The sequence below is a fragment of the Pituophis catenifer genome, unplaced genomic scaffold, assembly GCF_029215685.1.
Source record: "Pituophis catenifer annectens isolate HBS135680 unplaced genomic scaffold, rPitCat1.0.hap2 SCAF_1, whole genome shotgun sequence".
Taxonomy (NCBI): domain Eukaryota; kingdom Metazoa; phylum Chordata; class Lepidosauria; order Squamata; family Colubridae; genus Pituophis; species Pituophis catenifer.
The window spans coordinates 51,156,712-51,300,890 of NW_027256881.1; the positions used below are offsets into that span (position 1 = coordinate 51,156,712).

Here is a 144,179-nt window from a genome sequence, read left to right on the forward strand (position 1 = left end):
CATTTTGGAAAATAGAAATACTAGATATTTTATAAATCAGTTTCTATTCTTAGGCAAGACATACAGCTTTCTGATAGGTACAAAATGTAAGCAGATGAATTATTTTTATATAGAAATAAAATTAGAGATGAATTCAATTTTAATCACAGTTTTGAAACATAGATTTCATAACACATACTATTCATTAAATCAAAGCTGCTAATGTGGCTATGATTGCTATATAATATTTTTTCTATGCATAATTGTTTATTTTATGATCATTTTAAATTATACACTAGAGTCTTACATAATTCCTCATATTTTTAGAAGCTTTTTCTCAGAAACTACTTGATGGAATGATATGTTTGTCCGGTTTCCAAATGATTGCCAAAAATAATGCTTTAAATCAATGCACAACACAGCCACTAAGGAAGAGAGAGAGAGAAAATAAGAATTAGGATAACACATAGCTACTATTTAAAGTTTCACAGAATTTACTATTGCAATATTTTCCCACTTGCTGGTAGAGACCTTTTGAACGCCCAACCAAATTTATAATCATTTAACAAGTGCTGGGCAACCCATAGTCTTTTTATAGTCTCCAGGACTCCTTTTGATTGCAGCACCAACATTTAGTAGTGCTTTTTTATGAACTGTGCAGTCTTCTTTTTCTGGTCATCAACTGCTTAATACCTCTTTGGTGAAGGCATCTCTTTCTGTATTTTTCATTACTGTTTTCTTAATTCTGTCAGAGTACAGCCCTTCCCAGTGCTATCTGCAATAAGCTCTCCCCAATTACAGCTATCAGGTCTGGCAAAGAAGGCATACCGTGGGTTCTGCTTACTAGGGAATTAGATCTGTCTGCTAGGGCAGGAGTTCCCAACCTCTGGGTGTTTGCAACCGGGCCACAAAAGTGGCAGGTACTCCAAGGCAGGTAAATTCCTCAAAGAACAATTTATTGGATACATCATATTGGCACAACTGGTGAAAACCGATTCTGAAAGTTCCAGTGGTTTTTACCAGATTAAAAAGTAAAAATTCCCCCTTCCCCCAAGTCATCAGTCACATTGTCCAATAGAGATGCTGGCTGGTTGCTTGGTTACTCCACTCCTCCTCTCCCCAGCCATCTGTTGGAATGTCCTTGGTTCCCACAGGAAAACTTTTTGTTTTCGCTACAAACCCCCAGCTATCTATCTCCCCACAACCTGTCCCTTCTTCTTCTTCTTTGTGGCAACCCTGAAACCTCAAAGATGGCCTCAGCCGGGTTCACTTCAGGGTTGACAGTGTGTGCATGAGCATCCACACACACGAGCAGCAGACGAGTGCATGCATGCACGTCCATTTGCGTAAGTGGCAGGCTGGTAAGCATCGCAATTGGAATAACTTTGCAGTTATGGTGATTTGATATTAATATTGTATTATCACTCTGTAATGTTTTAGCCATACAAATAGTTTACTACAGCAAACTTACCTCTGTCAAAGAAAGCTGAACTGTTCCATCCTTATCCTTATCTAGTATCTGAAACATTTCTGAGTAGTGAATCAAGAGCAGTGTTAGATTTAATGCATGATAAGCCAAAAATACATGATAAGCCAAAAATAAATAACTAAGGATGAATAGAGGTAATTAAAACCTGGCCTTCAGAATCTGAAGTTCAACTACTTCTAGTTAAGATTTTATATGATAGTCATATATGTTTGTATGGGGAAAAACAAACTGGAAAGTTTCTTCTACAATATGCACAAAACTCATTTCTCCTTATGTAAGTTTTAGAATTAAGACGTCAATGTGAACTTCATTTGACTTTTTTTTTTAAATCAAAGAGCAGTATTACCTAAAACCACTAAAGATCTTTCTTTCAGTGCAGGGTTAACTGAAAAGTTATGTCTTTAAAGTAAATTGGGTCAGACAGACTAATCAAGAGAACAAGAGCGATTTTATCCAATAACCAAAACTAAAAGACCCTGAGGAAGACGTTGCTCCTAACTTCAAATGTGGAGATCAGGCAGGCCTTGGGCTTTAATCAAATTGACTCACTGATTTGTTCAAGTGGAAAACTTTTAACTTGGACACTATTGTGGAGACATGAGATTCTGTGCACGTATTATATAAATTTTCTGTCATGATTTCCCTTTTTTAAATATCCAAAAGCTTTATATATTATAATAAATTGCTCTTCAATTGCAAATAAATTGGACCTTCAAATCTTTAAATAATAACACTGATCTCAAAATAAAATATTGCAATCAGTATCTTAAAAAGGTAAAGGTTCTCCTCGCACATATGTGCTAGTCGTTCCTGACTCTAGGGGTGGGTGGTCATCTCCATTTCAAAGCTGAAGAGCCAGCGCTATTTGAAGACGTCTCCATGGTCATGTGGCCGGCATGACTAAACGCCAAAGGCGCACAGAACACTGTTACCTTCCCACCCAAGGTGGTCCCTATTTTTCTACGTGCTTTTGAACTGCTAGATTGGCAGAAGCTGGGACAAGTAATGGGTGCTCACCCCATTACGCGGCACTAGGGATTCAAACCGCTGAACTGCTGACCTTTCGATCGACAAACTCAGCGTCTTAACCCCTGAGCCACTGCATCCCTTAGGTATCATAGGCAGCTACTATTGGCTCATTGGAACTTGTAAAAGAGTAATGTGTCTTCAATATGTGTCTGTATCTGCTTTGTCAGATAAATATGTTTGGGATCTCACTCTGTTTATCTAATATATCTAATAAATTAGAAACATTTTACAATAATTTTCAATCACTGACAGAGGTATTTTGTACTCAGGTCAAAAATATTTTGCCTGTTAGTAAAAAATACTTGCTGGGAGATGTAAAACAGTAGCAAATTCCCACCCCCTTCTTCTTTTAGGAATACTTACTGAACAAGCATTCTAGACGAATCATACAGGACACAAAGCCATCAAAGTCAATGGCCAGCTTGCTGCAGGCATAACGAATAATTATACTTTGCTGGATTTTGTTACTGAGAGTGAAACCTGTGGAGAAGGAAAGCCCATAATTAAAACATGGTCATGTGATTGTGCTGATCCTCCATAATTTGTCAGTTCAGTACAGTTTAGAATAATGTTTTTCAAAGTTAACCACCTTAAAATGTGTGAACTTCAACTCCCAGAATTGCCCAGCCAGAATTCTAAACAGATATTACTGGGTGGTTATTCCTCCTGATAGATATGTATATTCTTGGCGAAACTATCCCCAATATGAAACTTTTCTGGTAATTTGGGACTGCAATTTTTAGGACTTTCAGCCAGCCGGCACTGACCATGTTGATTGGTTTTTACAAGTTCTGAGGTATAATGCACCTAGAGGAAACCAGGTTGAGGAAAGTATGTTAATTTTAAAAGTAGGTCTTAACTGGGGTTTGGTAAGACTTGGAGGCTTGTGAACAGAATGTTTACTTAAGTCTGACTCCTATCCCTGACTCCTATTTTTTTCTCCATTGATTTTTGTTCACTGAATGCATCAGGACAGAGGCGTGAATAGGGAAACCTAAAAGAATGAATATATTTTATTAAATGTATTTTCATCAGCTTCAGGCCACTTCATTAAATGGGGTGGTGTCAGACTCCTCTAATTTTTTGTTACCATAAACTAATAGCACTCTTATACAATGTCCAAAAGAATGAAAATATTCTTGGGATAGATATATTGATGAAGATTCTCAGTCATCCAGGTAAAGTTGTCTGTTGAGTCATGGCAACTGGACTTCCTTTCTTGTTGTTTTGTGATTTTTGCTGCTCATCCAAGCAGCAGTCAGAGCAAGTCAGTTACGCAGAGACTAGTAATGTACCAACTCCTCCTGTACCAGCCTCAGGGGTTTCTTCCCCAAAGTGTATGGCAGTATGTCAATGAACTCCCTAACTTTCTCTGACTGATGAAGCTTCTTAGTGGAACAGTGAAATGGTTCACACCAACAAAAAATAAGTCCAGTTGTCATGACTCAACTTTTAGTATTCTTGGGATACTTATTCTTAATTTATTATTTTATTTTCTTGATTGACAAGTATCACTCAATTCATTTATTTTAAATATTGAAACAAACTTTGAATAGATTGTTTAATCCCTGGTTCATTTGGCCAGTTTCTTGAATCCAGTCCACACCATGTCTACAAAAGCAGATGTCTAGACATTGGTCTGCACTGGCATAATATGAAAAGTTAGAGGGAGATGATACCTGCTACTAGCAACCTGGGGTTTCATATTTCAAGAAAGATTAGGAGGAACTAAGTTTAGGGCTCATAGGGCATCAGATTTCCCAGTAACATACTTTCCTCCTGACTCATGAAATGTGGGAAGTACATCAAGGGAGCTGTGTGGATGAGCCCTTAGTCTCTCTTGCACACTCAGCATATCATTTCATACTAAACTCGATCAGACAAAAATTCATCTGGGCAACATGTTGTGGAAATCTCCCATCATTGCAGTGTTCTATGAGCTAATTATCATGTTAATTCATAGTATGATTTATTATGTAGAAAGAATGTAGATAGAATCATGACAGCCTGTATTGTCAACCTATAGGATACTGCAGAGGCAAGCTGATGCTATGGAGAAAGGATAATTTTGCAAATTGTAATGGTGAAATCATTTTTCCCACCCCAGGATTACAATAACGGGAGAAAGCACACCTGTTAGCATTTTCTATCTGCTGCAGATAGAAAATTTGGGGATTCAGAGTGCTGGAAGAACAATGCTAGTGAAGATTTTCAGAGCATTAATCAACTGGTATGCCTCAATAACTCCAGCTTCCAGTGCACTTTCTATATAAAGCTGAGCATTTAGGAATTCTAATCCCAACCCATCTGAAGAGTGCTAGGTTGAGGAAGTTTGCTCTATAATATAATATTTACTCTATTATCTTACATCTTTTCTTCTGAACTAGTCATGGACCTTAAACTCCCTCATCAAGCCTTGAAGAGGAATGCATCATAAGCCACTTCACAGGATTTTCCTTGTTCTTCTGTTTGAAGGATAAGTACCTAATTAGAGTAGCTTTGATACATCCAGTCCAGTTAAATGGGACCTCTGGTTGCAGGGAGTCAGTTTCATACAAAACACTCTTTTTCCAGTGTTTGAAGCTTAATTTAAGTGCCAGCTGCAGCTATCATTTGCTGGTCTAGATGGATAGATGCGTTTACTGAAAATCAGCATTTTCCCTCTGGAGAATCTCTTTTTTTTTTCCCCCTGAATGGATACTTTTTTCCCCTGTACAAAGAGTTCTGAGGCACTTTGAAGATAAAATACCATTAGCTGTTAGGGTCTAGCTGGAATCCAATGCATGAATTATTCTTCTTAGTTGGCAGAAATATATACCGGTACTTCTAATTGATCCAATGATTATGATATATAAAGTTACAATATATTTCCTCTCTGTCACTCTGTTCCAGGCATTAATTCAAGGATAAGTGGAACAGGGCCATTCAGGCTGGCCCTGCATCCCAATGTGATTTGCTGCACTGAATATGAATATGAGGTAGAGGTTTCTTGCCACCATATAGAAGAAAGTGCACAAGAAAAGTAAGCAGACATCTTGCTTGCAGACCCAATCTGTGGTCATTGCTTGGAACATTTGTTGCATATCATATTAGAAGTTTATTTCACCGAAACCCAGGAGGCTTTTTTTTTTCCAATGCATGATATACTGGTATATATGAAAACTGGGTGCAATAAAAAGTTTAACAAAGTATTTTATTAATTTAATAATTGGAAGTTCTTTTTAAAAAGTTCCTAATTATTAAACTCTCTTATGGTGAACTTCAGAGTAAGGCTGATGAGTGACAATTGCATATTCTGTACTCATAAGGAGACACATGGGCTTCTGCAGAGGGAGGCAAGTGATAAAACGCATGGGGGAAATGATTGGCCATACATTTTGATAACTACATGGAGCTCCTTTGTATATGAAGGACCCTGATTCGGAGTTCCATATATGCACTTCTATGCAAGTGTAGATTGTATCTTCCAAGCTGCCTAAATGCACAGATTAAAAATAGCACATTTGTTAAAGAGGAGAGCAGCTGGAGAACAACAAAAGAAGGTCAGCTTTAGAGGAAAGTCTAGGGGAAATATTCTTGGTTCAAGTATGTCCCCTACTGTCCTATCTATGATTACGTCAGGAAAAAAAACACTGATGATAGGCAAAATTAAAGAATCAGATGCAGAATGAATGAATTACCTTTTCATGGACATTATATCATTTATTAGCAGTCAAGTTGACCTTTCTTAAAGATGTGTATGTTCTAAATTGTAGCATTGGTTTTAATTTAGCTTAACTTCTTTATATGTCACATTTCTTGTTAGCATTATTGTGGTTGGTCGCATAAACACCTAGATATTTAGACTGATCTTGCATTTTTATCCATCCATCAAATCCTTCCCAAGGACCTAGGATAGGGGGATAATGTTGAATGACGATGATGATATGCCAGGTTGTTATGATCTGCAGTTGTTAATGAATTACGTCCCATAATTCTTTGCAAGCCAGTTGGATTCTGCTGCTGATTCACAGCCATCTTTTCTAAATGAATCAATGAGAAAACATTTCCTGGAGAGAAAAGGGGGGGGGACTGACCATTCACAAGCATACCTGCTTCCTTGAGAGCATTTCTCATTTCACGTGCATCTATGGTTCCAGAACAGTTCGTATCTACTTTTTTATAGATTTCCTAGACCACAAGAGAGAGAGAAAAAAGCTACTGTCAGCTATTTCAGCCTAACTGTAGATATATCAGGTCAACTAAGATATTAATGGCTGGTCCAACCAGGCAGGAGAGATAGTTGTTTCTGTTAAGAATGGTGGAGTGAGGATTCAATTACCTCATGACAAGCTGTGTGTCCTGGGAAGTGATTCCCATAACTCAAGTTGCTTACAAGTCAGATGATGAAGTGGCCTTTGAGAAATAACCCCCTTCTCTGCCAAAGATTGTGATGCGGAACCGAGGGAAATACTTGAAAGGAACAATGGACAACTCTTTTTTCCCAGCTCAAAAGGTTTCTTATCCAACTATACATTTAAAAGCTATTCTGACTTGTTAATTTAGTAGGGTGTTTTTCATTGGTATATTAAATCACTGGCAGTATTACTGATGAAGATGTGTGATTAGTTGTCCTACCAAAGTTTCAAAGGATTTAACCAAGTTGTCAACTGATCTGGAAAATTAGCAACACAGATAATTTCCTACCCTCTCTTGCTGAACTGAGTGCCAGACGGAAAACAACTCTATTGGGTTTGGAAACAAAACTAATAAGATTTTATTCATAGTGTGAATAAGATGCATATCTCAGAACTACATGCTTATCTCAAATTAGTGCTTTACTGCTCACGGTTTCCCCCCCCCCCCCAGTTTAAGATGACATCATATTTAGGAAGGATTAGTTTGCAAGGCAATCAAACCAGTCAGTCCTCTTTAGAAGGCAGATCCTGAAGATGAAACTCAAATACTTTGGCCACCTAATGAGAAGGAAGGACTCACTGGAGAAGAGCCTAATGTTGGGAAAGATTGAGGGCAAAAGAAGAATAGGACAACAGAGAATGCTGTGGCTGGATGGAGTCACTGAAGCAGTAGGTGTGAACTTAAATGGACTCCAGAGGATGGTAGAGGACAGGAAGGCCTGGAGGAATGTTGTCCATGGGGTCGCGATGGGTTGGACATGACTTTGCAACTAACAGCAACAAAAAGTTTGCTTTTTACCAGATATTTCTGAATCTTCATCCAAAGGATCTTGAATTCTACAAGTCCCAGGGTACCGATTCCATCTTTCTGGATAGTGTTAAGGTCTAATTCAAAATTTCAAACATATTTTTCTTAATGTTTTTTTACATTCTTAAACAAGACATTCCAATCCCAATAAAAATGCATAGTTCATGTAGGGACATGATTCTGTAGTTTCACCACATATAGCAGATTAACAGATTTAACAGAGTTGGAAGGGACTTTGTAGGTCATCTAGTCTAACCCCCACCCACCCTATGCCATTTCTGACAAATGGCAGTCCAATCTCTTCTTGAAAGCCTCCAGTGATGAAGTTCCACAACTGCCGAAGGCAAGCTGTTTCATTGATTGATTGTTCTTACTGTCAGAAAATTTCTCTTTATTTCTAGGTTGAATTTCTTCTTGATCAGTTTCCATCCATTATTCCTTGTCTGGCCTTTGCGTGCCTTGGAAAATAGCTTGACCCCTTCCTCTCTGTGGCAGCTCCTCAAATATTGGAACACTGCTATCATGTCTCCCCTGGTCCTTCTCTTCACTAGACTAGCCATGCCCAGTTTCTGTAACCATTCTTGTTTTACTCTCCAGTCCCCTAATCATCCTGGTTGCTCTTTTCTGCACTTTTTTTAGAGTCTCAACATATTTTTTATAGTGCAGTGAACAAAACTGGATGCAGTATTCTAGGTGTGGTCTTACTACGGCGTTATAGAGTGGTATTAGTCAGTAGCGGGTTCCTCTTACCTTTGCTACCGATTCAAAACAGTGAGAGTGTGTGTGCTTTGCTCACACACGGCGCTTCTGTGCATACGCAGAGCATCTGTGATGATGTCTGGGCAGGTGGGTGGAGCCTCCTGCCGCCGCCACTATCGGTTCGCGGGAACCAGGGCGAACCAGTAGAAACCTACCACTGGTACCTCACTTGATCTTGATTGTATCCCTTGGCTTTTTTGGCTGCTGCGGCACACTGCTAGCTCATATTTAACTGGCTGTCCACTACGACTCCAAGATAAGAAAACACTCTTCCTGTTGCTATTTTTTAAAAAAATAAAAGTGGGTTGATCAGACCTGGACTCAATTTGAAAAATGATTATAGTGTTGTAGAAGCATGTGGATTGTATTTTGGGAACAGTAAAAACCAACCACCCCCTGAAAATCTTTTGGTAAAAAGATTTACCAAGTTCATTTGCAAATTACCAAACTTGGAAAACTGGTTTAGGACTAATGATTACAACTCTGTTACTATGTGAAAAGTGAACTATTAGAACTGTTTATGATTTTTCAGACCTCTCTGTATATTTTTATTATGTACACCCAAAAAAAGAGTATATGTATCCTGAACTCATTACAATTACATTTAGATTATGCACAACAACATGGGTAACTGCAGTTAGTGCACAAGAGATTATTGCAGAATTCAGGCAGAGCATGAATATAAATCAGCAAGAAAACAACCATGCAGCTGATAATAAGTTTTACTATCCTTGCTACCAGACCGTTTAAATCAGTATTCTACTCTACATTTTATGCCAATAGCAAGTGAAGACAGATGCACCAGAAATGAGATGTGTAAATCTTGGCTTATCTAGGCAAAAGTTCACAAGGGAAATCCAGTGAAGAAGGGTGACATTTAAAAGATACATCTAAGAGACTGATCATCTCCCTGCAGGTGTTTATGTTGAATCCATCACTTTTAATGTCTATTCCTATACAATAAAAGAGACAAAAAATGTTATTCAAATATTTTTCTGCATCCCATGGTAACACAAGATCTTCAGGCATGTTAATCTCTCCAGTTGAAGCAAAAAAAAGAAAAGCTTTATTTTTATTAGCTCATTTTGAAGCAAAATACCTTTCAGAAGAAAGATCACATGAATACTGGTGTCAAGACAGTTACCTAGCAATTTCCCATTTCATTACAAAAGGTTTTAACATTATCTTCGGTAATTTTAACAAAAAGAAAAGGAATTTGAAAAGATGACCTAGAAAAATTTTTACCGTGTGTGTGTGTGTAAAATAACTAGCTTTTTTTCCTGCCAAACAAGCTCAGACATTCCTAGGGAACAGATTAGGAATATGCATCCCAATGGCTGAGCTATGGCTTTTTGTCATGTGCACAGACAACCCATCCTCTCCCAATTATAGAAAAAGGGTTTACTTCTTTAAAAAGAAGCAGAAGCTGTGTGCTGAATCTGGAAAACAGTTCTAGGGCCCCAGTACTCTCAGAAATAACTCGCTGGAATCCCAGAAAACAAGAAGTCCAGGAAAGGTGAAATAGAACAGATGTTTTGAGGAGCATTATTTTTGAAGGAAATTGGTAACTGGGATTTTGTATTAGATGATGAAGACTAATATGTCCAATTTCAAGGCTGCCTGCATCCTTGATTCTCTGCAACTTACAAATAAAAGAGAAATATTACATATAAAAGGAGAAACCCTATAGCCAAGAAACAAGTTAATTTTATATTGGCCTGGAGCGACTAGTAGGATATTATACTATAATCTGTTCAGAAGGTTCTTTTAAACCTTCTAAAGGTCTATGTCATGTTTTAAAAGGTCAAAGTCATTTTAGAGTCCTTAAAGTCAAAAGGGATGCTTGAGGGATCAGGGAGTGGTTCTGAAAATTCTGCATTGTTTCCTGAAATCAGTTGCAACTTACTTTTTGTTATGACTCTATTCAAAATAGTCTGAAGTTCATCAGCAGTCAGTTCACAATCCTGCATAAAAGAGGAAAAGTAGAGATCAAGGAGACATACACACAATAAAAAGCAACACAGCCATGGTCATCACACCCTTATCCTTTGTTTAAATTTCAATCTGAAGCAGCACCACTTGGAAGATTCTGTAGTCAGCCAGAATCAAGTTTCATTTAGCACTCCCAAATCCATTTCTTTGCAGCTAGGATCCATTAATTAAATGAGTTTAGCACACATATTGGTGGATCCTCTTAGCCAGAATTACTGGAGATTTCAGAAACCAAGGAATGCTTTATTTTTGTAGGTTGGATGTATGTATGCAGTCCTTTTGCCACGAAGATGTCACATTCATGTTACTTATGAGAACAGCTCTATATTCATATTCACCAAGGATGTATATGTATAGATACAGTATCTGCAAGATAAGGCTGCTTAACAGTCTTCGCTTACTGGAGATTGATATTACAGTGCTACATTGCTTTGTCTCTGACTCAGACTATTTTCCGATTGAATATGTCAGTTGAAAACTAGTCAACTGGACACCATAATAGGCTTTTTTTCAGTTCAGTCCAACAGATAAATATACTGTTCAGAATTGAGTCCAGGCAAGCAGCTTCCTGAACTGAACCTCAAACAAAGTTGCTTCCTTTCCATAATGTTTCACACAACATGTGTGCAAACATACATGCATCCATCGATGTGCCACATAAGATGTGAAGCCTTTCAGAATATTTTTTCTCCAAATTTCTCTCTCATCTTTACCTCTTTTCCTAACTGGAAGTTTGAAAGAAAACAAAGGAAGAAAAGCAGAAGCAGTGCAAATATTAACAACAGAAGGAATAATCACAGAAAAAAACTGGACTTAAGAAATCATCTTCAGAGAAAAGGTTAATCAATCCCTCTTAACCATAATTTCCCTGGTCCATTTGCTCTCCTCTAAAGTTAATTCTCTCACTAAAAATTATGGTAGTTAGGCTAATATGTCATCTACTAATTCTGCTCAGGCAGGTTGATAAAGGACTACCACTAGAAGATGAATAAATGTGGGGAAGACCCTAGTGGATGTCTAAAGGGAGCAGTGCTGAGCGCAATTGACTGCTGTACTAATGGGATTAGAGATTTGAAGTTATAGTCCTCTGGGATAGTATCCTATACAGAAAGTGTATTAGCTATCATTTATTTCCAAATGCAGTTCAGACTGCTGGTTTTCGATGTTATCTATGCTCAGAGCATGGCTTATTCCCCTAAATTTTGGGGAGACTTAGTGCGGCCACATGTTTACTGGACCCGTGTCCCTCCTGGTTGGTACTGGCTTCCCGGGAGGTTACACGAGGCTGGCTTCAGGGTGTTATCAACGCTTCGTTGAGGGAGGGTTACTTCCCCACCGCCTTGAAAGAGGCGGTGGTGAGGCCTCTCCTCAAGAAGCCGTCCCTGGATCCGGCAATATTGGCCAACTATCGTCCTGTCTCCAACCTTCGCTTTATGGCGAAGGTTGTTGAGAGTGTGGTCGCACGACAGTTTCCGCAATTCCTGGAGGAAACATCTTATCTAGATCCGTTCCAGTCGGGTTTCAGGTCTGGGCACAGCACAGAAACGGCATTGGTCGCGTTGGTTGATGATCTCTGGAGGGCTCGGGACAGGGGTTGTTCCTCTGTTCTGGTCCTGTTAGACCTCTCAGCGGCTTTTGATACCATCGACCATGGTATCATGCTGCACCGGCTGGAAGAGTTGGGGGTGGGAGGCACCGTGTTGCGGTGGTTCTCCTCCTTTCTCTCCGACCGGTCGCAGTTTGTGTTGGCAGGGGGGCAGAGGTCGACCTCAAGGCCTCTCATTTGTGGAGTGCCGCAGGGATCGGTCCTCTCGCCTCTCCTGTTCAACATTTATGTGAAGCCGCTGGGTGAGATCATCCGTGGCTTTGGGGTGAGATACCACCAGTACGCTGATGACACCCAGCTGTACATCTCCACCCCAGGCCACCCCAATGATGCCCTTGAAGTGATGTCCCAGTGCCTGGAGGCTGTACGGATCTGGATGGGGAGGAACAGGCTCAAGCTCAACCCTTCCAAGACTGAGTGGCTGTGGCTCCCGGCATCCCGATATAGTCAGTTGACTCCATCACTGACTATTGGGGGCGAGTCATTGGCCCCCACAGAGAGGGCTCGCAATCTGGGAGTCCTCCTGGATATGCAGCTGTCCTTGGAGGAACACCTGACGGCTGTAACCAGGGGGACCTTTTGTCAGGTTCGCCTGATTCGCCAGTTGCGGCCCTTTCTTGATCGGGATTCCTTGTGCACAGTCACTCACGCCCTCGTCACCTCTCGCCTTGACTACTGCAACGCTCTCTACATGGGGCTCCCCTTGAGGAGCACCCGGAGGCTCCAGCTGGTCCAGAACGCAGCAGCGCGGGTAGTGACGGGAGCAGCATGGCGCTCCCATGTAACACCGCTCCTGCGCGAGCTGCACTGGCTCCCAGTTGTCTTCCGGGTGCGCTTCAAGGTGTTGGTTATCACCTTTAAAGCGCTCCATGGCATAGGGCCTAGCTATCTTCGAGACCGCCTGCTGCTACCAACGACCTCCCATCGACCCGTGCGCTCCCACAGAGAGGGCCTCCTCGGGGTGCCATCAGCCAGACAATGTAGGCTGGTGACCCCCAGGGGGAGAGCCTTCTCTGTGGGGGCACCTACCCTCTGGAATCAGCTCCCCCCAGAGATACGGAGAATCCAAGACCTCAGTGCCTTCCGTCGCGCCCTTAAAACCCATTTATTTAAACAAGCCGGGCTGGCTTAAGATGAAATTTTTAACTGTTTTTTAAATGTTTTAAACGTTTTTAATTGGTAATGAGTTTTAATTGGGCCAAATTTATATATCTTTTAATTGTTTTTAATATTTGTTCTGCATGTTTTTTTAATCTGGCTGTACACCGCCCTGAGTCCTCAGGGAGAAGGGCGGTATAGAAATCCAATATAAATAAATAAATTCTAACCACCAAATCTAATCTGATAGAGAAGGCCTGCTAAAGGTCTCATCCAAACAGCGGGGTATGACAAGAGAAAAGGCATTCTGTGATTGTTCCCCTCCTGTGGAACAACTTATCCTCCAAAGAAAGAATGGCCCCAAAGAAAGAATAGCCTTTGGAGATGAGGAGCTGAAATAGAAATTGCATCATTGGTGACACTGTTTTGTGGTTTCTTTTCTATTTTATTGTGATTATTTGCATTGTATTTTGAACCTATTTGCATGCTATCTAGAGCTTCTGGGAGCGAGGCAGTTGGTAAATCTTATCATTTGGTAAATAGATGTTCTGGCTGTCAGGGTCACATAGCCCTTTGGATGTGAAGGCTGAAAACATTCTTTAGAGCGTAGAGGTTGCCTGCATCCTCTACATTTTCCCAGGATTGGGCTGCAGCTGCACTGGGCACCCAGAAAAGGCTGCAATGGCTTTAAGGAGTGTCAGAGAGTCGCTACGTGACTCCCTCACCTCCCACATACCCCGAAGTTATTTTTGTTTTCACAACCAAAGCACTGTGTCACCCTGTTAAGCAAATGAAGGAGGATTGTATGATACCAATATAAAAACTGGTTGATATGAATTAGATACAGATCTGTTAATTTAAAGTTCCAAAATATACTATCTTGAATATACATTTATATCTGTCTCTTACCTCCCCAGAAAGCTTTTGGAACAGACTTTTGAATTCGTTGTCTATATCCTTGCCTGTAACTTGAGGCTAAAAAAACGAAGAGATTGTAAATAGAATACTTTTACTAAGGAAGGTGATGGTTCTAGTGAAGAACCCTGAGGCATTTTGACTAAGCAGGTATATAGCTTGCAGAGATTATAAAACATAACAACACTAGCTAAAACAGCCCAATTTTATTTTGATAATGTATTTTAAATAGTATATGTTAGCATATACCTAGCTTTGTTAATGTCTAAGCTGCCTAGCTGATATCTCTTCAATTTTCCATCCATTGAGGTATTTTAGTAAGGATTTTGACTGAGAAAAGTGAATTATAATTCCAAAAAGTATTTACTGTGAAATCCCATAAAGCAGGGTATCTCAAAATTTGTGGCATCAATTTAATTTTTGTGAAAACTGACCTATATAAATATTGATGGCAGCAGACAAGCTATGCTATTTTTATCACTGGCTTCCCAAAGTGGTGAACTTGCACTATTCCCTCTTCCTGGCTCTGAAGAAACTCCACTCATACCAGACTCCCTCTTCCCTGTCAGCCCCATACATGCATAGCCACTAATTCCTATATTCCCATAAATCAAATACTGCAGTCTATACCCACCTCATCTGTCTTTCCTCACTTATGGACACCGAGAAATTTAAGGAGACTCCTCCTTAAATTTGTTTATCCCATCCACCTAGATGCAGCAGAAAGTTTTGAAAATAGCACTTGTTGCAATTTCTTTACCTTCAAGAAAGTATTTATTACCTTTAATAAAAGTGCAGATATCTTTCATACTCCATTAAAAGCAAAACTAGGGCAGACATGTTTTTGTGCCAGCCTTTTAATCTTCCAGGTTCCTTTCCTAATAAAGAGTTCTTAGATGTGTAGAACATATACAATATTTGGTAAACTTTCAGTTGGCCTGATAAACTGATTACTTTTATATGGATTTCAAAGTAAATATGTTAATTTGAGTCTGCTTAATTTATTTACCTCATATGGATTAGCAGTGGCAGTGTCCCCAATTTCTCTGTAATTAAAGAAAAACGTTGCAATTATGGTGACTTATAGTTTCAAAAGGCAATAAAACTAAATAAAAACAAGCTACAAACTTGAAATATAATCCATGAATTTCAAAGCCAATTTAAAAGAACAGTAGAATGACATGGAAGAATGACATGGAAGAATGACTATTAAAATATTCCATCTTTGGCTCTTGATGGGATTCCCCAAGCAAAGTTGGCCTGTAATCTGGGGGTACTCCTGGATTCACAGCTCTTGCTTGAAGAGCAGGTGACAGCTTTAGCTAAAAGGGACTTCTTTGTGCCATTTATGGCCTTTTCCTGGGTTGGCATTGCTTACTGTACGCGTGGCTTGGTCACTTCCCAAGTGACCAAGAGGACTGCACTAGTTGCCAGTTTGTTTCCTGATTCAATTCAAAGGGCTGTTGGTATTTTTAAAGCCCTTCATTTCAGGACCTTGGCATCTATGGGACTGCCTTCTCTTAGAGATCTCTGCCCATCAGTTACGATCTCTAACAGTGGGCCCTTTCTGTCCTGGCCCTCAGGGAATGTCATGTACAAGCACCCCACAGAAGGATCTTTTCCATATCGCCTCCTTTTCTAGAACATTATTCTCCTGATATCAGACAAGGTCTAACTTGGTTAGCCTTTCAGAAAGCATTTAAGACCTTTTTGTTCAATGGGCCTTCAAACAAGGGTGTATTTGTTTCCTTTGTAGAAGGTGAATGTTTATATTGTGATCACATCCCTCTGTCTAAATCAATATTTCTCAACCTAAGAAATTTAGCAAGTCCACATATCTTCATGTTGCTAAGGCTGAGAAACATTGGCCTAAATGTTTGAAATTGTTGGTGTTTCCAGTTCTTAATTTATACAATATGAGAGTCATATAACTAGCATATAAATCTAGCTAAGCAAACAAGCAAGCAAATAAGCTGAAGTCACCATCTAAAATGCATCGGAGAGCCCTGAAAATATTCTAGATCTGTTTTGCCTCCTTGACTGTTGCCCGACTTCAAAGCTGGATGAGAAAAAATAAGATCTGAAAATATTCCATCCCTTCCCAAAAGAAGGCAGCAGGATAAGGAAGACTGCCAAAGATTCTTGCAATGTTCCCTTCTCTTGTATATATTTGCCTGAAGTGAAGTTTCTTCTCTGATGCCCTTCATGAGGCTCTCAAGGAAAGGATTTTCTCAGTGATCACAACATAATTGAGGTTAAGCCTTCTAAGCAAGAATTACCTGGCATTTCCTACAGGGTTGTTTAAGTAACCTAACTCTCATTTTGTTTGCAATCTTGAAAAGTGAATTGTTAGCAATGTGTATATTAAGTACAGTGTGTATTTGGTTTAAAGTCTCTATTCGATTTTACTTCAAAGCTACAATTGTTTTACTGTAATTATACTTTTTGCTGTTGTATTTTGTTCATTTTATTTTTGTGAGTCATTCTGAAAACTATAGATATAAATACCTTGAAAAAAATAAAAATAACAGCCATTGTCAAATTGTATCATTCCTACTTAATACTAGTGTGCTCAACTGCCATTGTTTGCCTTCCTTGCTACCTATAATTTCTACCTAAATATAGATTTAACTTTCATTCTAGTGTAAAAAATAACTTTTCTCAAGTAATTGTATATTTGACCATAGTCAGAAGGAAGAGTTTGAACAAGTTCAAATAAAGGGAATTGTGATATTTTCTTAATTTTTAAATAAGCTTGGAAACTTAAACTATTATCTTAATTCAAGGGGGGAGAACAAGATGCTCTTTAGAGCTCTCCAGTCTCACTTTTCCTCTCCAATTCAATTTACATCTCCTTTCCTATGGATCAGAGCACCTTTGCTATTTCCTCTTCTGGTTCTCAGCCTTTTTGTGCTTGCTCTCCTGCTGCCTTTTAATTCATTCTGCTTCTTTTATCATTTCTCTACCCCAAACTGTTCTAGCTGTGAAGACACATTTCTCCATTTTTTATAGAAGAGACAGGAAAAAAATAATGAAGACTGACAGAAAGGGATGCTTTAGCAATGTTAAGTTCCTTGTAAATTCCTTTTAGATTCATATATATCAATAGAATTGGTAGAATTGATAACTCACATGACAAACCCCACTATTTAGACTGCTGGCCATACTGGCTAGACTTCATAGCAATTAGAATTCAGTTATATCTGGGAGACCACAGATTAAGCACTCCCTTCCAAATGCACATATATTAAACAACTTCCATGCAAAATGGCATAACACTTTTTGGCGTGTGGTGGTAGAAGATACATACTGAGCTTTAATCTGTTTCACAGAGAAGATCCTAAGGCAGAAGTGTCCATCTTGCAAAGGCTGAGAGGTGTATGGCACAATAAGATATTCTCCCTGTGGCAGGTGGAAGCGAATTGATGCTTCACGCGAGCAGACCTCTCGGCCAAAATGAACTACAGGTTTATTTGTTGAGAAGAACTCTCTGCTTAGATGAACATTAACTTGATTTTCTAACTAAAGAGAACAGTAAGAGTGAAAACATTAATTGCGCACAAGAATCAAAATAGAGAGCAGGACAAATATTTCTTTCAAGCAGATACCTAAGTGATTGTGCTAGGGCTTCATTATATAACTTGTCCTACTTACATATACTGGCACACCAGGCAGACCTTTAGCTTCATCTTCTATATTTACCTTTCTGGACTTCTGGCATGACTGACTAAAGTTTGTTTTGTTTTGTTTTATTAAATTTGTATACCGCCCTACTCCTGAAGGACTCAGGGTGGTGAACAGGCACAGGATAAAATACAGAAATACAAAAGTTAGAAACAATTTAAAACCAAATTAAATAATTTAGCCCACGACAATTAAAATCCCAATAATTTAAAACAAATTAAAATTTCAGTTTAAAAAATTTAAAAGAAAGGGGAGAAAAATTAGGCCAGGCCGGCTTGCTGGAATAAGAGGGTCTTAAGAGCACGGCAGATCCGGGATCCTCCGTATCTCCCGGGGGAGCTCGTTCCAAATAGTGGGTGCCCCCACAGAGAAGGCCCTCCCCCTGGGGGCCGCCAGTCGATACTGCTTGGCTGACGGCACCCAGAGGAGCCCCTCTCTGTGAGAGCATACCGGCCGGTGGGAGGCTGTTTGTGGTAGTAGGCGGTCCCGTAAATAACCAGGTCCTAAGCCATGGAGCGCTCCAAAGGTGGTAACCAAAACCTTGAAGTGCACACGGAAGACCACTGGGAACCAGTGCAGCTCGCGCAGGAGAGGTGTCACATGGGAGCGCCATGTTGCTCCCATAACCACCCGCGCAGCCGCACTCTGCGCCAGTTGGAGCCTCCGGGTGCTCCTCAAGGGGAGCCCCATGTAGAGAGCATTACAATAGTCCAGGCGGGAGGTGACAAGGGCATGAGTGACTGTGTGTAGGGAGTCCCGATCCAGAAAGGGACGCAACTGGCGAATCAGGCGAACCTGATGAAAAATCCTCCCGGTCACGGCCATCAAGACAGCCGTGAATCCAGGAGGACGCCCAAGTTGCGAGCCCTCTCCGTGGGGGCCAGCGATTCGCCCCGATAGTCAGCGATGGCGTCAACTGACTATATCGGGACGTCGGAAACCACAGCCACTCGGTCTTGGATGGGTTGAGCCTGAGCCTGAGCCTGTTCCTCCCCATCCAGATCCGCACGGCCTCCAGACACCGAGACATCACTTCAAGGGCATCGTTGGGGTGGTCCGGGGTGGAGATGTACAACTGAGTATCATCAGCGTACTGATGGTACTTCACCCCGAAACCACGGATGATCTCGCCCAGTGGCTTTACATAAATGTTAAACAGAAGGGGCGAGAGGACCGACCCTTGTGGCACTCCACATATGAGGGGCCTCGGGGTCGACCTCTACCCCCCTGCCAACACAGACTGCAACCGGTCAGAGAGAAAGGAGGAGAACCACCGTAGTACAGTGCCCCCCACCCCTAACTCTTCCAGCCGGTGCAGCATGATACCATGGTCAATGGTATCAAAAGCCGCTGAGAGATCTAATAGGACCAGGACAGAGGAGCAACCCCTGTCCCGAGCCCTCCAGAGATCATCGACCAACGCGACCAATGCCGTTTCTGTGCTGTACCCCGGCCTGAAGCCCGACTGGAATGGATCCAGATACGTCGTTTCATCCAGGCACTGGGGGAGCTGTTGCACAACCACACTCTCCACAACCTTCGCCACAAAACGAAGGTTGGAGACCGGACGATAATTAGCCAACACTGCTGGGTCCAGGGAAGGCTTCTTGAGGAGAGGCCTCACCACCGCCTCTTTCAAGGTGGCGGAGAAGTCACCCTCACCCAACGAAGCATTTATAATCCCCTGGAGCCAGCCTTCCATCACCTCCCGGGAAGCCAACACTAACCAGGAGGGGCACGGGTCCAATAAACAAGTGGTCGCGTTCAGTCTACCCAGAATCCTGTCCACGTCCTCAGGGGTCAAAGGATCAAACTCATCCCAGATAACATTCTCAAGACCTGCCCCAGTCCCTCCCCCTGAGACTACCCAGTCGGAGTCCAAATCTTCCCGGATCTGAGTGATTTTGTCATGCAGATACTGAACAAAATCCTCGGCTCTACCCTCCAAGGGGTCCTCCCGCGCTTCCTGGTGGAGCAGGGAGCGGGTCACCCTAAACAGGGCGGCCGGGCAGTTATCTGATGACACAATAAGAGCAGCAAAATAGCTACATTTCGCTGCTTTTATCGCCACTAGGTAATTCCTAATATGAGATCTTACCAGTGTCCAGTCCGATTCTGAAAGACTGGCCCTCCAACTACTCTCTAGGCGTCTTTTCCGGCGCTTCAACTCCCTCAGCTCCTCAGTGAACCAAGGAGCCAAATGAGATCGGCGCCGGGTCAGAGGCCGCAAAGGCACGACCCGATCCAGAGCTCCAGCGGCCGCCCTATCCCAGGCGGCACTAGGTCTCTAGCCGAGGCGTGTGCCAGAGCCTCAGGAAATGGCCCAAGCTCCATCTGGAACCTGTCGGGTTCCATCAGGCGCCTGGGGCGGAACCATCTTACCGGCTCCGGCTCCCTGCAGCAGGGTGCAGCAGTTCGAAGGTCAAGACAAGGGAGAGAGTGATCTGACCATGACAAGGGCTTGGTAATGATATCCCCTATCTCAAGATCACTCCACCACTGTCCAGAGACAAAAACCAGATCCAGCGTGTTTCCCCCCATGTGGGTAGGGCCATGAATTAACTGGGTCAGGTCCATGGCTGTCATGGAAGCCATGAACTCCCGAGCCACCTCAGACGCCTCACCCACGGATGACAAGTTGAAATCCCCCATGACCATAAGCCTAGGGGTCTCAACCGCCACCGCCGTGATGACGTTGAGTAGCTCAGGCAGGGCTGCTGCCACGTGGCAGGGAGCCAGGTACGTGATCAGCAAACCCATCTGAACCCTGTGACCCCATTTCACAAGGAGGGATTCGCAGCCGGCCGTCTGAGGAACAGTGGCCTCCCTCGGTCTCAGATCTTCTTTAATAATAACCGCTACCCCCCCGCCCCTACCCTGCAACCTCGGCCGATGGAATGAGCAGAAACCTGGTGGGCACATTTCAACGAGAGGGACCCCCCCCTTGGCTCAACCAGTTTTCCATAATACCTGCCAGGTCTGCTCCCCTCTCCTGAACAAGATCACAAATGAGAAGGGCTTTATTTACTACAGACCTGGCATTGCATAACATCAGACGAAGGCCAGGGCCCTGAGGATCTGCGCAACCTGGAGAACGAGTGGAGCTTTGGGGGCCGGAGCGCGCCACCACTCGAAGACAGTGGGTGCGTGCTCCCCTAACACGATATGGCCCCCTACTGCTGCCATATCTACCCCTCCCACCCACAGTACTGATGGTAAAAATTTTATCTGGATGAACTTTAGCCCCCCCCCCCTCGACCCCAGGCCCCCACCCCCCATGCCATGCTCCACAGCCATACCCGACCCTCCCCTTAGTGGATTATCCCCCATACCCACGGCCCTACTTCTGATCCAACCATCCCCCCCCCAGAACCCCTTAAGAAATTAGCTAAAACTTTATATAAAAAACCTCTCAACCTCCTCTTCACGACAAAGTTGAATGTGACTGCAGGTTATTGACTGCAGGTTGAATATGACTGATGTTATTGCCTTTTTATTTTGGTTGGAAAACTGAATTCAACATGTAACTTAAATCTAACCCTAATCAAATATAGCTAACATCATATAATAGAAATCTCCCTGGAAAAAGTCTGGATGGTAGGAGTACTAAACCTGAGCCACTGAAATCTACAGTATATAAGCACTGGAATATTGATATGCTTTTTGTGTCTGTCTGCAGCCATCTAGCAGTTATCTAGATTTTTATACTCTGGTTCTAGTAGTGCTAAAATGACTTCCATATTTACAGGATTGAGGCTACAAATAAAAGCATATCTACATATCTGTCTACTTGGGATTTTGAGTGCTGTTGTTCTTTCAGTTGATAGTGTTATTGGATGGTACATGTGTTTTTCTCTCAGGCTTATATCCTAGTTCTGTACATCTATTATCTTTCATACTATTCTGGGCTCATTTTAGAAAAGGAAGTTGTTGTTGTTGTTATTATTATTATTATTACTAGTAGTAGTAGTAGTAGTAGTAACAATACCAAAATCATATACATATACATATACATATACATATACATATACATATACATATACATATACATATACATATACATATATGTGTGTGTGTGTGTGTACAGTTAATATTTCGGGTTTCTTCCCATGTAATTGTGAACATATCCCTAAAAGGGGGATATCCCTTTTAGGGATATGTTCACAACTACACGGGAAGAAACCCGAAATATTAACTGTACACACATATATACCCGTGAAATAAATAAATAAATAAATAAATAAATAAATAAATAAATAAATAAATAAATAAATAAATAAATAAATAAATATGTATGTATGTATGTATGTATGTATGTATGTATGTATGTATATGTATATGTATATATGTGTGTTTTCTGAGGTTTTCGTGGATGTTTGTATGTAGGTCTTTGGTTATTCGGGTTTTCTCCCACGTAAAATTGGAAGTATCTTGGCGATGTTTCAACGTCTAAACGTCATCCTCAGGTTGGTGTTTTCAGCTTTGTGCTATAGATGGCTTTTGTCCATCTATAACGGACAAAATACAAACAAATAGAAGGAGCACCCATGGGATCACCCCTCTCACCTGTCATTGCAAACCTCTACATGGAACACTTTGAAACCCAAGCTCTAGAAAAATCTGATCACAAACCCAAGCTCTGGCTCAGATACGTAGACGACACCTTCATAATCTGGCCACACGGGAAAGAAAAGCTGGACAACTTCCTCACACACCTCTACAGCCTACACTCCAAAATACAGTTCACCATGGAAACAGAAGCTAATAACCAACTTCCCTTCCTGGATGTCTTAGTCTATAAGAAATCCAATGGCTCCCTAGGACACATCATCTACCAGAAGAAAACACACACAAACCGCTATCTGCACACACTCTCACACCACCACCCAGCACAGATCAACTCCGTAGCCAAGACACTCATCTCCAGAACAAAACGCTTAGCTGACGAACAACACCTAAAAACCAAACTACACACTCTCACTAACGTACTAACATCCAACGGATTCCAAAGAAATAAGATTACCAACCTAATCCAAAAAGAAACCCCCACTAAAATCCAAGACAGAGAACAAGAAAACAGCAAAGCCCTCCTCCAGGGGTGAAATGCTCCCGGTTCAGACCGGCTCAGGCGAGTAGGTAGCGATGATGGCCGGTGGTTCGGAGAACCGGTAGCAATGGCAACCCGAGTCTCCGCCCACCCGCCCAGTCATTGTTACTTCCTGCTTTTACTTCCAGAGAACCGGTAGTAAAAAAATGCTTAAAAAGTTTTTTAAAAAGTTCCGACGATCAGCTGAGCGATGCGTGACCGTGGGAATTTTTTTTTTTTAAGCATTTTTTTCTACCAGTTCCGGAGAAACAAAGCGCTCGGCTGCTCCCCCTTTTCACTCACCCCAAGCTTCCTGCTGTGGATTTTCATGCCTTGCTTCACATGCCCGGGATTGTCGCCCTCGTCTTCCTCTTCCTCTTCCTCCTCTCCTAGTGGAAAAACGCCAGGAGCACAAAAAGAAGTGCTTATTTGCTCCTGACATTTTTCCATTTGTAACGAAGCTTTTATGAAGGCAAGTCTGGCTTCCTGTGTTGCTCGCTAAAAACCTCACCATTACTGCTGTGCATGCAGTTTGTGTATGTGTGTGTGTCTTTTTGCTCCTGGTCTTTCGCAGCAGCCTGTGCCTGCCATCCCATCCCCAGCCGGCTGAACCAGAGTTGGGGAATTCACCCCATCAATCCACCCCCACCTTCATTCCTCTTTTCTTTGGAGGCCAACCTGATGGAGCTCAAGTCATTCAAAAGGTCTTTTAAAGCCTCTGTGTGTGTGTGTGTGTGTGTGTGTGTGTGTGTGTGCTGCACTGAATGTCGGTGTGGAGGCAGGGAGGGGGAGGGAAATGACCCCTCCAATCCACTCCTGCTTTCATTCAAAGGTCTTTTAAAGCCTGTGTGTGTGTGTGTGTGTGTGTGTGTGTGTGTGTGTGTGTGTGTGTGTGTGTTTGCTCCTGGTCTTTGCAGCAGCCCATGCCCGACATCCACACACACACACACAAGCTGGACTGGTGAGATTTTTAGCGCAGGAAGCCAGACTTGCCTTCACAAGGTACGAAAGCTTCGTTAGAAACGGAAAAACGTCAGGAGCAAGCAAGTGCTTCTTTTTGTGCTCCTGGCATTTTTCCACTTGGAGAGGAGGAGGAAGAAGAAGATGAGGATGACAATCCCAGGCATGTGAAGAAAGGCATGAAAATCCGCAACAGGAAGCTCGGGCTGAGTGAAAAGGGGGAGCAGCAGAGCAATTTGTTTCTCTCTCTCACACCCCATCCCGTCATCTCCCAGACTGGGTGGCCAAGGTAGCAAGGCTTGCAATCTTTGGGGCTAGGAGGCGTTGGATCTGGCTTGGCGAGGGGGGTCAGGCTGGTCAGGTGCTGATCATCGTAAACTTTTTTTTTAACTTTTTAAAGCATTTTTTACTAGTTAAAAATGCTTTAAATTTTTTTTTAAAAATTGGCCATGCCCATCCAGTCACATGACCACCACCGGGCCATGCCCTCCAAAAGCCACGCCCACAGAACCGGTGGCAAAAAAAATTAGATTTCACCCCTGCCCTCCTCCCATACATAAAAGGCACCACAGACAGAATCAGCAAGATCCTCCACAAACACAATATCAAGACAGCATTCTGCACAAACCGAAAAATATCCACCATCCTAACAAGCCCCAAAGACAAAATTGAGTTAGAAAATCAAGGAGTATATGAAATCCCATGCACCACATACATCGGACAAACCAACAGAAGAATAAGTGCACGCATTGAAGAACACAAGAACTCAGTCAGAAAAGAGGAACCAACTTCTTCCCTGGTCCAACACCTTAAATCTTATTCAGGAGGGGGGAGCGGACCTGGCAGGTATTATGGAGACCTGGTTGGGCCAGAGGGGGGAGTTCCCCTTGTAGATATGTGCCCACCAGGCTTCTGTGCATTCCACCAGCCGAGAGCTCAGGGCAGGGGTGGGGTGGTGGTGGTTATTATAAAGGAAAGTCTTGATCCGAGGGAGACCACTGTTCCACAGATAGCCGGATACGAGTCCCTTCTTGTGAAGTGGGGCGTGGAGTGCAGATGGGCTTGTTGATCACATACCTGGCTCCCTGCCACGTGGCAACGGCCCTGCCTGAGCTGCTCAATGTCATAGCCGAGGTGGCGGTTGATACCCCCATACTTTTTATCATGGGGGATTTCAACCTGCCATCCATCGGTGAAACGTCTGAGGTGGCTCGGGAGTTCATGGCTTCCATGATGGCCATGGACCTGACTCAGTTAATTCATGGCCCTACTCACACGGGCGGGCACACTCTGGACTTAGTTTTTATCTCTGGTCAGTGGTCGAGTGGCCTTGATACAGGGGATATAGTCATCAAACCCTTGTCATGGTCTGACCACTCGCTCCTTCGACTTGACTTTCTAACCGCTACACCCCACCGCAGGGAGGCGGGACCGACTAGGTGGTTCCACCCCAGGGGCCTGATGGATCCTGATAGGTTCCAGATGGAGCTTGGGCCATTTCCTGAGACTCTGGCTCATGACTCAGCTGGGACAGTGCGGCCGCCGGGGCTTTGGACCGCGTCATGCCTTTGCGGCCTCTGACCTGGCACCGAACTCACCTAGCTCCTTGGTTCTCCGAGGAGCTGAGGGAGATGAAGCGCCGGAAAAGATGCCTGGAGAGCGGTTGGAGGACCAGCCGTTCCAAATCCGACCAAACACTGGTGAGGTCTCATATTAAGACCTACCTAGTGGTGATAAAAGCGGCAAAATCTAGCTATTTTGCCGCCCTTATTGCGTCATCAGATAATCGCCCAGCCACCCTGTTTAGGGTGACCCGCTCCCTCCTCCATCTGGGAGCGCAGGATGATCCCTTGCAGGGTCGAGCTGAGGATTTTGTACAGTATCTGTATGACAAGATTGCTCAGATTGCTCAGGCCTGGCCTCTGACTGGGTAAGTCCGGACAGGATGATTGAGGCAGGTCTTGAGAGTGTTATCTGGGAGGAGTTTGATCCTGTGGCTCCCGAGGACGTGGACAGGATTCTGGGACGGCTGAATGTGACCACATGTTTATTGGACCCGTGTCACTCCTGGTTGGTGCTGGCTTCCCGGGAGGTTACACGAGGCTGGCTCCAGAGGATTATTAACGCTTCTTTGAGCAAGGGTGTCCTACCAGCTACTTTGAAAGAAGCGGTGGTGAGGCCCCTCCTCAAGAAGCCCTCTCTGGATCCGGCTGTTTTGGCTAACTATCGTCCAGTCTCCAACCTTCGTTTTATTGCGAAGGTTGTTGAGAGTGTGGTGGCGCAGCAGCTTCCACAGTACCTGGATGAAGCTGTCTATCTAGATCCACTCCAGTCCGTCTTCAGGCCTGGGCACAGCATGGAAAGGGAACTGGTCGCATTGGTGGATGATCTCTGGAGGGCTCGGGATAGGGGTTGTTCCTCTATCCTAGTCCTGTAAGATCTCTCAGCGGCTTTTGATACCATCGACCATGATATTCATTAATTACCAGGGCCTCATAACTTACCTCATTTGATAAATTAGATCAGTTGGGTCAATTACATGAGAGTAAGATACTTTTTGTCATTTTGGTGCCCCTTCTCCCATTCCTGCAGATAGTACTGCATTAGGCATTTAAATTACAGATAACATTCAATGCTAGTTTATGCATTATACTTTTTTGCCATAATCATAATACAAAATATGGCTACCATGATTTTGTGGCATGTTTCAGTATACAGAGTTAGTGCATAATTGGTATAAAGCAAAGTTTTGACTTTTACTTCTAGAGCATATCAATTTCTTTTTCCCATTTCCTCCGCTTAAATAAATATGCTTAAGAGAGAAAGGTTAGGAAAATAGTTGCCTGCCTAACTATATATTGTACTTCCTGCACTGTTGGATACGCATCTGAACAGGCTTACAAACCATATTTCATATTTTCCCAAGAAATATGAATTGTCCTCATATATTACTCAGTCAATTGTCAGTCTAGAAGCATCAACATTTAAGAAGATGATTAAAATATTCAGTTCTGGCAAGGAGTAGCCATTTTTCATGATTCAGATTTCCAAAAGTGGTATTACCTCTTTGGGCATCTATAAGACATAAAAGTAATCAGCTGAAAGATAGCAGTGTTGGCCCTATCACAAATAGCCAGACAATAAAATACAACAAGTCACCCTATATACTACAGCATTTTCTAATCTGCTGTTCTCCAGATGTGTTGGATTTCAATTTCTATCATCTCCCAAAGTATAACCATGGACTATCAGAACTAAAAATCAATACATCTGGGGGACAATTTGGAGTATTTGAGAAGCTGAATATTGTACCTCCTTTTCCCCCAAATCTTTTTTTTTTTATTCTATCTTGAATGACAGGAGTGAGACACACCAAGTAAAAAGTGTGTTTGGTGGAAAAAAGATGTGTGTGTACCTTCCTTTGTGAAAATGAGCAAGAATGTCCTGGTATACACATCCCAAGCCACCCTAATCGGCATGTTGGCCAGAATCCTGTACAATATTGCTCTGTGGGCAAAAGTACCCATATCCTAGGAAGTAAAATAACAAGAACCTGATAAATGGAGTAGCTAATGTTGAGCCAATCTTCCCCCTTCATCTTCTGTCGTCTGCGATTTTTCTGCATCAAACCTACTATCATCGTGCAACAAGGCTCAGATGCACTTGGTTCCTGATCATCATCTGGCTCTTCCAATTTCATTTTAAACTGTGGGTTGGTCCAATATGTTTCTACAGAGACCAAAATATAAATACAGATAAAATTGTCAGATTTGGGAAAACAAAAGAATTTCTCTTGTACCGAGAATTGCAGGAATAGCTTTTAGATGTGAACTTAATTGTGATTTCCAGCTTGGCTTTACCATTATATTTATACAGTTAATGTTTCTTTCTCCCACCTCTGCCACGTCCTGTGCTATATATTTATTGCAATAAGCAAAACCCAATTGAACTACTGAGAGATATTTCCTAAGGGAGCAATAAGCAACTGAGAACAGCTATGGTTATTAACCTCAGCCAGTTATTTATCCACAAAAGACTATTATTGGCATACTCTGTAGGACCTAATGCTCAGATGTGGCTGGAATATATATAGAATATATATAGAGAGAGTTGAAATGGCAGTTAAGCCCAGGCCCATATGTTATTGTGGCTCCACATTACGTACAAAAGTACAACATGATTTATCAGGGATCTGGAAAGGAATATCGTTATCATTTGATACCAAGATATTAGCAAAGTGCCCAATACTGTAAGAGATGACATGTACTGTATATGCAGAGAGGGCTTCTCTATGGTGATAGGACTCCAGTGGTCACTGTGTGCATTACACATTCGTTTATTTCATGAGATCAGATTGAGCATTAGCCTACCTAGAGTCTAAAGTCTGAAAGCACCTTTGCATCAATGTGTCAAGGAACAATGCTGCCATTTTTGCACCTTTTTCCCCTTTGAAAGAGGTAATGAGAGTGGTTTTAAGAAAAATGGGTGCATTTGTCCTATCAGCGTGATTTTGAACAAATTACCTTGTCTGTGTTTGCCCACTTCTGTCCAAGAGTATGAAGAACTTGACAGAGGTGGATGAAATATAGAGAACTAGATTTGCAAATAAAAATTCCGCTTAGATATCTGTCTGCCCCAAGTCATGCCTGAAATCTCACATGATTCTATTAGGGTCTTTATGAAATTCATTTGTAAAGCATCAAAAGAGCTTTTATTTTATTTATTAAATTTCTATGCCACCCATTTCACCAAGGCAAAAAGTTGGCAGTATTGATGAAACTTTAGAAAAGAGTTAGAGAGGCTTCTCTGCATGTGGCCTTTCCTCAGGTACCCACAGCCACATCCCAGTGAAAATGAAATGCCTGGTCACCCATGGCCACTGATGCCTTCTTTGCTGCATTCAATCAAAAAAGAAATAATCTAGGATTTGGCTGGATGGTAGAAGGTTGAAGTTACGTAAGGCAAAACATCTGATCCCCTAGGTCCAGTGCTGGCTCAATGGCAGTATTTGGTCAATAATGCAGTGAGAAAGTTACTTTGGGTTTTAGCAAACCCTCTGCCTTGCTGTTGTATCTAAGTGACTATATACAACCATGGCTTAATAAATTAATCCAGTTATCTGGGTTTGCACAACACAATGGATCATAATCATACCAGCTGGTTCACATAACAAACCATAAATTAGATAACTCCATGTTAGCCCAATATATTATGCAAACACAGCCAATGTATCCAAAACCTTTATTATCTTTAGATGGAAACGTCATTATTAAAATTATAGACATTTTTTCTACCATTGACTTCTCTTTTCCAAGTGCCATAATATCATTTTCATAGATTTAATAGTTTACAAACTTTAGCAAATATTCAAATATCCAAGGTTGAAAGATTTGATCATTATACCATGATGAAAGCCATAAAGCTTTCTAAAACTATTTATTTATAGTAGCAGACTTAACCAAGGATTGGCTCTTTACAACTGACATCATATTTTTATAATCCATTTTGAAATCATTTAAAATGTTTAATTAACACACCATGTTGTGTTCGTTTTAATTATATATTTGAGCTAGAGTCCCAAATAGCAAATGATTTAGAGATAATTTAGCATTAGATAAATAAAAATGAAACTGTTTTGCTAGATGGTTGAAATATGTAGCTATGAAGTTACATGTTATGGATTGGTAATTTTTGTCTGCAATTATAATTATATCAAACTGAACGGGGCATAGAAATAAAACTTAAACACTTTGCTAGATGAGAACAAATATGGAAAGCAATAAAAATAGCACACATGAACAGTATGAAGGTTCCTAAAAGCCAGAATGTATAAAATCGCTGAGCAATCAGGAGTGAGTCAGGATACATTTATATTGTGAATCTTTTATATTACCTAAACACTGCCAAAATTTAGGTTGCAATTTGAGCTCTCAATAGTTATTGTACATCATGAGCCTCGGTGGCACAGTGGTTAGAGTGCAGTACTGCTGGCTGCATGCAATTTGGCAGTTCAAATCCCACCAGGCTCAAGGTTGACTCAGCCTTCCATCCTTCCGAGGTGGGTAAAATGAGGACCCAAATTGTTGGGAGTAATATACTGACTCTGTAAAGAGGCTCTGTAGAGAGGGCTGTAAACCACTATAAAGCGGTATATAAGTCTAAGTGCTATTGCTATTGCTATTGCTATCATTGTGCATTGCCATACCTCCCCAAAGAGTTTTCCTATCAATGATACAAAGGCTTCATGAACCATGACTGCAGGCTGGTTTCTTCAAGCCAAAAGAGAAAGATATATAAAGCACCGGGGAATTCCTTCTAAACATTCAGGCAGCAGGATTCAGCAGCACACAGATTCTCTGTGTCACCAGATGTGCTTCCAAGTTTAAGGAATTACTGGCTTAATCTTTGCATGCTCCTCTTTTATTCTCATAATGAGTAGAGGCCATTGGCCAGCTCATCAACTCAGCCAAATTCAATAAATTTCAGAGATGTTGGAGACTCTTATTTGCTTAGCAACATGTCACACTCTCCCCTTGCTTGCTGGACTCAAAAAAACAACAACAACAAAAAAAACAGGGTCATCAGTCTATTTGTAACCATATTTCTTGCCAACTTCAGCAACCATATTGTCTGCCTCTTCCCCTTTGAATGTCAAACTATCTGCTCTTAACTGGACCACAAAGAATTACAACTTGGCCAAAGTTAAAAAGCTGGACCAAAAAAAACAACGAATTCCCCCTGTAATAAAAACAACTTGCATTTATTTCAGGAAAGCAGTAACTCTGGAACAGCTATTTATGGATGGGGATTTTCCAAGGCAAAAGCAGAGAATTAGGTTTCCTTGAAACCAATGTTCTTATCTCTTGTACTATGGTAAAACCATTAAAGCAAAACCTCATTCATTGATTTAAATTACCACGGTGACTTCCCTAGGGAGATCACAATACAATCTGCATTGATTTCTGCAGTACAAAATTGGTTATTGTATACCTGGATAATTTGGGGAGCCACCAGCTGTAGAACCACTTTGCCAGGTTCCATGGAATAGTTTCATGTTCCAGTTACGAGTTTGATTGCAGGCCAGAGGATCTGGAGACAAGTTGCAGATCTCAAGATTTGTAAATTGCTTCTTAAAATCTGAGAAGGACATCCTGCCACCGGAAAAGGATAGAAGAATGCACTGTGACTTTAAAACTGTGGTCCTCAGCTGGTCATTTGTATACCAAATTGGGATTTAGAAGTAGTCTAGATCAGCGGTCCCCATTGGCAGTGAAGGTGGCTGAGAGGGAATGGTTCTGTGCAAGTAGCGGGTGCAAGCACCACTTGCGCAGCCCAGTTCCAACTCAGCTGCAGCCTGGTTCCAACTCAGCTGCCAGGTCATGGCCTGGCAGTTGAGGACCCCTGGTCTAGATAACACAGGAAAGTCACTGAAATTTTAAGTTTTAATAAAACTTCCTCTACATAATAAATATAATAACATATGCATTTTTCCCAGGACAAATGGGCTTTCCTTTCTGTTGTAGTGAGTCTCATGTTATTTGATACAGTTTAGTTTAGTTTAGTTTAGTTTATTTGATTTATATACCGCCCTACTCCCGAAGGACTCAGTGCGGTGAACAGCCACAAGATAAAAACACATAAATACAAAATTTAAAAACAGAATAAAACCGAATTAAACAATTTGGCTGAAGACAGATTTAAAACACCCCAATAAATTAAGAACGAATTAAAATTTGCGTTTTAAAAAGGGGAAAGGGAAAAATTAGGCCAGGCCAGCCTGATGGAATAAAAAGGTCTTGAGAGCGCGGCGGAAGGTGTGTAGATCCGGGATCCTCCGTATCTCCGGGGGGGAGCTCATTCCAGATAATAGGTGCCCCCACAGAGAAGGCTCTCCCCCTGGGGGCTGCCAGTTGACATTGTTTGGCCAACGGCACCCGGAGGAGCCCCTCTCTATGAGAGCGTACCGGCTGGTGGGAGGCTACTGGTGGCAGCAGGCGGTCCTGTAGATAATCAGGTCCTAAGCCATGGAGCGCTCTAAAGGTGGTAACCAAGACCTTGAAGCGCACATGGAAGACCACCGGGAGCCAGTGCAGCTTGTGCAGGAGAAGTGTTACATGGGAATGCCATGTCACTCCCATAACCACCCGCATGGCCACACTCTGCGCCAATTGGAGCCTCCGGGTGCTCCTCAAGGGGAGCCCCATGTAGAGAGCGTTGCAGTAGTCCAGGCTGGAAGTGACAAGGGCATGAGTGACCATGTGTAAGGAGTCCTGATCCAGAAAGGGACGCAACTGGCGAATCAGGCGAACCTGGTGAAAAATCCTCCCAGTCACGGCTGTCAAATGCTCTTCTAAAGACAGCCGTGAATCCAGGAGGACGCCTAAGTTGCGAGCCCTCTCCGTCATGCAGTGATTGATAGGATTTAAGATATGAAAGTTAAGAATTGCTGATCTAGAATATTGCTACTCTGACTATTCTTATGACTATACATAAACAGCAGATAGCAGAGAAATAAAGCTCTGAAACTTGTAGGCTCACCACATGGATTCCCAATCATCCCTCTTCATAAATCTGGTCATCTGGCTGTCCTAAGCACCAATATCATCCTCTTCCCATTCCCCACAACTGGAATCTGCTTCCCATGTGATTTTTCAGAATCCAAATTGTTGGGCATCTCTGAGCATGAATTGTTCAAATCCACCTTTCTCTTCGTAGTATTGCTAAAGAGCACATGGACTAACTATTCACCACAGGGAAGCAGTAATAAAGAAGCATAATTGAATGGAGCTGAAATGGTGAACAAGAAGGACCCCAGTGGATATTACACCGGCTGGCAGGCCTGTAGAATTTGTGGCCTGCTCTGGTGAAAGCAGCCTGCCAGCTATGAAAAGCAACTGGCACAGAAACTCTCATTGCTCTGCTGCCTCAAAACATGGAAACACCAATAATTTAATGTGTTCCTAAAGGTACAACTCATTATTGGATGTTTCATTTTAAAGTTGTTCACTACCAAGCATGAGGGGAGAGCACTCATTTTTGTTTGGATAGTGATACATGAGGGAGTCTGTTAATTTTTTTTCTACACTCCACTACTAGGACAGATATTATTAACTTTCTCTTGGTGTCATTGTGCATTTTCTCCTAAGCTAATAAAAACCATTACATGGCGTATGACTTTAATCAGCAATGTAGCGTGGCAGAAAAGAATGGTATCTTCCTTTCAATGTAGGCTTGATAACTATCAGGCCTCCCCATGTTTATTACTGTAATAGCAATTTTAAAATGGAAGATGCAACCGTAGATGGTATATTTAATGCTATTTTAGTTCCATTTCTTCTTATCACTACATATATTTTAAAGCATGTTCATCTATCGACTGCTAAAAACATATTTCTCACCAAAATTCTCCATCAATTGCTTGCCTATGCAGAGTATTCCTTTGTTTAGGATTAATATACTTCCATTCCGGGGCACTGTAATGAAACAAGGAGAGCACATAGTAAGATATGAATTGGGGATGTGTATTAGTATTTTAAAGCACATCCCCAAAAGCAGTACTTTCTTAACAGAGATTAGTTCTGACAGGCAGAAAATCAACTGAGCAACATGGGATATACAAATAAGATATTTAGAGTGTTGTGTTTTCCCAGATATGTTCAAGTGGCCCAGAAATGCTCATGAGGGATGCATATTTGATCAGAACAGAGATATTTCATTAAAAGCACAGGTGAATGATGCTACTTAATTCTGTGTGATATCCTCATGAATCAGAGATCAATCACACAACTGGTATATTGCAGAAGGGCCTTTCCTTTTAATTTTGCATGTCTGATGTTGCTGGCTGATATGAGAATCAACAAACCACATTTGATGATTTGGTTACTGTGGACACCTAAAATAATTAATCACTATTTTGTTGTTCCTAGGCTTGTATATCAGGTTAAAAATGTGAACATATTTAGATCTCAGATTTTTCTTTTCAGGAAATGTGCAGTCTTCTTTTTTTCAAATGTTTTGAAAGGTGACCAAGAATCCATGATTGGAAGCAGCCATTTAGGATATCAAGTGAAATCTGTGCGATGCCTAAAGCCTAAAGCATGCCTTTATTATTTTTTGTTGCCTTTTTGTGAATTCATATTTTATCTGAATCCTTTTTTAAAAAATATGGTATTTTTTACATTTATTGAAGTGGGATTAATCTGAAGAGTAGAGTAGAAGTTTTAATTCTCATGATTTAAAAACTGTTCTTCAGTTAATGCCACTTTAAATTACTTTTGTCCTTTTGGCAGCTTCATATTACTGATTCATATTCAGCATACACACAATTGTGATCTCACTACAACTTTTTCAGATGTATCATTGCTAAGACTAATCTTATGCTTCAAACAGAGAGTCAGGGAGATCCTTCCATTAATTTTGTAAAGCACCCTTCCAAATGGTTTATGCAATCCCCCTGACTATTTTTCCCACTTCCAGCTTCAATGGAGAATTTATTCTTCCAGTCTTTCTGAAGCATAGCCCACCTCCATATAGCACTTCTCATCCAAAACATATCACCAGTAGTTGTAAAAATGAAATTCCTTTTACAAGCATAATTATTGCATCCCTCCTCTATTCACTTACTGTAAGAATGTTTTGATTCCTTGTCAATCCTCTTCCAATGATAAGGGATCTCCATCTTAGTTTTAAGTTATTAAAGTTTACTTCCTAGAATTTCCTTCTAGAGCTACATAGCCTTGCTTGTCACCATGTGAATGAACAGCTGTCACAATGATGGAAACATTTAGGATTACATTTCCCAATCCCTTCTCTAAAAAATGTATTTCATAAAATCTGCTTGACATATATCCATTTCTCTTCCCTATGGGACAGAAATATCAGTCACACTACATTTTCTCTCATTTCTTCAAGACTTTGACTTCTGGATCTTCTGCCCAACAAGATCTACTATAGACTTTGCCAAGAGGGTCAAAATCTTATTTCACCAGAGCCTAAAAGCAGTTTTTACTTTCAGTGTTACAGAATGCCTTCTAAATCTTTTTCCTCTGACAGTTGACCAGAAATTCTTCATCTTTTTTGATTCATGTAGCTATCCAACTTTCTAGGTGTTTAATTTTTCTCTTAGCAACCTTGTCAGTTTGCACTTCCTGGAAACACAGGCTTATCTTTAGGCAGGAAAACAAATAGAACAATTCTATGTACATTGCAGGTCTCCAGTACACAGAGATTTTCTTTTATTTCTGTGGATACTGTTTCTTCATTGGCAGTGAACTAGTCCTTCTTTCCTCTTATTTCAAGAGTAAGCAATGTGGTGTCCATGGGTACCAATGTATTTCTAAAAACTTGGTGGGTACCCCATCTGAAATTTATAAACTAATTTTCTTTAAGAAACAGTAAATAGGGATCTATTGCAAAACAAAGCACTGGTCACTGGCATCATATCTATTGACAAGTTTGCTTTGGGTACAGTACTGTGCTAAAGAGATCTGGGTGGAATGCAGGATGCTAGTTCATCTTTGGGTAAATAAATGTTTTGTAATTTGGTCGGGTTTAAAGGGACAAGCATTTTGTGGAAGAAAAATTGTATACCTATCATATACCACAAAATTCCAATAGTACTGTATACAAAAGGCTAAAAGGTAAAGGTTCCCCCGCACATGCATACTAGTCATTTCTGGCTCTACTTTCTACTTGCATTTTTTATGTGCTTTCGAACTGCTAGGTTGACAGAAGCTGGGACAAGTAATGGGAGCTCACGCCGTTACGTGGCGCTAGGGAATCAAACCGCTGAACTGCCAACCTTCTGATCGACAAGCTCAGCGTCTTAGCCATTGAGCCACCGCGTCCCCTATACAAAAGGCTATTCAAGTCTAAATAATAAGGTTTGGCCACTGGTCATTTTCTAACCCTCACTGTTCATTTATAATACAATAACAGAATAACAGATTTGGAAGGGACCTTGGAGGTCTTCTAGTCCAACTCCTTGCTGAAGCAGGAAACCATGTACAATTTCAGACCAATGGCTGCCCAATCTCTTCTTAAAAACTCCCAGCGTTGGACCACCCACAACTTCTGGAGGCAAGCTGTTCCATTGATTATTTATTCTCACTATCAAAATATTTCTCCTTAGTTTTGGATTGGATCTGTGTTTGATAATTTCCATCCATTACTTTTTGTCCTGCCCTTTCCCATGTTTTGGAGAATACGTCCAGTGGTGGGATTCAGCCAGTTCGCACCACTTCAGGAGAACTGGTTGTTAACCTCTGAGCAGTTTGGCAAACTGGTTGTTGGAAGAAATTATTAGGGCAGAGAACCGGTTGTTAAATTACTTGAATCCCATCACTGAATGTGTCTACTCCCTCTTCTCTGTTATAGCCCCTCAAATATTGGAAGACTGCTTTCATGTCACCCTCCTCATTACATCCCCAGTTCCCACAACTGTTCATGGTGTTTTAGCCTTTGCACTCTTTCTAGAGTCTCAACATCTTTTTTTTAATAAGGAAAAACATCTTATTTTATAAGGAAAGTTCCCACTTCAAATTGGGACAATAATACACTTCTGTTTTTCCATTTGTTCATTCCCTGTGCTTATTTCCGGGGAATCACATATCTTTATATACCTATTAAATCCTTGTATGCAGGTTCTATTTATTTAGCAGGATGCAATCGCTCAATCACATACAGTGAAAAATCCATCAATCAGATTTGAAGAGAAACCAATCCAACAGCTTATTGGAAATACTTTTTTTATCCCATAGAGCTGATTGCATAGACAGCCAACTCACATAGCTCTGAAACTCAATCTCCACATGTTTGTTTATTCATAATTTTTTTAGCTACCTCATCACTGAAAAAACTCTGGTCACTGTATAAGAAAATCAGGATTAAAAACAGAAGTATAATAATACAAGAAAATATAATGCTTGGGAAAATAACGGTGCCCTAAAAATAGTCACCAACCAGGAGTACCCATCATTCTGTCCCAGAACTTCCAGAGATGATTTTATATATAGTCAATTATTTAGCTACTGAGCAAAAAGTATTTCTGTGGCCTGTAAGCCAGTCTTTATACTGTGAGCCAACTCTTTTACATTTAGTGTGTGGCAAGTCTTAAAATGCAAACCTGACTGATTTCCCCAACATAAAAAAGCTTTAGATTAGCAACTTTTGTCAAAGCAGCCACATGAAAGAAAGAGTTAAACCCTCCCTGTCTGCCTGATGCAATTCCAGTAATTATCCCTGCAGCTGCTAATTTGATTTTTTTACGAGCATATTAAATGCAAATATATCCTTAATGTCATGTCTAATTTGGTCCTGTGTTTATTTGAGCTTGGGAAGAATCTTCTTAAAAAGATTTGTTTTATCATCTGTCTCTGCTTCTAGCAATGAGTTTCTTGCTATTACCAGATATAGTAAGAGATGCCTGGTATAAGTTAATAAATAGCCCTGCTCATTTACTAATACAACATTTTTCTTTATTGGATGTCATTTGATTGACTGTTCAAATATAATTTTTGAGGAGTTACAGGAAAAGGCCAGAAAGAATACCAGATAAATAATATATTCCTTTTGTCCTCACTTTCAGCACAATGTTCCACAAAATTACATGAATATCTTCCCTATAGTAAGGTGACCAGATTTTAACATTGGTAAAGAGGGACATTGTGGGCGTGGCTTATTTTGTGGGCGTGGCTAGCTGGTCATGTGACTGGGTGGGCGTGGCTAGCTGGTCATGTGACCGGGTGGCCATGGCTATGTCTATAGGGTAAGGTGAACAGATTTTAACATTGGTAAGAAGGACACCATTGTGGGCGTGGCTTATTGTGTGGGCGTGGCTTGGAGGCCATGTGACTGGGTGGGCGTGGCTACCTGGTCATGTGACCAGGTGGCCATGGCTATGTGTATAGGGACTACTCAGAGGGCTGAAAAGTCATTTCTGACAGGTCCTCACACTTTTGACTGGTCCTCACACTTATGACCATCCTCACATTTATGCCCGTGCAGCATTCTTAACAACCATGTCACTCATTTCACAACTGCTTCTCTTCAACAAGGTGACAAGATAGGGCAAAAATGTAAAATGTGAGGACAGTCGTAAGTTTGAGGACTGGTCAAAAGTGTGAGGACCAGTCAAAAATAACTTTTTCAGCCCTCTGAGTAGTCCATATGCATTAAAGGATTACAGCAATAGAGAGGAATGAAGGAATGGAAATTAGAGTAGGAGTGAGGGTAAGAGAGGGAGGAAGAGAGGAGGAGAAGGAGAAAGAAAGAGGAAGTAGGGAGGAGAAAAAGAGGGTGGGGGGAAGAGAAAGTAAGAAGGAAAGAAAAGAGAGAGGTGGTAGGTTTGAGGAGAAAGATTGCTGTACAATAAAAAAGATGAAAGGGAAGAAAGCCAACCCCAAGCAAATATAAAGATATTAAGATAAAGAATGAATTGTTAAACTTTAAAGAATAAAAGAGAACAAATATGAATAAATAGCAATAATTAGAAACACACATACAAACATACAATGTATTTTCTTTGAACAGAATATTTGGCTGGTTCACAAATTTAAACAGCGTTTAGTCATTTCAATTAAATTTACAATTTCTATATTTCCTTTTTGCCATATTTATTCCTCATCTATTTTTAAAAAAAACCAATATTACCCTTCATCCTCATCTCTAATCTTAATCAAATTCAATTTTTCCCTTCTATTCTATATTATACCCCTTCCCATTGTCATCTATTTTTATATCCATCCTCACATTGTTTAATTATGTAATTATGTAATACAGTTGTTTAATACAAATTCAACATTTTAATATAAATCAATTAGTTATAAAACTATCTTTTTTGTATATTAATCAATATGAACATGAATATTCCAATTATTTCCATGCAATCCAATTTCTTACAAATCAATTAATTATATTTACCAATAATAATAAACCAAATAATTTCTCCCATATATTCCTCCGAACCACAACTTAACCATTTCTGCTTTCAACACAATATACAATTAATAGTATCTCAATTATTACAATTCCCTAGTTAAATACAGCTTTTTTTCCTTTGTGTTTTAAAATCTTGAACTCTCCTCCTAAATTTCCCATTGTTTGCAGTTTTTCACCTACCTTTTTTGGGGAGGAAAAATAAAAATAAAAATAAATCTCTCTCTGCCTCATTTTGTCACGCTGCACCAAAGACCCTGGTTTCGGTTTTGTTTCTGAAGCTTAGCTAGGGGGAAAAAAAACTGCTTTACACTGATTGCCTGTAGGGCGGCCCTTTGAAGCCCCGGGCAAGAGTTTAAACAGTTTTTTTTTCTTCTAGCCATCAGCTGGGGCTCAAGAAAAATCGGGACTTTTTTGAAACGCCGTGGGACGTGGGACAAATTGCTCAAAAGCGGGACTGTCCCGCCAAAAGCGGGACGTCTGGTCACCTTACCCTACAGGGAGTTGCATAGTTTTGTTTACCTTTGCACCTGACAGCTGAGTAGCCCAATGACTGAGTTCACACAATGATTTGTTGAATAATTGATAACTGTTGCATTCAGGTAGCAGTCTATTTCTTAAAACATGGTCTACATTTCCAAGTATTCGCAAAACCAAAGAACCCACATGATGTTAGTGCATTGTGTAACCATAGCTGATACGGAATTGAAGTAGAGAAGCATACATTTAAATCCTTTCTTGGTCAGTGCACATTTTATATGTCAATTTAACCTCTAGCCCAAGTCAGCTGTAAGATTCATATGGTTTCCCAAGTATTGTTATGGCCGGTCAGTGGCCTGTGCAGATTGTAACTGATTCTGACAACAAGGAGGCTGGTGTGGTGCTGTGCAGCTGGCACTCGAGTCAGACAGTGAGGAGGCTGGAGAAAATGTGGTGCCAGAGGCAGGGATTCAGCCAGGGCCTTCAGAACCTTCAGAAGCTCCTTTAAGTGAAGAGGATGAAGAGGAGGAGCCTCTTCTCAATGCACGGGCGCACAGAGCTGCCAAAAGGCAGGAGTGGCTCCTCAGGAGGAGGTCTCCTCGAGAGTAAGGCTTGGGGCTAATTGGCCACTCCCTTAGCCTATTTAAGGAGGAATGCCGATTGCAGCAAGATGTAGGGAACAACTTTAGTTCACTCTCCTTCGCGTCTGGATTCTCTGCAAAATTGCTTCTGGGCATTCTGCCAACCCTAGTAAGACTGTGATTACCTTATCTTAGAATTCTTGTAGGCTGTTAAGACAGTTTATTAACAGCCTTTGGTTGAAAAAGACTGAGTTATTTGAGTAAAATAAGCTTTGTGTGTGCTGCGTTCTTTGGGGTCCGGAGCTGGGGCAGAACAAGTATGTTTTGTTGAAGACACGCGAGAACTAATGAGAAGTCTATTTATCGTAATAATAATAAATATATGATTATGTAATATTTTGTACAGAATGACAAACATTAATAAAGAAAATGATATTACAGTGATGATCCAGGACAAAAGGGAGAAAATCAGCAATAGGAATGTACTTATCACTCCAGGCTCCTGTCCATTCACGTTCACCCCATGGATTTCTGATTCTGATTAATTCCTCCAGGCGGCCACGGTAAGTAACCTATTAAATCCCATAAATACAGTCATTGGATTGAAATATACTACACATTGCCTGTTCCCTCCCACTGCCTTCAGTTACACCGCACTGATTGTTTTTCATTAAGAACAAGAACAATTCTGAGCTTCTGGAATCCAAGAAAGTGAAGATCTCTGTAGCCTGAATTCTGCCACTTATGATAGTAATCCCTCCTGGCTCTTTTAGACATGTGAGGCCAGACCTGAGAGACAATCAGCACTATTCCTAAGGAATAGTGTTTGCCATCTGCCTTGAACAAGGTGGTAAAGCACCCTCTCCTAAAGAAGCTTTCCCTCAATCTGGCCATGCATGATAATTTTCACTCAGCCTCCAATTTTATCTCGACAACCAGCACCTTGAATTGCACCCAAAAGACAACTGCCATTCCCTTAAAACTCAAGTAAAACACAGTCCCAAGATAGGTCAAGCAGTGCTTTCCCATAGTTGAATCTGCCCATCTTAACATCTATAGAGCCAATTGAAAACTACTCCTTGAAGAAAATGCAGGGCATTGACTAGATCAGCAGTTCTCTACCTTTTTTGGCACCAGAGACTAGTTTTATGGAAGACAATTTTTCCATGGACCTGCAGAGGGATGGTTTCAGGATACAGGCAGCAGGTGAGCAAGCGACACTTCATCTGCATTTGCAGCCACTCCCCAGAGCTAGCATCATTGTCTCAGCTCCAACACAGATCATCAGGTATTAGATTCTCAAAAGTAGTGCACAACCTAGATGTTTCACATGCACAGTTTATAGTAGGGTTCATGCTCCTATGAGAATCTAATTCCTGATGTCCTGAGATAGAGCTGAGGTGGTGATGATAACACTGGGGAGCAGCTGCAAATACAGATGAAACTTCACTCGCTCGCCTGCTGTTGTCCAGCAGAGCAGCCTGGTTCCTGATACCAGTCCAGGGGTTGGGATAGATTCTCTGTGGTAACCCACACTCTGGAAAACTCCTTCCCTGAACTCAACCCCAGCTTTCCCTGTAAGGAAAAATTTTATCGTTCCAGGATTTGTGCCTTGTTAATTGCCACCCAGAATCTTTCAGGATAGGAGCAGGCTAAAAAATAAATATAAATGTTTTACTGAGTTTTAATTTTGTTGCAAATTAGGTTTTGAAAATTTGTATCTTTACCTCTTCTGCTCCAGTAACAGAATAAGCATGGTGTGAGAACAGCTGCTTACTTGTTTTTTGCACTTTTTCACTGGTATTCTAGGAAGAAAGTAAAATTATTGTCATATTAGAATTATTGTCAAAACATTTCTAATTTCAGTGCACGCTGTTTGAAAGTCATAAGAATCGTAAAGTTGGGGAATCATCTAACCCAACTTCCTCCTTAGAATTGGAAATCCCAAGCTTAAGCATCCCCAAAGAATATTTGAAGCTTTCCAATGTACGAAAGCCTCTTCATTTCAGTGAAGTGACTTTAATAACAAAATGTTCCTCCTATTAAGATGTTTCTTAGTAAAATTGAATTGTAAAATTTCATTAGATCTAATCTTATCATTTGGATGCTGGTGAGCTGGAGAGGCAGAAACCATCACATCTCAAGCCAGAAAGAATCCACAGGTAAAGATTGAACAGGTGTCCCAATCTCAACAAGAAACAGTGAAATTTTTGTTTAGAGATTCCAGATTTATTATCTTTTCTGTGAAGTTGGGCAGACAACTAAGAGCAAGAGTTGGCCACCTTTTACATAATAGGTCCTTAGTTATTTGAGAAGTGTTATTATGTTCTGACACCTAGCAACAGAGGTCCCAGAAGTCTAGATTGCATTCATTAGGCCAGGACTGTTTGTTAGGTGAAGATCTTAAACTTTTCCTGTCTTTTGTGAACTGCCTCCACTTCAATTTATATCACAATACAAAGTCCAGCAGTGAGCTCCGGTGGAGACGCTTGTTGTTGTTGGCTCTTTGTAGGGAAAAGCAGAAGGAGAAGCAGAAGCAGAAGCTGACGTAGGCTGCAGATTGTGCCAGGACTTTTGCACCTGGGTGCAGGCAGGTCCAGGATGGGCCAGTATGAAATCCTCTTTGCAAGACAAGCTTGTCAGCATGAACCCACACCAGCAGCAGTCAGATTGCTGAAGTAGGGCAGGCTCGCTAGCAGCCTAAAGGCTAGGGAGCCAGCAGTGGAGGTAGCTAAGGGGAGAAGAAGCAAATCAAAGACAACAACATAGGTCAGTTGAGGGCAGAGGGCAGGGAGGTGACAAAGGTGTAATATAGATAATATAGTGTCTATGCTATATAGGAGCAGCCAAAAGATCAGAGATAGAGGGAGATGGTAGATGAGGGGAGTTGAAATGGAGGTAGTTCCTACAGGGCAGAAGAATGTGACCATGGGACATTGCAAATGTTGTAAATGAGGGCCGGTCATTAAGTTTCCAAATTTTGACTATGGGAACACTTTGATGGCTGCAACATTGAGGACCTTTTGTAAGTCCATTTTTTTTCAATACCGTCATAAATTTGAATGATCACTGAATGAATAGATGTAAACCAAAGACTACCTGTAAGGGGTGCATTTCCTTGAACTAAGCTGATAGACAATAGGGCATATCTAAAAAGGTAGCACAACAACTTTTATTGAAGAGGAAAAACATTTGGATTTGGAAAGTGTTCTGTTTCACAAGGGTAAAAATGCATGAATTGCCGGGATGATTGTAAAAGGTGGATTTGCTGAAATTTTCATAATATGAAACAGTTTCATAATATTATCAGAATATGTTGATTCAAGCAATCCACCAGCCAGAATCTTCAGCTAAGAGCTGCTCAAAACCCTAACATTATAGCAAGGAGTTGAACTCTCTTCCTGTACTGGTGGAAAAAGGAGAATCTTCCCTGCCTTTCATGTTCTTGTATAATTCAAATCTGCTCCAAATGATTCTATCACACACTGATTTTTCAGGGCAGGACTAAAATAAATAGTAACAGAGGTAACATCCTCTTATTTTTTTTTCATACAGGCACATATACAGTTACACATAGCTAGCAATTTCTTATAAAAGAAAGCATTTCCAAAAGCAGCAATTTATACCAGAAAACATCAGGGGAAATGCAGTTTGTGTATTGAAACTCCTACGCATGTATAAATTTTCCCAGGTTTTTCAAAGTATGTTTGTGAAAATAAACTTGTCAGATTTAAAATATCTGCATTAGGTCACACACTCAATAAATGACTCCCACAAGCTGACAACATCTTCTGAAATGTCTGTAAATAGTGAGTAAACAAAGGACAGCAATGCCAGTAAATAGCTAGTGAGGATTCAATCTTGATCAAAGTAGAAAATTCCTCATCTGTGGAAATGCATGTGGCTTCCTCTTACAGAGAATAATTCTATTCCTATTAATCTGATCCAAAGTTTACTCAAGTCCATGTAAACTCTCTAATTTATCTGGCATAAATACTTGCTAAATTAATGTTTCATTTAATTGCAACTACCATCATCCTGCAGCACTGTGGAGAAAGCAGCATAACACATGATATTTTGTCAATGGCCTCACCAATTACAATGGTGAAATTGGTGGCACAACAACACAGAAGTCATGTTTTCTGCACTGCTTTGACACCAAGTAGGATACTGGACATCAAATCAACTTACTCATTACATTCTCAAGATTAAGCTGTAATGGACTGCATAAAGCTATCTTAATAAGAACACAAACACAGACATTTTAAAAAAAGAAAAGTAACCATCTTACAATGAAGCAGCCCAACAATGAACCAGCTTGCAAAGCTTTTTGGATTATTTGATACAATTTAGGGGGAGCTGGATTATGATGATACGATTCACAGATCCCACCAGTACAATCTTCAAAAGCTTCTGTCAAAGTTCCGTCAATCAAAGCCTCATAAGAACCATTCAATCTACATTGAAAAAAAAACAAAAAAAACAGATTTTTAAAAAACAGTTACTTTTCACAAGGAACAATATAAATTGAACAAGTGTATGAACAATTAAGTCTCTGTAGTAAAAACCAATGATTTAATATTTTTCCAAAAAATACTGTTTCCCAGTTCGGTAATAAACTCAGACAATGGTTGATAAGTAGAATTACATGATCATTTATGATCCATCCCTTATTGAGGACTCCTGTCCAGTATTCCCCAATATTCAAGTGAGCATATCAGATTATAGAGTAATAATAGATATATATATGTGTATGTGTGTATGTATGTGCGTGTATAATTATATTCATTTAATATTTTAATAGATTACTGTCTATAACTATCAAAGAGAAAGAGAAAGGGTGCACAAACAGGATAGACATTTTTACTATTTCTGCTATGTAACCATTCTGTTATCTAACCTACTAGAAATTTTCTCAAAGCTTCTGTTGATTTGCCCTCTAGGAGGATGTTAACATTCACACCATACCTTCATTTACAGCTCAGGTTGTCGTAGTTTTATGTCAATAACAGGGCTACATAAATTCTTATTTCATCTCATGAGTACAAATTAGTAAATCAGGATGGAAGTTATATGTGAGTATGAATGCTTCTAACAATTTGCAATCCTGAACTGAGCAGTAAGTTTGGAGTCTGTAATTTAATTTAATTTAATTTAATTTCGAATTTATATACCGCCCTTCTCCCTGAGGACTCAGGGCGGTGTACAGCCAAGATAAAAAACATAGAATACAAATATTAAAACATTTAAAAATATATATAAAATTTGGCCCAAAAAATTAAAAATCACAGACTAATTAAAAGAATTTAAAAATTTTAAAAATTTCTTCTTAAGCCAACCCGGCTTGCTGAAAAAGATAGGTTTTCAGGGAACGACGGAAGGCATTGAGGTCCTGGATTCTTCTTATCTCCGGGGGCAACTGATTCCAGAGGGTGGGAGCCCCCACAGAGAAAGCCCTCCCCCTGGGGGCCACCAGCCTACATTGTTTGGCTGATGGCACCCTGAGGAGGCCCTCTCTGTGGGAGCGCACGGGTCGATGGGAGGTCATCGGTAGCAGCAGGCGGTCTCGGAGATAGCTAGGCCCTATGCCATGGAGCGCTTTAAAGGTGATAACCAACACCTTGAAGCGCACCCGGAAGACCACCGGGAGCCAGTGCAGCTCGCGCAGGAGTGGTGTTACATGGGAGCGCCATGTTGCTCCCATCACTACCCGCGCTGCTGCATTCTGGACCAGCTGGAGCCTCCGGGTGCTCTTCAAGGGGAGCCCCATGTAGAGAGCGTTACAGTAGTCAAGGCGAGAGGTGACGAGGGCGTGAGTGACTGTGCACAGGGAATCCCGATCAAGAAAGGGCCGCAACTGGCGAATCAGGCGAACCTGATAAAAGGTCCCCCTGGTAACAGCCGTCAGATGTTCCTCCAAAGACAGCTGCCTATCCAGGAGGACTCCCAGATTGCGAGCCCTTTCAGTGGGGGCCAAAGACTCGCCCCCAATAGTCAGTGATGGAGTCAACTGACTATATCGGGATGCCGGGAGCCACAGCCACTCAGTCTTGGAAGGGTTGAGCCTGAGCCTGTTCCTCCCCATCCAGATCCGCACAGCCTCCAGGCACTGGGACATCACTTCAAGGGCATCGTTGGGGTGGCCTGGGGTGGAGATGTACAGCTGGGTGTCATCAGCGTACTGGTGGTATCTCACCCCAAAGCCACGGATGATCTCGCCCAGTGGCTTCACATAAATGTTGAACAGAAGGGGCGAGAGGACCGATCCCTGCGGCACTCCACAAATGAGAGGCCTCGAGGTCGACCTCTGCCCCCCTGCCAACACAAACTGCGACCGGTCGGAGAGAAAGGAGGAGAACCACCGTAACACGGTGCCTCCCACCCCCAACTCTTCCAGCCGGTGCAGCATGATACCATGGTCGATGGTATCAAAAGCCGCTGAGAGATCTAATAGGACCAGAACAGAGGAATAACCCCTGTCCCGAGCCCTCCAGAGATCATCAACCAACGCGACCAATGCCGTTTCCGTGCTGTGCCCAGACCTGAAACCCGACTGGAACGGATCCAGATAGGATGTTTCCTCCAGGAATTGTGGAAACTGTTGCGCGACCACACTCTCAACAACCTTCGCAATGAAGCGAAGGTTGGAGACAGGACGATAGTTAGCCAATATTGCTGGATCCAGGGACGGCTTCTTGAGGAGAGGCCTCACCACCGCCTCTTTCAGGGCAGCGGGGAAGTGACCCTCACTCAAGGAAGCATTAATGACGCCCTGGAGCCAGCCTCGTGTAACCTCCCGGGAAGCCAGTACCAACCAGGAGGGACACGGGTCCAGTAAACATGTGGCCGCACTAAGTCTCCCCAAAATCCTGTCCACATCATCGGGAGTCACAGCATCAAACTCCTCCCAGATAACATTCTCAAGACTGTTCCTCGTCACCCTGCCCTGATCTACCCAGTCAGAGTCCAAATCCCCCCGGATCTGAGCGATTTTGTCATACAGGTATTGTCCGAAATCCTCCGCCCTGCCTTCTAAGGGATCCTCCCGCACTCCCAGATGGAGCAGGGCGCGGGTCACCCTAAACAGGGCGGCCGGACGATTCCCTGATGACGCAATAGAGGCGGAAAAGTAATTAGACTTTGCCGTCTTTATCGCCACTAGGTAGGCCTTAATATGCGACCTTACCAGTGTTCGATCAGATTCAGCGAGACTGGCCCTCCAACCGCTCTCCAGGCGTCTTTTCCGGCGCTTCATTTCCCTCTGCTCCTTAGTAAACCAAGGAGCCAACCTGGATCGGCATCGGGTCAGAGGCCGCAAAGGCACAACTCGGTCCAAGGCCCCACCAGCCGCCCGATCCCAGGCGGCTACCAGGTCCTCGGCCGAGTCATGTGCTAGATCCTCAGGAAATGGCCCAAGCTCCGTCTGGAACCTATCAGGATCCATCAGGCGCCTGGGGCGGATCCATCTAATTGGGTCCGCCTCCCTGCGGCGAGGGGTCGCGGTTCGAAGATCTAGGCGAAGGAGTGAGTGGTCAGTCCATGACAAGGGTTCCATGTCTATATCCCCTATAACAAGACCACTCAACCACTGGCCAGAGACAAAAATCAGATCCAGAGTGTGACCTCCCCTGTGAGTAGGGCCATGAACTAACTGGGTCAGGTCCATGGCCGTCATGGAAGCCATGAACTCCCGAGCCACCTCAGACGTTTCACCGACAGATGGCAAGTTGAAATCACCCATGACTAAAAGCCTGGGTGTATCTACTGCCACCGTGGCTATCACGTCGAGTAGCTCAGGAAGGGCTGTTGCCACGCGGCAGGGAGCCAGGTACGTAAGCAACAAGCCCATCTGAACCCCACGGCCCCACCTCACAAGGAGGGACTCACATCCGGCTATCTGAGGCACAGTGGCCTCTGTAGCCTAAATGGCTGCTTTAAACTGCATGGTTCTATAATTATATGAATTATACTGGAATCTAAAAGAAATCAGATTAGAAAGTAGCTTTCTCGTGACTTCTGGCTGACGTTGTGGCAATATCAGATGCAGGGAATGGGTCTTCGTGTTCCCTGTGCTGAGTTCTCCCTATTTGTGGGCTCAGAGAAGAGCCAAAGCTGCCTTGTAGGGGCAGCAAAACTAAGGAGGGGTGCCCTGAGAGGTCGCAGGAGAGATTGCAACTCTCCTGCTGAACCTCGGGCTTTTTTCCCTCTATGCCATGGTGAGGAGAAGAGGCAGCCTAAAGATGGCTGCCACGAAGCTGGGACAGCCAAGAAACATCTAAGAACTGTACTGGAGTGGAGTTGGTGAACGGTGTCTGGAACTGGGTGAGAAGAATCCTTTTTATTTAAAACTCAACCCCAAAAGAATATCCAGGAAAAGAGAGGCTCACTGCTATTTTTAAAAGCAGTGATTTAACATTTTGAGAAGAATTTCAAAATTGAAAGAAAAAGAATCAAAGGGAGAAAGGCAAAAATCTTTAAAAATACAGAAAATTGGATTTCTAAATTGGACATGTGTTGTTTTCGATAGGCATTTTAAAATGCTGGAACTATTAAAAAAACTAATATCATATTTATATTTTGGATTGTTACCATTAAAATTGGATAAAACTGATTAATATTGAAATTTGACCTAAGAGTGCCACCTGCTGACAAAAGGAAGGCATAACACATTCCCAAAATCCTGGAAATACTTGGCTATTGGAGATTTCAATGTGAGAATAAGAAAGACACTATTATTAAAGTGACCCCTGAAGGCTACAACACAAGACTGAATTTATAGAGGGACTTATGAAGGTTCTGGAAAAATTATTGGGACTATCCAGAGGAACAGGTCAATCAGCTTTGGAGATATAAAGATTCATGAATATTAAACTTTTTGAAAAGTGACTTTAGTTTGAATATATGGTTTTTGGATTATTGGATAAAAGTGGGACAAAATAAAACTAAACAAGATGCTCCACCAGCAAGAAAGGAGTGGAATTTGGGGAGAAACTGTGTCAATAATTCAAAGTATTAAGGATACTCTGACAAGAAGCTACAAGGAGATTATGAATAAAATGCAGAGCATAGATGGAGAACTGGAAAATACGATACAAAGGATAAGGAGTGACCAAAATGCCCAGGAAGAGGAGGATCCAATTGAAAGTGTAGATGAAAAAACAGAACAGAAAAACCAACAAATAAAATGAGATGATAAGAAGGAGATAACCACAAAACCAACAATGACTGATGAAATAAGCTGAGGGGAGAGTATTTTAAGGGAATTAAAAAAGGAACTGGAGTTGCAGGAAGATTTTTTTGGAAGAGAAATAGGGGCAAGAGTAGATATTTTGAAAATTAGACAGTGGAATAGGGCAGAGAAGGGAGAAATGTTTAAAATGATTGGTCAAGATAGAGACAAGGATCCAAGAGAGGAATATGGAAGGCAAGCTAAGAAATGAACAATTAAAGCTTTAAAGCGAGCAAGAGACAATGGATAGAAAGAGAATATTTTTAAATATAATAGTGGCAAAATTAAAAGTTAGAATAGGAATGCAAATTAGAGAGGGAATGTGTAATGGAATACACATTTTTATATAATAAGGTGAAGTAATAAGAGGGGAAATTAGAATTTGAATGATGGTATTATCAAGTATGCTTGAATAATATCGTGATTGGCATAAAAATAACATCAAAATATTGAATAATTAATGGAAGATTATAACAACATAAATATGTGTATTATTAGTAGAACCATATAATCTTGTTAAATGTAACAAATATGATTAATAATATTTTATTTGTAGTAAAAGGAATGACACTCAGAATATGGTGATTGGCATAAAAATAACATATTGAAATACTGAATAATTAAATAATGAAAGATTATAACTTGACATAAATATGTGTACTATTACCAGAATTATATAAGCTTATCACACATAATATATATGATAAACATTATTTTATTTGTACTAAAATGTAAGACACTCAGGTGCCACACAGTTCACGCATTGATATGTTTGGGGGGGGAGAGAAAGTAGCTTTCTGGAGTGTGTGTGTGTGTGTGTGTGTACATACATATACACATATATTAAAAAAAAGATGTTGAGATTCTAGAAAGAGTGCAGAGAAGAGCAACAGAGATTAGAGGAATGGAAGTAAAAACATATGAAAAACAGCTGCAGGAATAGCAAGTTTAACGAAAAGCACTAGGGATGATATGATAGCAGTATTTCAATATCTAAGGGGCTGCCACAAAGAAGAGAGGGCCAACCTATTCTCCAAAGCACCTGGAGGCAGGACAAAAACTATAACCAACCTAGAAATAAGGAGAAATTTCCTGATAGAACAATTCATCAGTGGAACAACTTGCCTCCAGAAGTTGTAGGTGCTCCAATACTAGAGGTTTTTAAGAAGAGATTGTACAACCATTTGTCTGAAATGGCATAGGGTTTCCTGCTTGAGCAGGGGACTGCTCTAGGAGACCTCTAGGATCCCTTCCAACTCGGTATATAAAATCTCTGTTCCTGAACTCTGATTAAGTTAAAGGAATCCTGAATATTGTGAAAAATTAGAGTTGGTAATCTTGTGAAAACACCTAGAAAATGGAGAGATAAGCCAGTTGGCTGGGGTGATTGTCTTAAATAAGTTCTACAGGAATGTACACTTCAGGTCCTTTTGATTTCTCAGGATCTAAGGGCAATAAAGTGATTTAATTGATAATTAGAGTGCTGGTAGAAGAAAAATTAGGCTGACCTGGCCAACGCATGTTAACTCCCTGTCTAGAGTTTATTCTGTGACAGCAAACAGAGCAAACGTTTTTTTTCTTCTCTGCCATCATTGCATCAACATTGTTGACTAGTTGAATTGCTGATTACATTCTGATACCAGGGTGTAGTGAGAAGCAGAAAGACAGTGACAATACGGGCAAACAATTATTCCCATATTTGATATTTTCAATAGATACTGCTTGAGAATGTGAACAAATTAGTAGGAAGGCCATATTCATATTAGTTAAAGGAGGGCAGGCTGAATTATGGGTTCACTGTAAATTGAAAGAGAGAGAGGAATGAAAGAAGGGAGAAAGAGAGCGAGAGAAATAGGCAAGGTCATATTTTTAATTTTTTTAAAAAAATCTTCTTTGGTTACTGCCATTCTAAATAATTGCCAGCCAGTCTCAAACTTGCATTTTTGAGAAAGGTTCTACAGTAGGAAGTATGGATCTTATGCTATAATTTGATTAATTTTGTAATTTTACTTAATTGACTTAATTTTACTTAATTTTCTGCATCCATTTCAAACTAGTCCAATTTAGTCTGAGGAAAGAACCAGGGAGAGGGAGATGATTTAAGGACTGAATACATTAATATTTTGATATTAGCCATTTCCCTTTTTTAGTGAATGCCAAAGTAATGTGAAAGCCCTTAATACATTGCTATTTTATATTCCTCCCACTAATAAATGCATTTTATGTGTATTTCCCTTAACACATGCATATCTGTACACAGAAAGCTGCATCAGAAATTTCTGAGAAGGTGGAATATCCCCTTTGCATATTAATTTGGTAATTCTTATCTCAACAAGAACTGAATTAATTTTTCCCTCATCCTAGACTATATTCCCTGAAAATATATGCCATAATAAATGTATTATTCTTCAAAGTGCCACTCAAGACTGTTCACTGCGCAGAAAGCATTGAATTATACTAAGTGCTGATTCATTGGTAGCATTAGACACAATTCACAAGGAAACTATAATTAATAGTCTAATCCTGAGAGCTATTAATGGGAACAGTCTCAGAATTAGCTGCAACTTACTTGGCGTAGGCTTTCTCCAGTAAGGCGCCCCAAAACTCATTGCGTTCTTTTGAGTGCAAATAGACTAGTTGTCCATTTTTTGTGGGAAGCCTGTCATCAACAATAACATCCAACCATTCTCCATACTGCCAAAACTGGCCACAAAGAGAAGAAAAAGACCCATACAGTGAAAAGACCAAAGGAAAATATTTCAAGAAGAGTTCATTTGATAAAACCACTGGAATTAATGAGCCATCTTTTTACAGAACTTTATCTTTCTATGCAAATACCTGCTAGATTTGCAATGTGAAGTCATTGAAGGAATTGCAATATATGACTAACAGGAAAGAAAAGGAAACTGTTATCCCCAGCAGCCCTCCTTCCTATCAAACACTTATCATTTTCTTTTTCCCCATCTTCTTTGGCCCTTTTTAATTCCCAGATCCAGAAATCAATTCAGGTTTTTTTTTTCTTTCAGTAAAAAGCTCACACAAGTTTTCCAGACTTTCAAAAATCGTTGGTCAGGGTATTTCTCTCAACAGAGCAGTCGGCTTCGCCATTTCTGCAAATTCAGTTAATTTTATAATCCGATCTTCCACTCTAGCTATTTCATTATTTTTCCATCTTTTTTCATACAATAATCTTTTCACAGAAAAGGAAATTCTTGTCAATGAGATAAAATATAAACTATATCAACACAAAGGTAGTAGTTATCCGATGGGTGGCATTCTGCCTTTTCTATGATGTTACTAGATTTATCCAGACTTTCTCCTTCTTTCTGTTTCACCCCTTTTAACTTAGTATTATCACCAGATGTATATAGCTTAAAAGAGAAGTGGTACCTTGAAATGAAATATCCCAGCATAGTCTTTCTGGAAACTCTGATCATTGGGAACAACCCACTCTAAAATGGCTTCATTTAAGGTGAGACTTGCAACAGCTGCCAAAAGCCAACAGTCTCCTGGAAACATCAAAGTTTATGAAAGAGATGAATGTAGATTAAATGAGCAATTCCTCCCTCAAAGTCATGTAACCAAATAACCAAGGCCAAACTAAATTATTTTGACATCTGAGGGCCAATGGTGTATATCATGAAAAAAGAAATAAACATCTAGCTTTTATTACCTAGAAATTTAGCTTCTACCACAGATTGTTAGTTGCTTTCAAATGTATTGTATAAATGGCAATGTGTGTGTGTGTGGGGGGGGATTGTTAGAGGCCATAAGTGATAAGACAACAGTTAAAACAAATAAGCCCATCACCTGCTATTTGAAGGCTTTAATGCATAGAAAAAATGGCAGGCTAAATGCACATTTACAGAAATTGTATTATTTTGCATTGATGTAAGTATATATATCAGCCAATCATAACCTATTGCAGTGATGGCTAACCTTTTTGCCATCACGTGCCAGGAAGGGGGGGTGGGTGAGGCTCGCGTGCGCGCATGCCCACACCCATAATACTATGCGTGCGACCCACCTCCCCACCGCTCCTGGCACGCGATGGCTTGGTAGGCCCATTTTTCTTTCTCACCTGGCTCCAGATCCTCTCTATGCATCTGGGGACGATGAAAACAGCCTTCCACAACCCCTCGGAGGCCCTCCGGAGGTCTGAAACAGCCCATTTTCCAACTTTCTGTTGGACAGAAGTGATGCTTTTTGCTGTCCCCAGCCTCCAGAGCCTCTCTAGGAGTCTCTGGAGGCTGGGGACAGCAAAAAGCATCACTTCCTGTCCAACCAGAAGTTGGGAAATAGGCCATTTCGGGCCTCCAGAGGGCCTCCGAGGAGTTGGGGAAGGCTGTTTTCACCCTCCCCAGATGCATAGAGAGGATCTGGAGCCAGGTGAGAAAAATGGGCCTTCCCCCCCCCCAGGCCCTCCGGAGGCAGGAAACAGCCTGTTTCCCTACTTCTGGTGGGCCCAGAAAGCCAAAAATCAGTTGGCCGACGAGGGTATGTGTGCCAGAGCTGAGCTGGTGTGCCAGGCAACATGGCTCCGCGTGCCACCTGTGGCACACGTGCCATAGGTTCGCCATCACGGACCTATTGTATATATGCTCTTTTACAAAAGTAGAAAATGTTCTACATTTTAAAGCTCCCTTGAAAGCTTTCCAAGCTAAGTTCAATGTTTTTTCCTACTGATGAAGAAATAAAGTTTAATTAATTAAGATCCTGGAGATAGTCTAACTGTATTTCTTTTCATTAAGTATTCTGTCTTAAATTTGAAAGAATATGTTACCAAAAGGTAAGCTGACAAAGGATTGCTTTTTGTTTCAATGACTAATCACTGAGACACATACAAAACAAGCAATAAAGTCAAGGTTTAAACTTATTTCACATTGTTATTCCATGTTTATCGTGTTTGAGTCATCAAACAAAATAATGCATTTATTTACTATTTGAATGTTTGTTTTTTGATTGCAGCACACAGCAGTTTGAAGTATGTGGCAGTTCCCTCTTCCCTAAAAAGAGAGAGAAAAAGTGGCTTTGCTTTACTCACCCAGAACCCCCTGACAAATATCTGTACGAGTGGCTCCTCCCTCAATGAACTGGGGGTTTGGGACCAGTTCCTGAAAATGATGGATGAACATTACAACTGGATTTTGTCACTCACATTTCTTTACACTTTCACAGAAGAAAAACTCAATTAAAATGTTTTAGCCTTCCTCACCTGTGGTTGTTCCCCAAGTTTGAGTTCTTCCTACAAATCCAATGATTCACTAAACATTTATTTCAACCTTGAAAAGGGGACTCTTGGTTCTTATCTACTATACAGTGAGACAGAATGATTACTGAAAACTGTGGACCTTGCTGAGAGTGCAAACCATTGGACAAAGGGGACTTGCTGTAGTCCAATCGCTGAAATGGACACTGGTATCAAAGACTGCTTAAAGTAGAGTAGACTTTTGTAGGATGCTATATATGCCAACATGTTTGAAAGATGATTTATCTCCCTAACAGCTCATAGAAATGGTGAAAACTATTTTAAAAAAATTAAGAATACAAAAGTACTGTGCACCATATCACCTGTGACCTGAGCAGTGTTTGTGAAATGATGATATGCTTACTAAGCAGAGTAACCATTCTAATGGTTGCAACCACAGCCCTGCCTTCTCCTCCTTTTGTAGCCCCAAAGTTCTGCCCTTAGTGTGGTGACAGTAAAACTGCATAATTATTATTCCTCTTTTCTTCATATTTGAAGAGTAATCCATTTCTTGCTACAATTCATGAAACTGATAGTACTGTTATTCATTCTTTTGTAAGAAATTAAGAAATTCAATTAAGAAATAATTGAAAGGAATATCCAAAATGAAACACACAGAACACAACTGAAATTGAATTACTATTCAGTTGAATCTTCTACCAGCGCAACAAGCATCAATTTAACAACATATGTACACTTTCTACTATACATACATACATACACGATTTCTAATTTTAATGTTTAAAATCACATACAAAAAGTCTGCTAAAGTTTTAATCTTATCCATACAAGATTCTCCACTAGGGATCAGATAGAAAACCAGGAAAAAATTGCTCTTTCTCTGAGCATATTGTCTACCATTCGAATTGAAAAGCATACTATGTAGTAGACCCGTGATGGTGAACCTATGGCACACGTGCCACAGGTGGCACACAGAGCCATATCAGTGGGCACACAAGAGTTGTCCTAGCTCAACTCCGGTGTACATGTGTGCACCAGCCAGCTGATTTTCGGGTCTTCCAGACCCACCAGAGCCTTTCTAGGAGCCTGGGGAAGGTGAAAATGGCCTTCCCTACACTCCCCCCCGAGGCCCTCCGGAGGCTGGAAACGGCCCATTTGCTGACTTCCTGTGGGTCTGGAAGTCCCGTTTTTTGCTTTCCCCAGGCTCCAGAGGCTTTTTAGGAGCCTGGGGAGGGTGAAAACGGTCTTCCCCACCCCCACCCCCTGAAGCCCTCTGGAGACCAGAAACGGCCCGTTTGCCGACTTCAGAATGTGTGTGTGGGGGGCATATTGAATTATGGGTGTGGGCACACGCATGTGTGACACCCCCTGTAACCCCCCCCCCCGCTTTTGGCACACGACGGCAAAAATGTTAGCCATCACTATAGTAGACTGTTGGGGACAAAAAGAAGCCTGGATGGAATAATTTCAAAAGAAAGACTGAAATCCCCAATTGTAGAGAACAGAAAGATTAGATCCACACTAATCTAAGTGAGTTATCAGATTTTGAAGGGAATCAATGTACATTCAAGAGAGACCTAAGCCAGTTGGGCATTTATTATTCAGACTACTCAATAAACTCCAGATTTAATTTATTTAATTTAATTTAATTTAATTTAATTAATTTAATTTAATTTAATTTAATTTAATTTAATTTAATTTAATTTAATTTAATTTAATTTAATTTAATTTAATTTAATTTAATTTAATTTAATTTAATTTAATTTAATTTAATTTAATTTAATTTAATTTAATTTAATTTATTCAATTTATATGCCGCCCCTCTCCGAAGAGTCAGGGCGGCTCACAATACATTTTTTAAAAATCATTATAAAAAACATTTAAAAATTAAAAACATTAAAAACATTAAAAACTCATTCACGCCATTCATGGCCGGATCTCGCCAGATCACAAGAGCGAGATCAATGGCCCCAGTCCTGCCAGAAAAGCCAGGTCTTCACCGTTTTTCAGAAGGCCAATAGGGTGGGGATGGTCCGGACCTTAGGAGGTAACTGGTTCCAGAGAGCTGGGGCCATCACAGAGAAGGGCCTCCCCCACGGGCCCACCAGCCGGCATTGTTTAGCTGACAGGACCCGGAGGAGACCAACTCTGTGGGATCTTACCAGTCGCTGGGAGCTATGTGGCAGAAGGCGGTCTCGAAGATAACCTGGCCCTGAGCCATGTAGGGTTTTAAATAACTCTTCCCCACCCACCAATGCTACTTTAGCAACATTAGCCACAATATACACTCAGTTTAGTGCTCATGTCTGTAGCAAGAAGCCTTTACCCATACTATTACATGCACAACAGCTTTCTTTTTTTAAAAAAAAAATTATAAACTTTATTAAAACATAAATAAAACATTTACACAGCATACGACATAAAGATAAAAAAACATTTACACAACGTACAACATAAAGATAAATTATTCTTTATAAGCATTGTTTCATAGTGGTTTTCCAACTGATACTATTGTATTTCTTCCCCTTTTCCTTAACCTAGTAGTTTTTCCCTATTCCTCTCTCTTCTATTTTCCTTTCCTTTTCCTTTTTTTCCTTTCCCCCTTTAGAGCTCTATGTGTTTTAATTATACCATTTTTGGGGGGGGATTTCCATATTCATATTTATATACCTATAAGGAATTATTTATATACATATTTACATCTTTGTTTTGTACTTCTTATAGTTATGTTTCTTTGTTGATGGTGTTAAGCCACTGATACTATTTATTCCATATTCTATAATAATATGTCTCTTCTTTTTCCTTAATTTCTTTCGTTAATCTATCCATTTCAGCACACTGTACAGTTTTGTCTATTAATTTTTCTTCCGTTGGGATTTTTTCCGGTTTCCAATTTTTTGCATATGTTATTCGTGCTGCCGTTAGGATGTGTATCATCAAGTATGGGCCTCCTCAGGGTGCCGTCCGCCAGACAATGTCGGCTGGCGACCCCCAGGGGGAGAGCCTTCTCTGTGGCGGCGCCCACCCTCTGGAACAATCTCCCCCCAGAGATACGTACAATAACAGACCTCCGGATTTTTTGTCGGGCCCTGAAAACCTATTTATTTCAACTAGCTGGGCTGGCTTGAGTTAAATTTTAAATTGATTTTAAATTGGGTTGTTTTACTTTACGGCCAAAATACTTAATTATTTTAAACTGTTTTTAAATTTTGTATGTTCTGTTTTTTACTTTGGCTGTTCACCGCCCTGAGTCCTATTTGGAGAAGGGCGGTATAGAAATGGAAACAAACAAATAAATAAATAAATAAATAAATAAATAAATAAATAAATAAATAAATAAATATTTTATCTCTTTGGGATATGTTTTTGTGAAAATTCCTAGCAGGAAGGTTTCTGGTTTCTTCTCTATTTGTAGTTTTGTTATTTGTTCCAACCATTTCTTAATATTAGACCAAAATTTCTTTGCTGCCGGGCATGTCCACCATAGATGATAAAAGGTACCTTGTGATTTCTTGTATTTCCAACATAATGCGCTATTTTTCGGGTTAATTTTTGCCAGTCTGGTGGGCGACATATGCCATCTGTAGAACATCTTCAACTGGTTTTCCTTATATGCCACCGCTAATGTTAATTTTATGTTCATTTGCCATAGCTCTTCCCACTTTTCCAAATCTATTGTGTATTTAAAATTTTGCATCCATTTAATCATCGTATCCTTCACTGTTTCCTCCTCCATTTTATATCGCAACAAAAATTTATAAAGTTTACTAATTAACTTCTCTTCTGATTCTAATATAATTTTATCTAGTTCTTGTTTTTCTCTATATATTTCGTGTATTTTTGTGTGTTCCTTATGTTTAGATTGGATCTGTGTAAAAGTCCACCAGTCGATTTCTCTGTTTAAGTCTATTTCCAATTGTTGTTTTGTTTTCAATTTCCCCTGTTGTTCAATTAAATCCGCTTTCAAATGGGAGATGAAGCAACAAGGATGACGCTCAGGTAGAACACAGAACATAGAATATCAGAGTTGGAAGGGACCTTCAAGGTCTTCTAGTCCAAGCCCCTGCTGAAGCAGTAGACCGTATACTATTTCAGACAGGTGGCTGTCCAGTCTCTTCTTAAAAGCCTCCAGTGATGGAGCACTGGACAACTTCTGAACACAAGCTGTTCCACTGGTTGATTGTTCTGTTAGGAAATTTCTTCTTAATTCTAGATTGGATTTCTCTTTGATTAGTTTCCATCTGTTGTTTCTTGTCTTGCCTTCAGGTGCTTTGTGGCAGCCCTTCAAATATTGGAACACTGCTATAATGTCTCCCTTTGTCTTTCTTTTTACTACACTAGACATACCCAATTCCTGCAACTGAGCTACATCATATGTTGCTCTTCTCTGCACTTTTTTTTAAAGTCTCAACATCTTTTTTATAATGTGGTGACCAAAACTGGATACAGTATCCCTACCTACCTCTAAATTTTACACTGTGAACCCTAATTCCTCAGTGGGCCAAGAGGAACAGAATGAGTACCTCTTTGTCAGTTTTATTTTCTCTCTCTCTTATTCAAGACAAGGAGCAATTACGTATCCATGTTTGACCACGCTGACTGAATTGCTATGGATATTGAAATCAAACACACCTGACGGAAGGGGCAGTTATCAGGGAAGAGAAGCTGTTTTTAATACAAGCCTCAAATCCAATTTATTGATCAGTGAAGCATGCATAGTCAAAAAATTTGGTTCTACTGCCAGTTATTCAGGTTTAAGAAAATCCTAACGAGAGTAATTCTACCATTGAAAACAGTTATTCTACAATTGCAAATGTTATGATAGTCTTCATTATTACTGCATTCTTAGAAAATGGAGAAATTTAACTCAGAAATCAAACAACAAATAGATTATTCTTTCTAGCAATAATTTTAATACTGAAACTAGAATCTCACTACCTTTCATTTCCTCCCCCCTTCAGAAAACAATTGCATGATTATTATCATCCACATTTTCATGTTCCTTGTTTCTGAAATATTATCAAGTAAATGAAGAACATGTGACTTTCAAATGATTGTTTAATAATAAATAAAATATGCATTATTGTTTATAGAAGTTCACTGTTTATCCACGAGTAAGGCTTTGAAGCTTTCGCCCTTCACTTTGGCATTTGGCAATGCACTCTGTAAATCTGAAAATGTATTCAAAATTTCAGAGAGCTTTAAGAAACATCAGAAAAATGTGAAGCACCAAGGACTCCATATTTTCATTATCATTGTTTTTGAACCAGGGGTGAAATGCTACCGGTTTGGACTGGTTCGGCCGAACCGGTAGCAATGGCGGCGGGTGGTTCGGAGAACTGGTAGTGATGGCAGCGCAAGGCCCGCCCAATCGTCGTTACTTCCTAGTTTTAACCAGAAAGTAACCTGTTTTTTACCCTCTGTACATGCACAGAAGGGTTTGCGCATGCACAGAGGGTCTGTGCATGTGTGTGATGTGCACACAGGTGTGAGGGGAGCAAGCGCCTGCACATGGCTCGTGCACATCCGAACCGGTATGGAAGGTAAGTAGATTTCACCCCTGTTCTGAACTATTATCAAGTGAATGGAGAGTACATGACTTTCAAATGATCGTTTAGTAATAAATAAAATTGTATTGCTTATAGAGGATCACTGCTTATGCATGAGTAAGACTTTGAAGCCTTTCCCTTTCATTTTGCTTTTGGCAATGCTCTCTGTATATCGGGAAATGTATTCAACTTTATAGAGAAGTTTAAGAAACATCAGTTATACAATTCAGCTGGAGGTAAAAAAAGCACACAATTACTGTGCACAAGTTTGAAAGTAGCTGCTGACATTATATATTAATAAATAGCACAAAAAATATATAATATCCAACATAATGCAGGTAGTTAAGGCTTCTGTACTGAATTGTTACAGATACCTGCAAGATTGTTCATGTGGATTGTAAAAAGGAAAGAAAATGAAATCAAATTTTGAATAGTGTAGCTGTGGATTAAAAAGAAGAAAATGTTTTTTTTTTAAATGTCATTTGTAATGCTTTCATCATTCTTAATAATAAATAAGTTTTTTAAAAGCTATTTTCCATTTCTGGTGGTTTTGAAAATGGGACAAGTGAGAAGTCCATTAAAATGAACTATTCTGGAACTCTGGAACCAATCTAGAGCAATCTAAATGCAGTTCTGAAATAGCTTTCCAAATTCTGACTATTAATGATTAAGATCTCAGCAGTTCTATGGAGAGGAAATATTGTATGTATTTGAATTCATGCTTTAATGGAAAGTAGTTATTTAATATTTATTGCATGGAAAATATTCATTTACGAGAAAAATTATAATAATTATTGTTTAAAAGTAGGGAGGTTGTTGCAAATCTGATATTAATGGACAAAGATACAATGGAATTATATGACAAAATCTATGAAAATGGCAAGGAACCATAATAAACATGGTAACCCATTCTCATTTAGTGAAGGCACACTGAAGCTATTATTACCCCTAAAATACTTCAACTCTATTTGACTAGAATTGCCTCAGAAATGCCTGGAGCACAGAAAGAAATCCTAAAAGAATAAATTTCCGGTCATTTTCAGTGGTGAATGTTGTCAGATGGCCCTTATTCCAGATAGTTACAGACCATGGAACAAAATAAACTGATTATTTTCAGAGTTATAATTCCACGCAATAAAATGATCATCCCTTAATTCAAGATATGCTGTCTTTCCAAAGATTTTCAGATGTTTTGATTGACACACTAAGCAATTTTCCAAGAACAAACTCTGCATATAGAAGCTTCATCATGTTCAACCCAAATTAAACCTATTTGATCAAGGCAAAAGTTGTTGCAGAAATATTAAAACAAGCCTTTTCCCAAGGTTCAGAGATTTCCTAAAACAGTACAGCTGTTTTGAGTTTGAAGGCGACTCTTTGAAGCAAACAAAATGTCATTTCAAATCAGCAAATTATCAACAGAAACAATAATCTTACCTGGGGTCGTTTCCAAATAATCCCCTGAGTTTTGGAATAATAAGGTCCCAATTCTTTATAGCCAAGAGAAGAGGGGCAGGCAGGAAATTGTTCATCTTTGAAGAGAGTTCCAGAATGCAAACTTTGCTTTTTCAGGGCCTCAAAATCCTGGTTTAAGTATTTTACAATATTTCCACTGGATCCTAGGCCATCTAGGATGGCCTTTTCCCTGGCCAGTTTGAAGGCTACGGCTGACATAGCACCTGGTTTCCTGTGAAATGTTAGGCACAAAGGCTTTAAAGTTAACAGCAAGGAGGAAAGTATGCAAGTGAATGGTCACGGAGAGGTGGGTCAAAGAAATATCTGACACAGTCCAATGCCTCCAAAGAAAAAAAGAACATGCCAAGGTAAATAGGTACATAGTGACAATCAGTAAATGATAAGAATATGGTATTCAATCCACTCTGCATTGTTCCTCTGATGTTAAATATTGCCTTTCTCTTCCTCCCCCTCCCTTTCTTTTAATAGTCATCTCCACCCAAGCCTTAAATTCAGACTCCATAGTCCTCCCTAAATTGTTACTCAGTACTTATTTTTAAGGGGGGGGGAAATATCAAGTATATGACTAAAGATAAATTGATAAGTCAAATGTCAGTAAAATGAAAATTAATTTTTGTCCCAGGCTCATACTTTTGAGTGCTCATTGCAATAATCAAAGGCCAAAGACAAACTGTGGTTCCTAAACCTAAAAGACTCAGTGCCCAAAATCCAATATAGAGAAATAATAGACAAAACAAATAAGCAACAAAACTTGTCATTAAAACCTACCGTTACTTTTAGGGTTAATGCTTCTAATTGCAAACATCCAACTTGTAACTGTACTCGGCTAATAACTGATGGCCACTTACTGACTGTAAAATGCTTTAAAAAAAAAAAATTAAAAAGGACTTTGAGGGAGTCTCTCAATCTTGACCTGTCCTGTCCTGTGATGTCTTGCAGACAATTATATATATATATTTCTCTCAGTCCCCTTATATATCTACTTTCTGGATGGCTAAGATAGAGCTCTCTAGAATATGCTCCTAAGGTCTAAACTTAGTTATGTCAGTTTCTAAAAGGGAACATCTGGCTTTTCATTCAGTCATTATGGAAAGACACATTTTATGGACATAAAGACACAGAATATTTAACTCCAAAATGGCAGCTGCAGTTTAGTCTTTGAATAAAACATTTGTATTTCATTGTCTGGATATTGGATCCAGCTTTTTCTGAATGGTTTATTAACTAGGTTTAGTGTGGCTAGTCTGTTCATATCCTTGGGTAGCAGCATACTCTGTTTAAAAGAGACAGCCATTTTAGTAGGAAGCCTGGCTAAGAAGCTTTCACAGTCTGCCAGATATATATGTGCATGTATGTTTTTATTGTAAATAAAAAGTCTGTATAGTCACAGCAAGATTCCTTTCTACTCATATTTTATAGATCTGCCTCATATGGCCACAAGGAGTGTGTGGAAAATAATCAGAGAGATGGAGTGTCCTGCATGGCTCCTAGCTCTACTCCATTGCTTTAAGTTCATTCTCCATGCAGAAAGAACATTAAGCTTTCTGGTAATTCTTTTTTCTGGCTTTCTATAACATGTATAAATAGGGGAAATTAGTTTAGTATCCTTAAGGATGTTTTCGATTCAAACTAGTCCTCTAATTCAAATGATGACTGGATTATGGTCCTCAGATAACCTGCTCATCACTTTAAGCAGTTAAATGGAAAGGAAGAATAAAATAAACATACCTCTTTAAAGCATGGCTCCATATTCTTTAAATGTATAAATATGGAAACATAGCTGAAGTTAATAGACACATCTTCTAGCAGCCTGAACAAATAAGCAAGCAAGAACTAGAATGCTTTTCAATTATTATTAACATAATTTTTCTGTGTCCCTTTCTCCGAGCAGTGAGAACACAGGTATAAATATAAGTATAATTTTATTTCTATACCGCCCTTCTCCCGAAGGACTCAGGGCAGTGTACAGCCTATTTAAAAACACAAGACAAACATCAATTTAAAATTTAAAATTATTAAATAAATTCAGCTCAATTTAAAACTCCAGAAATTTAAAATACCCCAATTTAAAATTATTATGTTGATAGCCCGGCCTGGCGGAACAACAGGGTCTTCAGTGCACAGCGAAATACCCGGAGGTCGGAGATCTTACGTATTTCCGGGGGCAGTTCAGTCCACAGGGCTGGGGTTCCCACAGAGAAGGCCCTCCCCCTGGGTGTCGCCAGCCAACATAACTTGGTCAATGGCACCCTGAGGAGACACTCTCTGTGGGAGCGAACTGGCCAGTGGGAGGCTATTGGTGGCAGAAGTCGGTCTCGAAGGTACCCGGGTCCTATGCCATGGAGCGCTTTAAAGGTAGTGACCAACACCTTGAATCGCACCCGGAAGACCACTGGGAGCCAGTGCAGCTCGTGCAGGAGGGGTGTCACGTGGGTACAACGAGTTGCGCCCATAACGACCCATGCGGCCGCATTCTGGACCAGGTAAATAAGAGACAAGGCACACTGGTGGTAGAGAGGAGGTTGATCTGTTTATTTCCCGAAAACAAAAGAGTTTATTCTTGGGGGTATCTACAGAGAGAAAAATGATACAGAATAATACTATCCTAAAAAGTGCAACTGGGCTACAATCATTTGTATGGAGGTTTCTTCTGATCAAAAATCCATTTTAATTCCCCCTTCTTTAGATTCAATACTTTAGCTTGCCAAATTCCCTGCAAATCACAGAACTATTTTCAGATTTAAACAGCTGAATATACAGAATTCAGGGAAAAAAATCTTGCCATTTCAAATACTTAGGCAAGATAGAGAATCACTAAGAATAAATGGTACTAGCAAGAATCAACTTCCATGAAAAAAAGATGCAAAGTAAAATTGTGTATCTTTCACCTCTATGTAAATTAGACTAGGTGAGTTATTGTGAATTTAACAGCGCTATTTTTCTATATGCTAGAAACCTCTAGTAGTAAAAATTGGTTGGCTGGTTAAACTAAATATTTTAAATTCAATTATAGTGTTTCTTTCATTTACCTTTCCTTTAGGTTCTATTTTTCCAGTCTACTGCCTACTCTATATTCAACCTCCTTGCCTGCAGGTTTACTGTCTCAGCTTCTCTGATGTCCAGGGTAATTTTTCAGTCTTCTGATTGCACCATTAATTTGGTATCTAGTTTTAATCTTAGTAAAATAATAGCTTTTAACAATTGCATTGTAAACATACTATCAGTCTTCTCCCTGAATAATAGGGATGCTCATGAACATTCCTTGAAGATCTGAGAACAGTGTCTCTACGGTTATACAAGTTTCCCTCTCTCATTTTAATATCTGAACTGCCATTTTCTTATGTATATTGCCAACCAGAGGTCATCCAGATTTATTCAGATATGCTGTAAAATTACATTGTAATTTTAAATTTCTATCAAACACAGCTGTGAGGTTTATGAGCCTGAAAGAGAATGAATAGTCTTAAGCCAAATAAAGATTTGAACTGAAGATATGACCTGGGTAAAGATTTAAAACTGAAAAAAATTACCTGGTCAGGTAACAAAATGTCAGAGAGCACCAAAGACTCCACAATTCAGTCCTGAGCTGCATATGTTCTCTTCTATTGGTTCAATTAAATCTGCCTTCATCCCAGCTCTATGTTTGAATCACCACACTGTATTGGCTCTTCAATTGCCACAGTATATTCTCTTACTATTCTTGTTTCTTGGTGAAAATCCTTTCAAGTTTTCTGAACTGTTTTAAGCACGTTGCCTAGATCAACATATTCAGAAAAAAAGACTTTCATCAAATGTCATCCTTTCAAAGTTTTATTGTGAAACGGTCTTCCTTCTCAGAAGACATTTTCACACATGACATTTTCCCAGAGCATACCAGGACTCTCTAGAAGATGTACTCAGTAAACTAAACCTTGCAGGCTTCACTTCATAAATAGAGGTGTTTGTGTTTTTCCATTATATAGATAATTCTCTGTGTGCAAGCAAAATCTTCATATGCAACAAATCTTGGCTTTTGCTGCTTATCTCATCTAGCTGTTGCTAGTAGTAACAACTAAAAGTAAAACAAAATGATGCACAAGCACCACCTAGAGGCAATACAGTACAGTAGAAAGAAAGGATGCATTAATTATCAAGGAAGGATGGCAGCTCTGTTGGGTCATATCTGACAAAGAATGGACCTTTCAGTATCCATTAAGAGTTGTCAGGAGAATTACACTGTAACTAATTAGTGCCACCTTTAATATTTCAGTGATAATTTTCAAGATGGCTCAGGATACTGATATCTCTCTTTCTTCATAAACTTAATCCTGTCCACTCACCAAATCAGCTTTCCCCAACCACACGCATATATTCTCATATATATAGGGCCTAGCTATCTTCGAGACCGCCTGCTGCCACCGACAATCTCCCATCGACCTGTGCGCTCCCACAGAGAGGGCCTCCTCGGGGTGCCATCAGCCAAACAGTGCAGGCTGGTGACCCCCAGGGGGAGGGCCTTCTCTGTGGGGGTACCTACCCTCTGGAATCAATTGCCTCCAGAGATAAGGAGAATCCAAGACCTCGGTGCCTTCCGCCGTGCCCTTAAAACCTTCCTTTTCCAGCAAGCCGGGCTGGCCTAATTTTTTAAGTGTTTTTAAGTGTTTTGTTTATTGTTTTTAATTAATGGGGCCAAATTTATATATGTATATTTTAACTGTATTTTAATATTTGTACTTGATGTTTTTACTTGGCTGTTCACCGCCCTGAGTCCTCAGGGAGAAGGGCGGTATACAAATTCAAAATAAAATAAAAAATAAAATAAAATATATTCTCCAGCTAATATGGCAGTCATCTAGGTGGAGATCAATATATCTACACAACACAAGATTAGGGAAATTGAAACAAACTAGACCAAGCAGCACAGAAAGTATAAAGAGTGGTTTTGCTAATGGCTGCTTAGGGGTCCCTGGTTAATTCCTTATATGCCAACTCAAACTAACTTATTAATTTATCAACAATTATAGCTTTTCCTTTAGCAAGACCTTCAATATATAAAGCACAGAAGCGATCATCCTTCTCAATTCCAGTTTGGGCCTTAATTCAATCTCAATCTTCTAATAAATGTGTAGCTCGTGCCCTTATTTTGAAGAAAATATTACCTTATTTTCTTCAAAATAATATACCCAGTCTTTCAACCAACAAAAGGACTAACTTCCCTTTGTGCAATAAAAATAAAAATTGGCAGTAATGCGTATGCATTACATTTTTTTACTGCAGTGACCTAGATCATGTTTTTCAACCTTGGCAATTTTAAGACATATGGACTTCAGTTCCTAGAATTCCCCAGTCAGTATGCTGGGACTTGAAGTCCACACATCTTAAAGTTGCTGAGGTTTAAAAACATTGCCCTGGATTCTAGAGGAATGGCCAATACATAATCAGTCAGAAAAAATGGCATGGATCATTTTGGAGAGATATTCATCAGCATACTGCTGTTGTTAGGGTTAACTACACATACACACAAATAGATAAAGAGAAGAAAGTGCTTAAATGTTATTCATGTATGCAGTATAGAATGTTAAAAACCACTATTTGCGGGAGAATAAACCAAGGTTAGCTCCAAGGACTTCATGAGTCAGCAACAAACGATGAAAACAATTGGTTTAAATTTCCTGTTGGAACAGAATAATATTAAATTGGCAGTGGTTGCGCTTCAGCAGTTTCTGGCAGCAGAAAGCTACAGAACTAAAGAGGCTTCTCTTCAAAAAACCAGACTGAAAATTAAGCAATGGCAGAAAATTAGCAATTTACCATTTATGTCAAACAAAGAGATTTTTTTTTACTGAACAGATTTGCCCAATCTTTAAAGCATTTCTGATGTTTCATAGCAGTCAAAAACCTGACTTGTTACATGTCAAGAGCAGACAGAAATGATGCTATAGGAAAGCTCAAAATAAGGATAGCCTTGTGAAAGGAACAAGACCCAAAACACAAAAGGAAGGGGACTTGATTAAAATTGGACTTGTTTCCTCACAAACTGCTTCCTTTTCATCTGAATGGATGGATAGGAAGATGGGCAAAAGCTGTAGGAATAAGAAGCTAAAGTAATTGAAATACAAAGCTTCTCAGAGACATCTAGGACAACTCACCGAAACCAGCTTGCCCTGGTCAACTTGCTGTGGGACAACTTGCTGTGGCAACTCTTCACAGTTGTCACCTAGTGACTGCTAATCCCAATTGCAGTTGGCAAGCAACCTGTCCTGCATTATCTCACAAGCCATAGATTAGGTTATTAACTCTGTTATCCTTCAGATAAGGCTCCTCAGCCTTTCTGGAGATTCCAAAAACTGACCCTACAACCTTTGTCTTACAAAACATGTGATCAAGAACCACTGGCTTTAATCACTAAGTACATCAGATTCAAAATAGAGCTGTAAGAGACCTTGGAGATCTTCTAGTCCAGCCTCCTGCTCAAGCAAGAGATCCTATACCATTTCAGACAAGTGACTGTCCAGTCTCTTCTTAAAAACTCCAGTGATGAAGCACCCACAACATCTGAAGGCAAGCTGTTCCACTGGTTAATTGTCCTCACAGTTAGGAAATTTCTCCTTAATTCCAAGTTGCTTCTCTCCTTGATTAGTTTCTATCCATTGTTTCTTGCCCTGCCTTCTGGTGCTTTAGAAAATAAATTGACCCCCTCCTCTTTGTGGCAGCCTGTCAAATCCTGGAATGCTGCTATCATGTCCTCCCCTAGTTCTCCTTTTCTCTAGATTAGTCAAACCCAAATCCTGCAACCATTCTTCATATGTTTTAGTCTCCAGGTTTTTAATTGTCTTAGTTGCTCTTCTTTGCACTTTTTCCAAAGTCTCAACATTTTTTTTTGTAATGTGGTGACCAAAACTGGATGTAGTATCCCAGGTGTGCTCTTACTAAGGCTTTATAAAGCAGTACTAATACTTCACATGATTTTGATTCTATGCCTCTGTTTATATAACCAAGGATTGTATTAGGCTTTTTTGGCTGTTGCCGCACACTGCTGACTCATATTTAAGTGATCGTCTACTAGGACTTCAAGGTCCCTCTCACAGTTACTGTTTTTGAGCCAGGTTTCGCCTAATCTATACTTGTACTTTAATCTCAAAGCCTTGTTTCCTTGTCCCTCCGGCAGCTGTCAGATTGACAATCTTTCTGCAATTCTCCCCAAATGCACAGGAAAAATTCCAACTTTGGTGTTTTTGGCATTCCACAGCCTATGCAGTTTACTTATAATTTTCAGACATTAATAAGTCACTCTGTTATTGCAGAAATAAACAGCCACTAATTTTTTGTCCTAACAAAAAATAAATTCTAACTCATCTGCCTGCCTTGTCATTCTGGGACTTCTGCCTTTAGCTGCTTCAGAACCGCTAAAGTCTCTCTGTTAGAAAAAGAAATCTGGCATTCAAAAATGCCAAGAATGTTGCAGTTGCATAGAAAAATTATACAAAAAAAAAAAAAAGACTGGAATTTGGTGACCTTGCCCTTCCTTTCCCTTGCACTGTCTGAGTTGTCATGTTATAATCAGCTATTAGTACAGTCCCTTCACTGTAACAGATTTACAAGTATGTAATATGAGTATCTTATGCTAGTATTGCTAATAGGCAGCTATTAGCAAGCCTATGAGTGATGTCGAGCGTTAAGCAGCACTCGACACCATGCCCGTGAACGGACAGGCAGCAGCCGCCCGGGGAGGGGGGTTTTGGTGCAGGCGTGGATGGCACAGGGTGATGGTGATGGGGTGCGAGGAGCGATTAGGCGTTAGGGGTGCACGGGGGGGATTAGTGGGGCTCGCAAATGGCTGCCTGAGCGGCGCAACGATGAACGACCTGCAGCGACGATACCGATGGAGGGCGACCATTGAGACTGGGGCCGGCTGTGATGATGTCAGCGGCGCGTGCCCGGAAGCGGGACTTTCAACTGCGCCCAGCTGACCGGCATTAGCCTAGTCCATAAAGGGGCGCTGCCGGCAATCAGTGTTAGCCGCGTTTTTGCTTTGCTTGTGTGCATTCCGGCCTCCTGGCTGAGCTGCTGTTCCCCAGTAAACCACGTTACCTTGTTACCTTGTCTGTGCTGCTGGTTTTTTGGTGCTCACGGGCCAGCGGAGGCCGAGAAGTGAATTGTGCAATCACAATGAATAAGGTGCTTGTAGTAGGAATTCTTGACAATATCGGCTTTTAAAATATTCCAGACCTTCCCTATCCCAGCAAAATCTGCAATAGTACATCCCACACTCTCACTATTTTTGAAATTTTGTGGCGATTTTATTTATCTGTGTAAAGCATTTATAATGTCATTCTTTAACATCAATAACAGTAGCCCATTCCAGGTTAGCTACATTCTGAATAAGTGTGGTTAGATATACCTCAATGTGCCCAATGTACCCACTCATAAACCACACTTTAAAGCCAGGCGAAACCTGGCTCAAAAACAGTAACTGTGAGAGGGACCTTGAAGTCCTAGTAGGTTGCTTTTGCACAAGCCAAACAATCCATATTTTGGCTTAATGGGATGTGTCGTCTTAGTTGCAATCTAAATAGTCTCAATATATAACGAAGAAAAGGGAAAGAAGTTCATGTCTGACTTTCTAGTTGCAACCATTTAATATTACGTCAGGGAACTTAGGAGAATGGCTTTTGGGGTTAGTAACAATATGCAAGTCCAAATGCAGACCCCCAACAAAGGAAATGGCACAAATGGCAAGTGTCATTTGCATGATAACAGTATGTCTTGTGTCATGTCATCGTCCCCTTCTGAGCCCTATTCCAACAGACACCCATAGGTTCCAAAAAGGAAGACAGATTAGCTCTGCTTCATTTATTTTTAGCAGAATGAATTTTAAATTCATCCAGAATGCCATAGGCACATGTAACGCCACTGTTAAGCGAGCTCCACTGACTTGCCAATTGCTTCTGGATGCAATTCAAGGCGTTGGTTATTACCGTATTTTTCGGTGTATAAGACGCACCATTTTACCCCCAAAAAGGGGGTGAAAATCTGGGTGCGTCTTATATGCCAAATGTAGCCCTGCCCGCCCACCGGCCCCCACCTGCCGGCCATTTTCGGGCAGTTCAAGGTGGCAGGGATCTGGGTCGGGGCACAGCCTGAGGAACAGCCCTCTTTGGGACGGTCTGGGGGGGGGAATCTGCCCGGCAGCTTCGGGGAACAAGGCAGGTGCCACGACTTTCCCAAGTCTGGTTTCTGCAAATGTGCTGTCATGATATTTCTTTGAATTTCCAAGCAGCATGCTTCTAAAGTTCTGCAATTCTATATCTTTGAGCATAACTGAACATTGTTTGGCTTTCACTGTTCTCCATAACACTCCATTCAATTTCTCCTTTTTAGTTTAGTTTAGTTTAGTTTAGTTTATTTGATTTGTATACCGCCCTACTCCCGAAGGACTCAATAAAGCCAACAATAAAATACATAAATACACAAAATTTAAAAACCCGATAAAATCAAATTAAATTATTTGGCCCAGACAAATTAAAATACCCCAATAATTTAAAAACAGATTAAAATTTACATATTTAAAAAGGGAAGAGATTAGGCCAAGCCCGCTTGATGGAATAAAAAGGTCTTCACAGCACGGCGGAAGGAGCGCAGCTCCGGGATCCTCCATATCTCCGGGGGGAGCTCATTCCAGATGGTAGGTGCCCCCACAGAGAAGGCTCTCCCCCTAGGGGCCGCCAGTCGACACTGTTTGGCTGACAGCACCCGGAGGAGTCCCTCTGTATGAGAGCGTACTGGCCGGTGGGAGGCTATTGGTGGTAGTAGGCGGTCCCGTAAATAACCAGGCCCTAAGCCATGGAGCACTTTAAAGGTGGTAACCAAAACCTTGAAGCGCACCCGGAAGACCACCTGGAGCCAGTGCAGCTCACGCAGGAGAGGTGTTACATGGGAGCGCCATGTCGCTCCCATTACCACCCGCGCGGCCGCACTCTGCGCCAGTTGGAGCCTCCGGGTGGTCCTCAAGGGGAGCCCCATGTAGAGAGCATTACAATAGTCCAGGCGGGAGGTGACGAGGGCAAGAGTGACCGTGCGTAACGAGTCCCAATCCAGAAAGGGACGCAACTGGCGAATCAGGCGGACCTGATAAAAAATCCTCCCGGTCACGGCCGTCAAGTGCTCTTCTAAAGACAGCCGTGAATCCAGGAGGACGCCCAAGTTGCGAGCCCTCTCTGTGGGGGCCAATGATTCACCCCCAATAGTCAGTGATGGCGTCAACTGACTATATCGGGACATCGGAAACCACAGCCACTCAGTCTTGGATGGGTTGAGCCTGAGCCTGTTCCTCCCCATCCAGATCCGTACGGCCTCCAGGCACCGGGACATCACTTCAAGGGCATCGTTAGTTTTCCATATTTCCTCCCAACTATCAATCATCATTCCATGCCCGTTAAGTACATTCAGTTTGCACCTTTTTTTTTGCATTGGGCTACTTTTTTTTTTTTTTTTTTTTTTTTTACTTCTGGCCAACTTAGACTTTTGTAAACTTCAGATTTTCCCAAGAAATATTAATCATGAATGCTGTCATTTTGACTACATAATCTCACCCTGTATACTGAGTACAAAATGACTGTACAATATGATATGATAAAATATGGTTTGTGGCTTAATATATGATGTGAATCTGTCCATCATGATTAATATACAGCTCTGTTTTGTATTAACTATACCAATTAAACTGCCATCAACCAAACTATAGATCACTATGTTGTGCAAAGATCATCAAAATGTGAGTGAATCAGGGCCAACTTCTCTGTGCTTTTAAAAAAGTTAGGGAAAAAAAACTAACTTTGGTCCAAACCAGCAGCAGCCCACCACTGCATGGAATTCACAGTTTCCGGCTTTAAGCTGCTCATTAATCATTTTGCATTCTTTTGGGAGCGGTTGTCCTTCCCAACTGACACAACCTGATGCCAAAGTACCATGCGTGCTTTTGTTTGCACCATTCCAATCCAATAGGACTCAGCTATTTAATCTTTTTCAGTCAAAAGATTAAAACATAAAAACATTGTAATAAAATGAAACTATAATATAATGACCACAACAACAACAACAAAATCACTAAAGAAGAAACTAAGGCCCTGGGAACCAAATACCCAACCATAGGCCAGGGTGGGGAAAGGGGTCTAATTTATCTTAAATTTGATAATACCAGACTCCATACTGATGATGCTTCCCCTAGCAACTTCCAAGAGATTTTACATAGCAAGAATGACAATATGAAACTCCGTGTCACTCACAGTAGAAGGTCCTAGTGCAGGACTTTTTGCTTCCAGTGGAAATATCTTCAGGAAAAGGAAAATCCACTGATAAACAAAGCCTCCCACTCCTAACCCTCAGAGGTGGGTCCAATAAGATATCATGATTGATGATATTAAAAGCTACTTATACCGAACATATCAAAAACTAACTCCTCCCTCAAATCATTTAAAACATAAATCCCTTAGAAGTTATGATCTAAACTTAAAATATCTGTGTACCTAGCATATACTCACCCATCCATTTTCCTAAATACCAGATTTGTTGCTATCTAGCACCAAGAAAGGGTTTAGAGTTATACTGGCCAACATCTCTCCATCAATCAGATTGGCAGCTCATTGTTCACTGGCAGTTGTCTGGCAATTAACTTTTCTGAACTTTTTAGGTTTACTTATCTTCAGTTCCACTAAGAGCTGTTTCCATGAGTCAAAAGTCCTAGAGCCTCTTCATCATACTTCTCCAGATACCATCCAAAAAATTCTTTTTGACAATGTTCCCACTTTTCCATGAACTAATCCAATTCAGATTTATCAGCCCATATTGGGCTTTGTTAAAAATCAATAATCCAATTTCAACAATCAGATGCTAGATGCATTTCAGAAATTTTAACTGCCAGCAATCACTTCCATTTCTAAGCTTTTTCTTTCTGATATTCTTTCTAATCTTTTTAAGATCTTTAAAACCCCATCTATAATACCAGAAATAATAAAAATAAATACTATGAAAAGAAACCCAAAAGATTAAGGTGACCAGACGTCCCGCTTTTGGCGGGACAGTCCCGCTTTTGAGCAATTTGTCCCGCGTCCCGCGGCGTTTTAAAAAAGTCCCGATTTTTCATTCTGCCTCCTGAGTCCCCGCTGATGGCTAGAGGGAAAAAAAACTGTTTAAACTCTTGCCGCGGGGCTTCAAAGGGCCGACCTACAGCTGATCAGTGTTTTAAAAAAAATGAGTAGACCCCTGCCTGCAAAAATAGAAAAAACAGCCCCTACAGCTTCCGCTATGTTAATTAGCTGCAAAAAGTTCCTGGAGCAATTTTTTTCCCCCTAGCTATGCTGAAAACAAAGGCGAAAGCGAAAGTAAAGCTGCAACGTGACAAAATGAGGCAGAGAGAGATTTCTTTCTTTTTCTTTTTCTTCAGCAAAAAAGGTAGGTGCAAAAAACTGCAAACAATGGGAAATTTAGGGCAAAAGAGGAGAGTTCAAGATTTTAAAACACAAAAGAAAAAAAGCTCTATTTAACTAGGGAATTGTAATAATTGAGATACTATTAATAATTGTATATAATGTTGAAAGCAGAAATGGTTAAGTTGTGGTTTGGAGGAATATATGGGGGAAATTATTTGGTTTATTATTATTGGTAAATATAATTAATTGATTTGTAAGAAATTGGATTGCATGGAAATAATTAGAATATTCATGTTCATATTGATTAATATACAAAAAAGATAGTTATATAACTAATTGATTTATATTAAAATGTTGAATTTGTATTAATTATAATTACATAATTACATAATTAACCAATGTGAGGATGGATATAAAAATAGATGACAATGGGAAGGGGTATAATATAGAATAGAAGGGAAAAATTGAATTTGATTAAGATTAGAGATGAGGATGAAGGGTAATATTGGTTTTTTAAAAAAATAGATGAGGAATAAATATGGCAAAAAGGAAATATAGAAATTGTAAATTTAATTGAAATGACTAAACACTGTTTAAATTTGTGAACCAGCCAAATATTCTGTTCAAAGAAAATACATTGTATGTTTGTATGTGTGTTTCTAATTATTGCTATTTATTCATATTTGTTCTCTTTTATTCTTTAAAGTTTAACAATTCATTCTTTATCTTAATATCTTTATATTTGCTTGGGGTTGGCTTTCTTCCCTTTCATCTTTTTTATTGTACAGCAATCTTTCTCCTCAAACCTACCACCTCTCTCTTTTCTTTCCTTCTTACTTTCTCTTCCCCCCACCCTCTTTTTCTCCTCCCTACTTCCTCTTCCTTTCTCCTTCTCCTCCTCTCTTCCTCCCTCTCTTACCCTCACTCCTACTCTAATTTCCATTCCTTCATCCCTCTCTATTGCTGTATCCTTTAATGCATATGGACTACTCAGAGGGCTGAAAAAGTTATTTTTGACTGGTCCTCACACTTTTGACCAGTCGTCGAACTTACGACTGTCCTCACATTTTACGTTTTTGCCCTATCTTGTCACCATGGTGAAGAGAATGAGTGACATGGTTGTTAAGAATGCTGCACGGGCATAAATGTGAGGATGGTCATAAGTGTGAGGACCGGTCAAAAGTGTAAGGACCTGTCAGAAATGACTTTTCAGCCCTCTGAGTAGTCCCTATACACATAGCCATGGCCACCCGGTCACATGACCAGCTAGCCACGCCCACCCAGTCACATGGCCTCCAAGCCACGCCCACACAATAAGCCACGCCCACAATGGTGTCCTTCTTACCAATGTTAAAATCTGTTCACCTTACCCTATACACATAGCCACGCCCACCCAGTCACATGACCAGCTAGCCACGCCCACACAATAAGCCACGCCCACTATGTCCCTCTTTACCAATGTTAAAATCTGGTCACCTTACAAAAGATCCCCCTCAAAATATTTTGAAAAACAAGCTTCTTTTGGGATGTGAGAGAAAACTTTCGAGAAATCAGAAGATACAGCACATTTGCTTTTGAAGTGTAGGAAGTTAGCACCCACCCCTCTCGTAGAAGAATGAAATATTTTAGGAAATATTAAAAAGGCAGAATATATTTCCTTCGATGAGAAATGGAAACATGTTTTAAAGACAAAGCAGCTTCCACCTTCCTGCCTCACCCCACCCCCTTTTTCAGTGGGCCAGAGGCAGAAACCCAATCTCCCCCCCTTTATCAATGGATCATCATCTGCAACACAATAGGACCCATCCCATCTAGCAACAGAAACTCCCCACATGGCACCTGGGGAGATTACATCAGCCAGCAAGGCTAACTATGACCTCTGACAGCAACCAATCAGGATACTCTTCCTGTGCCCCATGAAGTTCAAAGCCAGAGAGGGTATAAAACCCAGGAACTCTCAGCATCTCTGCCCTTTTTCTGCTCAGGAACTCAAACCATATGATCCTGTCCACCATTAAACCATCTTTCCAAGCAGTCTCCATGTTTCCAGTGTCTTTTTCCCCACTTGGAACTGAACCCAGAAGAATATTTTTTCCAACAGAAAAAGATGTATAAAATTAGGGTCCATTTCTTATACAACCCTTCTCTTCATCTCTACTATGTATAACCTGTTGAAACTAGTGCAGGAATGTCAAACTGGATTTCTTTGAGGGCTAAATCAGCATTGTAGTTTTCCTTGGGCCGCCCGGGGAAGGGCAGGGCAAGGAGATGGGCCGGACGCCACCTGCAGCACTCTACTGGCCCCGCACCCCATTTTGCCTGGCAGAGTATTGCAGAAGGCCATCCAGGCCAAAAATGGGGCAGGAGGGACTGCCCCTCCCCCCGCCCCGCGGCCTGTTTTGGCTGCCAGAGGCACCGTAGGCTGGTCCTTTGCTATTTCCAGGCCGGCCCCACAGGCAAGATTTATGCACCCCGTTTGACACCCCTGATCTAGTGAATTAACCTGTGCAGAACTGAAGCCCGGTGCTTATTTTAAAAACTATTCAGTTATATGCATACTTTTTGACTGCTTCTAAAGCTAGTGAAGGACTAAAAATGATAGGGTAGAATGGTTGCTTGAGGGATTATTTTTCTTTTTTTAAATCTCTTAATTACTTTGCTTTTTCCTGTTTTAGTTTAGAATTGTGGTGGGACTGTTTTAGCTATTCCTTTCTTTTTTAACCGCTATGAGAATTTTCTTGAGGATGGAATATAAACAACGGTAAAAACAACTAAATGTGCTTTCAATTTATCTTTTATCTAAATGTGCTTTCAATTTATCTTTGCAAAAAAAAAAAAGAGGGGCATTTTTAGGGGGAACAATAAATTTTATTCTATATTGCATCTTATATTTGTGAAAGAATAGGTTCTGATTTTAACACCTTTTTACTGAAGTAACTGATTTTACATTATTTTTAATGAACTTAAAAATTCCAGCAAAGAGATTAATTCTATAGCTTCCACTTTGTCCAGAAAAATACTGTACAGGGCTGTTCCTCATCACTGTGTTAATGTGCATTCCTCTCATTCTTCAGCTGCCAAAAAGGTATGCTGGCATAATTTGTGTGGCCCCAGGGCCAAGTGCTATTCTGCCTCAGTAATAAGGCTGGTGGCTGGTTCTCTCCTTATAGTTTTCTTAAGGCATACGTCAAAGACAAAGATTGGTGGATTCTACTGGCTGTGTGCCCCCTGCCATGCAATGTCACCCTGCAGGCTAGAAAAACAGTCATCAATTGCTGTCATTAATGTATAGAAAGGCTGGTTTGAGTAAAAGTGACAGGTGCCTGGGACAGAAGTTTTCAATCGCTCTGAAGCTGCCTAAGTGACAGATTGCCAGCATGGAACTTATTCGTGCCTATAACCTGTTAACTCAGGCTATATCTGAACAGAGATCTAGCAATCGTCTAAAAACCAGCAAACCTGAGTCCTGAATCCCAAACCTGGCCTGATTGACAGACAATAGTAGAGCAAAGAAACAACACTAGAGGAGGTAGGATGGCGCTCTCCTAGTACATCAGGCAATCTCTCTCCAACTTTATCCTATGCTTCTCCATTTCCCCATCCTGTCAACCTGGATATGTCTGAACTTGGCTTTAATGCTTGATCAATTAATCACCTTTTTAGAAATAGCAGGACAGACAGATCACTGGTGTAGTGAAAGGGTTGCAAGGGGCACTGGGCAATCTTGGGCCAACTTCACTCCTCTCTGCTTGCTTGTGGCTTGGCATTTAAGCTAAAAGAGATATCAGACAAAAGTATAGTTGGTTCCTATATATTTCAAAATCTTGCCCAGAAGAATTCAGTGGTGACAGCAGGTGGCTATAGCCAACAAATCTCAGTAGCCCAGATATTACACAAAATAGAGTTTAAAGTAGGCCAAATGGCTCTTTCCAGAAATAAAAAGGGTAAAAGGAATAGCCACACAACTCCCCCTCTTCCCCTCCTTGGCAGAAGCAGTGAAAATTGGTGGCCTGGTCCAAATCAAACAAAGAAAGGGAATCTACAGGAGTCAAAAAAGTCGAATTGGTACTAATGACATGATCAAAGCCCTGCTTCTTTATCTGTCTGTTGATATTTTTACTTCTCTGCAGCCACCTCTATACCGGAGCATTGGTACTTTTTTAAAAAAAAAATAGATAGATGTAGCACTCTTTCAAATGAATATTAAATATGCTTTTTTAAAATATGTCTAAATTCTTCCAGAAAAGTGTGAAACCTGCACGTAGAAGACTGTGCAATGCCCAACCAGGCAATCTCTGTAGCAGTCTGGGAAAGAGACAAAGGTAATATCATGCAAATGTTTGTGTAATGAGAATGTGCCTTCTAAAGGCACATCTTTATATCTCATTTAGTAGGATGGGAGGCTTAGCCTTTGATTAGGCTAGTTTTATAGTCATTCCATACTACACCGTGATTAGTTAATTAACATCAAGTTTTGTGTCAGCTCTTAGTGACTATGTGAATACTTTCTCTCCAGAATGATCTTTCTTCAACCTTTTAGATCTTTCAGTGGTGCATTCATTTGTCTTGTAATTGAATCTATACATCTTCCTTTTTCTTCAATTTTTGTCAAGTTTTCTTCAACATCAACCCCAATAGACACAGCACAACTGAACCACAAACAACCCAATCACCTTTTAGCCTAGTGTGTTGTGCAAATCCAGCTGATGTGGTTTACTTTTTACTTCAGGATGTTCTCCAAACCCAGGACGTTAGTTTTAAGTATGAAAACCAAGCTTTTAAAGGATAACCATGTTGTATCAACACAACCCAACACTTATATCTGAGTTGAAATGCACAGGATCTCATAGCAGTGATTTCAGGAGCAAGGAATTGAACAGTTTATCTGTAACTGAAAAGGAGCTTCTAAAAGTGATGGCAAGGCTGGAAAAAGGGCCTTTTCAGTTATGATGCTCCTGCCCTATTTACAGTCGTCCTTTGAGACCAAGTTCTTTTTATTTTTTCAGGATCTTTGGGTTTTTTTAGCATTTTTATAACTTTTACTGGTATTTCTATTTTCTATTGCCTTGTTTATTATATTTTTATTGCCATTATGATAGCTGCTACTTATTTTTCCAGTTGTGCTCTTTAAAAATGTTGCTTTAATACAGTGCACTTAATACAGTGCACTTTAATACAGTGCAATTAAACTTATTACAGAGCAAGATACTAAATAATAAATCATTTGTGTAATTGGTTTTATGCCAGTCATTTCGAGATAGATAGATAGATAGATAGATAGATAGATAGATAGATAGATAGATAGATAGGCAGGCGGCGGCGGCGGCGGGGTGTTAAGGGATCTGAATGCTCTCTCCCCTTACGTGTAAAATCCCTGGAGGACGGGGCGGTGGGCACCTTTCCACCCTAGAAAACGGAGAGAGATCGGGTTCACCTTCGCGGTCTCGATCCCAACCGTTTGTTGACATCCTTACAAAATGCAGACGACGAGCCAGCCTCGCTCGTCCACTGAGCTGGTAAGGAGCCGCAGGAGGAGGCTCGCGGCCTCTTTTTTCCAGCCTGTCCCGTGAAGGCCGGACCAGCCACACCCCGGGTATAGAGACGCTGTTATTTTCTCTCCTGGAAATGAATCACCCACGGCCAGTTTGGCTCTGAATCCCCTCCGCTCGGCTCCCGGCTTCCTTGCAGAGCGGGAGGAGCGCTGCGCGGTGAAGCTGAAGCTGCACCATGGCTGGGATTGCTGCTAAATTAGCGAAAGACAGGCAGATCGCGCAAGGGCTGGGCTCCAACTCCAAAGCCGTGAAGTACTTGAACCAGGACTTTCACACGCTGAGGAACGAGTGTCTGGAGGCGGGCAAGCTCTTTCAAGACCCGTCTTTCCCCGCCGCCGCGTCTTCTCTGGGCTATAAAGAACTAGGGCCAAACTCGCACAAAACAAAAGGCATCGTCTGGAAGAGGCCGACGGTAGGAGACCACCGCGCAGATGTTGGCGGGAGAGAGGAGGGAATCACCCGGAGAAGGGGGAGGGGAGGAAAGAAAAGCAAGCCCAATACGATTTTAACGTCGCGTTTCTGTCCTGTTCGGGTGGGTAGGAGAACGACAAAGGGGGGGGGGGTTAATTTTTGGGAACGAATCTTTCTGTTCTTTCATCCAGACCCCCGAATGCGTGCACGAGTGTCTAAGGTCACCACTGATCCCTAGTGGATCAGGTCAGGGTCGAGTCGTGCGCGTGTCTGCATTGAGATTGCTTGGCTTCAGCCGATTAGGAGGAAAACCGAGCCAAAAAAACCCCACCCGCCAAGACTGCCTATGCAAATTCGACACCACTTTTTATTTATGAACAGTGTTTGTTTGGTGCCTGATAATCTCTTTGAGGGGCTTACAGCAATTTTACAAGTATTTTAAAATGCCATCAAAACGAGCAAGAATATATGTGCCAATTTGTCATGGATTCAGAACAGTTGAGGGGTCTGCTAAAAGTTTTGTGTTTTTCAGTCGTTCCACTGTCTATTCCTGCTGATGTAGGATTGGTATTATATTCCTGATTCTTTGGAATGTGGGATGATTATTATTCAGGTTTAATTAGTTGTTAGGAAAGATATCCAGTTGTTTCCAGTTGATGTTCTGGAGTTAAAACTATCTTTCCAGTATCCGTCAGCACCTTTTCAACTAATCAATTTTATTAAAAGGCATATGCTTTTAGTAAAATGTGTTAGTCAGAAAAAAATCTATTTATCAGATTGATATATTTTTGCTTTTGCCAGCATAGACAAATACAACTCTCCTCTTACAAAATTCTTCCAGTGTGACTCAGTCTGCCCCAAAACACATGAGAGTATGAAACCTTCTGCCCAGAAACATTTCTAACGCCTACAGCAAGAAGCCAACAAGCCTTTACTGTCTTATCTGAAAAAGCTATGTAAAACTAAAACTCAAAGTCCTGTTTATAGAAGACTTTGTGTAAGCCATTTCCAAATTTGTTAGAGATTATGCTGAGAGGATTATGAGAATCTGAGATCCGGAGGATACTAGATTGGGAAAGAATGATTTGCATAGGTGCTGTCATTATGATCTTACAAGGTCGGTAAAAAGAGGATCCAGATTGTTGAGGGCAATATGCTGACTCTGTAAACCACTTAGAGAAGGCTTTAAAGCACTGTGAAGCGGTATATACCCTGTTTCCCCCAAAATAAGACATCCCCTGATAATAAACCCAATTGGGCTTTTGAGGTCATGGCAATAAGGCCAAGCGCTTATTTCAGGGTTCAAAAAAATATAAGACACGGTCTTATTTTTGGGGAAACATGGTAAGTCTAAGTGCTGTTGCTGTTTTTCCCCCAATCTAGATTCTCATAATTCTCTCTCAGCATAGTCTCTAACAAATTTGGGAATAGCTTACACAAAGCCTGCTATAATCAGGACTTTGAGTTTTAGTTTTACATAGCTTTTTCAGATAAGACAATAAAGGTCTGTCATCTATTCCCATTCATTTTGGGAATAAATATGCCCATGTTGAGAGTTTCTGTGCCTTTACTGAATGCTTTCAAGCATTGAATCTTCCACATTATACAACTCAGAGATTGTACTCATCATACATTGGATTTCACATACATTCATGCTGTCACCTATTCCTTCTTGGGTCTTCAGGAGTGAAGATATGTCATCATTTCTTAATCTGGTGCTCTCCAGATGTGTAGGACAGGAATTTTCATAGAACCCATGCTCAGTTAAAATTGTGAATGTTAACTAAGTGGGTAGTGCAACACACTTAAGAGTGCAGCCAATTAGACAAATCTCTCCTGATGTTCTGCCCTGATGTTTCACATTCTACTTCTTTCCTTTTTTATTTATCAGAAATAGGAAACTCATCATATTTATTTACACATTGTGGTTATGAGAACTATAGTCCAAAAATATTCGAAGGGCTATATCTCACTGCACTTCTTCATTGCCTTGCCTGTTCTTTGTCACCAACCTTGATACCTTAATCTCCTTTAGATGAATTGATTGATGCATCTTCTTATATCAGTTAACTTTACTTCGTAGAAACAGCTGATTGCATGTTTCTATCCTTTAATTACCAAGCAAAAGGAGCTTGTTTCCTTTGTGACATAAGTCTTTTTGAAATAAATGGAATATTTGGTTTAGAAATCTCAGTATGTTTCCCATTGCCAGGGACACATATTGGTATACACAAATACATGTGCACAGACCTGCGTATATAAAGATTCCTGAGTGCATGCCAGCCATAACTCCAGTTCCCACTCAATGCACTCTTTGAGGATGAAAGGACAGTTGAAGAAAACACAAACTGTTTATTCAAAGAGCTGGATTTACAGAGACGATACAAAGTTTGCTTTGCTGCAGGTTTTACGTCAGGTAATAGGTGTTCAAATTTCAGCCAATCCAGAAGAATGTGGTTTTCTAAGAGCCAGCAAAATTGGAAGAAAACTACACAGATTATGTTAAAGCAGTAATAAAATTAAAATTGGACCCTGCCTGTCCATACTCCCTTCCAAAAACCTTGGGATCTTAAGATACTGATTTTAATTACCCAAATCATTAACAAGCTTTCTTTTTGTCACAAACCTGCTGCATCTACAGAAGAAACTCATCTGAGAACATTGGTATTAACCAAATCCTCTTCTAAAATAACTTTCCAAGGTATGTCACTTCCAAACTGGTATGCATATCCTTTCATAGTTGCCAATGGTCTCTATGTCTTGGTTATTTTAGAAAAGAAGCATAAGGTGCATCTTTTTAATTTGGCAGTTACAATTGAATAACTCGAATACAAAATCATCAAACAAGGGGGAAAAGCCAAACAGTGCACCACCAAATAGCAGGGGAAAGTATTACATGTCCAGTACATTAAGAAAATAGGCAAAGCAGATGACAAGACCTGGCAATACCTAAGAGCAAGAAAGCTGAAGAAAGATACATGGGGCTAATTCTGGATGCAAAAAATCAACCTTTAAGGATGAATGTATACAAAGTGAGAATTGAGAAGATGGCAATAGACAGCAAATACTGCCTCTGCAAAGAAGCTGAAAGAAACAATAACCACCTACTTAGTTGCTGGAAGAAGTTGCACAGACTGACTACAAACAGTGGCATGACAACAATGGTGCATTGGAAGATCTGTAAGAAATATCATTTGCCTGCAAGCAAGAACTGGTGGAACCATAAAATAGACAAAGTAATTGAAAATAAAGAAGCTAGAATGCTTTGGGACTTTAGAATTCAAACAGAAAGGCAGAAGTACCTAGAGACAGCAGAATAGAAGAGAAAGAACTGAGGGGGGTGGGATCACAAAATACAAAGTCCTGCAAATAGAAATAGAATAACTGTGTCAAAACAAACAAAGATAGTACAAATAGTGGTAAGTGCCTTGACCTCCAAATACCAAAATAATTGGAGCATACTTGAACACCTTCAATGTTGACAACATTACCACCAGTCAGTTACCAAGGGGAGCTTTATTTGGAACAGCTTGAATTCTGCGATGATACAATATAACAGAGTTAGAAAGGATCTTAGAGTCTTCTTCTAACACTTGGTCAAGCCAGACACTCTACTATTCCAGACAGATGGAATAGACAAATGTCTTCTTAAAAACTTCCAGTGATGGAGTACATATAACTTTTGGAAGCAAGCCATTCCTCTGATTTAATTGTTCTCACTGTCAGGAAATTTCTCCTTAGTTCTAGATTGGATCTTTCTTTGATAAGTGTCCATCCGTTGCTTCTTGTCTTGCCATGAGGTGTTTTGGAGAATAGGTCAACCCCCTTGTCTCTGTTACAGCACCTCAAATATTGGAAGACTGCTATCAAGTCACTCCTAGTCCTTCTCATCATTAGATTAGGCATGCTCAATTCCTACAACCATTCATCATTCTAGAACTGTGATGGCGAACCTATGGCACGGGTGCCACAGGTGGCACGCGGAATCATATTGGTGGGCACGCGAGTGTTGCCCTAGCTCAGCTCCAGAGCGCATGTGCGCACCGGCCAACTGATTTTCAGGCCTTCTGGTCCCACGAGAAGTCGGGAAACTGGCTGTTTCTGGCCTCCGGAAGGCCTCTGGGGGGGATGGGGAAGGCTGTTTTTGCCCTCCCCAGTCTCCTAGAAAGCCTCTGGAGCTTGGGGAGGGGGAAAAACAGGCCTACTAGGCCCACCATGCCATCGTGTGCCAAAAGCAGGGAAAAGTGTGGGGGGACAACGTGCACATGCGCGGGAGGGCGGAGCGCATTGAATTATGGATATGGGCACCCTCATCCGCGACCCCCCCGCTCCCCCCCTTTTGGCACGTGACAGCAAAAAGGTTAGCCATCACTGTTCTAGAGTCTCAACATCTTTTTTTTTATTGTCATCAAAATTGGACACAGTATTCCAAGTGTCTTGCCAGTACAGTATAAAGTGGTACTAACACTTCACATGATGATACTGTCCCTCTGTTGATGCAGCCTAGAACTGCATTGGGTTTTTTGGCAGCTGCAACACACTGCTGGCTCATACTTAAGTCATTGTCCACTAGGACACTAAGATCCCTCTCACAATCTATTGAGCCAGACATCACCTATTCTATACGTGTGTTTTTTCTTTACCTAAGTAAAATCTTTAACTTTTCTCATCACTAAATTTCATTTTGTTGGATAGGGCCTAGTGTTTTTCTGTCAAGCTCCTTCTGGATTTTGAGCCTATCTTCTAAAATGTTGACTATTCCCCCTAGCTTGGTGTTATCTGAAAATTTAATGAGTTCCCCTTCTATCCCCTCATTTAAATTGTTTATGAAGATGTTAAAGAGTACTAGACTTAAAACAGAACCTTGTGGTATCCACTGCTTACTTTCCTCCATGTAGATGTAGTTCCGTTGAGAACTACATATTTATCTATACGTTTAATATCATCAGACAACAACACCTCCGTATCCCAGGTCCTTGGGAAGGACTTAATAGGTGAATAAAAATGTCAAATCCAGTCTAAACATTTGGCTGACTGTGCAGTGAATGATAATAATAATGCCTTTCAGTAATGCTTGAATGGTCCTGTTTAGGTTACCTAAACAAGGGCAATCATAGCCTAAACATTGGAAATAAAAATGAATTATGTTTATCGCAGTGGTATGAAGAGTTTCGCTTGCTGTTCAATTTCATTTGTTTAAACAGAGTATTTTGTCTTCTATGAGATTTAGCAAAGTAAGCTGACTGAAACCTTTATGATTTATGTTGAGAAATATAATCTCAGCATCTCATGAACATTGATTCCACAGTTGAGGAGGTCCATAAATAAAACACAAACTCACCTTTCAACCAAATGCTGACTTCTGGTGATTGGATCCAAATAAGATTATTGGCAATGTTGTGGAAGTTATGCCTTCTTTGAGATGTTTTTTTCAACTCTCCAGGCTAGCAACAACCCTGGAATTCCCAAGCAATCATCTTTCTAACTATTAATCATATCCTTACAACAGTAACTCTAAAAGGTTTATTTTATTCTTTATTTTGCCAGGAATTGTGTTCCAAACCTCAGTTTATTATTGGAGGTGCCACCCGGACTGATATCTGCCAAGGGGCTTTAGGTGAGATATGATTCATATGGCTTACTTTCTTCTTGAAGCATCCTTAGAATTATGTCTACATTGCTGAAAATGCCGTTTCAGAACCTGATGTGTTCTTTTCTGTGCTGCATGCAATCCAATCTTCATTGCTTTTAATGTACATCTTATCTTATCTTGTGTTTTGTATTGTTGTTGATGGACCAAAGAGCTGACAGTGAACGTGGAGGATTTGCTATTGCTCAATTCTAGGAATTAAGGAATTCTTTAACTTCTTTGTTGAAGGAGGGAAGGATTTAGTTATAACTAAAAGTAGTCTTCTATCTTATAGTTAATTATTTGGAAAGATTTTTAATATATACAATCAACTTCTATATGTGATCATTAGAAATAGAGATGAGAAATTTAAAAGACAAAAGGCAATTTATAAATCTGTATATGGACATTCTAGAAGTTGAAAACCAGACTTGGATTTCTTTCTCTTGCCTCTTAACTCTTGTCTTTAATTTATTTTGCTTGTTGTTTTTCTCTTTTTCCATACTTTGCATAACATTGTTTACCATGTGAATGAATAATTTGATGAGTATGCATTACATCTGCATAGTACTTAATTTGCAATTTAAGATATTGTATTCCAGTAGTGGGATTTAAATTTTTTTACTACTGGTTCTGTGGGGATGGCTTGGTGGGCATGGCAGGGGAAGGATACTGTAAAATCTCCATTCCCATCCCACTCCAGGGGAAGGTTACTGCAAAATGCCCATTTCCTCCCGATCAGCTCGGACTCGGGAGGCAGAGAAAAGATCGGGGTGGGGCCTGTCAGAGGTGGTATTTACCGGTTCTCCGAACGACTCAAAATTTCCGCTACCCGTTCTCCATAACTGGTCAGAACCTGCTGAATACCACCTCTGCTGTATTCCCACAGGGCAATTGCTGAGAGTAATATTTGTGAATGGGAAAATTTTAATTAAGCCAATTTCTGGGATGACTGTTACCTGATTTCCTCTTTTTTTTTAGAGAGAGAAAGTTTTAACAAATATAGCTGGACTTCTACAACAAGCTGGACTGCAAACTATCCATCATATTTTAGTTTAATCGAGAATATAAAAATTATGTTATCCAATATCTTTTCTCTCCATGCATTTGTTTGAATAGATAGAGTTACAGTTAGGATAAGTCCTATGCAATGTCTGAGTTGGTAGTCATTACCAATATTAACATGTCTTAATTTGATTTCTGCTTTCTATATATTTTACACAAAAGTTACAATGTATAATTTGTTGGAGGAATGTACGTTGGGAATGCAGCATGCATTCCTCATCAACCACCATTATTGGTGAAAATTCATAGTTGGACTATATATGACTATTTGATTAAATGCAGTTACTCTCTCTGTGGGACTTCATGCCATACAGTCCCACGTAGACTGCAACATGTTTAGTTAAGATAACTTTAGTTATGAGATATAATTGTTCTTACCCGTTCATATGTAAGATAGCAATGTTTAGTTAAGAAATGTAAGATAAGGACTCTCTGTCTTAGAACCCATGAAAATTCTAGGCATTTCCATATATATATATATATTTATATGTAGAACTAAAAAATAATGATTTTGATGCTTTAAGTATTCTGAATTAACAAATTCCTGAAAGATCCATCATCATCTCAATAGCTTCTTATTGAGGTGTGGAAATTCACTAGCTTGCTTCTATTCCATCCAAGTTTTCTACGTTTGCAGTTCTTCCACTTGTGAGTCATCTGATGAAGTGAGCTGCAGTTCACAAAAGACTTTGCCTTTTAATAAAACAGTCCATCTGAAAAAGGTGCTACCAGATTCCTTTTGATTTTTGAATAACATTATCTAATTGGCTGTACTTCTACAAGGTGAAATTATGAAGTTCAATTCTGCCTTCAAGACCCAGGTGCTTAGGTATTATATAGGGATGCTGGATATGAAGCATTGTGCAGTATGCTGCATAAACAAAAATGCATATTATGCCAATTCTCTCACAGGCACTCTTTCTTTTTCTTATGGTAACGTCAAGATTGTGGTAATGTAGGGTGCCCAACAGCTCAGTGGTTAAAGATGCTGATCTTGTCATCTGAAAAGTTGACAGCCCAGGTTTGAGCATTGCGCAACAGGGTGAGCTCCCATTCCTGCTCCAGCAGTTTGAAAGCATGCAACTGCAAGTAGGTTAATAGGTACCACTTTGGTGGGAAGGTAATAATGTTCTGTGTACCTTTGGCGTATAGCCATTCTGGGTCACATGACCACAGAAGATATCTTCGGGCAACACTGGCTTCCTCGGCCAACAAGTGGAGATGAGCACCTCACCATAGAGTTGGACATGATTGGACAAGGAGGGTTTAACAAAGTTGAATTGTAGGTGAGAAGAAACTTAGTTTATAATAATACATTCACAGTTCCTCTCCATAAATCTTTGCAAATTGGTCCTTTTTTGTACCACAATAATATACCACTTCATGCATTGCCTTTTATTCTTTTAACAACTTGCTTCTTTCTTTTTCAAGATCTCATCTTCAACATCCAACCATGAGGTCTTTGGTCTTCCCCTTTTTCTCAACCAATTCACTCTTCTTATGTTTGTTTTGCAATTTGATCCTCATTTATTCTCTGTATAATGAAACAGTCTCGATGTATTTCTTTTGTACTGATCTTTTTTTTTTTTTTACTTAGTCCATATTCATTTAGCACACGTTCATTCTTGATGTGATTTCTTCTTGGTTTACCACATATGTTTTTAGTACCTCATTTTCACTTGTATTTGTATCTTAATTTACATTTAGGTTTATGGGAGTCTAAACCATGGAAGTAGATAAATCAGTAGAGGCAATTTAGAAAGTTTTTACTGCTTCAATTTGTTCAATTTCAAGGACTATAGCAGAAAAAGAAAAAGAGAGAGGGAAAGTAACAGATGTGTTCATTGCATACTGTCATGATGCTATCAAATTGTTCCCCCCACCAAAATCCTACTCCCTCTACAGACAGTTTTAGTGAATAAAACAAAGAATCCTCATAGCATGGTGGCATGACACCATTATAGAAAAAATATTTCTTTTTCTTATGCAAATATGCTTTTTAATGGAGGAGACATTTGCCCCCTCCCACTCAGAGGAAAACTGTTTAAAGGTCATTGCTGTGATACCATGGCAACATCTTTTGAAAATGTATAAATACTAAACATGGTTTCTCTATGAAGACACCATTAATTTCCTTCCTTTTGCTTCACTGATTCATTATATCCAATGCACTAAACTTCATGATTATATGCAATGGGCAGGAATAACACAGACATTTAGCTATATTAGAGCTTTGAGACAAAACACTTCTCAAATATACTAAGGAATACCCAGAGAGAATTCTTTAAAAACAAGCTGTATGAATCCTAAATCTTTCATGTGGAAATTTTTAAATTTGATTTGGTTTGTGCTACATAATTATTGTGGCATAAATGTGGCAAAAGATCATTGATAGTAACTATTTTATTGTACACATATTAAAAATGTGTATCATTATTGGATCACTAAATAGCTGATTTCCTCATATAATATCATGATGAAATATTGGCAGCTATTACAGCTCCACTATGCCCAAATAGCATACCTGTTTAGACTTCCATGTTCTGTCCTTTGATGCTACAGGTAGGATTGGGCTTTAAGGCAGCAGTCCTATAGAGCAGTGGTTCCAAACCTTTTTTTGGCCATGCCACCTAAGCATCTCTAAAATCCTGATGCCCCCCCCCCTCGGTGACATATAATTTTTACTATTCAAAAAGTCACTCCTACTCACACGGAGGAAGCCTAAAATGCCATTAACTTGGTTTAAACAAGGTTCCAATTTGCCCCCATCAAAAATCAAATTGCCCCCCTGCAGAGCGTGGGCCCCATGTTGGGAACCACTGCTATAGAGGGAGCCAAAGTGGGAGGAGACTAAGGTTTTGAGAAGTACTCTTTGCAGACACAGAGAGAGAGAGACAGAGAGCTTTTTGGAAAGTGAAGGCCTACCACCAGTCTGCTCTGGTGGTATGGAATATCAGTGGAGGATTCAGAAGGCCTTTAATCCAGAACTTTGCTGACCCACAACTCAAAAATGGCAAATATTATGCCAATCCCATTACACACAATCTTTCTTTTTCTTTTTAATGTCAAGATTGTGTAATGTAAGGAGGCGCAATGGCTCAGCAGTTAAAGACACTGAGCTTGTCTGCTGGAAAACTGACAGCCCAGGTTCAAGATCTGAGCACCGTGCGACAGGGTGAGCTCCCATTCTTGCCCCAGCTCCTGCCCACCTAGCAGCTCGAAAGCACGCAAATGCAAGTACAATTAACAGTTACCACTTTGGTGGGAAGATAATAGTGTTCCATGAACTTTTGGTGTATAGCCATTCTGGTCATATGACCACAGAAGATGTCTTCAGACAACACTGGCTCCCTTGACCAAGAAATGGAGATGAGCACCTCTCCCTAGAGTTGGACATGACTGGACAAGGAAACCTTTACCTTTTTTCTAATGTCAAGAAGAGTTTAACAAAGCTGAATTGTAGGTGAGAAGATGCTTCTTCTACATTGGCAAAGCTCAAAAAGCTACTGGTTATTCTTACTGGGATTCTGTCTCTCCAGCCCCATAAGGTTGTTTTGATTACCTACACTAGCTTACCTGGACATTAAACCTTGATTCATGTGATATTACCTGGGAGATACACCCCATTGCTTCAGAGTGTTTGCTGCTATGATAGTGGTTGGAAAAAGAATCTTGTAGAAAGATCTAGTTCTTTTTCATAGAAATATCATAAAGAAAATGATGCTGAAATTAAAAAAAAAAATCATAAGCTAATTTACCGTTATCTTTTGGTTCTTTTCATTAGTACCATAAGAAATATATGGACCTTGCCAAAAAAATTAATACAAATGTCATTTGATTGCAGTAACAGAGAAGTCAAATAAATAAATAAATGGTACCAATAATCTATATTATTGAGTTAAGGTATCCAAGTATTTCCCATTTCCAAATATCGCTGAATATTTTGGCCAAATTCCCTGTTATATCCTCTCAGAGAGACTGAATAGCTGACCAGAAGGTATGGCAAAGGAAGACAAAACAGAAGCACATCTAAGATAAATTGTGCTAATCCAGATCAAGAGCTTCCAGCCAAGAAATCAAATGAGAACACAAGGGAGTATGGATAAACAGAAATGTTGTACCAACAACATACTGGCACCAACTTAGCCATTTATTTAGCTGCCCTTATTCTCCAAATGTTCCTGGAGTATCAGCAGGATCCTGAGCCAGAACACAAGCTGATTCTTATTTCCTTTCTTAAGGAGAGCTAAGTAATAGGAAGCTTGTGCTACTGTGAGACACTGTGGGAATCAGATGGAGAAGGATTTCAATGGGTTCCGGAGGTGGGTCAACAGGAAGGAAATGTTTCAAAGAGCCTCTGCCTTAATTGTCCGACTTGCCTGGGAACTTACCAAATCTTGAACAGTCTTTGAGGTTGTTTTTATCCCTAGCTAGTATTAAAGTCTTTCTGAAATCTGTATCATTCTTGGATTTTGAGTTAGCCAGCTATTGGAGCTTGTCAGCTACAATAGTGTGATGCAGCTTCTCATTTGGTCCTCATTTGGTCTTGCTACCATCTTTAATTCTGGGATTCTAGTAAGGTGTGGATTGAGGACATTTCATTCCCTGGCCCTACAGCTTTGCTTTAAGTGGTGATTCTCCAGGGTGATAGATTCAGGATGTCTCCTTAGGTACATATTGTTCCCTCCTGTTTATGGAATCAAGTCTTGATTTCCTACATCTAAATGTGAGCAGTGACTACTGCAGGTAGTGGAGTGCATAACACTAGAAAGCAAAATCACAAAACTGCGTCTCACTTACTTTGGCCATGTAATGCGGGGGAATTCACTGGAGAAAGCAATTATGTTTGGAAGAGTTAGTGGTAAAAGAAAACCCAGCCATCAAAGAACACAGTGGCTGGACACTATCAAAGCTGACATCAGGCAGAACATAGAAAAACTCAAAGAAATAGTGCAAGATCAGAGGATGTGGAGAGACCTGGCCCATAAAATCGCCAGGAGTCAGACTCAACTGAACGAATAACATCATCATCAAATATGAGCAAGAGAGGAAACTTATAAAACTGTTTTTGAGGACAGAACTTATATTAAAGTAGATTAATTATGTACCATCAAGTCAATGTTGACTCTCAGCAACCTGAGAGTCATATACTTTCTCTAGGATGATCAGCCTCCAACCTGGTCTTTTATCAGTGGTGAAATTCAAATTTTTTTACTACCGGTTCTGTGAGCGTGGCTTGGTGGGCGTGGTGTGGCTTGGGGGGCATGGCTTGGTGGGCGTGGCAGGAGAAGGATACTGCAAAATATCCATTCCCACCCCACTCTGAGGCCAGCCAGAGGTGGTATTTGCTGGTTCTCCAAACTACTCAAAATTTCCACTACCAGTTCTCCAGAACCTGTCAGAACCTGCTGGATTTCACCCGTCTTTTATATCTTCTAACAGTGCACTCATTGCCATTTTAATTGTATCCATCAATCTTATTGCTGGTTAGGCATACAAGACCAGGACTGCACATGAAGTTCCAATTAAATTGATTTATTGCTCAGGAATCTACTCAACTAACAGCGCTATTTTGACGCTAGATAAGGGTTAACAGAATTCAAAGGGGGGGTTGGACATTGTATGTTTCTACATAGAGATTCTAAGACAATTCCTCTTTTGGCTCCACCCCTAGGTTCTGCCAATCCTTCTCCTACATTATCATTTTTTTGTATTTACTTTCTCTGTTTGCACCTTTCTCAGAGTCTTTGCATAACATGTCCACATTTTAATGAGGACATTTGTACTTGTGTAAAAACAATGAATTGATTTATTCTGTGATCCCAAAGTAATATTATATTCATTTTAACTCACTGCTTACTGCCTGTGCCCCAGGTATGAGGTAAAATGTTATCCAAACTGGAACTTGAAAATTGTTAGTTATTCCAGGCAAAATTGTTACGGTAGTTATTCTTAAAGATGTCTTTACAAGAGGAGAGTTTTGTTGTGAAAACAAATCAATATTGTTACTTGTTTATTTCTGGATACAGACTGTTCCAACCTCTGAAGCATAACCAACATTCAGTGCCTACCATGATGATCAGCTTGCATTAAGCATAAAATCAAAGAAGCCTGTTATCAAAAGATCAAAGCAGAATTGCATTGAGTGGGATGGGGAACTAGAATGTTGCTAGTTTAGCTATAAATGATGTTGGTTTCCTTTGGGACTATTGTTGCCTGCACAACCACTGATAGGTAATTTTAGGAATGAAGGGTGGGAGTGAGGTGTCTGCTGTTTTCAATTTGGGAATATATATTTCTGAAGCTTTTCCTATTCAACCCTGGTAGAGCATATTTTGGATATACTGTTTATTTTCACACACATAGCAGTTTCAGTCTTTATCTGGCAATGGTAGAACAAGAATCAGCTGGAAATCCCAATGTATACCAATGGAGTAAAGTGGAAAAGACATAGAATTGAAGCATTATTTGTTTTGACTACCAGAACTGAATGGGGCTCATTGTCCCTCTGAACAAAATTATACTCAGAATCGTTCCAGACTGTACATTTCTGCTATATACAATTTGGGCAGCTGATGTTATCATACCCTGTTGATCTGCAAATCAACCAATATATTTTATTTTGGTTTCTTTTATCTTAAATGAAATGATTGATCTAGATTGGCCAGTAAGATTCAAATTTGCTAAATTTTGTTCTCTGCCTTTGTGGAAATTGGGATCGTAGAAAACACCCAGGAGCATAGAAGAGTCCAAAGGCAGATGCATGAATAAATGTGATAAATGTATTTATTCATATAACAAAACATATTAACTATATACAAAGGCTGTCTTAATATCCATTAGGGTAGGGGGCACACAGCGTGTGTGACTACCCCTATCAAAGATCATGTCTCATGGAGAACAAACGTAAAAGAGAGCATGGTGGAAAGGTTAGAGGGGGTTTTATACTCAGTGTAAGCCCCTCCTCTCCACATAGGGGTGGGGGCACTTCCTGCCTCCACTAGTGTCTGTATGATATATGTGCCAATGGCTTGCAAATACTTGACAGTTCCCCTCCTTGCGAGCCAATGGCATGCAAACATACAAATGCAATGCACAACAGATTTTACCCTGTGAGACATAACTTTTTACACAGATCTTTGTGCCTATCTGCTGGTAGAGGTTTTGTGAAAATATCAGCTGTTTGATATTTGGTCTGACAATGTGATAAAGATATAAACCCCATCTCTACTAGTTGCCTAACATTTTGATAGCGGATATCAATATGTCTGGACCTTTTTCCCACCGCATAGGCTTTGGCAATGCCTATGGCCCCGGTGTTGTCTTCTATAATTTGGATGGGCAAAGTCGGTGGTGTCCAGATGCTAGAAATTAAGGCATCAAACCATATCAGATCGTTCCCTGCCTCTGATAAGCATGCATATTCGGCCTCAGCGGTGGAGCACGAGACAAATTTCTGTTGCCCCACATGCCAATGGATGGGTGCCTCATTTAATAGTACCAAGAAGCCCGAAGTACTCCTACGTGTCTTGGTATCTCCGGCCCAGTCCGCATCTGCGAAGCATTTTAATTGGGCCTTGTCTCTATTCTCAGGTTCCAAGCGAAGCACGTAATCTGCTGTGGTCTTGAGATACCTTAATAGCTTTTTAATGGCTAACCAGTGGAACTGGGTAGGATGTTCCACTTGTCTAGATAGCAGGTTTACGGCCAGGGCAATATCTGGACGGCTCCAGTTACTTATATATAGTAATGAGCCAATCACTGACCTAAATAGAGTATTATTTTGGAACTCTGGGCTATCCTTGTGTGCCAATCCATAATAGTCGGTCTGCATTGGGATAGCCGTTGGCTTGCTATCTTCCATTTTACATTTCACCAAGAGTTCCTCTATCTTTTCCTTTTGGGAGAGAGCAAAACCTTTTGCTGTAGTGATGATTTGTACGCCTAGGTACTTGTCCACATATCCTAAAGACTTTAGAGTGAACTTTTTTTGTAGGGTCCTGGCAAATATAATACTTCCCCCCTTGTCAGGCCCTATATATAAAAGATCATCGACATACACTAGGACTTTCTCCAGCCCCCCTTTGGTATCCCTTGTGAAGGTACATTTATCAGCTGGAGATGGATGGAAACCCAGTGATTTGAGAGTTTTAGTCAGGCATTTGTACCACAGTCTGCCTGATTGTTTGAGGCCGTACAAACTTTTCTTCAGAAGCCAGGTGTGGCCTTCCTGCCGTTGAAATCCGGGGGCACCTCTGACGTAAATTTCTTGTTTTAGATGTGCGTGTAAATAAGCAGTTTGCACATCAAATTGAAAAATGTGTTCCCCATGTGCTGCTGCGGTGACCAAAGCAGCCCTCACACTTTCCGCTCTCACGGTGGGGGAGTATGTTTCATCAAAGTCCTGCAAGTAGCGCTGTGCGTAGCCTTGTGCTACCAGCCGGGCCTTATAGAGGAGTTTGTTGTTGGGCATTGGCTTGACCTTGTAGACCCAACGGGTGCCAATTGCTTTCCTCTTTTTGGGGACTTCCATGGGGATGAAGACTTTCAATTTTTTGAGACTGTCCATTTCCCGCTCCATTGCCACCCTCCACCTGCGCTGTTCTTCCTCGGGAAGCTGAAGGACATCTGAGTACGTTTTAGGGGCCATGGTAACGCTGTTGACCGAGGCAACACAGCCAATGTCCAACCTTTTGGGTGGCACCCCTTTATTGGAGCGTTTTGACCGTCTGGGAAATTGCCACTCACCATCATCATTGTCATCCGGAGCATCGGTGTCAGAATTGGAGCTGCCGGAGGTATCTTTCCAATCAAAATGGGGCGGGCCTCTGTCCCAGGCGCTGCGAAGATATGGTCGTTTAGGTGAGGCAGGAGGTGTGAAGTCACCCAGGGATTCCTTGTCTGAATCGTCAGAGTCAGGTAGGGATTCATCACCATCTGGATCTTCGCTGGTCAGTTGCTTGGAGTTTGTTGGTTCATCCTCTTCAGGTGGTGCTGCTTGTTCAGTGTCGCTTCTAATAGGGGAATAACCGGGTTCATTGGAATGAATTTTTGACCAATTTGACCCCTCCTCAAAGGAAGCTGATCTAGAGACAATGACAAGGTTATTTTTGTCTACAAACCTAGAGGCCTTGCTGCCGGTTGCATAACCTATAAATCTGAGCCTCCTTGATGCCTTGCCCCCCTTTCTTCTGAGGTGCTTGGGAATATGGACCCAGGCATAGGAACCAAAAATTCTCAGGTGTGAGAGGCTAGGTTTCCTTCCATGGACCAGGAAGTATGGGGTTTGGTTAATGGCACTACTCCACGTCCTGTTGACTAGATAATTAGCCATTTTGACCGCTTCTGCCCAAAAAACTTGGCTCATGTCAGCATCTGCAAGTAGGCAGTTCATGACATTCTGCAGCACTCCATTTCTCCTTTCTGAAATACCATTCTCGGACGGAGTTCGAGGGGATGATTTAAAATGGAGGATACCTCTCTCCTTCATCCACTTTTCAAAAATCTTGGATGTAAACTCAGTCCCCCTATCACTCTGCACCTGAGCGATGCACACCTTGTGTTGCGTTTGGATCTGGTTGTAAAGATATTTGAAGTTGGTAAAGACTTCAGTTTTGTCCTTTAAAATAAATACATGGCCATAACGAGAGTAATCATCTACTACCGTTAAAAAATAACGCCCCCTACCAAGGGAGGGTCTAAAAGGACCAACCAAATCCATGTGTACCAGCTGATAAGGGTACCTTGCACGACGGGAAGAGACCTTAGGTATAGCAGCAGTTTTAGATTTTGCTGCCTTACAGATGGCACATTCCAAATAGGTATTACAATTCTTTATCTTAAGCCCATCAGAAAAATCTTGCATTTTCTTAATAACCGGGAAGCTGGTATGGCCGAGCCTGCGGTGTAATATATGAGCACAATCCAAATGTAAAGGTTTACCCATGCATACTTTGTCAACCTTATGTATCTTACCATTACAAGCTTTGGTCTGTTCAGTAATGAGAGTAGGCACTGGATTAATGGTCACCTTAGAGTTCCTCAGGATTGGCTGAGGAGTTGTGACCTTAATGGGCTCAGCCTTAATGGCTTTGGATGTCCTAGGAGCTGGTTTAAAAGCTTCATTGGTTTTAGGTCCAGGGTCCTTGGGTTTGGACAACCTGAGGGCTGGCACAGAAGCTTTCTGCTCTATCTGGGCGTTAGCTCCCTGAGCCCTCTTGTTAGGTTTCTTGTGCCTTTTGACCTGTGCTTTTGGGGAAAAATAAGGCAAATTGTTGATTTTTACAATATCGCCAACAACACTCCCATTTTCGGAAACATAACCTCCACCCTTCTCAAAAACCAGTTTTACATTTTTATCCTCAGTCAATTTTAAGATGCTTAAAAGGTTGTTCTTGATTGAGGGAACATACAGTGCCCCAGTGACATCTCCTATACCAGGCACATTGATCACGCCTTCCCCAGTTACCTCTGCCTTGTCCCCAGTGGCAACTTTTACTGAGGACTTGAGTGGGTGTAAAACCTTAAATCGTTGCTTCGTGTTGGCTATATGCGTTGATGCACCTGAATCAAGAAGCCACAGCCCCTCAGCATCCTTTACCTGGGAGGTGTGATTGTCACTAGTGACACTACAGTATTGGTATCCTTTATGACCACCTCCCCCTCTTCCACGGCCTCTTTTATTTTTACTGTGCTTAAGTCCAGCCGTGTTGGCCCTAGAGCGAGGGCACTCCCTTTTAAAGTGACCTTGTATGCCACAGTCAAAGCAGGTGGGAAGGGTATTAATCCTTTCACTTGTGTCCTGGCGCCTCCTCTGAGGCCTAGGCCTGTGATATGCCTCCTTCATTTCTTGTTGTTCCTCATCTCTGCGCCTTAAATCTTCCTCAATAAAGCGGCCAGAAAAGTATTCTATATTTCTTTGTTCCCTAGAAACCCCTTCTAGAGAAATAATAAAGGGACTCCAGGATTTGTCTAGGGAGTTCAACATCACACTAATTAAAGTGGATTCAGAAACAGGCTCCCCCCTCTGTATAAGCTCATCCCTCATGGCTTTAAGCGTTGCCAAATGTTCCCCCATTTTGACACCAGGTTTGAGTTTATAGTTGTGGAAAATTCTTGACAATCTGCTGGTTGCAGCCATATTGTCACTATGGAACAAATTATATAGGGCAGTCCAAACTTCCTGAGCTGTGAGGCCGTCTGAAAGACTGGCATACAGAGCTGTGTCTATAGAACTTAACAGGGTTGTGTAAGCTCTTTTATGCAGGAACTCAATTTCAGGGCTCCAAGGTAAAGGGGGTGGTCTTTTGATCATGTCCAGAGTATTTTCTCTTAAGAGAATTATCTGAATCTCTTTACACCATTTTTTAAAATTCTGACCACTTAAATGTAATTTTTCAAAATTATTTGGCAAAGTTACAAAATTATTGCCATTAAACTGCATGGGGAGTTGTTCAAATGGCTGAAAAGATCCTGATGTGAATGGCATTGGGATCCCTAAGCCTGGGATCGATTGCTTAGGTCTGGCTCCTTTTTGTAGTCCTTCTGTAGTTTGAAGCAACTGGGCACGTGCAGGAAATGGAGCATGCTCCAAAGCCTTTTCTTGTTGGAGCTCTGATCTCCCTCTCTGAGCTCTGAAGTCAGGTCTGGCTGGAGCCTCAGAATAGGCCGGGACATCAGCGATGTGGTGGGGAAGCCTTGGAGGAGTGGGAAGAAGGCCTGGAGATCTTTCTGGAGACTGGAGGCCCATCAGATGAGGTCCATGGGCTGGGTAGGCCTGGAAATGTCTCTGGATCTCCTCTTCTCCATCAGAGGAGCAGGGTTGCAGCTCCGGGTCATCCCAGCAGGGCCGGAAAGGTGCGGAGGCCTCAGCCTGGGCCTCCCTGGAGCATTCAGTGAATGGTGAGCGCCTCTGCAGTGGGGGGTGGGAGGCTGCAGGTCCATCTGGGTTCCTCCGGGGGTGGGAGGTTGGATTTGGGGCCCTCCTTGAGTGGGCAGCTGGGTCTGGGGCCTCGGGGGGGCCAGTGGGTGGTTGCTCCATTAGTTGCAGGGCAGCGACCAGGGCCTCTATGGCCTCTTTGATGTTTGCCATGGCAGGCGGGGCCTGGCAAGGGCCTTGTGGGCTCGGAGTGGTCTTCTGGGCCGCTGGAAGGCTGAACTGACTGGCTGGCGTTGTAGGCCTGGGCTGTGGAGCTGGGGAGGGCCTGGCTCGTGGTTCTGGCAAAGTGCCCAGGGGAGCAGCCATCTTGGAGGAAGTTGCCTCCGGAAGTGGCCTGGCGGCCATTTTGTTTGGCGGGAAACTGGGTGGGGGGGCAGTCTCTCTGGCGGCAGGCGCCATCTTGGAGAGATCAGGCAGGGGAGTCCTTACCGGGATGGCAGGCATCTCTGGTGCTGCCTCCTCAGGCCTCTTTCTGGCTGCTGCCCTTGTCTTCAGGAGGAAGGCGAGCGCTGCTCGGCACTCCTCTTCTGACATCTCAGCCACTTGCCTGTCCAGGCTTTCATCTGGTCCTTCTGCCCCCTCTTCGTCAGAGCTGAAGAAGCCTTCTCCAGCATCGCTTGGCTCGGCCCCTGGGATCTCTTGCTGCATCTGGGTGGCCTCTGGCTGCCAGGGTGTAGCTGGATGGAAACCCCCTTCAATGTTTTCCATCGTTGATTCAGTCTGGGGCTGCTGTGAAGTTCTCCTCCGTTGAAGGCCTCTGGTCACAACAGGGGAGCTTCTCTCACAGGTTATTTTGGAGGGCATCTTGCCTTTTCAACAGCTCCTGGAGTGGAGTTCTGCTACCATTCCCTCTGCTACCATTCTGTGGAAATTGGGATCGTAGAAAACACCCAGGAGCATAGAAGAGTCCAAAGGCAGATGCATGAATAAATGTGATAAATGTATTTATTCATATAACAAAACATATTAACTATATACAAAGGCTGTCTTAATATCCATTAGGGTAGGGGGCACACAGCGTGTGTGACTACCCCTATCAAAGATCATGTCTCATGGAGAACAAACGTAAAAGAGAGCATGGTGGAAAGGTTAGAGGGGGTTTTATACTCAGTGTAAGCCCCTCCTCTCCACATAGGGGTGGGGGCACTTCCTGCCTCCACTAGTGTCTGTATGATATATGTGCCAATGGCTTGCAAATACTTGACAGCCTTTATATAGCATTTGATTTTATTTTGGTTTTTTAGGAGACTGTTGGCTTCTAGCAGCCATTGCTTCTCTAACTTTGAATGAAGAAATTTTGGCTCGGGTGGTTCCCAGTGATCAAAGTTTCCAAGACAGTTATGCAGGAATCTTCCACTTCCAGGTATCAAAAATTCTGCTTTTCTGCTGTTTTATTAGAGCAAAGTTTATGGGTTTGCTCATGAAGAACAGAAAGGGCCCTTCTAGATATAATTTGTCCCCAGGAAGGTCATGGTGCTTTCATAACACTTCCTTAGCAGTGCTTTTCAAGTAATTCCCCACTTACAAATACCAATGAAATATAAATTTTCTGGAAATGTTGAAGACATGAGGTGGAAGAGGAGGGTAAAATTCTAAAAAATGTTGTAAAAGTATACATCAGTATAATGTTTTGCAAAATGTAGCCTAACTAGAACTAGCATGATAAATATGTATGTATAGATACAGTATTTAGTCAAAGCTAGTGATATGAGCTGGAGCCATGCTGTTGATCAGCAAAACTGGTTCGAAGTTTTGGAGTAGGAGAACATAAATTAATTCAGATTTGATACCAAAATCACTATCTTAATATACACATAGTAATACACATAGTAAACAAAGTAACTCCTACCTTCAAAACGACACTATAGAGCACTGCACACCAGAACAACTAGACACACGAACAGTTTTTTCCTGAACGCCATCACTCTGCTAAACGAATAATTCCCTCAAAACTGTCAAACTAGTTACTAAGTCTGCATTACTATTAATCTTCTCATTGTTCCTATCACCCATCTCTTCCCACTTATGACTGTATGACTGTAACCTTGTTGCTGGTATCCTTAAGATTTATATTAACTGTTTCCCTATGACTATCATTAAGTGTTGTACCTTATGATTCTTGATGAATTTCTTTTATGTTCTTTTCTTTTATGTAAGAAAAGGCGGTGGTGAGGCCCCTCCTCAAGAAGCCCTCTCTGGACCCAGCTGTTTTAGCAAACTATCGTCCAGTTTCCAACCTTCGCTTCCTGGCGAAGGTTGTTGAGAGTGTGGTTGCGCGACAGCTCCCGCAGTACCTGGAGGAAACCGTCTATCTAGATCCGTTCCAGTCCGGCTTCAGGCCCGGGTACAGCACGGAAACGGCATTGGTCGCGTTGGTTGATGATCTCTGGAGGGCTCGGGACAGAGGTTGCTCCTCTGTTCTGGTCCTATTAGACCTCTCAGCGGCTTTTGATACCATCGACCATGGTATCATGCTGCGCCGGTTGGAGGGGTTGGGAGTGGGAGGCACTGTTTTACGGTGGTTCTCCTCCTATCTCTCCGACAGGTCGCAGTCTGTGTTGGCTGGAGGGCAGAGGTCGACCTCAAGGCACTTGGTTTGTGGGGTGCCACAAGGGTCGGTCCTCTCGCCTCTCCTGTTCAACATTTATGTGAAGCCGCTGGGCGAGATCATCCGTGGTTTTGGGGTGCAGTGCCATCTGTACGCTGATGACACCCAGCTGTACATCTCCACCCCAGACCACCCCAACGATGCCCTTGAAGTGATGTCCCGGTGCCTGGAGGCGGTGCGGGTCTGGATGGGGCGGAACAGGCTCCGACTCAATCCCTCCAAGACTGAGTGGCTGTGGCTGCCGGCGTCCCGATATAGTCAGCTGGTGCCATCGCTGACTATTGGGGGCGAGACATTGGCCCCCACGGAGAGGGTGCGTAACTTGGGTGTCCTCCTGGACGCACGGCTGTCCTTAGAAGAGCATTTGACAGCCGTGGCCAGGGGGGCTTTCTATCAGGTTCGCCTGATACGCCAGTTGCGCCCCTTTCTGGATCGGGACTCCCTATGCACGGTCACTCATGCCCTCGTTACTTCCCGCCTTGACTACTGTAATGCTCTCTACATGGGGCTCCCCTTGAGGAGCACTCGGAGGCTCCAACTGGTGCAGAATGCAGCCGCGCGGGTACTTATGGGGGCGGCATGGCGCTCCCACGTGACACCTCTCCTGCGCGAGCTGCATTGGCTTCCAGTGGTCTTCCGAGTGCGCTTCAAGGTGTTGGTTCTCATCTTCAAAGCGCTCCATGGCTTAGGACCCAGTTATTTACGAGACCACCTTCTGCCTCCGATAACCTCCCACCGGCCAACACGCTCCCACAGAGAGGGTCTCCTCAGGGTGCCGTCTGTCAGGCAATGTCGGCTGGCGACCCCCCGGGGAAGAGCCTTCTCTGTGGGGGCACCCGCCCTCTGGAATGAGCTGCCCCCAGGGATACGACTAATCCCGGATCTCCGGACCTTCCGCCGGGCCCTGAAGACTTTTCTGTTTCAGCAAGCCGGGCTGGGTTAAAAATTTTTTAATTGGTGAATTTTATGGGTAACGGGGTTTTAAATTGGAGAAGCCTAAGATAATTTAATTCTGTTTTAATGCATTTTAATATTTGTATTGTGTGTTTTTAATCTTGGCTGTTCACCGCCCCGAGTCCTTCGGGAGAGGGGGCGGTATAAAAATTTAATAAATAAATAAATAAATAAATAAATGTACACTGAGAGCATATGCACCAAGACAAATTCCTTGTGTGTCCAATCACACTTGGCCAATAAAGAGTTCTGTTCTGTTCTATTCTGTTCTATTCTCTATTCTCTATTCTAATTATAGTAATAGCAAGCATAAAGAAAAACATACATGGTAAAATCTGTCAACAGTAGAATAGTTACGAGTGGATGTGGGTACTCCATCTGGAGGTTTTAAGAAAAGCACGGACAGCCACATCTCATGAATGGCTTAACTAGATGATGCTTGTAGTTCTTTCCAGCGCCACAGTTCTATAGTGATATATTCCAATTGTTCTTGAATAAAACCATGTTCCTTGCCAAAGCCATCTTCCCAGCCTCCAGAATTTCCAACCAGCATTGTTAGAGCATGGCTATAGCTCATGTCATTGGGCCTTGATTGGATTGTTTTCTTTCCCCTTTCAGTTCTGGCAGTATGGAGAGTGGACAGACGTTGTTGTTGATGATCGATTGCCAACCAAAAATGGAGAACTACTTTTTGTTCACTCAGCAGAGAGAAATGAATTCTGGAGTGCCCTACTGGAGAAGGCCTATGCCAAGTAAGTGAAGATTAAGAACATTCTGCTATTTTATGCAAACTTTAGAAGTCTTCCATAAGTGAAACACAAAGCTAGGGTATGATATGGTGGACATGACTCTGAAGAACTATTTAACATGTTTCAACCCCAAATCTGGTAGCTTGAACTTGGCTGAAAATAACAAACTTAGAATGAAAGAATTCAGAGTCTAGAAATTTGTTCTAACAGAACTACTAAGAAGGATTCATAATCCTTGCACACACAATTGCATTTCTAAACTCTCCTCTCCCATTGCCTTTAATGTTTTGATAGCTTTCTATTGTTTATCCTGCTAACATTCCCCCCCCCCAGGAATGATATTGATAGTACATTTTAATAACAAATTTTAAGATAGTAATAAAAGCAATGTATTCAGTATCCATTAATATCCATTAATATTTTCCCTTGACTTATAGACACAGGTAGGTAAGCATGTCTGGATAAAAGAAAGAAAAGGAGAAAGAAAATTAAATGCAGTATGGGGGCAATCCTTTTCCAAAATGTGTTTTTTTGTTGTTGTTGTTTTTAATAATAGCTGCAGGAAGAGGATAATTGTTGGATAATTGTATTTTGTATGTTGTTTCTAAAGAAAGGAAGGAAGGAAGGAAGGAAGGAAGGAAGGAAGGAAGGAAGAAAAAGAAAGAAAGAAGGAAGGAAGGAAGGAAGGAAGGAAGGAAGGAAGGAAGGAAGGAAGGAGAATTATCTCCGTTAATTTGTATTTTCTGGATTAATATATACCAAAATATGGTTCCCAATTCTCTGTCATTTGTGATTACAATTATCATCTCAGAAATAATTTTAAAGGGCTTATGTTTAGTAAGATTATAAAAACAAGATGTTTGAAAAAGAAAATTGCATAATTTTGGAAGCATTGAACAGAACAGCTTTGTGATTTAATATTGATTAATACTATGCCAAATAGAAAAAATACCGATTAGTGAATGCTTGTTCCATATTGTACTTCAGGGGAAAGCTTGCTTTAGATAAACTTTGCCCATATTCCTCATAAAACTTTCATTTCTAACTTTCACAATCCATGACATTTGTTTGGAGCCAAAATGAGTAATTTAAAGCCATACCCATAACATCAGGGTATAGTTTACATATGCATAGTTTACATATGCATAAACTATATACATAGTTTAATATGGCATAATGATGGGTAAGAGGTCAAGGGAGGCATAACACTTTGTGATAGAGTCACATGTTGATGTTTGATTTCTCATGAATGAAAAAAAGAGACAGTGTAGACATCTGAGAATGGAGTTCCATCTCTGTTAAGAGTGGATTTCCAAAGACAGAGTTATTAAATATTAAAAGTTTGGGTTGTATCTTTCACAGGGTGAATGGTTCCTATGAAGGTCTTTCAGGGGGAAGCACTACTGAGGGCTTTGAAGACTTCACTGGTGGAATTGCAGAGTGGTATGAGCTGCAGAAAGCACCACCAAACCTGTTCAAAATAATCCAGAAAGCTCTTCAAAAAGGTTCTCTCCTTGGGTGTTCTATTGATGTAAGTTAATACCATAGTCTCCAAGTTCTTTTGAATGCAAAGGAATTATTTGACTGATGTAATTGATAATGATATGATAGCGCAGAATTTCAACTTTCTTGCTCATACCCAAAAGCTGGGAAATCCATAATTCTTCCCTTCTTTAAGAATGGAGGTACAGCTTTGAAGTGGACCAGCTTTGCCTACTAAAGAGCAAGAAAAAGTCAAATGAGTTGTTCTAGAAGCATGTAAGTGCTGTATCTTCCACTATCATTCCTATATTGCTTAGTCTTTCTTGCAGCAAATATATGGGTTGATGAAGGTTGAAGATAAGGAATTAGCTGCTGCTATAGGCATCTTCCTGCATCTGGAGATCCTCTTAAATAAACACTAAGCCTCAAACCTTCTAATAGCTACAGTGTTTGACCAGAACTAGGCAACAACATGGCTGGAAATCTTTACTGAAAAATGTGAAAGTAAAAAGTGTGTCATTTTAATTTCTGGGTAACCAGCTTAGCTGATAAGAAGCAGATATACAGTAAAGTAAAGCACTGACTCAGTAGCAGATTCTGAGCAAACATTAAAATACTCCAAATAGGGAATATTGTTAAACTGTTCCTCTGCCAGTATTCAATCTTTCTGGTATGAGCTTTCAGATTTTCTTTTGCCCTTTTGAAAGCACTCTGAATCCAAATGGATTAGAAAACCCTGACAGAAAATTATGGCAGAAAATTATTGGAGGTAATGCAAAAGAGGTCTTTTGATGAGTTCCATATAAACTGTGGTCTCTCCTGCCAATCCTGGCTCTTTGTAAGCTGTGAAACATATATAGATATTCTCTGCAAGGTTTTCATATATACTAAAGTGGCAATGATGACTGTTCACTTGGATTTCTCAGTATACAGTAATTGTCTCCAGAACCAGCCCAAATAGTGAAGCTTCAACTATTCAGGAGACTTCCTCAATATTAAGGGCAAATACCAAGGAATTATTTATTGTCTATGTATACATCTCTAGTGTTATCTCTGATGTTGTCCAATGAGCCCCTCTACTCTCTAAATTTTATCATAACTGTAAAGTAAGCTAAGAATTCATACAATATACTAAGCTCTAAATCATGGTTTACAAACCACACTTGCTGTGTTCACCAACATATTGAGATTATGTATGAACCTAGCCGGTGACTGCTTTAATTCAGCTGCCAATCTTTACAGCTGTGTTAACATCAGATCTGAAAACGTGTCTCTAAATAGAGAGTTACCCATCACATGTAAACTTTACCAGATGTAGGAGGAATACAAAACATGAGAACAATGCTGAATCCCCACCAACTCTGGGCCACATTTTCTACCCACATACTACTCGCAGCAACTTTCCTATTAGGAAAAATGGTTTTTAGAACCGAAACCAAGTTTGGAAAATAACCTAGGGCAGTGATGGCTAACCTTTTTGCCATCGCGTGCCAAAAGTTGGGGGTGTGTGGGGTGGTCACGCGTGTGTGTGCCCACACCCATAATTCTATGCACCCTGACCCCCCCATGCATGTGTGCGCAACCCCGCATGCTCCCTCTGCTTTTGGTATGTGATGGCATGGTGAGCCCGGTAGGTCCGTATTTTGCCCTCCCCAGGCTCCAGAGGCTTTCTAGGAGCCTGGGGAGGGCAAAAACAGTCTTCTTCACCTCCCTGGAAGCCCTCCAGAGGCCGGAAACAGCCTGTTTGCTGACTTCCGTTGGGCCCAGAAGGCCCAAAAATCAGCTGGCCAGCGCGCACATGCGTGCTGGAGCTGAACTAGGGCAACGCTTGTGTGCCCACCAATATGGCTCCGTGTGCCACCTTTGGCACACGTGCCATAGGTTCGCCATCATGGACCTAGGGCGTGAGCCAACTGTGACACAGGGAAATAATTGGCTGGCTGATGAGAGCTTGTCTTTGCTCGATTGTTGTGGCCCTTCTGTCTGTCCATGTGATTAGAGCACATACATATTAAAAGCCTCTTGGATAGTACCATCACATGCAGTTTCATTCCAAACAGGAAACTGAGTTGGAAATTTCCCTCACTCCAGTTAAAACATCCTGTTCAGTATCCTTTGTCTCAACAAATAAGAAACAAAATAGGACGGTTGTTTTCTTGCTGCCAAAGTTAATGCTAATTGCATGAGTTTCAGGCTTGAAATGAATAGGCTGGCCCCTTTCCAATAAAGTTTTAATGAAATATACAGATGGCTCTAGTTCTGATAGGGGACTTTTTTTCAAACAAATGATAAACATTCAGGGCCAAAAAGACAGAGATGGGGGTGGGAAGGAAATAGATGGGTGGGGAGAGAGTTGAAGTGCTCCTGAGGTCATAAGTGCAGGTGGCCTGCCAAACTTCTGAATTTTGTTCACACGATTGCAGGAGTGCTGCAACATCCTTAACTTAGGCGACCTGGCATAACTATTATTTGTTCAACGCTGCCATAACTTCTTCAAACAGTCTCTTAATGAATGGTTGCTAAGTGAAAACTACCTGTACCACCATGCCCAGTCTGATGTTGTGCTAAAACATTTTAATCATGATTTACCAAATAAATCACAGCAGACTGAATACATATGGCGTGAATTTGCACCATGGTTTATAAAACCAAATAGTGAGTTCTTAAAGTATCTTAATCCAACCAACCACTCAACCAAACCAATCAACCAACAATCCAACCAACCAACCAACAAACAAACCATATTATGGGTTAGCATGGTGTGGCAACCCTTTTCTGCTTCTGACCCAGATATCCCCATCACTCATCAGGATTACTAACTATTCTAAAGCTAAACCTTTTTCTAGTTGATTCTGTACCCATAGCTTTACCCAGTTAAGATCTGTCTTATTGCTGTCTTAGTTTTCTGGAGGTAAGTAGAACTTAACATCTTCATGTTTCTAGATCACAAATGCTGCTGAGACTGAGGCAGTCACAACCCAGAAGCTGGTCAAAGGGCATGCATACTCTGTCACAGGAGCTGAAGAGGTAACATCTTCATTTTGGAAAAGGGGAAAATGAGTGTTGGTATTACATACTTGATTCATACTTGAATCTCAGGATGGGGGGTATTCCAAAGAATATGGTGGTTACAGAGTACGTTATATGATATTCCCATGAACCAATTTTGTGTCTAGTTCTCTGATATTTCCTTTGTTCAAATGGTTGTTCTGTGAGATGGCTGAGTGTTCTTCTCTCTTGTGGCTGCATGGATTCATATCAGTCAGTTGTTTCGTTTAACCTGAAGATATTTTTGTATGGTTTGTGTAATTTCCATCATGATGTCTGTGTGTTTAGCTTCTTTGCCAATAATTGCATGAGAAACTATAATTGCCCCCTCTCCCACTAGAGAGCAATTTATTTCACTGTCATAAAAATACATATAATATATATTGTGTATAAACAGGTGCATCTATGTGTGTTTGTAGCCAAAAAACATTTTAAGGTACTTTGTTTCCTTTTTCAGTTACTCCATCTATTAGTATTTTTTTTTCCTTTTGGCCCTACCAGGTGAATTTCCGAGGCAGCATTCAGAAACTGATCCGGATCCGAAATCCCTGGGGAGAAGTTGAATGGACTGGAAAATGGAATGATAAGTGAGTGTTAAACTTGAAGGCCAGAGCTATTTGCTGTCCAGTGTGAGCAAATGTTTCGCATGACATTTTGCATCATGAATTATTAAACTTTAAATAGTTGGTTTCCTTGAAAGCATGTTGGAAACTATTGACCCAAATTCCTTGTGTTTTCTGTAGCACTTTAATGAGATATCTTCTCTTTTGGTAGGTACATAATCCTCATTCATAAAAAGTTATAGATTTCTTCAGTTTTAATATCAGCCCCCTGCAGCTAGCAATGAGGGAAAGATGCTCTTTTACTTTCCTATCATAGCTGCTCCTCCTACAACTGTGGGCCTAAGCATTTCTGCATTATGAACTCTCTGTCTAGTTGCTCCTTCCATCACCTGCCAAAGTTATAGGAAATTTCTTTTGGCTTTAGTGAAGGGTGGGTGGGAGAGTGGGTGGGTGAATCTAGTTAATTTGGTACATCAGCAGGTACATTAAATAAAGTATGGAGCCCCAAATTTATGTTGCTAAGCAAGACACTTGTTAAGTGAGTTTTGCCCCATTTTACAATATTTCTTGCCACAGTTGTTAAATTAATCACCGCAGTTGTTAAGTTAGCAACAGGGTTGTTAAGTGAATCTGGCTTTCCCATTGACTTTACTTGTCAGAAGGTCACAAAAACTAAACACATGATCCCGGGACACTGCAACCATCATAAATATGAGTTAATTGCCAACTGCCTGAATTTTGATCACATGACCATGAGGAGACTGCAATGGTTATAAAATGGTCATAAGTTACTATTTTCAGTGACGTTGTAACTTTGAACAGTCAATAAATGAACTGTTGTAAATTGAGGACTACCTGTATTGTGCAAAACTCAACTTTGAATATTAAACTTTCTGAAGAGAGACAGTGGCAAGACATCCCCTTGTCTTAGATGTCAAATAGAAGGAGACACCTAGATGAATTGAGTGACCTGGTCTTTATTAGCTGTACTGTCTATAGTTCATTAGACTAGGGAAACAGTATTCTTTAGTAAATCTCTAGCTTATTTTTACAAAAATAAACTCTGTCAGTTTTCAAGCATGCTGTTTTTTCCATTTTCAGATTAGTGTTATTCATTTTAAATAATCAATTGAAATCTCAAGGCAAGATTGCCAAATAGAAGGACATCAAATCTAACTTTTTCATTATGGACAAACTCTTCTACTGACATATAAAAACATAACTTAAAAACCTAACTTTCATTTTTAGCTTTCCTTGGTCAAGATGGCCCTATGATAACTTCCTGTTTCTATTTCCCTATTTAGCTATGCTTTTTTTCAAGCCATGGATTTATAATTTAAAATAAATTCTCATTTTCAGAAAAAGGGGGTGAATTAAATATTTCCTGTTCTCCTTTGGACAACATACACCTTTTTATTTTACTGCTAAATACACATCTTTTCTATATTTTCCTTTTCTGTTTTATTTCTAGACCTTTTATGTATTAGCTATTATATATAGCTTTTGTATTTTCCAGATTGTGAATAATATACTTGTAGAATTGTACTACAAACATGTGCATTTTACTGCACGCATTATATTTCAGGTTTATTTGTACTTATGTCTTGTTATTGATCTCTAAGATTAATTTAATAAGTCAATTTTAGTTATATCTTTCAAAACAAAACAAAAATAAAAGGGTGGCCCCTTGGGCAAATTGGTTCTGAGTTCCTTTCTTACAAAATCCGGCAACTAGAACTTTCCATGTTGCGAGGCTGTCTATTGTGGGGCACCAGGGTGATTGTTCCTGTAGAACTAAGATGGCAAGTCCTAGAAACTTTGCATAATGGCCATCCGGGCATGGCCCGGATGAAGGCTTTAGGCCGCAGTTACCTATGGTGGCCCAAGTTAGATGAAGCTATCACGAACTGGGTCACAGAGTGCCAGCAGTGCCAGCGCACGAGCTCAGCCCCTCCCAGGGCTCCAGTTAGGGAGTGGGAGTTGCCAAAGGCCCCCTGGTCCCGGGTTCACGTGGATTTTGCGGGCCCCTTCCACAGCCATACCTTTATGGTCATTGTAGCCGCCTATTCTAAGTGGGTGGAGTTGGTGGCCATGGCCTCAACCACAGCGGAGGCAGTAGTCCGGGCACTGAGAAAAGTATTCGCAACCCACGGCCTACCAGACTTGATTGTATTAGACAATGGGCCTCAACTGATGTCTGCCACTTTCCAAACGTATGTAGCCAGACATGGAATTAGGCATGTCACGGTGGCCCCGTTCCATCCGTCCGGAAATGGCCTTGCTGAAAGGGCCGTGCAATCGGTCAAGGAGGTTCTTGCCAAATTGGGACCTGGGGATTGGCAAACTAAATTGGCTACCTATTTGTTAACGCAGCATGTGACCCCATGCCCAACGACAAACCGCAGCCCAGCTGAGTTATTAATGGGCTGCCGGTTAAGAACAGACTTGGATCGTTTACATCCTGATTATTTTCCTGAGAAACCCCTGGATTCAAGTGGCGGGGCCCGTTCATTCCAAGAGGGAGAGTGGGTATATGCCCAAAACTATGGGGGGGATCCTCACTGGTTGCCCGGCCAGATAATTGAGGTTACAGGGCCCCGGTCATACAGAGTGCAGTTGGGGGATGGCCGTACGTGGCGGAGGCATGTGGACCAACTGCGCCGCCGCCGTTGGTTTCCCCAAAAGACGATTACTATGAATCCCTATCCGGGCCTGTCACATCTGGGTCTGCCAGAGCCGTGACTGCAGAATACAAGTCACATCCGGAGTCTCAACCCGACGACGAGGGGACCGCGAACTCACCTGTGGTTCCTGTACCTTCCCTGCCGAACGAAGCGCTGTCCGAAGTGGATATCCAGTCTCCAGGAGTTCCAGTGGCACCCAGCGTAGATGCCCCTGTTCCAGCTGAATCCGGTGGACCGCGCAGATCAGGGAGGAACAGGAGACGCCCAGCATACCTCGATGATTACGTTTGTGCCATCCAGGAAGAAAGAGGTGTTACGTCCAGATGGCAAGCACGAGCGGCCAATAGAGCAGCCGATTGGTCCGTGTGCTGGCAGGCAGCCGACGGGAAATTGGTGGCTCCTGATTGGCCCAGCTTCTGACAGCTGAGTATAAAAAAGCTGTCAGTGCCTCAAACGCTGCTTGCTCTCCATGGTAGTTAGCTAACCAGAGCGAGTCACTGTTAGCTGTTATTGTTAGCCAATAAACATGTTGTGAAGTGTTTATCCTGCCTCGCCTCCCTTCTTTAACCTTTGTTCCGTGAATAGAACAATGACCATTACGATAATCCAAAATGATAAACATAACTGGGCATTTGTGGAGTAAATATGTCATGAAAACCTAGTCAGCTGTTACAGAGGGCAATTTTTAAGTAAAGTATCCCTGAGTTATTCTGCATGAAATTAATGTCCCTCATCCCCAATATCATCCAAAAATGGAAGAAAGGGATAATTTTGAAAGGATGAGTGACAAGTCCCTTTCTCTAATGATTTAATTTTTCATCCCCTCTGACTGCATTGAGGACTGAAAAATATTAGATAAGTCTGTCTGTGGTGGCTTATTACCTATTCTAGTGATAATAAAATAAGCACCATTGCTTCTTGTAAAAATGGCTGTTGTCTGAGGTATCCCTGGCCAAGGTTGGCAACAACTTGCCAGAGCGAACTTGCCATGGCCAACTTGGGGCAGCCAGCTTACGTGGACAACTCATTGTGGACAACTTGCTGTGGGACAAGAGTTACACTAATATAGAAGAAATAGTCAGATAGAATCATTAAAGAAAGAATGCCAAAGGAGGGACAAAATAAAATACAAATGGTAAAAATTAAAATATTTTTTAAAATTATTTTAAATAATTAAATTGAATTGTTAAATTATCCTACAGTGACTTGTCCTGTGACAAGTTGGACATAGCGAGTTGTCCTGCAGTGAATTGGCCATGGTGAGTTGGCCACGGCGAATTGGCCAGGACAAATTGACATTGGCGAGTTGTCCCATTCCACTCTGGCCATCTCTCAAAAGTTGACAGGGGTGAATATGTGTCTTGGGGTAGAACAGACTGTGCCAGCAAATGCAAACATTATGAGATTGGATTTTCTTGAGCCAAGTTGTTGAGGTTCACCAAGTTAATACAATCATTAGCCATAATTCTGCATCTAAAACTTCAAATAATGTTGGTTTCCTATATTTAGGTGCCCAAACTGGAATGGTGTTGATCCAAAAGTGAAAGAGAGATTGACCAGACAGCATGAAGATGGAGAATTTTGGTATGTCTGGTAACTTCCTGGGAATTGGGAAAGAAGGACAGTATATAATCTGTCTGTAATGCTTAAATAAGTTGTTAGATCACTATATTTCATCAAATTGTAACAGATAACAAATTGTAACAAATATTAGACAGATAGAAATAAGTATATAAAGTTCTGGTCCATGGTCCTAAACGGGGGCCATACAATCAGAAGAAAATTTGTAGAAGAAATTTTTCATTTCAATGATGGGGTGGGTGGGAAATAACTGTCCATTATGTTGAGGTTCTATTGCTAGACAGTAGTTCAATTTTCCTCAATCTTTTGCCCTCTAGATAACTTTGGATTTCAGCTCTTATAATTCCCAGTCAATGTGGATAGAAAAATAATATGGGAATTGAAATTTGACATATCTTGAGGCATGATGCTGTGACAAGTTAACTTGTCAAGGAGGCTTGCTGTCATAGTGACCAATGATTGTTCTTGTTTTCTTTGAAGCTGCGACAGTAGAAGGGAAGAAGCTTGACTGAAATGCTTTTTCTAAGTATGGTATTTATGGCATTACTCCACAGGATGTCATTTAGTGATTTCCTGAGGCATTATTCTCGTCTTGAGATCTGTAATTTGACTCCAGACACTCTGGCCGCTGACAAGTATAAAAAATGGAGGTTGAACTTGATGGATGGAAACTGGAGAAAAGGTTCCACAGCTGGTGGATGCCGAAATTATCCTAGTAAGTCATTTTTCAGCCTCTACTTGTCTTCATATCCATATCTGTTCTGTTGTAGCTTTCTAATAATCTATGAATAATAGAATTGCCTAGAGGTAGTCTTTGACTTAGAACAGTTGCCTAACTACTGTTTGAAATTATGACAGACCCAGAATGGGTGCTTTATGGCCAATAAATCCATCCCTAATTATGGGTAATTTTAATATAATGTCACATATAAGCACAGGTCTATCAGTTAAATTATTTTTTTTGCTGAGATTGTTTTGAAAAAAGAAAAACAAGCTCTGGGATTTATAGGAATTTAGTTTATAATTACTTCCATTCAATCAGTCAACATTTATTTATAATCTAATACTAAATATTACTTCCATTTACAACTTCCACTGGAATTTAATTGTTTAAAAGAAGATACCTACATCCCTCATCTGGGAGAAAATCATTCTAAAGTTTGCTTGTAGGTTTACTTTTATAAGTACTCTTAAAATGAGCACATCACTTTAAAATGTGTACGGCTGCATCTTTCCAAGCCATAATTCCTTATGAAGATCAGTACAGCCTGGGCATAATTTTAGTGACCTCCTTTCTTTTATTCAGATACGTTTTGGATGAACCCACAATATTTGATTAAACTTGAGGAAGAAGATGAGGATCCAGATGACCCAGAAAGAGGTTGTACCTTCTTGGTTGGTTTGATTCAGAAACACCGTCGGAAGCAGAGGAAGATGGGAGAAGATATGCACACAATTGGCTTTGCAATCTATGAGGCAGGTTCTTTTTTTTCCTGTTAAACCAAATCTTGAGATAAAGATAATGGATCACTTCTTTCTAGCTACAGAACTGACACTTTCAGGAATATCTTATAAATGAATTGCAACGTTAAAGATTCATGTAATCCTCACAAATGAATTATACGCCACCTCTTTTTTTACCATAAGTGTACAGTTCATTAAAACAGTTGAATGAAATGATGATTTATACAAGGGTGGAGAATCTTTTCCATTCTAAGAGCGAGATTACTACTTGGGAAATCTCACAGGAGCTAAACAAATGAGATTGGGTGGGTTTCTTTTTCTCTGAAACCTCATCTTGGGCCAGTTTCTTTCATTGGGCAGAGAGAGGTATGGCTTAACTATGTCTGGCTTTTGCTGATCACGGGGAGAATTATTAAGAGGAGGAAGAAGAAAATGGAGAGGAGAAATAAATTAAGGGGCTTGCATGCATGTGAGATACAGAATAACAAATTTGGGAAACGAAATAATTATATATAAGATAAGTTTGGACATTCTAGAATTTGGGATGAATCCATCTTGGTATAAACTCAATCTTTTAAATTTTTACCTGTGTAAAATCAATGCATGTTACGCTCCATTAGATATTTGGGATTTACACCCCATCTCTTACAGTCATTTTTATTTATTTTTTCATTTTATTTATCCTTTGCTGTCAATCATAACTCTGTTTTTTATGATGTACTTTTCAAAATTCCAAATGCATTTGTGAGCTCAAAGGATTTGGGGATCCCTCTAGAATAGAGCCCAGTAAGAAATAAATAAGTCAAAACTGTTCTAGTAAAATTTGAATTTGAATTCCTTTCTTTATTCAAACTGTATGCCTCCAGATCAGTAAATAGAGCAGTTTACTGTTATTTAATAAAAAAAAGTCACAACCAATAAAAATGTCTATGTTGAGTATAAGTAAAATCAAAACTGTAATCAGTATTAGACCATGAAAATACAACAGTTCAGTTGAAATTAAGAAATGGCAATAAGTAATTAGTCACCATATGCTGTGTGGAAGAGTTCTATCTGAAATAGCTTTTAGAGATTGAAAGGAGATATCTTAATTCTACAAGGTGGCTATTCCGTAAGGTTAGAGCAGTGGTTAAGAAACTACTTCCTGGGAAGGATCATAAAAATAAAAATAAAAAGTGTATAATTTGTTTTTCTTTTTGCTCTTCCACAGGTACCTGAAGAGGTATGTGGTATATTTTTTTTTTGTAAAACAGAAAACATTTACAAATATTTACAGATATTTTTAACTAAACACTGTATTAAAAAGGGGGTCTCTCAATATTAAAGCTATAGAATTGAATGTACTGTTTAAATTGTGGAAATTTTGTTCTTCGTAATCTTTTGCAAACAATTATCCATAACAGAAATTCAAACTGGGCAAGTTGAGATCTATTGTTTGAGGTAGGGGAAAATGTTGAGGCTTTTCATTTTTGAAAACCTGTGCATTGTTCAAAAACTATCTGTGGTTAAAGTAAGTATCAGGCATTTAAAACACCAATTTTGGTTTGCAGTGCACTTGTGGGAGTCTCTGTAAATTTACTGCCATCATGGTTCCTCCCACACACAGAGCCATAGAGATTGCTATCTTGGCTTTTGAATTTTTGTAGATGTAGATACTCTGGAGAACCCTCCTGTCATGCAAATTAACAGAATGTAGCTTCATCTTCTGATGTGCTAATGTTATATTGCTTTATTAACAGTCATCTGAATAGGATTCTGGTGGCTTAAGAATAATCATTTCTATTTTATCCTTTCCTTTCATGAAGTCTTCTGCCCAAAAGAAGGTCCATCTGAGCAAAAACTATTTTCTCACAAACCGAGCAAGGGAACGCTCCAACACATTCATCAATCTTCGGGAGGTGTTAAATCGATTCAAGCTTCCCCCAGGAGAGTATATTATTGTGCCATCCACCTTTGAACCCAACAAGAACGCGGACTTCTGCCTCAGGGTTTTCTCTGAAAAAAAAGCTGACTCACAGTACGTCATACATTCACTAATCCACCTTCTCTGTCTTTTATATCGGTGGAATCTATGAATATGAAAATACTGAGAAATAAGAAAACAGAGCAGAGGTATTGAAAGCCAGAGCTGAAGGTCTATAAGGGAAGCTAAAGAACTATTCTTAAGGCCAGTGTCAGAAACGAGCCATAGCCATAAAGCTAACAATGAGCCTATATTTAACTTTACTTCTGTAGGGCTCATACTTTTTATAATTTTTTACAATATCTGTTTTTATATTGGTTGTGAATTGGAAACTAGGGGGAATATCACCAGAGATCTCAAATCCAAAACAATGATGAAGATTGCTGATGAAGATGAGAAAAACAAAATTTAAAAAAAATTGAACCAAGGTCCACTTTATCTATATCCTCTGCCTTTCTTCTCATTGAAATATATATTTTTAAATGCTAAGCATTATTTTGTCCTTTCCTTTCATGAAAATCCATGAGTGAATGAGAATGATAATCACAAATAGTAAAATACCATAAGATTAATTAAAGTCCTGTTAAGAGATGAAGCAATTCATCCACAAGCAACATCAGGTACAGCTGTATTCAATATAACGGGCATTAAATACTCAAGAATGCCTAGATATAAAAACTGTTGCCAAAATGCCAATGAAATGGGCACTTGATGCATTTCTGGAATGAAGGTATTCCAAAATTAGAAAATACACCATCTTCTGCTATCATTTGATTTATTTCTTTTATAACAAGAAATGTTGGACTACCTTTCCTATTTTTAATATTTGATATTTACCTGAAGCCTGGATCTCCATCAATATTCACCAAGCTCTGGTGTGGCCTGTCAGCCACTGGCCCCTCCAGCAGCCGAATTAGATGTTTCATCTAATTTTATTTACCGTTATGTTTAACATATTTTTTTCATATTTTAGTATGTTTCATTTAGATTCAAAAATATAGAAGCTACCGTGCTTGAGACAAAATATTAGCATTGAGTTTGAGCTGTATTCCAATAATGTTAATGGTCTCACAGAAATCCTAATAGTCAAATGTGGCATGGCTATATTTCAGTGGTGCATTTGCTCAGGTCCACTTGCTCTGAAAAAAGGCAAAGGTGGTAGAAAGCATGCTGGGAAGCTAGGGAGGAAATGGGAAGGTGGTCAGTCTCACTAGTTTAACTTTTGGAACAGCTGAGGGCATCTCTGGAATATACTTTCAAAATTCCAAATATATCCATCACCCAAAATTTAGGGACACCCTTCCTCAGAGTATGCATGTTAGCCTTTTGAAGTAGACCAAGCCAAGAAGCAGAGTCCATAAATTTAACTGGGGCTCAACATGGAGTCTTGAAGGCCTGACTGTTGCACTGAACTTCTTTCTAGTGCTTTCTCTGTTCTCCAGGCTTAAGAGATGCTTTTGTTTTTGTAATCATTTCTGTACACTGTAGATTCTATAAGGTCATCTGTATACAAATGTTTGTATCCACTGAAAGCCACAAATCATATGGCTGTGTATAAGAATGTTAATCCATTCATTTCTTTCTCTATTTTGTCATCTTAATTTTTTTTAAAAAAAACCATTGCTTTAGGATTTTTCTGCGTGATTGTCCAGATAACCAAAAATGATAGTGTTACAAGTATGTGCCTTTTCTGTGGATAGTTCTCAAAATACTTTTACACAGGTGGCTCGGTCCTTTCATAGCTTTACCCTGCCCCAGTTGTGTTCCTCTTCCTATCTGAAAGTCAATCATAATCTTTTTTGTGTTAACTCATCTAATTATGTTTATTTGTAGAGTTGTTGATGATGAAATTGAGGCCAATATTGAAGAGGTATGTTAGCTAATACGAATATTTGTTTTGACTGCAGTCAGGCTGCATAAACCAGAATTCCCAGTTGGTCATACTGGCTGGGAATTCTGAGAGTTGTCTTATATCTCTTGTCTACTTATATCTCAGTATATTTGATATATCAGGTGGGATGGGCACCTTTGTGAACATTTCGTGTTCAAGTTTGTTGTACCTCTAAACATTGGTCAAGCTGCAGAAACACTTGCTTCTGATAGAGTAGCCAGATGTTGATTGATTCCGAAAAACATTTGATTCACGGGGAAGAAGACCAAGTAAGACTCCACATTAGTCTCTGGCTTATAAAAGATAATTCTGCAGTATTACACTATGAAAGGTGACTTATAAAACTTTCAACTTTCAAGAAGACATAGAAACAGCAATGTTAGAGGACAGGAATGCTCAGAAACAAAACAAAAGATATGCTAAATACATTTAAAATGCATTTTCTTCTTTATGAAATAGCAACTTCAATAAGCAGAAACTTTTAAAATTTTCTTTCACTTTCCTTGGCAATTCTTTTCTTTCCTAGAAAGAACTCACTGAAGATGAAATTGAACCCAATTTTAAGAAATTATTTAAACAATTAGCTGGAGAGGTGAGTAAATGAATGTTCCATGGAGAAAAATACACAGCTCTCTGGGCCATCTATAGCTGAAGTAAGATTCTAAAATACCACTGCAGAATACAGCTTGGTAAAAAATAATTTAATTAGTTTCAGAAACAATATTTAACACACATGTTCTTAATGCTATCTTTATCTCACCTTTTACCAGGATGCTGAGATCTCAGCCTTTGAACTGTGTAATATTCTGAAAAAAATCTTAGCAAAACGTAAGTATTTCCTTCTTCCCTTTCTTGCTTTAGCCTTGCCTGCCTGAGTGTTCTCCACAGAGTCTGTGCTGTAATTCCCATTAACCCCTGTATTATTGGACTGAAACCCCAGAATTCGTCTGGAGGATGAATAAGCTGGAGAAAAATTAGTTTGAAAACATGCTGTCAGTGGTCATGAATAAGTTCACAAGGCCAGAAACAGCTTCCCCTTAGATGCTTAAGAGCAAAGGAGATCCAGAGCATCCCAAAATGTGATTAGATAGCCAATTCCTATGCCCTTGGATCAATTCTGTGAGAGAAAAAAGAAGTAAATTTTGAGGATATTTTATCTTCATAGGAAGCCAGCTAAAGACCGTGCCTTGCGCACGGTCACTCACACCCTCGTCACCTCCCGACTGGACTATTGTAATGCTCTCTACATGGGGCTCCCCTTGAAGAACACTCGGAGGCTCCAACTGGTCCAGAATGTGGCTGCGCGGGTGGTTATGGGCGCACCTCGTTACGCCCATGTAATACCTCTCCTGCGCGAGCTGCACTGGCTCCCAGTGGTCTTCCGAGTGCAATTCAAGGTGTTGGTCACCACCTTTAAAGCGCTCCATGGCATAGGACCAGGATATCTACGGGACCGCTTTCTGCCACCAACAGCCTCCCACCGACCAGTTCGGTCCCACAGGGAGGGACTCCTCAGGGTACAGTCGGCCAAGTTATGTCGGCTGGCGACACCCAGGAGGAGAGCCTTCTCTGCCGGAGCTCCTGCCCTTTGGAATGAATTGCCCCCGAACATCTCTGACCTCTGGGTCTTTCGCTGTGCCCTCAAGACCCTACTGTTCCGACAGGCGGGGTTGTCTAACTGAATGATTTTAAATTGGGTTTTAATTTTGGGTTTTAAAATCCGGCCAAAACTATTTAATGATTTTAATTAATTTTAACTATGATATTGTATATTTATGTTTTAATTCTGGCTGTACACCGCCCCGAGTCCTTCGGGAGAAGGGCGGTATATAAATAAAATTATTATTATTATTATTATTATTATTATTATTATTATTATTATTATTATTATTATTATTATTATTATTATTATTAAATAAATTGGACAGGCTATGCATGGTTTTCCCAGTAGTAATGTATGGCTGTGAGAGCTGGACCATAAGGAAGGCTAAGTGCCAAATAATTGATGCTTTCAAATTGTGGTTTTGGAGAGGACACTTGAGAGTCCTTGGACTGCAAGGAGATCAAATAATCAGTCAATCTTAAGGAAATCAACCCTGACTGTTCTCTGAAGCTGAAGCTCAAATATTTTGGCCATCAAATGAGAAGAGAGGACTCATTGGAAAAGACCCTGATGTTGGGGAATATTGAATGCAAAAAGAGAAGGGGATGGTAGATGATGAGATGGTTAAATAGTGTCATCAACACAGTGGGCATGAATTTGGGCAGACTCAGGGAGACACTGGAGGATAGGGAGGCCTGGCATGCTATGGACCATGGGGACACTAAAAGTCGGACATGTTGGTTCCTTCTGGATATGCAAACTCAATATTTATTTGTACCTTTCTTGAAGCACTAAAGCATTTCCAAAGTTCTGGATGTCCATAGGATTTGATTCAATGAATCAAAGCATTTACTTCTTTTTCCCTTTGATTTTAATACTGGGTGATTGTCAAACTTACCCTGTTATTTGAACCTCATGTCTGAATGTCCTTTGTACAGCTTCACACAGAAGTAATTATAGCTGAGCCTGCCCTTTTTGCTGAATATGTTACTTTTTTGGCTCATTGTCATTGTTGTAAGGATTGAAAATCAGAAATGAAACTTCTTAGGTTTATCATATCTAAGAAGCAAACAGCTGGATAATCATTAAATGCAAGAGTAGATATCTCTACTTTTTGCTGCCATCTTGTCGTCCTTTTTTTTTCAGCACAGATAATAGTAGACTTTAGAATTTCTCAGTCATGATACTGATTGTGAAGTGCTCCTTACAAGAAGATCATCTGACACTTTATAGTTGTTTGATTATAGGCAAAAGCTCCCTTTTTCAGGCATTTTAAGTGATATTGTTAAAACGTACTCTTTTCTTGGTGTGGCAAATTTATTAATTTTTTTCTTTGCCATTAATTGAATTGTATATTCAAATATTACAAGCCACCTTTCTAAAATCAAAGCCTTCAGTGGTAATAAAGCAACTATTAAAACGTTCCAGTAGTAAAATATTGTAAGAAAAGATAATAATCCATAAAAGCTTTAAAACTTCATTAAAATGTAATTTGGCCAGTTTGAAAACAAAACATCACATGTAGACAAAAGCAACATAGTTAATAAAGCACAGCCATTAAACTTTATGAAAAAAAACCTTTTAAAATTTTGCAAGCAAATGAGATGACTTTGGGCTTGAAAAAGCCTTATTCTTTAATGACTGTTAATTTATTAGTGCAATAAAAGACTAATAGAACCTGCAGCATGGGCAAGGGAAGGAAGTTACCAGTGCTTAAAATTAGCTTTTTTTAAAAAATGAAATAGAACTAGATGAATAGAATAATTGCAGGACTAGTGAAAGATTTTAAAGGTTTAGGAAGATTTCTGTGTGTAACAAATTTGCTGTTTTTCTTTGCAGGTCAAGATATTAAATCTGATGGCTTTAGTATTGAAACTTGCAAAATCATGGTTGATCTATTAGATGTATCCTTCAGTGTATGTTGTACATTTTCTGTTTAAGGCTCTAGTAGGGAAAAGTGGGGGCAGCAAAATTATGAATGGTCATTAAAGCAGTATGATGAATATGAACCTGGTAAGAGAATGGTCAAAAGTTTATAGGGCGCTTTTTGAGTGTCCTGGTTAATGAAATCCTTCTCATAGTTAAATTCTTCTGTATTTAATAGATGTATGCTGCATCTCATCCCTTGGGTAAATAGATGGAAACATGCCAATCATAGCTGTTTTATTTTACCAGGAAGTGTTTGTCTGAAAAGGGCATACTGAGTAGCAGGATGTTCCACATTGAACTGCCAAGATTCAGTCCAGATTGTGGCAGGATGTACATGTAATAAGTATTTAAATTGAAGGGTGACATATCTATAGCTAGCATGTACATTTTAAAAAAAACATTTGGTAGCAAGGCTAGAAGGAGATTTTAGGCTAAGAGATTGGAGACAAACAAAATAATAGTGCTAAGCTATATGGAACATGAGTATGATCCTCATTCATTCTTTGTACGTTCATAAACAGAGGAGGATGCAACTAGTTACTATACCTCTGCCTTTATTCATATGTGCAAAGAATATTTTTGCCTATGCCACATACAAAGCTTAAATCAGGTAAACCCTACCTGGGCTGAAAAATTATCACTAAATGGCAGTAACAAAATACAGAAAATTGTAACAGGCCACCATTTATTAGTGGTCTGGACTTTGAAGCCCAAATTTGGCATACTTAATATAATCAAAATTGTTTCTGGAGTTCCATTGTATTGTTCTGACGCACACCCCAGCCTGCAGTTTTTCTGTCCTACAATTCTACTTCAGCTACCCAAGATCTTCTGCCTCTAATTACTCCACTTGCTTCGTTCGGGAACATCTTCCTGAAACAAATGTATAACTGCCCAGGTTTATTTATTTATGCAGGATTTGGCTGTCCGTGTTGGAAATTTTTGAATCTGCAGTCTCAACAAATCTGGAAGTATCAAGTTAGGAAAAACTGACTTAATTCTTCTTTTCCAAGCATAAATCCATACAGCCCCTTTTTCTTGCATTTTTACCCTACTATAATTGTTTTTTCCCCTCCCTGTCCTTCTCCAATGTCAAATGTTAGATTAATGCTCCTTATAGAAGCATTGACATTCTATAACATTATGAATATACATGATGTTGGGTAAACATGCAATGAAATAATAATATAAGACAAAACAGATCAATTACATTATTCAGATAGTCCGTGACTTACAATTGGTTGCTTAACAATTGTTTGAAGTTACAATGGACCTGCTCAGAGCTACTTGGAAACTGTTTTCAGACTTAAAAGAGTTGTACACACCCCACAGCCATATGATTGCATTTTGGGCACTTGGCAACTAGATCATTTGCAGCTTCCCGCAGTTATATGACTGTAATTTATAATTTGTTGTGGGTTTCTGGCATTAACTTCCAGTTTCTGGTAAAAAATGCCTGTTGGGGAAAATGAATTTCCTTAATGACTTCTGTAAAAAATAGTTGTAACTTCAAATCTGAATACCTGATGCAAAAATACAAATTCAAAATACAAAAATACCAATGCACAAATACAAAGAGCACCCCAACTCTAGCTGCACATTTAATACATCCTTATCCACTATGTACCCTCCACTCCAAGTTGCTCACCCCTCAAATATAGAAAGTAACAAAATGGTTACATAAAAAGGTGTCTTATCACATGCCTAAGAATAGGTTTATTTCTACAAAAGTAGCAAGTGTTTAGTAGAAAGTAGCAAATTTGGAGCAACTAAGATTCTGCTCTGTAGACTGAAGTGGGAGAATTATAGCCAAAGAAAGCTCCTACAGCACGGATGTCAAACTCGCGGCATCACATTGCCGTCACATGATGTATTGTGACGTTTTTCCCTTCACGGAGCTGGGGTGAGCGTGGCCTGCATGTGATGCATCTGGTCCGTGGGCTGCCAGTTTAACACCCTTGTACCTACAGTGAGAGAATTTGGGATTTTTTTTCTGTTTAAATTGGAAATTTCTTTAACCAAAACAGACTGATGGAAGTGGTAAACTAGGGCTGAAAGAATTCCACATACTTTGGACAAAGATTCAGAAATACCAGGTAAAAGTGGACCTTTAAATAAACTAATGTGGGTAATTTTGATTGCTTAAAATCTACTCTAGCAACTTGGATCGTGTAGCTTGGATGAGTTTCCTGGTACCAATAGTGTCATTAATATCAAGCAAGATACATTGTTGCTCTGAGTGCATAAAACAGTGCATGAGCCTTGGTGGCGCAGCAGACTAAAGTGCTATTAAATAGCACCAGCTGCCTGCAATTACTGCAAGTTCAAATCTCACCAGGCTCAAGGTTGACTCAGCCTTCCATCCTTTCGAGGTAGGTAAAATGAGGACCTGGATTGTGGGGGCAATAAGCTGACTTTGTATAAAAAAGAACACCGCTTGGGGGGGGGCAGGTATATACAAAGTATGAAGGCTATTGCTTAACGCATTGTAAGTCGCCCTGAGTCTCCGGAGAAGGGCAGCATATAAATCGAACCAATAAATAAATAAATAAATAAATAAATAAATAAATAAATAAATAATAAATAATAAATAAATAAATAAATAAATAAATAAATAAATAAATAATAAACTTAAGTAGCATTGGCTTTTATAGTAGAAAGTGCAACTTGTTCATTTGCTGGGGAATTCTGGGAGTTGAAGTCCACATATCTTCAGGTTGCCAGGGTTGAGAAATATACTGCTCAAAAAAATAAAGGGAACACAAGCAGAAGACATCCGAGATCTGAATGAATGAAATAACCTTATTAAATACTTTGTTCTTTACATACAGTAGTTTATACACTGCTCAAACAACTAAAGGGAACACAAAACTACTGTATGTAACGAACAAAGTATTTAATAAGGCTATTTCATTCATTCAGATCTCGGATGTCTTCTGCTTGTGTTCTCTTTATTTTTTTGAGCAGTGTACTAAATATTATTCCATCAAACTTATAGGGCCCAAGACTGATTCTCCAGAAGAAAAAGAACACTTATTTTAATTTTATCAAGAGAAGAAATGTGCATGAATGATGAGGAAATAAAAGGGGCTATCTGCATATGTTTTCTTTTCCTTTAGATAATGCAGTATTTTTAATAGGGAAAAATGTCCTTTTTTTCTACATTCTATAGAAAATTTATCGGGATATGGATGTAGATCATTCTGGCACCATGAACTCCTATGAGATGCGGAAAGCCTTGGAGCAAGCAGGTACTTTCAGATCAAAAGTAGAGATCACCAAAGACTAATGATTAAGACCCAATACATTATAGCCTCCCTCATCGTAGCTGCTTCCAGACGTGGTCCTGAAAAGTTGCAATACCCCATAGGTAGAATAACATAGTCCAGTTTTCCCCAACCGGATGTCCTCCAGATTGTTCTTTTATCACCTGCACACCTCCCACCATGCCAGTGGGTACCCTAAGAATGACAGGAAGCATAATCCATGCAATTGGAGGATACCTAATTTGATAAGGCTGGAAAACCTTACACTTGGGAAAGGTTTTTAGCAATATCGAAACTCCTTCTTGCTTTGTATTCAGCTGCACCAAGGATGCATCTGTAGCAATTAGTTTTGCTTGTATTTCAGGATTTAAATTGGATTGCCAATTGCATCAAGTCATTGTGGCCCGTTTTGCTGATGAGCAGCTGATCATTGATTTTGATAACTTCGTTAGGTGCTTGATTCGACTGGAGACTTTGTTCAGTGAGTATCTTTAATTTAGGATGGTGAATTTAAAATAATGCTTTTGTTTAGTTTTTACCTTTACTGAGTTCCAGATAGGCAATATGAACTGCTTCCTTGCAACAAGATTTGTAGTAATAAAGTGCATGCACAATTCTTAAAATATAAAGAGCACTTTGTGAAAATAAATAAACTGACTTCCTAGCTTTAACTAACAGGTTGTAATTATTTATGAAATTGAACAATGCTTTACATTCCCATAATTACACATCTTAGTTTAATTACAGACTTTTAGGGGCAGGTCTAATAGCTAAGAGTAGTAATTTTCTCCCTTGTTTCTCTTGATGAAATAGTTTTTGCTGCTTTTTTCTTTCCTGTGAGAAACTAATGAACTTTATTAATTCAAACTCATTTTTTTATCCCCTTGTAGAGATATTTAAGAAACTGGATACTGAGAAAACAGGAACAATACAGATGAATCTTGTCACTGTAAGTTAGCAAGCCTATCAAAATCTAATGACACAAAGTCACTTTGGAGGAAAAGCTCCTTTTTGTGTTTGCTGGTTTAAAACAACCTTGAGTATGCATATTGTTTATAAATGAGGCACTGGAAATCTTCTATTAACTAAATAACTAGTTCATAGATATGCAACATTTCTTTTATTTGCTCATTAAAGTTGCTAGGGACTAAAAACACAGGACAGGAAATTTTGAAAAACACTAAGATAGCAGTTTCCATGCAGCTGTGGCTGACATATGACAGGCTATGCCTCAGGAGAGCAGGCTGCCATAATTAAGCCTTGTAGCAGAAGAAACTCATAAAAACTCATGTTTTTTCTGTGCTTGCCTACATAGACTCCATAAACTGATAATGCTTACAGGTTTTAATTATGTTAAGTAAATATTAATATACAACTCATTGCATGTATTAAAATAATTCTGAACTACACTCCATCCTCCATAAGTCAAACTAGTTCATTAATCTTTCACATACTTTTCTTGATAAAAAAATGTTTTGGCAGATATAGAAACAACTCAGCCCCTCTGCAGCCCTAAAAGCAGAACCATGAATTTGTTTTCGTGGTTGCTATTTAAGCACAGTCTTGTTCATAAATGCACCAGAGAACAATGCAGCATTTCAGCAGAGTCGGGGAGGGAATGACAGCATTAAATAGCATGGATATATCTTGTGAATTCTTAATTTAACTTGAAAATATGCATAACCCAATACATTGCAGATTTTTTAAAATTCATTATGTAGTATTAAGATATATATTCTACTTGAACACAAAAGAGTAGATGACAAAGAATGAAGCAGATAATATAAATCAGTTCGAGAGCAACTTAATTGTGCAGCTATTAGCTGCATTCCTCAAACATTTTGTACCAGAAAGTTACTGCTCTGTCAAAAAATGTACTCAGGATCCCTCCCGAGCCATGTTCAGAGTTTTCATAGATTAAGAAACTAACACTAGGATGTTACCTAGCAAGGGGAGGCAACCTAGCATCCTCTATATATGTTTAAAACTTCAACCCCATCAGTCCTTCTAGTCTAGCCAGTAGGAAAGCATTATGAGAGATTGCTAACCTATGGTATAAAATCTGCAAAACATCAGCATTTGTAAGTATAAATCAGAGGAATTCATATGTAGGATTTGGGGCTTTTATGAAATGTAGAGGTTTTCTGACTATTGTATTGTCTACAGATCCAGGCAGAAAAGTACTTAATTCTCCCCGTAAAGCAGTGCTAGTCAAATTTATCTTGAATTTGTAAGAGAGTCAAGTTTGCTTAGTTGACTCAAGCCTTTTTCTACAAAGAATTTTATTTTTGAAAAAAATATATATATCTAAATTGCCATATATTTGTTTCAGGATGCTTATAGCATGTTTTTCCTTCTCTTCCACAGTGGTTGTGCTTTACTACCATATGAGAAAGCAATGAAAAAATGGTGAAAAGTTCTCTTGGGAATGAACATGGAACATATTTAACAAGGGCTTACTATACATCTTGTACTTATTGTGAAGCTGCTAACGGAGAGTATTGAAAAAACAAAGCAATTGCCAAATAATCTCAATATATTAGCTGTAACTTTTTATGCAATACTATAGTATTTGCTTAAAGTCTTCCAGGTTTGCCATAAGGTAGATTTCTGGGAGTTGTCATTCTATTATTTCTAAGAGTATTGAGAATGGCTGCATTTTCTATTAGAAATTAGCTTTATATTACAGATTATTTTAACCAACTGAAATCTGATTCATCAGTAAAGAATGCTTTTGCCATTCAAATAAAAGACAGTTGATAATGCTCTCAGATCAGATTTCCTTTTCTCTTTTCTCTCTTCTCTACTGTTCAGATAAATTCCAAATTTTGAGCTTTTTCAGGAAAAGATTTTTTTTTAAAAAAATTTAGCAGTGTAACTTGAATATACGTTAGTTGTAAAATGTAACATTATGTGACCACATCACTTAGCACCAGCAATCCTTTTTGATATTGTTAACTGAATTCCACTAACCGCTAGGTGAAGAATCACCCTAACCCAAGTCATTCCCAACTCGGTGCCTCCCAGCCCTGAGCTTTCATAAGGCAAAGGACTGCTTGCTCTTGAACTTCCCCTACCCCCCTATCCCACCATCTGTGCCCTTTTGACCACTCTGCACAGCAGCATTCTTTGGCAGCAGTGATGGGGCTGAACTATAGGCCTGGGGCCTTCAACAGCCTCAGCTAATCACCATTGCCCCGCCCCCTACTTCAGCCCCAGTACCACTGTTGAGGGGGGTGCTACATCAAGCTGTGGCCAGCCACAAGAGGCCAGAGTACAAAGCCCCAGCCATCCTGTGCCCTTGTGCTCTGCAGGCCCTGCTGATCTTTGGCCACCTTTCTCCTGCAGCTATCGAGGTATGCCCGGACTGACCCTATGCAAGAAAACTGCTGGCTTTCCTAAGCCTTTTTTTCTGAGCCTGTGCACGCTGTTCTGGAGGTGGGTGGAACTGAAGCACCCCTGCTGTTCTAAGAGGGGCGGGCTGCCAAGTGCCCAAATTTTGATCATGTGACCATAGAGGTGCTGCAATGGCTGTAACTTTGGGTTCTGGACATCAATACCATTCACTCATTGCCACTATAACTTCAAATGATTGTTAAACGAGGACTACAACTATACTACAACTAATCAAATGATTGTTAAACAAGGACTACAACAATAGACACAGTGTCTATTTAGTTAACAGAATGATTAATCATCAAGTGTAAGAATGCATTTTCTGGATATGAATATTCCCATAAAGAGGCTTATTGTATACACGTGTATGTATACACACAGTTGTTGTACAAAGTTCTTATCAGACTTCATCTTTGTCACTGCCAACTCATATTTTTGTCTCTTAAGTTTAATGATAAATTGAATGCCCAAAGGAGTAAAGGCCGCAGAATGCTTGATGCAACTGGGGATATTACCATAATTCAAGAAGATATGATCTTGTCAATAATAGATATAAAGCAATTTTAAAACATACCATTTCCTTTTCAGATATCTTCCTTCTCTTATACCCTCACTCAACCCTCTATACAATTTAATTGGTCAGAATAAAGTAATGGAACTTAAATGTCAAAAGCAATGTCATTTTTATAGTTTACGGGTCACAGAAAAATATCCCTGACAACCAAGAAATGCTGACAACATTGGAAGTCACAAATTTTAATCTTTATTGTGCTCACATCAGCACATGAGAACAGTTCAATGACAGGAGCACTGAGTATTCAAAGAGTAAAAACAAACTGGTATTTTCTGAAGCAAATGTTTAATCACAGTTAAGGAAAAGATAGTTGTAACAAAATTTGTGAGATGCAAAAACTGGCTTTTCTACATTTAATACCGAAGTTACAAACATATTGTTTGTAAGGAAGAAAAAGAACACCCCACATAAGCTACATCACATGTGACATATTTCAAATACTTTGGAATCCTAAAATGCTACTGCACTTAAAATTATTGCTCAAAGAACTGCTTTAGATTCCTTAATTCAACAGATTTCATAACATTTCATCCCATTAGCTCTGCTACTAAGACATTTTAAAAGCACAATGTTACTAGTTTCTATATGAAAAGGTTACCTGATTTAACATTGCTCTGTTTCTACAGAATGGAATGAAAAAGGTTCAAGAGAGACTGTCTGGAGCAATTGTTGGGTTCTATCTTATTAGTAAGTTAGAAAAGGGGGTGGAAAGAAAGCTACTGTAGAAGCAAAGAAGGCAGTGATTGACCATCAGGCCTAATTTGCCTAAAGGGGAAACTAATTCATTGCTTGAGAAAATAGCATTGTAGAATTTCTTCTATAATTTTTATCCTTCATATGTTTTCAAGGTATATTCAGCCTTGCTTTTATATCACATTATTACCAAAGGAAGTCTCACAGATGCATTTCTGCAGATGAAAAGGAAAACATCCTGCAGTTAATACTTCATAAAATTGCTTCTAACATTTTCATGCCAAGCTTCTTTGCCTTGGCTTAATCCTTGGGTATAGCTGGAAAAAAGAGAAAAGAGAGGTTGTTGTCTCAAGTACACAAGTTAAGACACACAGTAATTACTTTAAGGAGGTGCTCTCCTTGAAGCTTTTTTAAGAGCAATATGTACTGTATATACAGACACACATAAAGGTAAAGGTTTCCCCTGTCCAGTTGTATCCAACTCTAGTGGGGTGGTGCTCATTTCTATTTCTCAGCTGAGGGAGCCAGCGTTGTCTAAAGACATTTTTGTGGTCCTGTGGCCAGTGTGCCTATACACCAAGGCGCAACAAATGCTGTTACCTTCCCACCTAAGTGGTATCTATTTATCTACTTGCATTTGCATGCTCTGGAGTTGCTTTGTTGGTAGGAACTGGGACAAGTGATGGGAGCTCATCTCATCGTGCAGCGCTCGGGTCTCAAACTCAGACAGTCATCTTTACACTGACAAGCTCAGCGTCTTTAATCCCTGAGCCATCATATAGACCATCAAAATCATGTGGTGATTGCCAGAAGTCAAGACTAGGGAGGAAAGAGTGAACTAGAGAGACTCTACAATATCTATTGGGTTCATTTTAAGGATTAATCAAGATCTCAGTGAGTAGATTTGATTCAGGTCCTGCATTTCAAGATTCTTTTTAAAATACATTGTTTGTCCCTCATAGGTTCCCCAGTTCTCTAAAACACTATAATGTAGTTCTGGAATTTATCCTACCTATACTCCAAGAAGCCAAAATATATCATTAGCACACTTCTTTATGAACTCTGACTTGAAATAGATCTTTATGAAATCAATTTCAGCTACAGAAGAGGAGCTGCCATAAGGTAGAGATTGCTGATTTTACAACATTGCTAAATATTGAACATCCATGACTTTAGAATAAATCATGTTGGCATCCTAATTTAACTTGCAGGAAACCCTGACAATTTGGAAAGTGAGGAAGACCATTGACATAGCCAAATCATTTGTATAAAGGCTATACTGCTATAAACCTATACTAAGAAACAATTGCAACTATTCCAACCTACCCCAAGCAAGTTCCGTGGCACGTAACCTTCTCTGTCACTTAGCTGAGCCCACCACCATTCTATTTCTTCTTCATCTTCCCGGCGAAGGACCGTCATGCAATCCCCTCCTTTAATGGATAGCTCATCGTCATTCTGAGCCTCGTAATCCCAGAGAGCATAAACTACTCCTTTGTTCATTATACCCATTTTTTCTTGCACTCCTGCAACACACACACAAAAAATCAGACCAAGTTGTCATAACAAAAAAATTATTCCATAATAATGCTATCACATAAATTCTTAACTAAATAAAAAAGCCAAAAGTCACAGAACTACAGCAAATATAGTTTGTGTAAGAATGTTCAAGCCATTATAGAAGCAGCATTAACATAAATACAGTCTCTGGATGGATATAAAACTGACACAAAGTGGGAAAATCATTCTACCTACAGTGCATGTGAAGATGCATTTTTTTAAAAAAATTATTGAGAATTTTACATAAAGTAAGCCAAAATCCAAAGAAAAATAAACAAAAGTTATGAAATATAGCATAATGACTTTCAACCTTCTGTTCGACAGATAATTACAACCTTATAATCCTCCCTCTTATATATTATACAATTCTCTTCAACTCTTTAGTTATCTTTTTCAATGCAATTTTCATAGCATTTTTTTCTTTCAGCAAAAAATGTAAGTTTTCCAGTGTGCTTGTCAAGATACTATCTGAATAACAAAACAAACTGCTATTGCTTCTATCAAATATCCCCATCTCTGTTATACATGAAAGCCCTACATATAATGCATAAGTGTTTCAATGCTTTGCTTTCTGAAGTTCCCTTTATTCAAAAGAAAACTAGAAAAATAAAATGACTTTTCATATATAACAAAGCCACTAGAAATTAAGGGATGGCAAAATAGATAAGACTTTGAAAAAGTTTAGACAGCTAAACATTTCTGCATGAATTATTCAAATTCAGTAAGATTTCCTGAAGGATGTGTAAAAGCTTTTGAATTAAGATAGTTTGAACTGTTTCAAACTAAAAACATTTTCAATTTGAAACACACACTCTTACTATGTAAGCTCTTTGCAACCAAAATATTATAAGATTATTATCCAAGGATATATTCTATTATTTATCTGCTATCAAACAAAGAAAGCCTCTCTAATTGTCCTGTTTCTGTCAGATATAAGTGGAAGTCAAGAAGGTCATTCCATTCTTCAATTCATGAAGAAACAAGAACAGTGTAAGCAAGTGTGGACAGATAAAATCTAATTCAATTATATGACAAAAGAATCACTCAGCACTCAATAAAACTCTCCACAAACATTAAAATCCAAGAAGAATTGAAAACAATGTATGATGCAGTAAATTTATCTCAGTTCAAGCTAAAAAAACAAAACCAAAATACTTTTCATGAAAAAAGAAGCAAGTGAACTCTACTACAAGAAAGGAAATTTCCGAAAAAAATCAGCCTTCACATCTTCAAAGACGTTGAGCATCAAGTCACCTATTAAAAAGTAGTAAACATGCAAACAGGTTTACAGTGAAATTTGGGATCAGGGAAGTAGAACCAAATAATGCTTTTCATTTGATGCCACAACTTAAAACTTTCACAGAACTTCGAATGTATGGAAATGCTGTTTTCTAGAGCTTGAAAGAATCTTCTAGACATAAAAGTGGAAATCTGGGGAGGAAATATTGCTCTAAGGAACCCCATTTTGGGCACATACCATAAAGAAACTGTGAACACTGAGTATAGCCTTCTTCCATTTCTTCACACTTGTCTGCTGCGGTCTGCATGTCACTGTATGTTGTGGCAAATACAGCAGCACCTGATTCCACTAGAAATTTGCACACCTGGACATTATTGCAAGATGCTGCACAATGCAGTGGAGTCCTATACATTGCAAAAGAAAAGAAAAAAGTAACAATGTTTTGAATTACTTTCCACAAATACCCAGATTGATGGGTACTTGGTGCCTGTTCTTTGGAATGTCCTCCTCCTGGAGATTAGGTTAGCCTGAACCCCAATGTCTTTTTGGATATGGCTATGCCACTAGGTATGAAGATTGGAATATGTGAGAATCCATGAGAAGGTTGTATTGATGGCTGAGACTCCCCCCTCCCCCCGAATGCAAAGTGGTATCCATTGTGATTATTATTACTATTGTATGCTGTTCCCTTTTCATAAGTCACAAGGTTAAAATGGGTGCTATATACATTTAAATAAATCTACTGTAATATGAAACATTAATATTAGCATTAAGTGTTGATGGTTGTTATGGCTTCTGAAACCTTTACTACTAACAACAGCATTTCCCCAAAGTTGCTTTCTGAAAGCCATATTGTTTCATCTCTACACCCAAATTCCTCTTTTGCTGAAGACTGTACTGCTGTTCTTATTCTAATGCAGTAATTAAAATCTTTTGCTTTGTATTTCAGAGATGTTGAAATCACCAACTATTCTAATGAGCTAAGGGCAATTCCCACTCACCTATCCCCATCCCTAATGATTATTTCTTTTCTCAGGCAGCGATATTGAAATGGATATAGACAATCATGTATTTACTAGATACCGCATGGTGGAAAGTTCTGTTAAGATAACTTACTTATGCTAATTCAAAATGGCAAAGAGCATCCTTACCATCCATCACTATCTGCAGCATTTACATTTACACCAAACTGTACCAAAAATTTCACAATCTCTGAGTGACCAGCACAGACAGCATTGTGAAGTGCTGTAATGCCTTCATCATTGGGCAAACTGGGATCTTCAACCTGTGCAGCGAAAAGAATAAAAAGAAAAGAGAATGCTAAATATGCTTTCCATTATGCCAAGTATCACATATACAATATTGTACAATTTCTTGGATTGAATAACATCTGAAACTCTTTATCAGTACTGATCTCATATTCCATCCCTGAAAGTTGCTATAACACACTGCAGTACTAAATGTAGGTCAAGTCTAAGGGAACATGGGCTTTGTACCTCATAAATAATCCGCTGTACAAGGTCAAATTCCCCCTCAAGGGATGAATCTAGAAGCAAAGCAAGTGGATTGAATTTTACTCGCATTCCGTGATCAATCCTGTCTGAGCCAATTTTGCGCAGGTTTGTCCGCTTGCCCTAGAGAAAAGAAAACAATGATACATATTTTTTAGTTAATTTTAGTTAATTTCAATGTTATGGAAATTGAAAAAATAATTTAATTTGACCAATTATTGCATTATATTAAAAGTTACAATTTCTTAATTGTTGTACTCAAGTAAAAAAAAAAACTTTGAATAGACTAAGCAATATATATTCCATTCTAGTGAGTCCTAAAAATAGATCATCTCCAAATCTGTCCCCTGTTGTCTTAGACATGATTAATTTCAGGAAAGGATCAGGCGTTGCCTGCATAACATTTCTTTAACTCATTCAAGCATTTTCTGAACCTATATGGCTAAACATGAGCCCAGAAACTACTGCAGCTTCTTTAAGGAACAGCTTAAAAGGAGTTAAAAAGAGGCTACTTCTTTGAAGCGTATTTGTAAATCATTAGAACTCAGGGCAGTCAGTGAAAAATTGTTCAGAGATGATGCAGGATGGGATGAGGCAACCAAGGGCCAGAAATAAAGGAGCTACGAAGCACCAAATCCTGGAATGTCCCAATGACCATTTAAATAGGACCTTGGTGTACATAAAATCCCCAAACAAACAAAGGATAGGATCTTTCTAGCATCAGAAGTAGTGTCTGGCTTGAGAAATAGTATGGTGCTACATCAGACGCAAGTAACACAATTATTAGCATAATATGCATTAGTTATTTCCCAAGTGGGAAAGATTTCACCACAATACATGATTATACTCAAATATTTGTTGCTAAGACATCATCACTAAAGCAAAAACTAGAAATTAACATTTAAGAATGGAAGCAGGCAAGCAATGTCATCTTCATAGAATAACAATCAGGAAAAGATTTTTTTAAAAAAAGGGAGGTTAAATCAATACTTTAAAAGACTAATCTGATAAGTAAAGACTGAAGAAGGCTAACATGAGGAAGAGGCTCAGTTTTAAAAATTCAAATATTTGAACCTGGAACACAAACATAATATGTACATCTAGATCAGGGGTGTCAAACTCAAGGCCCGGGGCCGGATCTGGCCCACGGGGTACTTAGATCTGGCTCACGGGGCTGCCCTGCAAACAGCAAAGGACTGGCCCGTGGTGTCTCTGCCAATGAAAACAGAGGGTCTGCGACCCTCCCAAGCTCTGTTTTCTCTGGCAGAGGGTTGCAGAAGGCCGTCGCAGCTGAAAACAGAGCTTGGGAGCCCATTTTCGCTGGCAGAGTGCTTGGGCCACCACAGGTACCCCTGACACGAGTGACGTTGAGCTGGCCATGCCCACCCTGGCTCCCCAAGGTCAAACACAACCCTGATGTGGCCCTCAATGATCTAGATAAAAGGAGTGAATAGCTGCCACTGAGCAAATAACAATAATTGAAAACTATAAAAACACCAGTGACATCAGAGTACATTGAAAAGGTAGAATATAACATTGTCTCATTCACTTTGTTTTGTATGATAAGCTGAAATTGGAAAGTCTTTATCCTTTTTCTAAAGTGTAGTGTATGTTATAGCACCCATTGTACAAAAGTATTCCACAGTGAATTTTTAAACATTATAAAATGATGGCAAATTGAAGCATCAGTGAAGAGAGAGCAAGAGAATGGATGTCCTAAGACACTATCAGAGAGAAAGAAATTTAGGAAACTGATTTGATTTTTAAATGCCACAATGGTCTCCCCAAATTGGCAGACTATAGACATATCAGTATTCTCAAGCCAACTTGTGTAGTACTTCTTACTATGTTTGTGTGCTTTTGAGTCAATGTTGACTCCTGGAGAAATTCCTTTAGCATTTTTGCCAAGATTTCAGAAACGGTTTGTCATTGCCTGCTTCCTAGGCTGAGAAAGTGACTGGCCCGAAGTCACCAGCACTTTATGCCTAAAGTGGGATTAGAGTCTCCTTGTTTCTAGCCTGATGTCTTAACCACTACACCAAACTGGCTCTCCACTTCTTATTGTACAACACAGATTATCATGAAGACATCTGATTATCACAAACTTCATAAACATTTCAAAAAGAGGTGTTGACCACATTACTTTTTACAACAGAGATATTTAACTGAAAGATATTCCACAGAATGCAGTACTGCAGGCTACTTCTGCTGACTGCCGGCTGACTGCAATTTGGCAATTCGAATCTCACCAGGCTCAAGGTTGACTCAGCCTTCCATCCAGTGGTAGGTTTCAAATTTTTTTACTACCGGTTCTATGGGTGTGGCTTGGTGGGTGTGGCATGGCTTGGTGGGCATGACTTAGTGGGTGTGGCAGGGGAGGGATACTGCAAAATCCCTATTTCCTCCCAATCAGCTGGGACTTGGGGGGGCAGAGAATAGATGGGGGCGGGGCCAGTCAGAATTTTCACTATTGGTTCTCTGAACTACTCAAAATTTCTGCTACCGGTTCTCCAGAACTGGTCAGAACCTGCTGAAACCCACCTCTGCTTCCATCTTTCTGAGGTCGATAAAATGAGGACCCAAATTATTGGGAGCAATATGCTGACTCTGTAAACCACAGAGGATGGGACAGAGAGGGATGTAAAGCAGTGTGAAGCAGTATATAAGTCTAAGTGCTATTGCTATTGCTAGTCTAGCATAATAGCCACTATCCACTACTTTACCAAAGATATCCATTTGTCATTTCAGTTTGAACATGGGCTTTCAATAAATGAAGTCTGAAGATATTGCACAGCAGCAAGGTATGTCTAGCAATCAATACAGCTGAATTACCTTAGAGAGTTATACACTGCAGAAGTGGCACAATAAATCATCTTACTTGATAAGTGTCAAAATTATTGAAGCAGTGTGTTTTTACTTACAGGTGGTAAAGAAAATTGCCCCGTGACTTCAGGAGGTTGCATATTGAATGAGTCTTCTCCCAAGTTCTCTGGTTCTCCTGAAGGATATGGAGGTGGTGGGTAGGGAGGATATTCTTCCATGTATATGTCAATAGGCAAAGGCACATCTAAACTTGGTTCTTCCATTTCAGGCTGAATGACAGAAGTGATGTCAGAGGTTCCCTCAAGAACACTATCTAGTCCTGATGAAGGCAGAGAATTAGTATTGGAATCAGAATTTGGGCTTTCTGCTTCCTCTGAAATAGTTGGCTCAGGTGGAGTAGGAATCACTTCCTTTACCATTTCTGAGTTTAAGTAAGGATTTGGGATTTCTGTTGAGATTTCGGTAACTGTAGCTGAAGTTTGCTTTGGTGGATATGATGGGGTGGAAATGGTCTCCATAGCAGCCAGAGTTGTCCTCTGGTACAATAATTTCTGAATGTTGGGCCCATTAGGGCCTTCTGGCTCAGTAATAGAACTACGTTTCTTCAGTGGCCTTGGTGCATTGGACAGCTTCTTCCGAAGGGCCTCCAGATCAGCATCACTTTGATTTCGGTACGGATTTGACAAGAAAGGCAAAAGCTTGGTTGGGCTGAGCGGACGAGGAATACGTTCTGTTTCATTATTTTCACTGGCCGAAATTGTAGATTCTATTTCAGGCTCTGGACTGGCTGGCTTGCCTTGTGCATTTGAATAATTATTGTCCATCTGCTGCTGTTGGTTTGGGACACCAGCTGCACCAATAACTGGCTTTCCATATACTAAGGAGCAATTCAGAAAGAAAACCATAAACACTTGGCAAAAAAAAAAACCCAAACAAATGCACTATGCATACATTCAACCAATTCAATTTATATCAAAACTGATAATATGGCTGACTACTCCAATTAGCTATGCAGAGATCTCATTCATTATATCTTTAGGAAATATAATGGAGCATGAGGGATCTTTTTTTACAGTTCTTTTTATTTTTAAATTTAAACACTGGCAGTGTAGACCACAACTGAAATAGAGGGAAAAAATGAGGTATTGGACGTTTTTTGACAATTCCACTAGAACATGACTGACATTTTAATATTGCCAATAAAAAGCAACTTCTCTCTTAAGCAGTGTAAGTACTTGCACTGAAAATGTCAATACATTATGTACATGGTTTAATTAGACAATTGCCAAACAAACCCTGAAGCAACAGTCAATCAGAATTAATAGTCTTTAATATTGAGCTGGGCCAAACTTATTAGTGCTTAATGCAGACCCACTGTAACTTCTGGAATTATGACTAACATATCCCGCTGATTACAAGGGGTACTTAAGCACAATTAAATCCAGAGCCATCATTTAATATATTGCACTTAAGAAAATGTACATATTTCTCTAGTAAAAAGAGAAACTGTTGTAGTTTGAATTATACCATTCCAACTCAACATCTGAAGATCCAAATAAAAATGTGAATGAATTTCAATTAAAAATTTCAATATTGACAATTAACAAGCATGTGTTCCACAAAAACACAGCTTAGTCAGTTCCAGGTTAGAAGAGAAGTCATTGTATCTAAATAGAACCTATCTGGATTCACCTCAATATGTAAGTAATAATATATAAAAAGGGGTATCTTAAAATAGGGTAGATAAATTTGTGATTGGAGCACACAATTTCTTTTAATTATTGTGGCAAACCCAAAATAGTTGGAGGATTTTTTTATCTTCAATATTTAAGGCAGCTGCTCTCAAATATAGAAATCATGAGCAGTTTGGAAGAGGGGAGTGTGGCTTATCAGTATTTTTTTTTAACTTAATCAAGGTTACAAAAGCAAAGCATGAGCATGGACAAAATCTACCCCAGATTTTGCCAATGCAAACTGCTATGAGCAGCTGTGATATTGTCAAATCTGAGAATCCGTATGAAATACAGATGAACATGTAATTATTAAATGTAAGTGGCATTTTTATTTCTTGCGTAATCCTAATCCCAACAAAATAAGTAGATTTTTTTTTAATAACAGCTGACACAAATGCATTTATAATTTTAGGGCTCATGTTACTACAAACCACTGACTTAATTTTTCTCTTTAAACAACCTGCAAATAAAGGACCAGTCTTTCCAGCTCCAAGTGCTCTAGGGAAGACAAGTTACTAGCCCTTGCTTTAAACAGAGTAGCTCCTTGAACTCTCACCACAGTTCAAGCTGCTCTCCCCTTTAGAAACAGCCTTTTATAAAAACAGAGCATGACAAAGCAAAGCAAAAATATCCTTAAATGCTCACCACTTGGGAAATGAGGTCCTCTAGTTTGGGCTCTTGTCAGAGCACTCTGTACTGCCTGCTGAAAGTTCTTCCCAGGGGTTTGCTGCTTTGTATACATGCTGTAGATGGAACTTGTAGTCACAGTCTGTGGCTTTCGAAAAGGTGGTGGAGGGGCTTCTTTGGTTGGCTGAGGAGTGAAAGGTCTCACAGCTACTGCAGGAGGACTCTCTTGTTTGGGAAGAGCTAGATCCAGATTAGGGGGAGGGCCACTTGGGGAAACACATATTTTTTGTTGAGCATATTGAGATGCTGATGGTGTCAGTGCAGCTGGTGGCTTTTGCTTACTTCCTGTGCTGGCAATTGCCAGAGGCAGCTTCTGGACATTACATTCAGGCTTGGCATCTGATGAAGGAAGCTGACCAGTTTGGCCAAAATAAGGTAAGTTGATCTGTTTTGGCTTGGTAGGAACAGGTGGTGGTATTTTTGCGACACTTTTAGAACCCATCTGTGAGTCAAAAACAGCCAAGAAAATAAGACATTCAAAAGAAATGTTATTTTAGCTAAAGTTAAATAGTACACAAGATAATGCTATCTATTTTACCTCGCTCATATACTGTATTAGGGTTGGGGTTAGATGGTAGTCACCAATCTCCAAAACATAAATACATAAATATTAAAGGGTGAAATCTCACAAGACAGTCAAATATTGCAAAATGTCAGTGTTCTCACAAGAATCCTCATTTTTGGAACATTTTTAATCAAGAAGATAAAACAAAAAAGGGTTCCCTTCCCACGTTTGTACTTTTGGCATCTGCAATATCTTGCAAAATCATGGCTCCCACTGCTTGAAAATATTGCTGACCCTTGCTTAGAAAATTACAGAGTATTATTATTCATTAGGTAGCATACAAAGAACTCCTGCCTTACAAAATTATTAGTTATGAAGTAACTTAGGCCAAGAGGAATTGTCTGGCCCCAAGTAATCCAAAATCTCAGAATATTATCTACTGAGCTCTTTCAACAGAAGCTCAGCCTTCTTTCCATCTGTGTAACATCAAGCTGTCAAAAATCCACAGGCTTTGGACAACTTAGTGATCCAATGGAAAGAGAATGGCTGAAAGGGACACCTGCACCAGGGAAAGGTGATTATACAGGATAACAGAATACAACCAACAGAATAGGAAAGGGCTATTTAAGCTACCAGACCGGGGGGGGGGGGGGGGGAACGGGGGACAGGGGGGAATCACAGGAACAAGAAGAAATAATTGTAAACCAGTCAGAAACCTTCAATTGACATACAGAGTAGTACAGAACATAGAAATAATAAGGAAATATACACTTCACAAAGAAACAAATAAAAAACTGATTTGCAAAGGTAAAAGAAATTGCAGAGAATGTTGACTGGGACAGAAGACGGGTTATGAAGCTTTTAAAATTGCCCGCTTAATCTTGTAAGAATATATGATAGAAGATTCTGTTGAGCGTCTTGAACATCCTGAACTGAGAGTCAAGAAGATATGACAGGCAGAGCCAGCTTGTCATTAGTGAAGTGTTTGCATATTTCAATAAATTTTGGAACATAAATATTTGTGAAGAAGAAAGTGAGGCTATAAGTCCATTGTCAAACTGAGACAATCAGCAACTGGACCTTTCTTGACCACCACAGAATTACTAAAATATAGGGGTCCAATTATTATTGGACCTGGTGATTCTCCATGACCTGAGATCATGGAGAAAACAAAATTCCAAAGAACCCAAATAGAAAGATGAACACCCCCACAACCTCCAAATCATGATATGTGTCAATGCTGCTACAGCAGTGTTACTGATAGTTGGTCTGTTCACTGCAGTCTCTAGAGTTTTGCTTTTCTCTGGTAGTGCACAGCCACTGAGAAGCAGTTGTAGGTGCATCAGTTCCAAATGTTTCATAGCAATGTGAAACATACTCCACAGACTCACATCTAAATGCTTACTTCACTGTAAATAAGTTTCCAACTGTGAAAGTTGCAGAGTGCTTCTGTCATGATAGGTGGGAACAACCTGGGAGAGAGGGCAAAGAGATGCTGCAAGAGAAGAGACCCTCCCTAGTTTCTCAGGCTATAAAACAGCGAGGACTGTACTTTCAGAATGTAAGAATCTGTCAATGTAGGTTTATAATAAAGTAGAATTAATTCATAGGGTTGTGATTCCTATCTGGTTTACCCCATAAAGCCAACAACCACCTACCAGAGAACAGAATACACAATCAAATGAGAAAGAATGATACAATTATGTAAAAGGTATTATAGCCATAATACTTTTAAATTGAGCAAATGCTGAATCTTTTCTGCCATGATTCAACCAGAATAAAAGAAGCAAATGACAAATCCTATGGTAGTATCTATGTGATCAGGAAAAATATACAGGTAGTCCTTGGCTTACGACCAATCATTTAATGATCTGGTTAAGGAGGAGTTAAAATGGCCTCGGAAAGCTTTATGGACTAGAAGACACTTTTTGAGTGTTATAAAATCCCTCCCCCCTCTCCCCATCCCGTAGCCATATGACTGCATTTTAGATATTTGGCAACCAGCTCACATTTACAACAATTTCCCCTCCAGTTTCTGATGCGTTTAGCTGCTCCTAGAGGTTCTTTTCCCCAACAGCATCTGAAAGGACTGTTTTTATTTTTCTTCCACCAATAAGAAATGTGATTAAGAAGAAAAGAAAGAAGAAGATAAAGCAGAGAATGTATATAAGAGCGCCTCTAGAGATGGAGAGTCCTTTTCTTCTGTGATGGTGAAAATCTGCTACTTGCATTTGGCTGCACACCTCAGAGTAACCCCTGTTGTTTGCTCAATTGTTCTGGGAAATTGAGCAATTTCCCTTTACGGTGATCTCAAATATTAGTTAATCAATGCCTATTGTATCAAATGGACGTAGATACTTCTCTTGGCATGTAGAGAAATCAAGATTTAAAAAAAACACAATTAAAAATACCTGGCCATCACGCAGGAGGTCTTCGCTACTCTGATTTTTTCTCAGTGTAGTTGTTGTAGGCACAGAAGTACTTCCGTTTGATTCAACAGAATCAAACATGGACAGGGGGCGCACTTTCTTTTCTCTTTCTCTAAAAGGTACATCTCCTTCACCAACTATAAAAAGACAGACTTGGAATTAAATTAAATAGGTATTTGATATCTACATCACAACACAAACTAAGAAATTATCAGGATTTTTAGAGCTTTTAAGCTAGATATAAAGTTATTGTTTTCAGTTAAATAAACACAACTGGGCTTGATTAGTTTAAGAAAATCAGCATTAAACTTGTATTTCAAGGACAAATAAGACACAATGAAGTCATTCTTCATTATTATCTATAATATTTTCAGAAAAGCCTTTCAATAATGAAATATAGAACATGCTTGTACTACAACATAAGCATAAGATCCTTTATGAAGAAGCAAGCATTGGATTTGAAAGAACACAAAGGCTTCTTGCTGAAGAGATTTGACAAATGTCAACAGTACCATGAAACATAAGCAGATGTAAATAAAACATACACTGTTAACCAAGTTGAGAAATTATACAATTTGTAGTTCAGGTTAAAATGGTGTGTGTGTGTGTGTGTCTGTGTGTCCTTGTTGCTCTCTGAGTTTGGTTCTTTTCTTGCATATGTTTCATTACACAAAATGGGTAACATTATCAGTGCTAGTGGAAGTGTGCCTACAGGCAAATTTTTCCTATTTGCATGCTTTCTGAAGCATGTGTGGTACCAATAAAGGAGAATATTTGTAGCTCAGAGTTGAAATGTACTGATGATGTTGCCTAGTTTGGGCAATGAAATGTCTGCAAGAAAACAACCAAGCTCAGAGAGCGCTAAGGATCTCCCTTATACTGGCCATTCCAGAATCCAAACGAAGCATCAGAACTCACTGATAACATTTCTAGAAATGGGGCCTACCCAGTACTTTAGGTGTTTCTATGTACATTAGTCTGTAAAAAAAAATCACATATGCCTGATGACTCTTGCTACATTTTTAAAAAATCACAATCTGGCACATGTCTGAACGTTTGTCTTCAATCCTTATTCTGGAAAGATTTTGAAATACTAACTAAAAAGGTGTTAACAAACCATCAATGAAATAAATTACTGAAATCCTCACAGGAAGTAGTTTACCTTTTCCTTCAATGTTGCTACTGACATTTATCACTGAGGAAGTTGAGCCTTGATTGATAAAGCTATCAGCACTTAAGTTATTCCAATCACTGATAGCAAGTGGGGGTTTTGAAGCAGCAGTTGTAGTTCCTGTAGTACACATGAAGAACAGAGAAATTAATTTTAAACTTGTAAAACTTTATTTTGATAGATGTCTACATAAAAGGATCCTATGTAATATATTAATTTTCACATAATTTTAACCAATTTGTTAATTTTGGCCAAAGCAGGAAAGCATTAATATTAAAACATCTTGTTTTCTTCTAATCAATATTAGTAGCTAATAAAAGAAAATATACATAGTGGAGTTAATGATAGCTCCCAAATAGAAGACACCCATTTATGGTCAACTCATATATAAAAGATAGGTTTGGCTATTATAAGAGCCGAGGTGGCGTAGTGATTAGAGTGCAGTACTGCAGCTACTTCAGCTGACTGCTAGTTCAGCAGATCAGCGGATCAAATCTCACCGGCTCAAGGTTGACTCAGCCTTCCATCCTTCCGAGGTGGGTAAAATGAGGACCGAGATTGTTGGGGGCAATATGCTATTTAGAATACTGTCTTTGGTGTAAGCCGCCCAGAGAAATACGAATAATAAATAAATAAATAAATAAATCATGAAAATAAATTAGGCACATTCTTTTATTTATCAAATAGCTCACTTTTTTTTAGTATTTCCAATATGTGACACACTAGAAAAACGCAGAACACAAATTTCCTTACTATGCATACCCCCGATTATGGGGTTCATTTAGTATAGTACATGAATGTTATCCACAAATATCCCAGTAGAAACATTCAGACACAGTAAATTAAAATAAAACTGCTATCTGCTTTAACAATTGATAATGGCAACAGACAGCTTATTTTAAAAAAAAACTGTACAAATTCATAAAGATCATGAATGAATGCTGAACAAACCCTATAACAAATCTCTGTTCAATCTTTGTTTCTGAAGCAAAAATATAACTTTGTAAGACAATATTTTATATTCTTTATCTCCCTTGTAGCATCTGCAGGAAACTGTTATGTTGTTAAACAAAAATTAGATCATCTATTTTTACACAATGAGAATTTGAAATAATTACCTAGAAACAACTATGTTTTTTGCATTTATATTATATAGTTATATATTACATGGATATATATTTGATATATAATCAATATATCCTACTGTATGGTCTGAAAGAATTCTGCATTTGGAAGCAGAATTTCGACTAATTCAACTAACTGAACAAAGCATATAGATACATTATTCTTTAGATATCCTGTGGAATTAATTAGGCTAATTGCCTTACTTAGCAATCTGCATGACAAACTGCTAGAACATACGCTGACAGGAGGAAATGTCAAAACACTTCATATAAGTAGAAAGCAAAAAGGGGGGAAATAGCATTTACCACTTGGAGCTTTTGTCTGTGAAGGAACACCAGATCTCATGTTTGGCAATGTCTGAGTTTTTAATGGACCATCAACAACTTGTAAAGTTGGAGTCCCATCTGGAAAGGCCGGTTTGACTAACAGTTCATTCCTTGAGGCAATACGTGGCATGGTGGAAGACTGGATATAAGGACCAACAGCTGCCACTCGGCTTGGAGCAGATACAACTTGTTGCGGCTGGTTCCCATCTGAAGACACCTAGGCAAGATTAAAATTGCAGATTAAAAAAGAAATTAAATGCTGTAACGTAAAACCTGTCCAGGAAAAACTCAGTATCAAAAAAAAATCAAGTATTCATTCTACAAAGAGCACAAAGGGGCCAAAGCATTTCTCCCGATTT

General features: G+C 40.0%; 3 protein-coding genes across 3 annotated transcripts in view; 1 reads left to right on the plus strand and 2 right to left on the minus strand.

Moving 5' to 3' along the window:
• Positions 1 to 380: 380 nt before the first annotated feature.
• On the minus strand, positions 381 to 61,458 carry CAPN8 (calpain 8). The gene is made up of 21 exons (XM_070949327.1): positions 61,222 to 61,458; positions 54,071 to 54,140; positions 52,417 to 52,535; positions 51,596 to 51,729; positions 44,089 to 44,254; positions 41,525 to 41,602; positions 40,284 to 40,369; positions 33,201 to 33,275; positions 30,793 to 30,953; positions 27,356 to 27,531; positions 26,866 to 26,877; positions 17,383 to 17,594; positions 15,082 to 15,118; positions 14,067 to 14,132; positions 10,368 to 10,425; positions 9,350 to 9,414; positions 7,694 to 7,762; positions 6,589 to 6,667; positions 2,861 to 2,977; positions 1,451 to 1,509; positions 381 to 404 (listed from the first exon to the last, which is right to left on the minus strand). The coding sequence occupies exons 1-21, from the start codon at positions 61,456 to 61,458 to the stop codon at positions 381 to 383; spliced, it is 2,100 nt and encodes a 699-aa protein (XP_070805428.1).
• A 17,936-nt stretch (positions 61,459 to 79,394) lies between these two features.
• On the plus strand, positions 79,395 to 126,503 carry CAPN2 (calpain 2). Its single transcript, XM_070949339.1, has 21 exons — positions 79,395 to 79,631; positions 85,178 to 85,247; positions 99,507 to 99,625; positions 102,443 to 102,576; positions 103,936 to 104,104; positions 106,999 to 107,082; positions 107,605 to 107,690; positions 111,860 to 111,934; positions 112,486 to 112,646; positions 113,238 to 113,407; positions 114,606 to 114,617; positions 115,201 to 115,412; positions 117,192 to 117,228; positions 117,776 to 117,841; positions 118,020 to 118,077; positions 120,692 to 120,756; positions 122,809 to 122,877; positions 123,954 to 124,032; positions 124,412 to 124,528; positions 124,938 to 124,996; positions 126,415 to 126,503. The coding sequence occupies exons 1-21, from the start codon at positions 79,395 to 79,397 to the stop codon at positions 126,436 to 126,438; spliced, it is 2,103 nt and encodes a 700-aa protein (XP_070805440.1). The 3' UTR covers positions 126,439 to 126,503.
• A 1,680-nt stretch (positions 126,504 to 128,183) lies between these two features.
• TP53BP2 (tumor protein p53 binding protein 2) overlaps positions 128,184 to 144,179 on the minus strand; it is a 24,804-nt gene continuing 8,808 nt past the window's right edge. Inside the window, exons 8-17 of the mRNA XM_070949351.1 lie at positions 143,800 to 144,037; positions 142,361 to 142,489; positions 141,181 to 141,335; positions 138,223 to 138,706; positions 135,943 to 136,721; positions 133,007 to 133,144; positions 132,662 to 132,795; positions 131,748 to 131,914; positions 130,037 to 130,236; positions 128,184 to 129,027 (exon numbers count right to left, since the gene is read on the minus strand). Coding sequence (XP_070805452.1) covers positions 128,986 to 129,027; positions 130,037 to 130,236; positions 131,748 to 131,914; positions 132,662 to 132,795; positions 133,007 to 133,144; positions 135,943 to 136,721; positions 138,223 to 138,706; positions 141,181 to 141,335; positions 142,361 to 142,489; positions 143,800 to 144,037 — 2,466 coding nt within the window. The 3' untranslated portion in view covers positions 128,184 to 128,985. The remainder of the gene's footprint in view (positions 129,028 to 130,036; positions 130,237 to 131,747; positions 131,915 to 132,661; positions 132,796 to 133,006; positions 133,145 to 135,942; positions 136,722 to 138,222; positions 138,707 to 141,180; positions 141,336 to 142,360; positions 142,490 to 143,799; positions 144,038 to 144,179) is intronic.

What these genes read in the sequence shown, in the direction of transcription:
- CAPN2 (XM_070949339.1), top strand. Translation starts at nt 79,395, where the DNA reads ATGGCTGGGATTGCTGCTAAATTAGCGAAAGACAGGCAGATCGCGCAA. An exon ending in TCGTCTGGAAGAGGCCGACG is followed by an intron (nt 79,632 to 85,177) that starts GTAGGAGACCAC and finishes TTATTTTGCCAG; the next exon opens with GAATTGTGTTCCAAACCTCA. An exon ending in GAAAGCCTTGGAGCAAGCAG is followed by an intron (nt 124,033 to 124,411) that starts GTACTTTCAGAT and finishes CTTGTATTTCAG; the next exon opens with GATTTAAATTGGATTGCCAA.
- CAPN8 (XM_070949327.1), bottom strand. Translation starts at nt 61,458, where the DNA reads ATGTCAGCCGTAGCCTTCAAACTGGCCAGGGAAAAGGCCATCCTAGAT. An exon ending in CTGGGATATTTCATTTCAAG is followed by an intron (nt 51,730 to 52,416) that starts GTACCACTTCTC and finishes CTTTGTGGCCAG; the next exon opens with TTTTGGCAGTATGGAGAATG. An exon ending in CCACTGCTAATCCATATGAG is followed by an intron (nt 14,133 to 15,081) that starts GTAAATAAATTA and finishes TCGTTTTTTTAG; the next exon opens with CCTCAAGTTACAGGCAAGGA.